This window comes from Trichosurus vulpecula, chromosome 6 (genome assembly GCF_011100635.1).
Source record: "Trichosurus vulpecula isolate mTriVul1 chromosome 6, mTriVul1.pri, whole genome shotgun sequence".
NCBI classification, from domain to species: Eukaryota; Metazoa; Chordata; class Mammalia; order Diprotodontia; family Phalangeridae; genus Trichosurus; species Trichosurus vulpecula.
Window position 1 is genome coordinate 6,440,813 of NC_050578.1, and position 143,782 is coordinate 6,584,594.

General features: G+C 43.6%; 3 protein-coding genes and 1 pseudogene across 3 annotated transcripts; 1 reads left to right on the plus strand and 3 right to left on the minus strand.

Moving 5' to 3' along the window:
* Window positions 1-18,014: 18,014 nt before the first annotated feature.
* LOC118853293 lies at window positions 18,015-18,501 on the minus strand (annotated as a pseudogene).
* Window positions 18,502-28,533: 10,032 nt separating this feature from the next.
* LOC118853295 (translation initiation factor IF-2-like) lies at window positions 28,534-29,379 on the minus strand. The gene has a single exon (XM_036763315.1). The coding sequence runs from the start codon at window positions 29,377-29,379 to the stop codon at window positions 28,534-28,536; it is 846 nt and encodes a 281-aa protein (XP_036619210.1).
* On the plus strand, window positions 28,829-96,321 carry USP53 (ubiquitin specific peptidase 53). Its single transcript, XM_036762938.1, has 16 exons — window positions 28,829-28,940; window positions 42,932-43,649; window positions 56,022-56,114; window positions 60,425-60,559; window positions 62,878-62,991; window positions 63,080-63,162; window positions 64,816-64,921; window positions 65,357-65,503; window positions 67,608-67,757; window positions 69,156-69,321; window positions 69,820-69,972; window positions 71,347-71,493; window positions 71,819-72,557; window positions 75,560-75,636; window positions 91,403-91,499; window positions 92,597-96,321. The coding sequence occupies exons 2-16, from the start codon at window positions 43,506-43,508 to the stop codon at window positions 93,510-93,512; spliced, it is 3,267 nt and encodes a 1,088-aa protein (XP_036618833.1). The 5' UTR covers window positions 28,829-28,940; window positions 42,932-43,505; the 3' UTR covers window positions 93,513-96,321.
* Window positions 96,322-114,252: 17,931 nt separating this feature from the next.
* Window positions 114,253-120,908, minus strand: LOC118855535 (fatty acid-binding protein, intestinal-like). Its single transcript, XM_036765659.1, has 4 exons — window positions 120,842-120,908; window positions 117,568-117,740; window positions 115,275-115,382; window positions 114,253-114,303 (listed from the first exon to the last, which is right to left on the minus strand). The coding sequence occupies exons 1-4, from the start codon at window positions 120,906-120,908 to the stop codon at window positions 114,253-114,255; spliced, it is 399 nt and encodes a 132-aa protein (XP_036621554.1).
* Between the last annotated feature and the right edge of the window lie 22,874 nt (window positions 120,909-143,782).

The window sequence follows — 143,782 nt, forward strand, 5'->3', positions numbered from 1 at the left end:
TATCTTGATGATGAATTTTGTATTTTCCCCAGGGTATATGGAGACTTGGTGGAGTGGGGGGTGGGGATGGGGTGGAGACAAGGATCTCTAGGCCTGAGCAAATCAATACTAGAGATAGCATGAGGAACATCTGGAAAGGCTCCACAATCCATCTTCATCAAGTAAACCTTCCTGATACGAGAATATCACTGGATCTAAGAGCCCTACCTTTTCCCAGGAGGCTTCTAATGGAGCAACTCAGGGATCCATGTTTGGCCCTGTCCTGTTGAATATTTTGATCAATGACTTGGATAAAAGTGTAGATGACAGGCTCAACACATTTGTGCTGGGAGGGATAGCTGGGATCCCAAAGGGTCTGGGTAGACTACAGCATGGATCTGCATGTAGTATGATCAAATTCAATGGAGATTAAAGTTTGTGCTTTGATACAAAAAAGTCCACCTCACTACAAGATACATGTAGCATGATTAGAGAATATTTCTTCTGGAAAAAGTTCTAAGGGTGTAAATGGGTTGTAATCCTGATATGAGTCAGCAACCTCAAAGTTAATGAGATCTTAGGCTGCATTAAATGAAGGACAGCATCTGAAAACAGGGAGGTAACACTGCTGCCATAGCCTGCTCTTATCAGACCTCAGAAGGAGTATTTGGTTCAGTTCTGGGTGCCAGGGTTTAAGAAAATGTTTGTAAGTTAGAATATCCGGAGGTGGGCACAGCAGGATGGTGAAGGTCCATGTCTCATGAGGACATGAAGATGGATGTTCCCAGTTGAGAAAATGGGCATGTTTAGCCACTGGGGTGGGTGGGGATAGGAAGAGGACTTAATAGCTGCCCATATATATTTGAGAGGCTGTTATGTGCAAGAGGGATTAGGCTTGTTTTCTTTGGCCTCAGAGGCCAAATGGCTGGAACAATGGGTGGAAGCTTCAGATGCCAATTTAGGGTCCATATCGAGAAAAAACTTCCTAACTTGTAGAAGCAGCCCAAAGTAAATGGGCTTCCCTGAGAGGTCAGGCCCTAAGCTTGAAGATCTCCAAACAGAAGCTGGACACCCACTTGTTGGGTAAATTATAGTAGAGATTCCATTCATGGGTGAGTTAGCCTAGATGACTCCTGATCTCTTCTAGCTCTTCAGTACCGGGACTGACATGAAGAGGGTCTCATAATTCTTTCAGGAATTCACAGAGTTGGAATCCTCCTTGCTCCCCATGGCCACTTCCAGGTTCTCCTCCTTCCTCCATCACTCACTAATCTCTCTTCCTTTGAAGTTCATGCTAGTCATATCCACCATCAATTCAAAATTCTGTTAGTGATTGGCTATAGACCCCCAGGTCTATAAACTTTCCTCAATGAATTTGATATCTGGCTTAGAATTTTTCTCTCCTCCCTAACTCCTGCCCTCATCATATTAGAGGACTCCAACATATATATTGATTTGCCCTCAAATACCCTAACCACTCTGTTCCTCAACCTACTCACCTCCCATGAGTTATTCCTTCAGCCTGCTTTAGCTGCACATATACCCTTAATCTTGCTATTGCCGCCAAATGAACCACCTCTTTGTTCAAGAATTTTGGAATCTCCTTCTCTGACTATAATCTATTGACTTTTTACCTCTCCCTGTCCCTTAGATAACTCTATTCTTCATCCTCACTATGTGCTCTGATACCTTGACCCCTCAACTCTCTCCCTGACCATCTATCCTGCACTCACCACTCTCTCTCCTCTTCTCCTTATCTTAACTCCTTGGTGACCCAATTCAACTCTACACTCTCCTCCTTTACTGAATTTCTGGCCCCTTTTATCACGTCACCAATTGTGCCCAACCAAACCCAGCCTTGGGGCACTCCCACCATTTAGCAACTTCATACATATGCAGCTGAATGAAGGTGAAGAAAATCATTCAATCTTTCTGACTGGGCCCACCACAAATTTATGTTACATAACCTCAGCTGGGCCCTCAATACTGTGAGGCATACTATATACCTCCCTTATCACTCACCATCTCACTCTCCACAGTGATTCTTCCAAGCCTTTTCATCCCTCCTCAAACTTCCTATGGTTTCCCCTCCTCCCACTCAGCTGCAAACCCTACCTTATATTTTACAGAAAACCAAAATTGGGGCCAGTTGTGAGCCCCCTCTTCTCCCCTCCTTCTCATCTGCCATCCTTCAGGGGCCTTCTGCCACCCTCTCCTCCTCTACCTCTGTTTCACATAATGGCTGACTGCTGACCAAAGTTAAGCCCTCCACTTGTTCAAGCAATCCCATTTTGTCTCCTCTGATACATTTCCCCTTTGTCATCTCATTCTTTCACTTATTTTCAGTCTCTCTTTCTCTACCAGGCCATTTCCTACTGCTGACAAACATGCCTATGTCCCCCCCATCCTGAAAAAACCCTCATTTGATCCTTTCATCCCTGCCATTATCCTGCAATGCTCCCACCCTTTGTAGCTAAACCCCTCTCCTGGGTGACAGATACATGCATACTCCCACTAAGTCACATCTGAAAGTTCCCAGGAAACCCTTTTTTTAGCAGACCAGCATTGTGGCATGGCAACAAATGTCCATATTTAGGGAGCAGCAGCAAATCAACAAGAGACCCTGAAAGTTTTCTCTTGGGTCAAAAGGGGTGAGAGGTGGGGAGGGGAATTAGGAATGACCTTTTCTTCCAGTGGTAGCTCTGAAGTATCACAATTCAGTATCAAGCATTTCTTTCTTAAACATAAATCTGGTTAAAGGTTAAAGAGAATTTTTTAACTGAGGAGAAGTTCAAGTTATGTTGGGTTGTTTTTTTTTTTCCATACACTGATTTAGAGATAGAGCATCTTAGACCAGTAGTCTGAGGAGGTGTCACATTCTATTTCGGTCCCTAAGTTTACGATGTTGATGCAGGGTGATGCCTTAGGGAATTCCTTTTCTCCTAGTAAGCTATTTCATAATGTTTTTTGGAATTTGTACATAAGTTCAGGAAAACATTCTGCGTGTTGTGTCTTGCATCTAGTCCAATGTACGTATCCATTTCTTTCTTTTTCCTTCCTTTTCTTAAGGCCACATTCTGTGGCTCTATAATTCTTGAATACAGAGGATTTTTTTTCCTCTCCTGACTTTGACATTGTAGTTGTAATGGTTTAATTCTGATTTTACAAATCCTTTGGGTCTAATTCTGTGAGCCTGCCTATAAACTGGATTCAAACATCTGCATTATTTCTTTAGTTATCCAGTTAACTTACAACTGGTGTCAAAGTGTAAACCAGTCCATGACAGTTTTTTGTACTTGTGAAAGGACTTTTATTCAGTTTTCATGATTATTGTCTGAGGAAGACTGATGGGCATGTGCTGGGCAGTTGTGGCCCATGGGAATTACACTGGGAATTTCTTCTGGTTCTACCTCACAATGGCTCACCCTAATGCTCCCATCCTTCCAAGGCACATGGCCCTGTAAGCAATTTCCATTTGCACTGCTCTGGTAAATGTAATTCAAATCAGATCTGAAAGAGAAGGCTACCACTTCACACATACATACACACAAACACAACACACACACACTCCCTAAAACCATACTATGAGTGCTTCTATTTAGCATTTATCGTATCTATCATCATCTTCCTTCCTAGGTCCTTTGTAGTGGATTTATAACACTAAGAAGAGCATGGTTGTTCACAGCTATTCTTCAAACAATGTTGCTCTTGCTGTGTACAAGGTTGTCTTGATTCTGTTCATTTCACTCTTCTGTTTCACCCAAGTCTTCTCATCATTTGTTGCAGCACAGTAGCATCCGATCACAATCATGTACCACAACATTTTTAGCCATTCTCCAAGCGATGGGCATCCTCTCAAATTTCTAATTCTTTGCCACCACAAAGAGAGCTTTTTGCAGAACCTATTTTAGAACATCTTTGTTCTCTTCCTTTTTCCCTGATCACCTTGGAAAACAGACCTAATGGTGGTATCGCTGGTCAGAGGGTATACAGAGTTTTATAGCACTTTGGGCTTAATTCACAACTTTGCTCCTTCCTTCCTTTTTCTACGTAGCTCCAACTCCCCAGCCCCCACAATTCAGCGGCACTAGCCTCCATGTCACCCCTAACTCTGGGCATTTCCATGGGCCATCCCCTCGCTGGAACTCTCTTCCCACCCCCACCCCCCCACCCATATCCTCTTCCTGGTTTCTCTGGATTTCTTCAACCTTCTAAAAGAAACCTTTTCTGATCCCCCTTAACACCGGGACCTTCTCTGTGTTGATTAAATCTAATTTGTCCCATCTATAAGCTTGTTTGCATTTAAGTTATGTGTTGACTTCCCCATTAGACTGCGAGTTCCCTGAAACCAAGGACTTGTTGTTGCCTTTGTTCATATCCCCTGTGTTTAGCACAGAGCCTGGCACAGAAGAGGCTCTTCAGAAAGACTTGGTGGTTGTGTAGAAACAGACACCTCCATTATAGAGAATTTCTGGAGCAAACACAGGTTTCCCTGCCTTCCATCTTTCTGTTAGGGTCAGTTTGTATGTGTCAGGAGGAGTCCCGGCCCTAGATTCAAGTGCTTGCTGTTCCCCTTCATTCTGAAGACTGGTGACGTCACAAAACTGAACGAGCGACGTCTTGGTTTGTGTGAGGCAGAGTTTCACAAAGTCGAAAACCTGCCTCAGAAACAAGGTGGAGCGATCATGCGCAAGGGACCTAGCCTCTCAGGGCCCAGTCCTTCTCTGTAACGTAATGATAACCATATTTACATAGGATTAGCATGAGGAAAATGCATGACCAGCCTCCCAGACACCAAGCCAGCATCTCTATGTAAACACCCTCACAAAAGCCCTGAGAGGTAGCTGAGGCACAGAGTGATGAAGCGACTGGCCCGGGGTCACACTACTAGACAGCGACAACAGAACTCAAGTCTTCCTGACTCGTCTTCAGTACCCTACCTCCCACGTTGCCTAGCGGATGGATCTATGTGTCGGAGAGGAATGAGCGAGTACTGGGTTCAAATCCTGCCTCTGACATTTACTAACTGTGAGACCCGGGAAGTATCATTGAATTTCCTTGAACTCGAGTTTCCTCTTTGTACAATGGAGACAATTACACCGCGTTTCTTCTCTGACGGGGCGACTGTTGAGAGGACGAAGAACCGTGTCAACGTCACAGACATTGTTCCTTCCTTCTCCTCCTTATTCAGATACCAGCTCCTCTGAGGAGCCTTCCTGGGTGTCCCGCAGCGAGCCCTCTGCCTTCTCCTTTCTCATGTGTGACGGACGCACTTGTACATGGATCGTTTGTATGTTGTCCGCAGCACCTAACCAAGCGCCTCGCACACGTCTGCTCCGCGGCTGAATTGAAATTCACCTGAAATCAGCGTTAAATAGAGATTTTCTAACCTCTTATGTGAGATTGTAGATTGAGAACTGGAAGGGACCTAAAAAGCCGTCTAGTTTAACCCCTTCATTTTACAAATGAGAAAACTGAGTTTCAGAGTGATTTAAGTGATTTGTCCAAGATTGTATAAAAGGGCCAAGTCAGGATTTGAATTCAAGCCCTCTGACTCTGCTGTACCACACCACCTACTTCCTTATGTGTATCGTATGAATTCCTTCAATCCAACCCAATAATCTCAACAGTCTTTTGTATCCAAGTCATCTGAACAAGCCTGTCTGGAATGAGAGTTTGAGCATTTTCTCACTGTCTTTGGCTTTGGAATTCTGTCCCTTCACCGCCTCACTGAGTCTGAATTCTGGGCTTCCAGAGTGCCAGCAGATATGTCCACATAATCCAGAAACTCAGGGAAGGAAAGAGAATCATGAAGGATGGGCTGAAAGTACATCCGGGTGAGGGTTGGTCACCACCAATTCTTTAGGTCGGGTGACTATACTAGGAAGGCATTCCTGGAGTGATGGGTGGCTTTGAATTAGTCATTCTTAGCATGTAGAAATAGATTGGTTCTTTTTTTTCAAAGTGCTTTAAAGTCATTAGTTTGCTATTCTCAACCACCTGCTTTGGAAGCAAACCAAGGTGTTCCCCTTGTCAAGACAAGCAAGGGAGAGGAGGCTGCTAAGCCAGAGGAATCTCACTGCCAGTCAGGGTCACTGAGAGAGCCCAGATCCCAGGGCTGAACTCACAAGGTCCTCTGCTCACTTGGGGCAATGGTGAGAATCTGCCCATGCTGGAGTGTAGGGAAGTGTTTAGAAGAGGAAAAGCAAATAAAAATACAGAAATGGGACCTTTGGGTAAGGCCTTACACTCTGGGCAGTTCCTTCATCTCACAGGCAGCCTCAGATGCTAGCTGTGTGACTCTGGGCAAGTCACTTGGCCTTTATTTACCTCACCTGTAAAATAGGGATGCTAATAGCACCTAGTTCCCAGGACTATGGTGAGGACCAAAAGAGATATTATCTATCTGTAAAGAGTTTAGGGCAGTGCCTTAATAAAGTAACTGAGCCTGGAAGGAAGGAAGCTCCTGATCCTCAGAAGATAAGATTGGGAGGAAGTGATCCCAGGAGAGAGAGAGATGGCCAAAGAGATGGATGCAGGAGAAGTGTGGAGATCAGGGAATATTTAGAAGTTCATTTTGATTAAACTGCATGACAGTAAATAATGCGAAATAAGGCTTGGAATGTAAGTCAGGGTCACAGCCTTGAGGGCCTTTCACACCAGGCTGAGCAAGTTTGCATTTATTCTAAAAACAATAATCACTTTAATCATACTTAATTAAGCACTTGCTAGGCTCGGGACACCTGTGAGGGGATGGGAACACAAAGACAAAAAATAATGGGTCCTTGCCTTCAAGGAGCTAACTTCATCCCTTGGGAGACAACTTGTACAGATAGAAGTGTAATGGGGACTGGCCAGTGAGAGCCCGGTCCTTAAGAGCACCCGCAGCTTGCTCTGCCACCACCTACTTTGATGTTAATGAGCCTGTTTCCAAGCATTTATAATGGGAGGCCCAAGCCTCACTGGCCAATCTCCCCCCCACCCCAGCCCTTACCCCCCACCTTACAGAATAAATATGAAATAAATACCTAAATACAAAATAATGTGGGGAAGGGGAAGACAGTAACAGCTAGGGGCACCAGGAAAGACCTCACATAGAAGACACAAGTTTTTAAGGAAACCGGGTGTTATAATAGGCAGAGATGAGCAGAGAGTGAGTTCCAGGTATGAGGGAGAGGCTTTCAAAGGCACAATGATGAGAGATGAAGGGTCCTTTATAAGGAATAGAAAGGAGAGTTTGGCTGGAGCACAGAATGTGGGGAGGGGACTAATGTAATAAGGCTGGAGATGCAGACTGGAGCCAGGTTGGGAGGGGCTTTAAATGCCAAATAGATGAGTCTGTAGTTGATTCTAGAGGCATTCACTGAACAGTGAGGTGACATAATTTGGGAAAATCACTTTGGCAATTGCATATAAGATGGATTGGAGATAGGAGAGACACTTGAGGTAGGGCGGCCAATTAGGAAGCCATTGGAGGGGTGATGAGGACAGTCGCTGGGAAGATAGAGAGAAGGGGGAGATGTGAGAAATGTTGAGGAGGTAGTAACGACAAGACAATGACTTATGGGGGTGGAGGGAAGCGGGTGAAGAGGAATGAGGAGGATATCACTTCCAGGTGGTACATCTGGATGACTAGAAGGATGGTGATGCCATTGACAGGCACGAGGAAGTTCAGAACAGGGGAGGGTTCTGGGGGAAAGGTGATGAGTTCTGTTTCAGACATGTCACCTATACAGGCTATAGAGGTTGATATGTCCTCTGTGCAATTAGAGGTGGAAGATTAGAACACAGGAGAGAAACTAAGACTGGATCTACACATCTCAGAGTTGTCTACATAGAAATGATACTTAAATCTGTGGGATCTGAAAAGGCACCAAGTGGGAGAGTATAGAGGGAGAAGAGAGTCAAAGCCCTAGGGTACCAAAGATGTGCCAGGAGCTAGCTCAACTAGCTGCTGAGAGCCTATTGTTAAATTTTCAATGTGAAAATTCACACCCTGGAAATCATCTATTGCTACAAATCTGGGCTTGAGTGATTGTTTTGTTGATTGTCTTGACTTAAAGTGATGAAGAAAATGCCTATATTGCAAATTAAACTTAGAAGTGCGTACATTTCTTTTCTGGAGACCCAGTTGTAAAACATTTACCAGCACACACCACTGGTGTACATCCATAGTAAGGAGTGGAATATGGATGATGATCCAGCACATGAGACTGAGGAGAATCATTTAGATGGGTAGGATGAGGACCTGGAGAGAGTCACATCATAAAAACCCAGAGCAGAGAACCTGTTCATGAGCAGAGAGTGGCCAACAGTGTAAATGTTGCAGAAAGTTCAAGAAAGATAAGGAGTGAGGAAAACCTTGACAAGTAAGAAACCATCGGTAACGCTGGAGAGAGTGGCTTCTGCTGAACGGTGAGGCTACATGCTAGATCTCAAAGGCTGGAGAAGTGAGTGGAGAGAGGAAATTGAAACCTGAGAATAGACTGGGTTTGTTTTCCAGGAGTTTGGCTGTGAATTGAAAAAGGGATATAGGTTTCTAGCATGACAAGTGAGGAGCTTTTAAGGATGAGAGAGACCTGGCCATGTTTTTAGGCAGCAGGGAAAGAAGAAATTGATGAGGAGAGGTTAAAAACAAAAGAAATTATTGTAGGAGTGATATTCTAGAGAAAACAAGAAGGATCACCATTCAGGACTCATATAGAAGGACTTAACCTTGGCAGGGAGCAAGAGACTGACAGCATTGAGTTTTTGGAAGATTATTTTAGCAGCTAAGAAAGAAAGCTGTATTGAAGAGGGGACAGACTCATGAGAAACAGGGAGACTCATCAATTTTAGTAGTCCAGGTGAGGAGGATGGGAGCCTGAATTAGGACAGTGGCTGCTTGAGTGGAGAGATGGGGATAGACATGAGAAATGTTGTGGCAAGAGAATTGCTACAGCCTGGTAGCTGATTCAACGAGAGACCTTCAGATGGTAGATCAGAACAGAGCTGAGGGAAGATACAGTAAGCAGCAAAAGGGGGTGTGGTCATCAGCTGTCCTTTTGGGAGGGGTGGGATGCACTCACATACTCACTTTCACTCACTTCAAAGCCTAGGATATAAGGTAACAGATCACCATTCTCTGAATCTCTTTTGGTGGCATTGATGTTCTTACTTATGTAACCAAATGTAGCAATGGTTATGCCAGCCCTCATTGCCTGAAGGTTAGTTCAGTTACTTTTAACCCCACCTCCAAGATTCTCCAGTACTCCTAAGGCAGTCTCTCAGCCATTGCATTGGCTTGGGTCACCACAAATATTTCCCCAATTTTAGGGGCTCCCCAACCACCCCAATTCCATTTAATCATTCATCAGTCAAATGAGCTTTCGCAAGAAAAGCAAACATTCCAGTACCCAAACTTGGGAGGTATAACTCTCCCCGCCCCTTATAGTATCTCAACTCTCTGGGGAAGGGAGGGGTTCAAAGTTTCATTCAGTTTCTATATAGCAACACTCCCACCAAGTTCTAAGTCAAAAGAGGCCCTGGGTTTATGTCCCAAGAAGCTGGCTTTTCAAGGCTTCCCTAACAAACATCCAACCTGAAATCTTGCCACCAAGATGATAACGGTTCAAGCTCCTGGGTTCAAGGACCCTACCACCTATGTCTAGGACTACAAAGGACAAGTGAAACAAGGTAGAAAGCCCAAGCTGGATTTTCAGGGTCACAGAGCCTAAACGGTAGAGGGAATGGCTGAATAAGTTGTGCTATATGATTGTGATGGAATATTAATGTGCTATAAGAAATGATGAGCTCAATGATCTTAGAAAAAACGGAGACTTGACTTAGATACTTAGAGATGTGTACTTTAACTACTGAACTAACTTATAGACTTCGAAACTTGTAGAAATAATGAAGAGTGAAATGAGCAGAACCAAGAGAATGCTGTATACGGTGACAGCAGTAATGTTTTAAGAACGGCTTGGAGTAACTAAGTAACTTTGACTATTATAAATACACAAATTAACTACAAAGGAAGATGCTATCTGCATCCAGAGAAAGAACTGACAAATAGAGTGATTTTATGTGCATATATGTACATATGTAATATATATACACATATACACACATACATATTTGTGCCACCTAGGGGGAGGGGAGAAAAAAAAGAAACATGATAAGTTTATTATATATTTAAAAGGAATAACAAGTCGTACATAATAGATTTGCAGTTTTGTGTGCAATCATCTTTTTTTCCCGTTCTACTATGTTATGGAAATGTTTGTTTTATTTCTTAAGTTCAGAATTTAAAAAAAAAAAGTGTAGAGGGGAAAAGGTGGCCTTGCCTTCACCTAGTTTAGGTCATGGAGAACACACCCCAATCCTTCCCACTCCTTGCCAGAGCTGCCAGAAAGAGAGAAAAACTGACCCAGGCTGGTAGTTTTAAAGACAAACCATGTTCTGGCTACACAGGTGATGGAAAAGGCTTCTTCCCCACTGGGGTAGGAGAATGGCAGGATGGTTTCTCCCAGAAGCAGGTTCCTGCCATTTCTTAAGTGGCTACCTCCATCTTAGGTCACCTGAGCATGTACCAAAACCTGGTCACACAAGAAAAAAAAATGTAATGAATCTTATTGCAATTGGACAATTATACGGCTCACAGCCCATCGATTTCGAGCTTTCAATTCTTTGTGACTTATCCATCCATATTCTCTGGTTTTGATGGCTCAAAGTAAGCACAAGTAGCAATTATTTCTGTTCTGGCCAGAAACCCTGAGGGTCTTCCCTTCCCAGATTGATTCTTTGGGGAAGCAAACTAGTCCATCTTTTGACTCAATTCTTACCTAGCATTTAACTACTGAATGTACATTGTCTCAAACATAGTGAGACCTGGGAAAGACTTTAGCTTAAAAAGGCCAGGGTGTCCCACTGCATCCTGGGCTACCTCCATTCGACTTGGTCTATGTCTTACCACTAGACCCAGATGGCTCCGGAGGAGAAAGTGAAGCTGGTGACTGCACAGCCCTGCCTCACTTAAATCCAACTCACTCGCAAGTCAAGACATCACCCTCCTGATATCACTGGTCCTCTTCAAGAAAAACGAAGGACAAACAACAATAAGAAGAATCCATATTTTCCAATAGTCTGCACAGGGCACCTGCCCCATGTGCTGAGGCCTTTGTCTAGGTCTCCTGAGCTCATGACCATGCCAGTACATCACATATGCCCTCCAACTACTCCCCTGCACCCTTCCCCCAGGCTCAGCCAAGCCATTATTTAATGACGGCCTTAGTACTGCTTTCCTTCTGCAACTGTTCACTAGCAATATGTAGCACCAACCACTTGACCCTTCGGGGGGCCCAAAAGAATGATGGTGATGAGGATGATGACAAACCTGTTCATAGCAGTTTATGGTTTGCTAACACTTGCCACATCCATTTTATTTGATTATTTTTGGAGGCAACTGGAGTTAAGTGACTTGTCCAGGGTCACACAGCTAGTAAGTGCCTGGAGGCTAAATTTGAACTCAGGTCCTCCTGGCTCCAGGCCAGTGCTCTATCCACTGCACCACCTAGCTGCACCACCTCCACCTCCACATCCACTTTAAAATTACAATTTAAAAATGTTCCCAGTTAGCAGACAATCCAGAAGCCACTCATTCTCATAAAGGGTGATGTTGAGGAAGATGACCAATCCCAAAGTGGGCAAAGAACATTCTGAACTTACTAGCTCAGGGCAGGGGTGTACTAGCAGTCTTATTCAAGCTGGCATTTCCTAACACTGCCACTTAGGAGAAAGAACTTAGATGACATCACTGCATTTTTCCCCCAGCCACCACTGTCTTTCATCTAGGACTGCTTTCAATCCTGCTTTTCTTCTGAAGAAGGCCTTTCCAACTCCACCAGCTTTGTTCTGGGGGAAGCCTGGCCACTCGCTTTGTCCTGGAAGAGGAGGGACCCCAGAGCTCTGCCAAAAGTGAGAGTGGACATGCATGCCACAGCCAATTAAAGGTGGCTAGCTGTTCAGTTTCCTTTGTGAGCATCAAGTGACAGAAGAAAATAATACAGAGAATGTGGTTTCAGCAAAATTAAAATTCATGAAAAAGTTGAACATTCCCCAAACTAATTTAATAATAGAATCCAATTATGCAAGCATCCCAAGAGATGAGAGCTCTGATTAGGTGAAAGAAAGTGTCTTTCTGCCTTCCTTAAACACAGGAACTCAATTTCAGCACAGGATATAAACTTCCTTTGGTTTCTCGATATGAACTATTATAATGTCAGCTGGAACATTCAGTACATATGGGCAGGTGGGAAGAAAGCTGACCATTTCCAGGAGGCTTTATTTCAGATTCATAAAGGAATGTGCTTAATATTCTGTGTTGGCAATGTTTTGAAATATATTTCAATGGCAGGGATTGCCAGGGGTGGGGGGATGGAGAGGAGACAGGAAATAAGACTGAATAAAGAGGTAAGAGGAAAACAAAGTGTGGAGGTAAGTTTGACTTTACACCCTATTTTAAAACCAAAGTAATGTAACTAAATAGAATTGCTTCTAATAATTTTTTTTAAATCTGTAAAACAACATTTATTTATTAAGTACCTGCTTTATTTCAGACACTGCTAGACACTGCACGTTAAAAGACCACAAACAAGGCAATCACTGAATTCAGTGAGTTTATATTCTACCAAAGAAACAACATATACACGTAATGAGGATGTACAAAATGTCTTCAAAGTAAGCCATGAAGAGGCAGCTGGGTGGTGTAGTGGATAGAACACCAGCCTTGGAGTCAGAAGGACCTGAGTTCAAATGCAGCCTCAGACACTTAGAAGCTGTGTGACCCTGGGTAAGTCACTTTACCCCCAATTGCTTCACCCCCAAAAAAAGTAAACACAAGTGAAGTGAGTGGGGTACTAGCAGCTAGGGGAAGCTTGATACGTTTCTTGTAGAAAGTGGCCCCTTTGTCTAAATTTTCAATACTCAGTTGACCAATCTGCCGCTGAGGAGCTAAACAGACCCTGCAGACACCCTTCCTAATGCCAGCCAGGCAGATGTGCTGGTCAGCCAGGCAACAAGCATTTGTGAAGTGAGGTGCTGTGCTAAGTGCCATGGATACAAAGAAAGGCAAAACCAGTCCCTGTTCTCAAGGTGCTTATATTCTAATGCACTAGCTCAGTGCTTATGGGCAGCTAGATGGAACAGTGAATAGAGTCAGGGCCTGGAGTCAGGAAGACTCATCTCCTTGAGTTCAAATCAAGCCTCATAAACTTACTAGCTGTGTGATTCTAGGCAAGTCACTTCACTCTGTTTGCCTCAGTTTCTTCATCTGTAAAATGAACCGGAGAAGGAAATGGCGAGAAAACCCCAAATGTCATGACAGAGTCCAACACAACTGAAAAATGACTCAATAGCAAGCTCAGGGCTTAGGCATTTGGGGGCTGATAAGCCCCTAGATGCTTCTGGTTTTATGTGACTTGATGCTGAAGGGTTTGAACTTTGAGTGGACAACCCCTTTATTGGCCATTGGGGAGGAAGATCAAATGACTCTGGGCCTGAAAAAAAAGGATATGACTGTCCCTGGGGCTTTTTAAAAACTTCTCTTCCTGGTTCCTATTCATGTCAGGGCTGTTTTAAGGCTTCTTTCCTTGCCCTGGCCATGGACGTGAACGAACAAATGAATGAATGAATGAATGAAAATGTACTTATTAAGCACTTAGTATTTGTACAGCACTGGGCTAAGCCCAGGTGATAGTAATTGAAAAGTAAGACATTTCTTACTCACATTCTAAAGGAGGTAACAACACATACTGAAGGCTTCAACTGCAAAAGAGATGGAAAAGTCCTACCATCCTTAGAGTGCAAGCAGCAAAGTAGATGGTAAAGCATTTTCTTTAGTATCTTTCCCACTGATTGAAATGGATCACTCTAACGTTGCGTTTTTCACAGTGCCAAGGACTTCTGTGGAGAAATCTTCCTTTTCTGGGTCTTCGGTAACTGGAACTGCCATACCCCCAGAAGCAGTTGCAAGGCTGCCTCTTCAAATGGGTTGCTTCTTGACAAAATGGTGGCTTGGAGCAGAAGCTGTCTGAATGGTGTTGCCATGCCTGGGGCTCTGGGACTATATACCTAGGAGTCAGATATCTGGGTCAAAGGATATGGGCATGTAAAAGCCACTGTTTCATTTGTTTGTTTTTTAACAATCATTCCAAATTGCTTTCCAGAATAACTGCTTCAATTCACAGCTCCATATAGTGTGCATTAGTATCCTTAGTCTTTCCTCTCCAGCACTGGCCTTTCGTATTTTTGTCATCTTTGCCAATTTCCTGGGTGTGTGGGGAAATTAAAGAATTACTGTGATTTGCATTTCCCTTGCTGTTAGGAGTTAGCAGCAATTTTTGAATGATCACTAATAGTCTTCATGATTCAGGAACTATTTGTTCATTTCCTTTGACAATGCATACATTGGGAAACAATTCTTAATCATTTATACAGTTTAAATCTCTAAATATCTTGGATATCAGAACCTGTGATAGGAATTTGATTCAAAGATTTATTTCCAATTGATGCTTTCCTTTCTTATTCTCATTGTATTGATTTTGTTAGTGCAAAAGCTTTTCAGTTTCATGTAATCTAAATCATGTTTCATCTTTTGTGATCACTTTTATCCCCCCTTGCTAACTGTGAAAGGTACTTGAGACAATTTCCTTCCCTTCCCTTCCATTTCCTCTCCTTCCTTTCTGTTCCCTTCCTTTCCCTTCCCTTCTTCCTCTGTCTTCCTTTTCTCTCTCACAATCAGCTCATATCCATTTTGAGTTTATTGTGCTACATTATGTAAGACAATGGTTGAAGATAATTTTTGCCAAGCTGTCTTCTATTTTTCCCAGAAGTTCTTGTCAGAAAGGGAGTTCTCCAAGTAATATGTTTTCAGGTTTATCCAACACTTGATTTTTGAGGTCATTTGCCTCTGAAGCTTCCTTAATCTGTTCCACTGATTTACTCTTCTCTTTTTCTTTAATTAATCTGATGGCTGCATTTTAACATAATTTGAAGTTTGGTAGTGCTATTCCCACCCCTTCCCCACCTTCATTCTTAATTTTTATTATTCCTCTTCAGATTCTAGACCATTGGTTCCTCCAAATGAATACATTCTTGGCCATTTAATTGGCATACCACCACAACTTTGTTGATTTAAGTGATGTCATTTTTATTGTAGTGGTGTGGCCCAACCACAAGCAATAGTGATTACCTCTCTTGTCATTCTATAGTTCTTTAAAGAATGTTCTGTAATGGTATTTGTCTTGAGGGTCTTGGCAGATTGCTTCCATATGCTTTATGCTCTTGTAATTATTTTAAATGGAATTTTCCTTTATTATTTCCTCCTGGGTTTTGTTATTACTATATAGAAATGCTGATAATTTTTTGGATTTTGTGTCATGTCCTTTGAAGAAGTTATTGGGTGTCTTTTCTGATTCCTTGTAATAAATTTTGCTTCTCTTTCTCTAAGAGCTTGGGGTGGGGGTTATGAGAATATTTTTTGTATACAGAAGATTATTAGGGTTTTTTTTCTTCCTCATTCTGGCATTCTCTTTTATTTTATTGGGTAATTTAATCCATTTAAGTTAAAGTTATGATTGTTAGGTTTGTGTTTTCTTCCACTTGCTATTTGCATTTTTAACCCTTTTTTTCTTTTAAGTTAGTATTTTGTCCCTACAACTAGTTGGGCTTACATTTTGATGCTAGACTATTTCCACAGGCTTCCTCTCCCCACCCCCACCCCCATTCCCACTCATATTTGTCTACTCATCCTGTTTTCTGAATTTACTTTGTTAATTTATTTTTATTCACCATTTCTCCTCCTTTTCTTTACCCTTCTTTCCCCCCACCAAGCCAAGAAAATAGCTCAAAATCTTCCTTTTCCACAAGCCTTTTATTTTAAATAACTGTCTTTTCAAAGTTTTCCTTTGCTTTAACCTAATTTCTTTTCCCTTCCAGCCTATTCTGCATTTGACTTTCTGATTCATGTGGTATATCATTTCTGATTAGTGTGTTTATTCATTTTTTCTTTAATCTCTGTGTTGCTCATAAGGGTTAAGCTTAAATTCAAGCTTTCTTTTATGCCATTTCTATGTTATGCCTTTATAGATATTACTCCATCTTCTCTTTCTGCTGTGACTTAGTAATATCAGTTCATAAATAAAGCAATATCAGGGGAAAGCAATATCAGGTGGGGATCATTCTGTGCCCCACTTTATAAGAGCTTAGCCTGACAATGATTAGTCTCTATTCTTAAGGCTATGCTATCCTGTCTCTGGTATTGCATTTTTGACCCCATTTGTTACTTATCTCCTGTTTCCTTATTTGTACAACTTTCTCTTCTGTTATTCCCTCTTCTAAAGGGACATAAATTCAACCCTGCCTCCTTCATTTTTCCTGTTTTGTTTTCCTTAATTACTTAGCTTCTTTGGTTTTTTGGGGTCCCCTGATGATTATCTTTGTATTTTATTTTACCCTGTAGATTAATTTTTTAAAGAATTTTTAAGCAATAGCTTATAAGTATGAGGTAACTGATTTCTTTACTCAATTTTTAAATAAAAAAATTGAACTAATTTGTGTGTGTGTGTGTGTGTGTGTGTGTGTGTGTATGTGTCTGTTTGATTTGGAGTATGTTAAGTAATCTGATCACCTCTACTGTTTTGACAGGAATGTCTCAAACACCTGCCTCTCTTTTGTTGGAAATCTATTATTTGGGGTTTTTTTGTGGGTAGACAGGCTTGCAAGATGGCTATAGTGAGGTGTAGCTTCAGTGTCTTTGCTTTTTGTAATACAGTATTCCCTTCTAGTCTCTAATTTATTTTGTCTATGGTATAATTCTGGGCTATTTGGTAGGCCTTTCATTCATATGGGAATGTCTTTCATTGGGTTACTTGCATTATTTGTTGCATGATGTTGAAATTGAGAAATTTAACTATTGTATGCCCCAGAGTTTGAATTATATTATTTTATCTTCTTGGGATAATCTGAAGATTCAGTTAACTAATCAAGAGATTTGACCAATAATTGTTTTTGTCTATATTTAAAAATGAAAGGAAATTTCCTTATATTATTTCTTGCATTAAGTATCTGGGTGTTTTATTTTTCAGGAGATTTATGACCATTATTACTGCACAACCTGTGTTGAGGGTCCATAGCTTGGGCTGACATAGAATTCGTATGTTCTTTTTCAGATGGTTGTCTTTTGCTACACTTTTCCCAAATTTTCTTCCACTTTCAGATTTTTGACTTCCAAAATCTTTTTCAGGGTCTGTGCTTCTTTAGAGGGATTATCCATCATGTGTTCATTTTTCTCTGTTCTGTTGTTTGTGTTTTTTAAAGCTTGTATGAGCACTCATTTTCAGACCACCAATTGTTTCCTATTTCTTTCCTTTAAAATTTTTAATTCTCTTTTGAACCATTCTGGAGTTTCTTGGCATTACTCCAGGATCACTAAGGAGTTCAAAGGATTTTTTAAAGCAGGCTATTTGGATTTATTTCTTTTCATATACGAGTATAATACTTATTGATAGTGTTTTGGACACATTCATTCCTCCTCTCTTTCTCATGCTCTATCTGATTATAAGCTATGGTTTTATTCAGTTTCTCTCTCTCTCTCTCTTTTTTTTTTGGAATTAGAAAGCTTTATTGACAGTTATTCTGAGTTACAGTTTTCCAAAGAAAAACTTAATTTCCTCTGAAGGCACAGGAGCTTTGCATGATTATGGCCCACTGCTTAACAAATTAATAAGAATTCAAGACCTGTTTAAAATGTCCTGCTGAGCAAAGTAAGTCCAAAAAAAGACCCATTTCTCCAAAAAAGTTTCCATTGAAATTCAGAATGTTTTCCATGTAAACTACATTTTGAATACATTCTTTGAAGTCATATTTAAATGGTTTTTTTTTTACAGTTCTCATTCAATTGTGTAGGCAAATGTAATTTTCTTCAATCACATAATCCCATCCTTTTACATTGGCAACATCTTCTAGGATCCATGAAACATAGTTTAAAATGGCAGTTTTTATTTTTCAAGGCTGTAGTTTCCTGAGATTTCTGCTCCACTGAAGTCAAAACCAGAGTTTTCTTTTTGGAATCTCTCCAGGGTAAGTTTCCTTTGCATTTGGTCCTGTACCCAAGGATCAGCTGAATATTCAGTTTCTAAGAGAGAGGTCCAACAGTTTGCTGCATCTCTCTTTGTCTTGGTAAGAACTATGCGGACCATTTTTCTGTCCTCTAATGTCCACGTTCCCTCATCAGCTAGTTCCCTCATCAGCTATTGTAGAATCAAAGAGTTTGCCCTTCAGGATTTCCTGGCCCCGAACGGCTAGCTCCACATGTCGACTCTGCAGGCTGCACTGTATCTCTTGAATGTGAGTGCCCCGTTGCACCTGGACCTCTATAAACACCTCCTCTAGGGACTGGTACCACTGGCCCCAGGGTGTCCCACAAGCCACCACCCCGCTTCACTCTTCAAATGGGGCAGACATGCTTCCCTTGGATCCCAGTGACCCTTTCTTCCAGTTTCTCTCTTAAAAATTGGTCAATTGCCCCGGGTTTCTCTTCTCAGCTTTGGTACCTCTTCCTTCCACTGCTGCCCAGAACTCTGAGTTGTACTCATATCAAGAGTTCTGGGCAAAGGACTTAGATCAACTGGGTTTTGATCTTCTATCCTTTAGGCCACAATGTTTCTTTACCTTCCAACTGGTTCGATGTTGCTTCTTGCAAGATGGGATGGGGGTAGATGACATTAATGCAGAATCATTGCATAGGATGGATGGGAAGGGATACCTGTAGCCTGACTCTGAATTACAAGCCTTGCAGTTTATATCATTCCACCTAGCAGAAAGGGAGGCTGGGGAGAAGGCTTGGTATGGACACTGAGTGAGGGGAGCTTGGAGTATTTGTTTTCTGATATCATTTCATTTTATCCTGTGTAGTGCTTCTGTCTTCTCTTATAGACAAAGCTTTCCTATGAATGGTCAATCATCCTTTTGATTCGAGGAATTTTTTTGAGGTTGAGAGCTTCCAAGAGAGACCAGAGTATGAATGTATGGATATTGGAGTCATCAGGACAGAGATGATAATTAAAGTGACTGGATATGACCAAGTCACCAAATAAGAGCAGAGAGCAAAGAGAAAAGAGTTCAGGGAAGAGCTTTGGGGTACACTGGCAGTTAGGGGGCATACTTTGGCGCAGATGCCAGCAAAGGAAAATGAGGAACATTTTAGGATAGACAGGAAAAGGACCAAGAAAAAGAGCAATAACATGAAAATGCCCAGAGAAGACAAGATCCAAAAGAAATGTCAAATACTATAGAGAGGTAAAGAAGGTGGAGAATTCTGAGAAGACCATTAGATTCAGCAATTACAAAATCAATGGTAGCTTTGGAAAGGGCAGTTTCACCTGAATGATAAGATCAGAAATTAGATTTCAGAGGGTTTAGAAGACAGTGAGAAGAAAGGAAATGGACACAATTAGTGCATAGTATATGGCTTTTTATAGCAATTAGTTTATAATATATAGCAATTAGTATATAGTATATAGCTTTTTTTAGAAATTAGTACATAATATATAGCTTTTTTTTTTTAGAAATTAGTAGATAGTACATAGCTTTTTTATAGCAATTAGGCTATAGTGTATAGCTTTTTCAAGGAGTTTGGCTGAGAAAGGGCAGGGAGATACCTGGAGAGGGTGATTTTTAAAATGCTAAGTCCATTGGTTTTTTCTCAGGTCTTTCCCTCCATGATCTCTCTGCAGCCTTCAACACTGTTGGTCATCTCTTCCTGGAAATTCTCTCCTCCCTTGGCTTCTGGTTTGCTTCTCACTCCTGGAGTGTTTCTAATTTACCTACTCCTCCATCTATTTTCCTGTTCCTGAGTGCGGGGGTGTGCCAAGGCCATCTGCCCTCTTGTGACCTGTATGTTAAGGAGTCATCTGTATAGAGGTGATCTGTGTGAACGAAGGAAGGACAGATGGGGAGGTGAAGGGGGACAGAAGACGTGGGCATGAGAACAATAACAGTAACATCAGAGGTTTGCTCAGTTCCCAGTTAGCCATTATTTCCTATGTTTATTTTAAACATACATGATTGAGGTCAATGAATAATTTCCAATCACTTTATTATTTACTAACTTGATTTATTCTTTTCTTTTGTTCATGTAGTGAATTTCAACAAGGAAGTTAAACTTGAAAGCAAGGCTGGCCTGAATATTTTTGTCCTTTCTACAAAGAAATGTTCTCTCCAGGGCAACTTCCTTTGGTCTGAGTATTTCAGCTGTCTTGGCCAGTATCCTGAGAGTAAAAAACAAGAACATGGTATTTCACTATTGTATTTCTTAAAAGACTAACTTTAAAAACAAATTAGTCCAAGATGTGAGAGCGCTTTTGTACGTTTTGCAAGATTTGAGGCTGGTTAGGTTCCAAGGAGGTGGAGGAAAATAGTCTTGAAAATTCCCCAACAAGACTATTTGTCTATAACATCAGGGTACCAGCTTATACTGTGCACCGTACAGGAAAAGAAAATAGTTGCTTATAAGTTACTCTTAACCACATTCCCTTTCCTTGTTTTTATGGAGTATTCATAGCCAATGCACACACAGATCATACTCCAAGTCCATCATTGTCACTGATCAGAGCATGTTGAGTAAACAAAGTCTATAGACTTCTAGTAGGCACAAAGATCTCCATTCCCTACTGAAGAACTTCAGATTGTTTCCGATAAAACTGTGCAGTATGTAAAGAGTGAAGGGGTTAGACAGGAGATCTTTTCTAGCTTTAAAGTTCTATACTTTACCCCATCTAAATGCCAAGTCTATTTTGCTTTTACTAATGCCTCCATCCTGGTCTTTGTAAAATATTTTAAATCAGGGTTACCCAACAGGTCAGTGAATTTCAAAGTTCTATCTGGCTGATCTTAAGATTATCGAAATTGCCATTCCAATTACTGTCAACCAAGTGTGCCATTGAGATCTGGTTTTCAAAGAGATCAGTCACATCACAGGGTGACAGTTGGACTTGAGCATGAGCTGGATTAAAGTGAGGAAGGGCTGCACAAAATCATCAGCCTCACTGTTTTTTCCTGAGTTACTGCAGAAGTCAAGATGTCTGGAGATGACCCAGGATACAGTGAACGACCATAGCATCTTCGATATCTGACCGGGCTCTAAGCTCTCCACAGAGCCTGCTTCAGCTTCCTTCATGGCTGTTGGAACAAACTGTTCTCATGTGCCCATTCCACCAGGGAAAGTCCTCACATGCTTGGGGTAGACATTCCCCTAATTCCTCCGATGGGTCTGAGGCCCTTCGTTTACCTTCAACCTGCTATAGCCCATCTGCAGAGGAGGTTTTATGTGGGTGTGGTTGCTGTTTATGCTAAAGTTTCTTGGAGCCAAAGGTGAGAATTGAGTGGCAGCTGGCAAGCCCTCACACCATACACCCCAACATTTATGGGTTGGTTCAAGGCTAGAGATGAATGGCAAATGTCCCATCCAAAATTTTTTTAACAACTTGAATATCATATATGTGTGTCTGTATATAATACATGTGGATGCCATTTAAAGTTTCTGGAACACTTGCACGACATCTGTACGCAATGGATTATTATCCCAATTTTACGGATGAGGAAACTGACACTAAACAACACCTATCAGTCATGGTGAGTCAGTGGCACAGTCTTCCTGGTGCCAGCTAGGTGGGCTGGATGAAAATAATGAGGGGATGCTCATCAGAATTCCTGATTCCTTCAAACTATGAAGGAATAGTTTATGGGATATATGGAAGAATCAGGATTCAAAAACATCTCAAAGGGCTGCAATGACGGGCCAGGACTAACAAGATTATTAAAGATAAACAGTTGATTAAATACAGGATGAGGGAGGTCTAATTTCAAAGCAGGGGAGAAAGAGACCAGGATTTTAATTGACCACCAGCTGAATCTGAGCTGCTAAAAAAAAAAAAAAGCCAAACAGAATTTGCAGTTGTTTTAATAGTGTAGTGACCACATAAAAGGAAGCACTACTTCCAATGCACTTTGTACTTTGTCCTGGTTGGGCCACACCTGACCTACTATGTTTATGGACTAAGAGACTCAGAGAAAGTAGAATCAGTCAAAAAAAAAAAGCAACCAAGATTGGGAAAGGAACTGGGGATATTCAGCCTGGAGGAAAAAAAGAATTTGGTGAAATATGGCTACTATCTTCAAATATGTGCAGGGCTGTCATGTTAAATAGAAGTTAAGACTTGTTTAGAATGGAAGATCTAGGCCCAACAGATGAGGGTACACAGAAGGGGGCAAATTTTGGCCCCATATAGCACAGGACCAACCAGTCAAGGAGCCTCGCCCTTAGGAACCTGGCAGACTGCTCAGCAGACGCCATTCCTATGTGGACTCTGACGCATGTGTAGACATTCTGTAACTGGTTCCAGTCTGCTAACTACATGGTGAAAAAAGCCCCTTTGATCAGCAGCAGAACCAGAGCTGGGGTGCATTCAAAAGGCATTAATCCATCCAGGCCTATCTGTTTGAACCAGACTCCTTCCTGTCTGGCTCTGTTAGGTGAGGGACTCACTGAGGGGCACAGGCCAAAGGCCCTCTCTATCTGAGGCCAACCCATGGCCCTCTGCCCTTGGCTTCTATGTGTTCATCCTTCCTGCTTTAGGGTGGACACCAGAGATAGCTATGACCTTGTGACCTTCAAAAGGTCAGGAGAGTGGGCCACTAGGAAGTCTGACAAGAGTTCTCCCTGGGATCTGGAGCCAGCGAGTCAAGCACTGAAGCTGTGGGGTAACAGTGACGTTCAGGCCCCAGTTCATCATTAGCTGAGACAGGGACTCATCAGGCAGCAATGGTGCCTTGGGATGCCAGCTCAGTGTGGCCAATGCTATGGACAAACTGCATTAAGACTAAGTCTCTCCCCAAAGACTGAGACTCTCCCTCTATCTAGTGGATAGTGGGTCCCCCCAGTATTGGTGGGAGTGGGAAATATATGTGCTTTTCTGCCATATCTAAACACATTTTCCCTAGGAATCAGGATGATAAAGGGAAGAGTGTGCCCCTCAGGTGTGGGGAATGCCTCTTGCTCTATCCTCAAAGTAAATACCCCTTTGTAATAGCTAACCAATTTGAACTGGGGCAGCTAGGAGACACAATGAATAAAGCGCTGGGTCTGGAGTCAGGATGACCTGAGATCAAATCCAGCTTCAGACACTAGCTATGTGAACCTGGGCAAGTCACTTAACCTTATTTGCCTCAGTTTCCTTATTTGTAAAATATTAGCTGGAGAAGCAAACCACTCCAGGATCTTTGCCAAGAAAATCCCAAATGGGGTCCTGAAAGGTCAGACAGGACTGAAATGCCTGACCAATAACAAAAATGAACTGGGTAAATGAAACTAGCACAATAAGAAGTGAGGGCAGCTTACCAGATTGGAAGCTCAAGTCAGTGGCATTAGAGAAGAGACACTCCTACCCCTCAGGGATGCCCCTAGAACCCTGAGGGGAGGTCAGAGCTAGCCTCATTAGGGAGTCCAAAGCATACATAAGAATATTCTAGTGACCAAAATTGTCTCCTCCCAAAACAGACTGAGTGGCTGGGTAATAAAGTGATTTCCATATCACTGGCAGCATTCGAGATTAGATTACCCTCTATGAGAAAAGTTTCCATAGGGAATCCTTTCAGGGGCAAATATGGTCTGTAAGGTTCAGTCCAATTCTGAGAGTCTATAAAAATAAACATTACAACAAGACGAACAACCCACAGGTGTCTGAAGCATCACATTAACAATGACAACAATAAAATTAATAACACGTTACGGGATTTTGTGCTTCCTCTCATCTGGTGACTTCAAAGGACTTTATAAGGTAAGGTAATTTTGCAGATAAGGAAGCCAGGACATTGTGGAGAAAAATGGTGCAAGAGTAAAACGAGATTGCTTAAGTTCATCCAGGTAGATAGAGCCCTGGGCCTGGAGTCAAGAAGACTCATCTTCCTGAGTTCAAATCCAGCCTTAGATGCATACTGACTGTGTGACCCTGGGCAAGTGACTTAACCCTGTTTGCCTCAGTTTCCTCATTTGTAAAATGAGCTAGAGGACATGGCAAACCACTCCAGTTTCTTTGCCCCTGAAAAAACCCCAAATGGAGTCATGAGGAGTTGGACACAACACTCAACAACAACAAAAACATTTATATAGTGCCTACCATTTACCAGGCACTGTGCTAAGCACTTTACAAGTGTTATCTCATTTGATTCTCATAGCAACTCTGGGAGATAGGAGCTATTATTATCCCCCCCCCCCATTTTGCAGATGAGAAAACTGAGGCAAACAAAGGTTAAATGACTTGCCCAGGGTCACACAGCTAGTGAGTGTCTGAGGTCACATTTGAACTCAGGTCTTCCTGTCTCCAGGCCCAACTTGTTGTGCACTACAGCGCCACCTATCTGCCCAAGTGTCGGCTCTTCCATTGGAATGTGAGCCCCCGGAAAGCAGGGACTGTCTTATTCTTTTATTTGTATCCACAAGCACTTAGCCCAGGGCCTCACACATAGAAAGCACCTAATGAATGCTTGCTTCCTTCCTTGCTTCCTTCCTTGCTTCCTTTCTTCCTCCCTCCCTCCCTCCCTTCCTTCCTTTCTCCCTTCCTCCCTTCCTTCCTTCCTTCCTTCCTTCCTTCCTTCCATCATTCATAGAACAGCTATAAAGCAGGCTTTCATCTTAAAACCCTTTGAATACTGTAGCTGGAATGGATTTTGGAGAGATGTTGGGATGAAATCTGCCTCCATGCAACAATCCAAACCACACTGTGCTCTCTAAGCCTCCTTCCTGAGAGGTCGGTATCTGTCCTTCCCTTTCTGCCCTCATTTCCTCACTCCTTGGTGCATCACCAGCATTCTCAAGGCTCCCAAATCCTTGAACTTTATCTTGTTCTCCCTGACTGTAATTTCTGCATCACTGCCACAATCTTTCCCTTTCATTGTGCTAGTTGTTTGGCTTGGCAGCCCTGCCCATCACAAGCCAGTGAGACTGGAAATCTGACATTAAAAAGAATGCTTTGTGGTAAAGGGTCTGGCATCTTAGCTCCCCACATCAAGAGGCTAGAGCAGTAATACATGTCCAAGGTCAGCATTCCCTTAAGAACAACACAAATTTTTCTCAGTGATCGGAGACAAAGTTTTGCATAAACATTAGTGGGGGGCTGGGAGGCTACCTGCATGTATGGTCAGGACTGTGCTGGAGTCAGACCTAACCGGCTTCCAAGAGCCTGATCATTTTTAGTGTGAACATTTACACCTCAGAAATCTGCACTGATTTATTGTTTTGGTGATTGTTTAGACTTAAGAAAGTGTTAATAAAGCAAATTAAACTTAAAAGCATGTACGCATTTCTTTACCTTCTGGAGAGCCCAGTGGTTAAACATTTACCAGCATACCCTTGTATTCCTCTATAACCATTGTTTGAGCTCAGGAGGAGTGCAGTAAAAGGCTTAGGCAATGAAGTCATCACCAGACTGGAGTCCTGGTGACCCGTAGGCTGATGCTGATAATAATGAAAAATAATATTACACTTTATCCATTATCTTATTTGAGCCTCACAACCCCCTTGGCTGGAAGCATTGCTATTTCTTTCAAAGGCTCTTGGGGTTCAGGTTTCTGGGGTGTTAAAGATAACTCCAAGATTAGTGGAATCACACTGTCAGAGAGAGAAGAGTCAGGAGATGAGGCTTTGTCCAGGAGGTTCCAGTCAGCTATTTCCAGATGATGCCTTGGTTGGAAGTACAGGTCTGGAACTAGACAGCAGAGCTTATGGTACATAGATGCTGGGAGCTAACTGCCTAAGATGGTGTAGATGGAGCTTCTAGTAGATTATGAACTTTTGGGGTAGAAGGGACAGTCCTAAGCCTTGTGACTCCCTACAATCTGGCCTAGTGCTCCCACACTAGAGTGTATGTTAAGCTTTGGTTTAAATATCTCCAATGATGAGGAGCTCGTTACCTAACAAGGCAGCCCATTCTTGGGACAACCAGTTAATTGCTAAAACTTCCCCCTGAAGCTGAAATATGACTCTCCACTGGCCAGCTCTTGTGTCTAATTCCCTAGAAAAGTCCCTAGGTGTGCCCAAGGTTCCAGAGTAAGGTTCAAAATCAGGTATCAAATTCATGACCTCTGATTCCAAATCCAACGCATTTCCATTTTACCATGCACTCATCTATCCTAGAGCGTAGCCCTCAAAGCAATGGTGCAAGTTACAGAGAAGCAAATTTTAGGCTTAACATATGGAAAAACTTGTTGAGTCATCAAAGAAGGTGATGTACTGCATGACACCTGAAGGGCCTCTTTACTAGAATTCTTCAAGCAAGGCTCAGATGTGACTCTGGGCAAGTCACAATGACTCTAATCCTCAATTTCCCCATCTGTAAAATGGGGGTAATCAGATTGATTAATCCCATAATGAATCAGAGATTAAATGTTTAACAATGGTTCTGGGGGGAAAAGTTCATTTGACATGCTTTAGAGATGAAGCTTCATTATTAACATTTAACTTGTCACTTTCCTAAGTCTAAATAATCAATGAAACAATAAATCAAGGCCAGATTAGTAGCTGAATATTTAACAATTGGCTCTCCTGAGTCAAAGCTATGGTTTTTCCAGTAACAATGTACAGTTCTGAGAGTTGGAAAGCTTTTGAGCTGTGATGCTGGGAAAGACTTTTGAGAGTCCCTCAGACAGCAAGGAGGTCACATCAGCCAATAGTTAAAGAAATTAACTCATGCTATTCATGGCCAGGTCAGACACTGAAGCTTAAATACTTTGGCCACATAATGAGAAGTTGGGACTCACTGGAAAATACCCAGATGTTGGTAAAGATTGAAGGCAAAAGGAAAAGGGGACAGCAGAGGATGAGATGGATGGATGGTGTCATGAAGCAATGAACATGAACCTGACCAGGACAGAAGGGCCTGGGGCGCTGTGGTCCACGGGGTCACAAAGAGTTAAACATGACTGCAACAACTACCTTCCTCGGGAGCCAGCTCAAGCCCTCCCTGCCCCCAACCGGGTGTACCTCCCAGGGCTGTCTTGAGGATCAGGTAGATAATATGAATAAAATGCTTGGCAAATCCCAAAGTGCTGTTTCTGTGCAGGCTAGTATGAGGACTAGAATGGATTCTTCTTCCAGGTGTGGGTTGGGCCACTTGGCTGTTTAGGTCTGTTCCACTTTGGAGGTTTTGTTTTCTTCACAGATCACAGCTGTAGAGCTGCTAGGGCACAAAGCCTTCATTTTAGGGGAGGAAACATAGCTTTGGCTAAGGCATCTACTTTGTACGGATCTCGCCTGTATCTATACATTTATATATGTACACGTATTTATGTATGCGTACACGCACACGATATAGATGATATGCTGTCTCCCACATTATTGTGCATTGTTCCCCGGAGGGGAGGGATTTTTTTCTTCACATCTCCTGAACATAGAACACTTTCTAGTCTGTAGTAGACTTAATAAATGCTCGCTGATGGATTGATGACTTTGAGAAGGGAGATGGCTTGCCCGGTCACACAAAGGAGCAGCCCACCGGGAACTGGAGCCTAGCAGAATCCATTGGAATTTGTAGTCTCAACAACAAAACAGTTCTGCTTCTGAATCGTTCCAATGAATAAAATCAAAATGCCAAGTGGGTGCGGCTTATTCGGGATGGACAGAAGCATTCTAATTAGGAGCAATGTTCTCCTGCTGGTCATTTACAAGGGGTTCTGGAACAACGCAGTATGGTTAGTCCAGTTAGTACGCTGGCCTTAGAAACCGGCAGACCTGAATTCCAATCAAAGCAGCCAGTACGCGAGGGTATGTGAAATCCTTTGAAGGGATACACAAATGCTACATTATCATTGTAATTTCAGGTCGCTTACATACGCAGACCTTCAAGTTGTTAGTTATTGATAATATTGTTACCCTGCCTTGGTTTCTTCCTAGTGAAATGGGTACAAAAGTATCTTTCTCTCGGGAGCTCTGTGCCCCCAGCACGCCCCTCCTCCGAGGGCAAAGCCACCATCTGCCCGGCTCCGTCCTCTCCGGGCTCCATAGCTGGAGCCCCGGGAGCTGGTTGTTAAATGCTCAGGGCGAGCATCTGCACCTCGGAAACAGCAAACTCGTCGAACCCAGGCTGCTCTTACTGCTTTGTCATTGGTCGGGACTAAATGATGCAGGAGGAAATGTTCCCCGGGCAGGAGAAAGGCGCGCGTGTGGAGCCGGTTGTTAAATGTTCCTTTTCTGAATAGATCAAGGTCAGGTCTGCAGGGACCTCCGGGGGTCTCTGAGCCTCGGCCCCCAGGGCCCTCCCTGAGGGGGGTGTGGGGTGGGTGTGTGCGTGGCGGGGGGTCATGCCGAACCATGTCGGGAGAAGCGCAAGACTCCGAGACTGTAGGGACCCCAAAATGAACCTTCCCGACCCCGCGCATGCGCGCGCAAGTCTTCCCTTCTCCACCCGAGAGCGCCCGCGCGCTCCCAGAGCTCCCGCTGGTGGGGGGTGGGGGTGGGGGGTGGGGTCAGTCTCCGAGCGCGAGCTGGGACGCGGCGAGGCGGAGGACACTCCCCCACCACGCCACGGCGCACCCTTCCCATCCCCACCACCACCTCCCTCCCAGGGCCGCCCCAGACTCCGACGGGGACGGGCCGAGTGAGGCGGTAATCCCGCGATATCGCGAGGTCTTCTGAGCGGCTTGCGCAGCCGCGGCCAGGCGCCCGTCAGCTGGGGACGGGGCCCGGCGGGGGCGGGGCTCGGCGGCGCTGGGGGCGGGGCCCTGCACGCGGGGTCTGGGCCGCGCAGGTGTCCGAGCGCCCAGTCGGCGCTGCCTCGAGCCCAGGGAGGAGCCGGCGGCGGAGGCGCGCATGCCCGGGCCGCGTCGGCTGAGGTTGCTGGCAGTGCCCGGGGCGGGGCCCCTGCGGCTGCGAGGTGAGCTCCCGGGGAGCGGCGCGGGCTGGGGGCTGCGGGGCCTGGCGGCCGCGAGCGCTCCTCCGGAGCGGGCTGTGTGCGCCGGGGTGGGGGGCAGCCTTGGTCCCGGCGGGGAGACCCTCGCCCCCTTGGGAGCCGGCAGGAGGGCGTCCTGCCGGGGTAGCCGAGGGGGAGCCGAGGCGGAGGGCGCTCCTGGCGGGCGGACCGCGGGGCAAAGACCCGGAGACGGGAGATGGGCGGGAGAAGTCGGTCCGACAGACCTAGGGATCTGGCCAAGCGCGGCCATCGAGGCCGGACGGCGGGAGGCCCCGGGCTTCAACGAGTCCAAGCTAGGGGCTCGGGGCTTTCGGGGCATACCCATCCCGGGAAGGTGTAGTCGGTGCACCCGCGGTCCGGGCCCGGCCGGGGCTGCTTGCGCGCTTCCTCGGGGGCGGTGCATGGGGGTTGGCCGTCAGGTCCATGCCTCCCCCCGACCCCCGGTGGTCTAAGAAGGAGCCGAGGGGCCCGGGGGCCGGGGATTCCCGGAGCCGGCGGAGCGGTGCCAACGCGGGGAGCATCCCGCAGAGCGGGGGCGTGGACCCCCAGGGACCCGGGGCTGCCCAGACCCCGCTCCGCGGACCCGCTGCGAGGAAGCGGCGTCCGGAGTCTGACGGGGGAGGAGCGGCTGGAGCCCACTGGGACCCCGGGCTTTTTCTCTGCTGCCCCCCCCACACACCCCCGGGAGGGAGCCAGCGCCTTCTCCCCCAGCACCGAGCTCGGCCCTTCCAGGCACACACAGTCCAGTCGTGGTAGTGGGAGTGGATAGAAACCTGGGCCTTTGAGTTTGGAGGACCTAGCTACATCCCAGTCCTCTTTCTGACACCTGCTGCCGGCAGTGACCTTGGCCAAGTCCCTGGAGCCCCGCGCTTGGAGTCAGGACGTTGTTGTTCAGTCCTTTCTGCCCCCTCCGACCCTCAGTGTCCCCATTTGGGATTTTCTTGGCGAAGGTGCTGGAGTGGTTTGCCATTTCCTTCTCCAGCTCGTTTGACAGATGAGAACACTGAGGCAGACAGGGTGAAATGGCTTTCCCAGAGTCACTGCTAGTAAGTCTCTAAAGCTGGAATTGAGCTCAGGAGGAGGAATCTTCCCGACTCCAGGCGGGGCACTATCCGCTTGGCCACCAGACCTGAGGCACTTAATCGTTTTGATCTTGGGCAAATTTTTGCCTCCGGTTCCTCTACTATAACAGGGGATAACAACAGCTGCCTCCCAGGGTGGTTGTGAGGATTAAATGATACCAAGTAATCAGTAAGGGCATGGCTCTACCAGTATGGTATGGTAATCCATAGATTACCGCCGCCACCGCCACCAAGCCTCTGAGTGCCCCGGGCAGATGATAATATACATTGGCGGAGAGAGTGACCAACGCTGGAAAGCCTTTTTACCGGGGAACTCCCAGGCCAGGTTCTCCCTTCTTCAAACGTGTCCCTTGCTTTCCAGGTTCACGCTAGTTCATCAGAGTCACCTCTGCTTCCGAATAATCCGAGCTTGTATTCATTTATCTCTTCATTGTCTGCAAGGCACTTGACTTGCATCATCGCGTGTGATCCTCACAACAACCCCGCAGGCAGGTGCTCTTATTATCCCAGTTTTGCAAGTTGTGGAAACTGAGGCTGAGAGCCATTGCCTTCCAGACTTGTCCAGGAGCACACAGTTAAATAAATGGCTGAGGCTGGATTTGAACCCGGGTCTTCCTCACTTGAACCTTCTTCATCCACTCGGCTGTGTCAGTTGTGAACTGCTGCTGTTCGTCTTTTCCTCCAGTATAGTTACCATGCTCCTCCTTTCCTGTGCCATTCCCCAGTCATTGGGCACTTCTAGTCTCTCCACTGCTGCCACAAAAAGTGCTGTGATGGAGCTTTGGCTGTGGATGGGGCCTTTCTTTGGGCCTTGTCTTCCTTACATACCTTCTTAACCACTACCTCCCCCCAACACTATTGAGTATTTTGTCTTTTAAGGGTATAAAACTCAAATCGACTTTTAACTAAATCTTATTTTCTGTCTTTTTCAAATGTTTTTCTTCAGATGATAGTGATTAGGCAGATAAATGTTCATGTTTAAAAAAAACCCTTTGAAAAAAATGGTACACTATTTACCTTGTATTACAAACTTATAATTAGACTGGGGGGGGGTGCGGCAGGGCGGAGCAGACTTGATTTATTTCAGTCAGTTGTAGACCAAACATTTTTTTCACCAGTTTGACAGTAGAATATTGGTTATTCTTGAAATGACTTGGCCACGAGCCCTTTGTCCGCTCCCATTCCTTCTTCCCTCCTGGGGGCCATCTTGCTTCTTGCCTAGACTTCCAAAATAGCTTCCTAATTGATTTCCTCTGATTTTAGCTTCTCCTCTCTTTAATTCACCCTGCACCCAGTCTTCCCAAAGCCCAGATCTGATCACATCCCTTCCAAAGTGATGACCTTTTGGTAGCCTCTCTCCTTGCCTTGGCTTCACATTCGAGGCCCTTCCCAGATTCTTTGATGTTATCGCCTGTCTGTGCTCCAGCCACCCTGGCTGCCATGCTCTCTTCCACTGTCAGCCTGGCTGACCTGACCCCCAGGCCTAGAAAGCACCATCTTCTTGCCTGAGCCTTATCTCTGTGTGACCACCTCCTAGGAACTGCCTGTCCTGTTTCTCATCTCCACCTTCTCGTTGTGCCCTCCATCTCCTTATCTGAGTGAGTACGCCTTCTCCCTCTACTCAGTTACATTTATGCTCCTTGAGAACAGGGACTTTTCCACTGGGCTTTGGGCCTTGCACAGACCTGGCACATACTTGTTGAATCGAATGTACTTTGTTAGTAAGCCCTCCCTTGAGTGAAATTTATTTTTTCTTTAGTAAAGAAATTGCCTTTAGGATTTTTCCTTCTCAGCCTGTTCGTTCTTCAGCTTGGCACATACGTCTGATTTGGGTAAGACTATTTTCTAGTGATAAGCATTTCAAAAGTGCTCTCTTCACATTAATTTATTTCATGAAAAGAAACTCATTGGAGGTATTATAATTTATAAAACACTAACTGGACAAATTGATGTCAGATCTTACAAGTAAATACATGCTTTACCTTTGTGTAATATTCAGGAGAAAATTCCCAAGGACCAGATAGTTTGGAAATTTTATAGCAAAAACCCAGCAAGTTGAAAGAAAATAAAATTTGAGCTGATTTATTTTATGGTGATGTAAACAGCAGACTTCATTTGTTGCTGAAATGATTTGTGACCTGTTTTGGGCAAGAATTGACCTTACTGAAACTTTTTACTTCCAAGCTAGATAGTAATGTAAAGCAGTTTCTTAACCTCCATTTAAAGAGGTGCGCTTACTGAAATACTGAAATGGCCTCGTGCTGAGAGGCAGTTACCTGGAAGGTGCTTCCGTGGCATGGATCTGCCTAGGTGAGTAACAGAAGTCATTTAGCTTATGGTATTGAGCATCCTGGTATGAGATAAGACGTGACATTGTGGTGTGTGACTGTTGTGTTGGGCCTTGGCTCTCCCCATCGAGCTCCCTCTTCCTCTTGGTGGGAGTCTCAGGATACTTGGAGTCATGTGTTGTCCGTAACAGGACTTTGAGCATCAAGCTTGATCTGATTGTGGTGAGGCACAATTTGGTTATTATTGACTTCTTTGTGTTGGGTGTGTGTGTGTGTGTGTATTTTTGGTCTGGATCTGGCATGTAACTCTTTTAGAAAATATCGTTTTCTTGTATATTTACATAATTAACAGACACTAAAAGTAGATGATATTTTCTGGGCCATTGTGGGTATCCTTAGGTTAATTTTTAAAATTCTAAAATAATGTGCTTTTGGTAGCAAATTGTTTGTTTTAGCACCAGAGATTTTTTTTACAAGGCACATCCTCTGTAAATCCAAGTGCATCCAGTGAAATGCTCAGGAAACAGAACCCTCTCTATTCCCCAGCTCCCTGGATTCATGTTGACTATGGAAGCCAAGTTCCTTTAAACTGAGGATTTCAATTCTAGGAACATTTCTTAAAGACACAATATGTACCTGAGTGTGCGGCTAGACTGGGGTCCTCCGGGTGTGTATTGGGGAGATTAAAGCCCACCTTAAAGTGAAAACCTGGCTGGGTTTGAGGAGGGGCTGGAAAAGTAAGGAACAGCTTTGTGGGTGAAGACTCTGAGGGGGGGAGCTTTAAAAAGAAGGTTGGTTAGTTGGCTTGGTGGACAGCGTTTGGGTAAGCAGCTGTGGCAGGAGAAACAGAAGCAGGATTGGTAGACTACAGACCACCCAGGCAGAGAGAAAGCAGGTGATCTGAGGCTGCCCTACAAGCCTGACTCTGAGCATGAGGGGGTCAAAAAGGGGATTGCTACTGAAATAGACTACAGACCACCTAGGAAAGAGAAAACAGGTGATCTGGGGCAACCCCACAAGCCTGACTCTGGGCAGGAGGGTGTCAAAAAGGGGATTGCTACTGAAATAGACTACAGACCACATAGGCAGAGGGAAAACAGGGGATCTGGGGCAACCCCGCAAGTGTGACTGAGCAGGAGGGTGTCAAGAAAAGGGACTTTTCTAGTTAGCTGGCAGCTGTAGGACGTTCATTCCCTCTCCTTTCTCTCTTTCTCTCTCACTTCCTCCCCACCCCGCCTTTCTAATTTGCCTTCCCAGTGGGGAAGTTCTATTCAGAGTCTCATTCTTAGTGAGGGAGCCAGAATTGGTTCCTAGAAGCCAAGTTTAGGTAATGACAAAACAATAATAAAGCCATGCCCCGATTCCTCCAGAACCCTAGCAGAGCTCAATCTGACTGATCATGGCGAGGAAAGATGACAGATGACCACAGGCTGGATTTTCAGCTACCTTGGGGGAGAAGAGAACCAAGGAGGTGTTGGCCGATGCTCCAGGTGACTCTGGATTTTGAGGCAATAGGGAAGTTGGGAGGAGGTGAGAGCTGTACTGCATCTGCCCTGGTCAGATCACATCAGGACTGTTAGGTTCCATTGAAAGGGCGCCATGTTTTAGGAAGGACATTCGTACGAATTTGTAATTCATTCCATATGTTGACTGAACTGGGACTCTTCAACCTGGAGGAGAAAAGACATAGCAGGTCATGTGAGCTGGCTGCAAGAATGCATGCGTTGAAGATGTTTTTCCTGTTTTGGCAGCACTTTACCCCTGCTGCCTTCTTGAGAGATTCTTAGGTTGTTTACTAGTTTTGTACCTTTTTTTTTTTTTGGTGAGTGATCACCCACATTCATTTTTTGGGTGAGGGGGTGGGGAAGCTGCTAGGTTCTTAGTTGGCATAGGGTTTTGTGTTCTTTTTTTAATCACTTATTGAATGGTTGATATTTATTTGTCATATTTACAGTCTTCACTCTGCATGTGAAGAATTTCAAAAATAAAATACAATTCAGCAAAGCCCCTTCTTTGAATGTGTTAGGGATACAGAAATGAGAAGGCTACAGCTGCCTCCCCAGTGGAGTGGGGGAAAAGTAGGAGGGAGAGAATTTGGATCTGAAAAGAAAATAAAATTGATTTTAAACTATCTCTCCAGTCCCTGCTTGGGAGGAGATCATGTGCCCACAGGCTTAGAAGATAAGCTGGGCTGAAGTGGTGAATCCTTTGATCAAGGTGCTCTTCCTAAGCTTTCCTTTTCTGAAATGAAGGTTTTTATACATGGGCATTTTCTTAAATGGGCCACAGTTGTAGAAGAAGGTGTATCCAAAAGGCATCTGATTATTTTCACCAGTGGGAGTAGTGACTGGCTGGGTTGTAATAGTTAACATTTCTTCTTTGTTGTTTCTTTAAAGAGCCAAAATGGGTTTTCTTGAGTAAATTATTAACAAGATTTTTATTGTTTTACATTGAGGGAACTGCCAGATTAGGGTTCTGGGTGGAAGGTGAGTAGATTCAGATTCAGCAGATCCATATTAACGTGAACCGATTTAACATAATAAAGGTTTTACTCTCGTGATGGCCAGATAACATAGGTTTCATGCTGGTGGTGCCAAGGCTTAGTGGCTCTTTGCCACATTCCCCACTTTATGTAGATCTTGGTGTTTGACTTTCACCTAAGCTGGGTTTATCCCAGCCCACCTTTATGAGGAGGCCTGTGGGAGGCTGCCCTGTGCCCACTATTTTGGCCCCTGCTACCACTGGCGTAATACTAAGGACTCCCGAAGTTGTCTCAGTCCCAGGGTTCATGTCAGCTCAGAGACTTATTAATTGAAGTGTTATAATACTGCTCTTACTAAAAATTCCTCCTCTAAAGAGAAACATTGGCCATCCGTCCCAGCTTTGAGAGGTGACACATTCTTAAAGACTTGTCTAAAAATGTATTGTTGCAAGTCAAAGCCTTGGTTTGAGCAGAGTCTGGTCTGGCTGCTGCTTTCCTCAGAGGGCAGTGGAAAGCCTCCAGGAAGTCAGTGAGCTAGGGGCATGGAAGAGAGCCTCCTGCTTGGAGAGGAGGCTGCCTTCTGGAGGACAGGGCATTTCTGTCACGCTTATTTGGTGTCTTTGCTCAGTCTAAGCATTTGGGTTTTTTGTTGTCTTGCATTTCTGTTGGTTAGAGACAGTCACATGTAAAGCAAAAAGCATTAATCCTACATCGTCCTGATTTAATTTGTAAGTAGCCAAAGTTGCTTCATTTGACCTTAATTTGAAATTTTAGTATTTTCACTAATAAATTGCCAAACAGATGTTATCATGGGGAAATCTTAAGATTTTCTCAAAGTGCCAAATTGTTTGTTAACGAGAAAGAGAAATTTTATCGTAATGTTTTTGTTTATGGTTTTATCTTCCTCCTGTTTGACACTTAAATTATTTCATTCTACTGGTGATAGTGTGATTGAAAAAGTTTTCATTTATCATCCCATGTACAATGAGAACGGTAGGTACAGTGGAAAGACTAGTGATCCTAGGCAGAGGACATGGGTTGGGGGAGTTGGAGCAGTAGAGTTTTTGAGGTCTCTTTGGGCACTAGGGATGAAGGCCTGTTTCTGCTTTGATAATCAAGCTCCATTCCAGCAGTCATGTTGCTTGTGGGTTTTATTTCCTCTTGGAATTTTATTTTGTCAGCTATCCCTTTACTGAAAGGGTGAGGTTTGGAAGCTATTTGTCGTACTGAGTGCCCTTGTGACAAATATACATAGTTAAACAAAACAAATTCTCACATTGACCGTATCTGGAAATGTGTGTCTTAGTCTGCTGTTTTAACAACCCAGCTAGCAGCTTCAGTGGGGGTGTAAGATCCCTCCCCCACAGCCAGCACCCAGGGGGCTGCCGGGATGCCGGGAAAGCACAGGTTCTTTTTATCTGCTTAAACAAGGAAAGCACGGTGAAGGGGTTGACCAGCTTACTTTAATCCAGCATTCAGTTAGCATACAGACAATATTCATTTAGTTCAGGGGAAAATGCCAGCATTCAGTTAGCATTCAGTTAGTTCAGGGGAGCACAGAGACAAGCATCAAGAGATACACCAAATACAGATTCATTCACGTACTTCAGGGGAAAAAAGCCAGCACCCTGAGGTTCAAAACATTCATTTAGTTTGGGGGAAAACAAACCAGCAGCCCGAACCTCAAAACCAAAATACAAACAGGTTACAAATATCAACAGACAGACCCAATACAATTCATAGTTACCAACATCTGGGCTCGTCCCGAGAGCAAGGGCTGGCCCAGAGTCACGCTCCTCGTTGCTCCCACACCAACTGGAAAAGGAAAGAGAGCTCTTCAAGCTGTCCTCTCCCCTCTTATAGAGTTTTTGACATCATCAAGCGCCGCCTGAATGACCAGGGCCGATTGGTTCTTGACTTGGCCCCTCCCCCTAGCGTAGACCAGGTTCTGGAGCTAACACCTCCCCTCAGCCAGCCCCATGACTCATCACACAGGAAGTTCTGTGATTCCTGGCATGGTCACTGGGCTTCCTGCCCTGGAAGAGCAAGCCCCAGCGTCCAGTGAGGCTCCATGAGGTAAGCTGAGTCATTCAAAGAAAACAAAGGCCACTCTGGCTACACTCCACCCCTCACAATGTTCTAGGATGCACAATCCAATCATAATTTAAGTTAAATTATATATTCTCGAACATTGTGATCCAATTACGCAGGAGGCTCGATAAGTCCGCCTCACAAGGGTAACCAGGAGGCCATAGAGAAGTGAGATAGTATAAGGCAAAATCGTATACATGCTTCCCCTCTACGGTAAGAAGATTACCCACTGGCCTCCAGTCCTGGCTCAGCACTCCTCGCTCCGTGCGGGTCAGCTCTGCTACCGGCAGCTCAGCTTCGGCTGTAGGTGTCTCTGGCTCCAACCGGAAAAGGAAAAAGGAGTCTTAAAGCTGTCCTCTCCCCTCTTATAGAGTTTTTGACATCATCAAGCGCCGCCTGAATGACCAGGGCTGATTGGTTCTTGACTTGGCCCCTCCCCCTAGTGTAGACCAGGTTAACACACCTCCCCTCAGCCAGCCCCATGGCTCATCACACAGGAAGTTCTGATTCCTGGCGTGGTCGCTGGGCTTCCTACCCCGGAAGAGCAAGCCCCAGTGTCCAGGGAAGCTCAATGAGGTAAGCTGAGTCATTCAAAGAAAACAAAGGCCATTCTGGTTACATCTGCATCTTGAGCCTATCCATCACCTATCTGAAAGGAGGGGAGTAGCCTTCTTCATCAGTGGGCCTCTGGAATCATGGTTGGAGTGGTATTTAGTCATTGCCTTGATCAGAGTAGTTAAGTCTTTCACAGTTGTTCATTTTTACTATGTTGTTATAGAAGAAACCGTTCACCGAGTTCTGTTGATTTCACTCTGCATCAGTTCATACAGGTCTTCCTAGGATTCTCTGAGACCATCTCTTTTGGCACAATAACATTACGTTAAATTCATTTATACAACCACAGTACATCGAGCTGTTCTCAGTTAGTCCACTACATAAAAAGGCTGCTGCTGCTGCTGCTACTGCTGCTACTGTTACTTTACATATGGGTCTTTTCCCCTCATTTGTGGGGGAATAGACCCACAAGCAGATGGCCGGGTCAAAGGTGTATGCAGTTCAGTGACTGGAGGAGTCGTTCAGATTTCTTTCCGGAATGTCTGGACCAATTCAGAGCTTCCTCAGCATTGTGCTGGTGATGTTGCCAGGTTTATGGTGGCCCCTCCATTAACTCTCATTTTCCTTTTTTTGTGTGTTCTTTGCCAGTCTGACTGGTGTAAGGTGGAACTAATTCACATTTCTTCACTTGCTAGTGAAGGAGCATTTATTCCACATGGTTGTCGATGGCTTGTATCTCTTTCTTTGAAACCGCCTGTTCATATCCATTGACCATTTATCATTGAGTATGGCTCTTGTTCTTAGAAGTTTGATCTTTTTTTTATATATCTCGGTACAACGATTTTTTTCCTCCTCCTGCTAAATGTTTCCCTCTTAATTTTAACTGTGTTGGTTTTCTTTGTTCCAAAGCTTTTTGATTTTATGTAAACAAAATTATCCAGTTATATCCAACTATACAACTAATTTTATCTTCTGATCTGTACCATCTTTTGGTTCTAACTCTTCCTCATCCACAGTGGTAAAAAGTGTTTCCTTTTTCTTTTGATTTGTTCATGATTTGACTTTTTGTATCTAAGTCATGTATCCATTTATTTTTCCTGAACTTTGAAGGAAGCTACAGTTTCTAAAGATGGAAGTGGTGAAGGGGGCACCTTTCAGATGAGGGGGACAGTCAGGTCAGAGGCTCAGAGATGGGAGATCGTGCTGTAAGTAAGGAACAGATAGCTGACCAGTTTGGCTGGATTGTAGAGTATGTGCTGGATAGTGGTTCAGAGTAAACCTTGAAAGGCAGGCTGGCATCAGATTGAAAGCCAAAGAAGAGGTGGCAAGTGAGAGGCATTGGATCTTGTCAAGGAGGGGCACGGTGTGGTCAGGCTTGGGCCTTAGGAGCATCCCTTCTGCAACTGTGTGTCAGATGAACCAGAGTACTGAGGTAGGACAGTTCTCACACTACTGCAGGGGGCCAGCCTAGAGGGCATGAGTGCCTGAACTAGGAGGATGGTGGCCCTCAGACCAGTGTCATTGTAGAGGTAGCATCAACACCATCAGGCCCTTGCTCCGTGTGGTCCAGGTAGAGGGTGAGGGGGGTGAGGAAGAGGCCAGCGGGATTTTGACATTATGAATCTGGGTGACTTGGAAGGATCGTGGTGCCCTCAACAGAAATGCAGACATTTGGAAGAGGGAAGGTCTGGGGGAAAACAAGGACTTGTATTTTGGACATGTTGCATATGAGATACCCAGGGGACTTTCAGTAGAGACAAGCAGTCAGCAAGCATCAGTGAAGGGTCTCCTCTGTGCTAGGCACCGGGGATACAGAGATGAAATAATTCCTACTCAGAGCAGTTTGCAGCTTAATGCGGGAGATAACAAGTTCATATGGGAAGCTATATGGCATTAATTAAAAATAGACAAATCTAAATACAAAGTAGTTGAACACTGGGTAATTTGGGGGGGGGTAAGGCAGTAACAGCTGAGGAATCAAGAAAGGTTTTCTATTGAAGATTGTGCTTGAGTTTCCTCTTGAACAAAGAAAGAGGGATTCTTCGTGGTAGAAGTAAGATGTGTAGTCCAGGCATGGGGGGACAGCCAACTAGTCCAAAGGCACAAAGACCAGAGATGTTGTATGGGAGGAACAGAGAAGGCGAGTTTGGTCAGATCAGAGTGCCGGAATGGGGAAAATGTACAGTGAAGTTGAAAAACTAGATTGGGTCCATTGTGAAGAGCTTTAAAAGCTAAAAAGAAGAGGTTCTGGTCATAGGAAGTCAGTGGAATTTATTGAGTAGGGGAGTAGGACATGTGCTTAAGGAACATGACTTGGACAGCCACGTGGCCCTGGAGTGCTTGAGAGATAGTGGGGAGACCAGTTAGGGGGAGACTCTTGGTGTCATTTGGAGAAGAGATGAAGGCCCAAACAGAAGGCTCTGCCCAGCTGGTGAGTAGGAAGAGGGGATCGAATTCAAGAGACGTAGAAACACAGGATTCAATGGGTGACTGGAAATGTGGAATGAACAGAAGTCAGGGATGACACCAAAGGATTTATTCTAGGAGAAGGGAAAGATGATTAGACCTTCCCAAGAACTAGGAAAGTTTGGAAGAGGAGAGAGTTTGTGGGGAAAGTTTGTTTAATGACTTCTGTTTTGAGATGTCTTCTGGACATCCAGCATCCTGCTTGGAGTGGTAATTAGTCATTTGAGACTGAGCTCATTGGAGAAATTGAGTATAAGTGTCTAGATGGGTTAGATTAGAACTTGGTAATTTTGGCAAAAGCAGTTCTGTTCAGTGATGAGGCCGAAAAGTCGGCTGCAAAGGGTTGAGAAGACAGGAAGTAGAGACGGCAAGTGCAGACAACATTTTCCAAAGAGTTTGAGCAAGAGACAAGAAAGATGGGATTATAGTTTGAGGGGGTGCTAGAATCCAGTGAAGTAGTTTTCAGAGTCGACGGGGAGAACTTGGGCATGCCTAAAGGCAGATGAGAAGGCACCAAGAGATATGAAAAGACTGGAGATCCTGTGGGGTGGGGAATGATTACGGATGCTGTCTGCTAGGAAAGACAGGACTGGGCAGGAGATCAGGGGCACAGGTAGGGGGAAGGTTGGCTTCAGCAAGGATGAAAGCTGCTTCTTTGTCAGGATGGGGAAAGGAGGGTTGAGTGGGAGATGATGTTATGAGGTTTTGAGACTAGAATAGGGAGGAGGGAGCTCTTGTCCAATGACTGAAAGGAGCGAGATGGTTAATCTAGAGGGAGTAAAGATATTGGCACCTAACAGCTGGATGCAAATTGAGATCATGCAGTAGAACTGTGTAATGGACTCGTATGTTTGTATATGGTGTGGTAGCATGCTTTCCTCCCAAAGCACTTAGTAGTACGCTGGGAAGGAAGTAGGAGGATGGTTGGGTGATTCAAGGTCGGCTTTGGAAAGGAACAGGTGGTGGTGACAATCCATGGAGATAAAGGATTTAAGGATGGAGGACAATGTGTAAAATTGAACTGGTTAACTGTAGATTCAAGGTTTTGAAGGCAGGAAAGTGAGGCCCCAAGGTAGGCTGGTCCATGGCCTTGGAAAGCATGAAAGGGGCCAGTGGTGATTGGGAAGTTGTAATGAGGACAGAATAGATTTGAAGGGTGGAGGCACAAGAGAGATGGAAGGTTAGGAGGCTAGGGTGTGCAGAACAGTTTAAGTGGGTGCCCACTGGGAAGCCGTTGTTTGAGGGCACTTAGAACCCCCCAGAGGTAAAGGGCTCCATTGGGTAGAGAAGACTGGGACTGAGCTCCTTGAGTATGGAAAAAAAATGAGCAAGGGGATAGTAGAGGAGAGCTGCTAGGGTATGGATTGGGCAGTAGAGCGGAAGTAAGGGCTGTAAAGACGGGAAGTGGGGATGCTGAACATTTTATAAATCATCGTCTGCATTGGAATCTACTGGATGTCACCTGTTTTCCACTGTATTCCTCCCCACTCTCTCTTATAATAAAGAATTTTTAAAAAGAGGGGAAAAGTTCAGCAGGATAAACCAACATTATCCCCCAACTCTGTTGGTGTGTCCCACACATGGTTCTCTACCTTTGCAGAGAATCCATGAAAGCTCCTTCTCATATCTCTTCCCTGTGCCAAGCTTGGCTGTTAGAATTTCTCAGCATTTAGTTTTGATTGCTTGGTTATCTTCCTTTTATATTTACATTTATATTATATTTTTCTGGTTATGCTTACCTCATTTTGCATCCTTTCATATCAAGCTTTCTTTCACTGGTTCTCTGTAATCGTCTTGTTTGTTTCTTGCAACACCATAATATTTCATATTATCTGCGTGCCATAACTTGGTTAGCCATTCCTCAATGGAGGGGCCTCTGCCTTGTTTTCGGCTCTTTGCTACAATAGGAAAGTGCTGCTAAAAATATGTTGATTTAGGGTATGGCCATTTTAGTCACCTTCACATAATTCCAGATTGCTTTCCACTATGATTCGACCAACTCACAGCTCCACCAACAATGCACTTGTGTGCCCATATTCCCACAGTCCTTCTGACATTGACTTTTCTATTTTTGGTCATCTTCGCCTGTTTCCCAAGTACCATTGGGATTGTTTTAATTTATATGCTTAGGGTAGTGAGTAGTGCCCTGGCCTGGATGATCATCTGGGTCAGTCTCACATCTGCCTCTTACTTGCCATGTCTGTCACCCAGGGCGAATCACTTGACATTTTAGTATTCTATGCTTCCAACTCTCTGTGACCCAGTGGACCATAGCACACTAGTACTGTCCTTGGGGTTTTCTTGGCACAGATACTGGAGTGGTTTGCCATTTCCTTCTCAGCTCATTTTAGAGATGAGGAAGCTGAGGCAAATAGGTTAAGTGACTTGCCCAGGGTCACACAGCTAGTATGTGTCTGAGGCCAGTGTGAACTCAGGTCTTCCTGACTCCAGGCCCAGTGCTTTATCCACTGCTGAGTGGATATCTATCCACTGAGCTGCTTGTTTCTAGGTAACTACCTAAGACTGAATTGCATAGAAAGTGTCACACAGCCTTGGTAAAGGGTCTTGATGCTTCTTTTTAATGTCACCTCACTTGATTTCCTAAAAATCTAAATGTTATGCACCAGTGTGCAAGGACAGTGTAAAATAGATTGCGCAAAATATTATTCTGTGTGTTTGCATTTATGTGGAATAGGAAAATTGATATTGACAGAGACCAGTGTCGGAATCTTATCAAATGACCTTTTGATGCATTGTCTTTTCCAATGAAACTGTGACTAGAGCCCTTAAAGCTTGAAGTAGCCAGTGAAAAAGATACTTTTGGGTTTGAATGGGGTGCGCTTTCATTTTTACAGAAACATTTAAATAGCACTTTTAGCTTATTTTTGCCTTCTTTCAGTTCTGCAGATAGGCTTTGCTCTGTAAAATAGAATTCTTTAGTGTTTAATGTTTCCTTGGATGTAAATGTTTTTATTTTTCCCTTTCTCTCAGATTGACTGCCAATGATGCAAAACATGGCCTCGTTGGGGACGATTTCATGCGTGAAAGACAGATTCTTCTTTCCCAAAAGGAAAACACAAGTCAAATAGATGACCAAAGGAATGATGCCAAAGCAGGATTCTCCAAGTTGTCATAACATGCATTTTTGGCCTAGTTAAGATAAGCAGATTGTTGTGCTTTACAGAGATATGCCTTTTCTCAGTTCTTTCCTGAATGCTCTCCAACTGGATCCACTTGACTCTTGTAGTGGTGATCTTCTCTTAAGACATTGTCATCTGCCAGGCCCTGTCATCTGATTGAGGCCCTGGTTTTTCCTTTTTTAATTTATTAGAGCCTCCGCATTTCATGGGCATTGTAAGCAGATTGACAAGCTGCCTTGATGTGAAAGTGATAGCATCAAGAAAGACATTAACTTGGAAACCCCAAAGGAAAAGGATATTGGGCTTGGTAGCAGATCAGACTGTTGGGAATCCTGGTGGACCATCGAAGGCTTAGCTATTTCATCTTTGGAGATAGCATCGAGAAATAGATCGCTCACCTTCTGCACATACACGTTGATTGAAACATGGCCTGGGTGAAGTTCTTACGGAAACCTGGGGGCAACCTGGGCAAAGTTTATCAACCGGGAAGTATGTTATCGCTAGCCCCCACCAAGGGCTTATTAAATGAACCAGGACAAAACAGTTGCTTTCTAAACAGCGCTGTACAGGTAAGGCCTTTTTACTAATTCTGTCTGTAGTAGCTGCACATATGTCTTCCTTTAAAGCTTGTGAGGTGGTTTGTGTGCAGGGTGTCCCAAAGTCTCAGTGCAGTTTTAAGCTTTAATAGCTATTAATAATAATAAGCTATTCACTTCCAGATAATTTTTTTTTGCTATAAAAATTCTCAAAGTTGAGAAATTTGCAAAGAAATTCTCAAAGCTATTAGTAGGAATAATCTATGAAAGCTTCAGACTGCACCAAGACTTTTGGGACACCCTGTATACGTCTCATTTAAATACTTAACAAGAAAAGCCATGGTGGTTGTTTCTAAACCTAAGTTACGGATGACAGTTTTATTGATCGGACCGCCCTTTTGTATGTTTTCTCTTCAGTATTTCTGCTGTCTGTACTAGGATTAGAGTCTTTACTTCCTCTGCTGCCACAGTCTGCAACTCCTCCATAGCCTAATAAACAGACTTTGAGGATTTCTGTAGCCAAAAAATCAGTTATCTGAAATCTAACCTATTGGGGAGCCTTTCCAAATTCAGTACAGTCCCACAAGGCTTTCCAACCTGAAAGGACCTCTGGAAAGCTTGTGCTCCCCGACACGTGGACATTGAGGGGCCACCCCTATGCCAAGGGAGGCATCAGAGGAATGAACCAACGAGGGAATGCACATTCATTAAAGCCTCAGACACTCACTAGCTGTGTAACCCGGGGCAAGTCACTTAACCCTGTTTGCCTCAGTTTCCTCATCTGTTATATGAGCTGGAGAAGGAAATGACAAGCCATTCCCGTATCTCTGCCAAGAAAACCCCAAATGAGGTCAGGAAGAGTCAGTCATGATTGAACAACAAAGCTCTGGGGGTGCAGATGGAAAAGTCTGACCATCCTCACTCTCAGGGAGCTCACATCCTGTTGAGGAAGCATACATAAGGAAGGTTTCAGCAGGACCCAGGATCCTTGGGGACAGTGGCCAAGCTAAAGGTGTGGCTGATACCCACTGATAAAATCATAGCCATTTCTGTTGTTGACCCATTGGATAGGGCTAAGGTCTGTGATAAGAACTTTTTTTTCTGGGTCTCCAGGAGCTGCAGCCCTTGCAGGAGCAGTAAGTAGCCAGAGTGCTTGCTCCCAGGGGCTGCTGCTTCCCAGGACGATGGCTGAGGCTATTCCCAAGGCTTGGGAGCAGGTCCTGGACTGTCATCAGGATCTGAGGGGACTTTGTATGTAAGGTGCTGGTTTGCCTTGCTTGGCACATGTTGCTTCCTGGCTCTTCCTCCAGGTGCCTATTCAGTGCGTGGCAGTTGGTGGGGACCGCTGGCCCATTGTCTGCTGGAGCCTTCTCCCCACATTATGTCTGTGATGGTTGGGAGTACTGGGCTGGAAGCAGGGCCAATGCTCTGTGAGGGTTGCTTCCACTTCCCGGGTTTGGGGGCTCATTTGCCTGTTGGTGGCAGTCGGTCAGCAGTTGTGACTGATGGTGATGAGGAAGGTGGCTCCTCTACCACAGTGAGTTCTCCCCTCAATGCTGGCAAAGGGGTGGGGCTGGAAGCAGGTCTAGTGGTTTGGGGGATCCTTCTATTCGCAAGGCTTTTGGGTTCAGGGTCCTGGGCTTTCTCCATCAGGGTCTGAAAGGAAATGATGGCCAAAGTGTGGCAGTGTGGGGGTGTGGTTCAGTTAGCTGGGCACAGCTGCCTCCCTGGCTGCTTCAGCCTGGCCGAAGGGTTCTAGTGGAAGGTCTTAGAGGGGGAGCATTAGCCGTCTGGAAGCATCGCTTAGAAATTTTTACTAAAAACTTTTTTATATCAGTTCCCTCATTCCTAAATCTATCCACCTTTTCTAGCCAGCAAACTTCCTTGTTAACAAAGAAAAGAAAAGGGAAAGGGGAGAAAGCAGTTCAGGGAAGCCCCCTGGAAGCTGAGTCTGATGTTGCATGTAGTGTCCAGGTCGGGCATCATGGTCACAGCATCATGTGTGCCTTTTTCCTTCTTTCTTTTTGCAGTGCAGTCATTGTGTTTAGTATCCGTTTAGTTCATGTCAGATGTTCTCATGCTTTGTTGAATCTTCACATTCATTTTTTCTTACAGCCTGTAGTGTTCCCTTACATCCCTGGATGACCCTTGGGCTAGCCATTCCCCAAGAGAACACTGATTTTCTTGACTGTCACAAGATGAGCTGTTTGGGGTATCTGTCCATTGAATGAGAGCTTTCTGCCTTTGATCTCCTTTGGGTAGATGCCTAGGAATGTCTGGGTCAGAGAGAATGGACAGTGACTTTTAAAAAGCATAATCCAACTTATTTTCCCAAACGATTGGACCCATTAATTCACAGTTCCCAAACAGTGTATTTGTGTGCTTGTCTTTCCACATCCCTCCAACTGACTAATTCCATCTTTTTTTTGTCTTTGCCAGTTTGCTGGGTAGGTGGAGCTTCAGAAGTTTTTAAAATTTCCTTTTTTGGTAGGCTAGAGCATTCTTTCATACATTTGTTAATTTTTTTAGGGGTTTTCAAAAAGGTGTTCATACCCTTTGTTAAATGTCTGGTGCAGTGCCTGATACCTACTAGGTGCTTCATAAGTGCTTCTTCTCTTTCCTTCCCCCTCTCTTTGGGTGATGGATCTTGTTCTTACATATTAATATTAATTCCCCATAGCTAGTAGGGGCTTATTGGAGATATTTAAGGCAGTGATGCTCTCTCTTGTCTTAACTGCAGGCTTTTGTCTTGTAATTACCTCCACCTTTGTAACCCCACTCAGCACCCACCTTCCAGAGAAACCTGATTAATGTAAAAGGTCAGATCTCATCAATTTAAATTGTTTTGTTGTTCTGGGTCTTCATGTCTGGCTCTCTGTGACTCCATTTGTGGTTTTCTTTGGAAGGATACTGGAGTGTTGCCATTTCCTTCTCCAGCTCATTTGACAGATGAGAAAACTGAGGCAAACAGGATTAAGTGACTTGCCCAGGGTCACATAGCTAGGAAGTTTCTGAGGCTGAATTTGAACTCAGGAAGATGAGTCTTCCTGACTCCAGGCCAGGTGCTCTGTGCACTCTGGTGCCCCCTAGCTGTCCTTCCTAAACTATTGTAGTTCCCTTTGCCTGGGAACCTTTGTCTTGTGACTCAAATCACGGGGTGGTGTAAGGGGATTTCAGGAGGGGAGGTCCCAATGACGTAATCTCAGTTCTGACTATATGTCAGTGAGAGGTAATCAGAAGAAGACTCCTATGTTGTTCAAGATTTTGTTCTGTCACCTTGCTGATTGTTGTGAAAGACCCTGTTAGCTCTCTCACAGAGTCTCTGGTCCTCCAGACAGGCCACTGACCCAATTTATTGGTTACTGAACCTTGTCTCTCAGTTAGCTTAATTTCATTCGGGACAGTCTCTCTTCCCAAATTACCTTGTGTCATACATGTAGGTACACACACACACACACACACACACACTGTCCCTCAGTGGATTTGTGCTGAGTGCTGGGGACAGAAATAGAAAGACAGCTTCTCTTCTCCTGGAAGTCATCCTCAGTGATGAGCTCCTTGAGATCAGGGCTTCTCATTTTTGTCCTTGTATTCCTAGTGTGTGGCACACAGTGGGTGCTGTCCTTGCTGCTAAGTTGGTGACAGGTTATGGGAGGGGGAAGAGCAGGTATGGGTCACCGCCATGGGCCCTGGTCCTTCACCTGCTGCCCCCTGCCCTCCAGCGTGTGGGACATGAATCTAGCAATGTTTCCCAAAGCAGGAGAATTCTGCTCCAAAATGAGTGATAGTGGGCTGAATGAGGTGGGCACTTCAGATATATAATGGGTTGGTTTTATTTGTCAGAGTATGGGAAATGGCCTGTGTTTCAGCTGGACCCCGACATTTAGTTTTCATTTAATAATGAATATTTTAAGAAAAGCTTCAGAGCATGTCCACTTATTTTTCTGTATAACTTCCAGATTTAGTTATGGGTAAACTTAGCAGCAGAGAAACAAATGACTGACCACTGGAAAACGAGCCCTAAATAAAAAGGGCCCCCCTTCTTATTGCTGCTTTTGGCTCTGTCTGTGACAATGAGGGGAGAATGCCAGTACTGATGAGCCACATCAGCTCCTTCCTTTGCACAAGCACACAAGGGAATACAATGAAGATGCTTATCTCTTTGGAAGAACAGTGGATGGAAATTGGATGAAAAGAAATCAGAGGATTCCAAGCCTAGCCTCTTTTTTGGGGGGGTGGTACTTGGGGCCTCCTTGCCCTAGAAAATCTGTCTACCTGCAGCCCGCTCACAGTGGAGCGTCCTTCCATCATGCCAGCCCCTTTTACTCTTAGTAGTTCCTCCTCAGAGCCCAGCTGGGGAAGGACCCAAGCCAGCTAGCCTCCATTCCCCTCCTGGCCTACTCGTGACTTTGCAGATTTCAGCACTGTGCCTTGGTGTTAGTCTCATCTTCATCCTCAGCCTCCCTCGGTGCCTAGGGCCTTCTCGCCCTGGAGAATTCTCCTTCTGCCATGCCAGTCCCCCTTTCCCATCAGTGACTGCCTCCTGACCATGCCTCCGTTTTGGGGGGCAAGGCCGGGGCTGACTGATCTTCATTCCGTTCCCCTGTTCCCAGCACTTCTCCCACCCCACCCTTTCCCACTTCCGTTGTAGCTCCTTTTTGCCCTTTAGGGCACTGTCTTCCCCATTAGAATGTAAGCCCCTGGAGGGGAGATCTTTTTGCTTGTATTAGTATTTCCAGTACTTATCATAGTGTCTGGCACATATTAAACACTTAATAATTATTGGTTGATTGTCTCGATCAGAATATTGTGTGGGGTGAGCCCCTCCATCAGAGCAAAGGTCTAAAATAACATCCAATTAGAAAACCTGTGATCGCGATAGCCTGGTCTGTCCTAGCCGCCAGTGCCGAAAGGCGGAAGATAGAGAAAGACAAAGCTATTGGCCTTGATGATCACCATTTACCATAGAAGTGAAGAAAAGCCGTTGGGAGGAGATGGCCGGAAACGGCGTTCACCATCAAACGTTCGCCCTCTTTGCCAAGCAGAGAGACAGCAGTCAAGGACATTTGTAAAATGCGATGGAGGAGAATTGCAGAATCACCTCATAAAAGGACAAAGAAGCAGCTGCCACTGCCAGAGCAAGTCTCCAGACTTTGGTGTGAGAAGGAAGGGAGTCATAGCAGCACAAGAAATGGAAAAGAGTTTGTCAGCGTGTCTGTAATCGGTTTTTACAGTCAGTGACTGTGGAACCCCTTCATTTGGAACCCTGTCACCTCAGTCCCCAGTGGCCATGATGGGCTGTCTGTGGCTGGAGGTGAGGTTGGGAAGAGCAGACCAGACAAAGCACATGCGTGTGAAGGGAATCTGGGCTGCGGGTGGGCCAGGAGTAAAAGCAGTGAGGGAGGAATTATCTGATGAGCTCTCTCGGGGAAAGAAAGGCCTGAAAGAATAGGAAGAAATCATGAGACACATTGCCAGCCATACTGCCGCTGTACACACACACACTCCCCAAAGGGGGTTTCATGGAATATGACTTATGCAGGGGCTAAAAGGGAGAAGGACTCCTTAGAGATGGTCGGGCATGGAACATTATAGAGCTTCCTCCCTGACAGCCAAGATTACTTGAAAGATAAACTTAAACAATCTACATAAGAAAAATCAAGATATGGAGATTGCCTTTTGTCCAGACCAATATGCCATTGAATGCTTAATCCATTGAGATAATATCCCATTATGCGTATCTGGGACAAACCCTACAGAAATATCTTGAATTTGGTCTAGAATTAAGAAAGAAGGAAAGCATGGTGTATTTGCATTTGGCAAAATGTACTGAGCTTTCAGCCTTCATAGTCTGATCCCTGACAAGCTAACCCAGATTTTTCAAACAGATATGCCCTAGGCCACATGTTGGGGCTCTGAACCATTGAGCATCAGAACTTCCAAAGAACATGGGTTTGGGGTGGTCCAAAGGACAATGGAGAGATGCAGCATGGACTCAAGTAGGATGCTGCGTATTTGCAGTGATGACCTGTAATGGAGAGTATTAAAGATTGGTTCAGACCCCAACATTTCACCAGCCCATGGCCAGTTGTGGGTGATCAGCCTCACAGGAGGCAGCCCATTATGGGCCCACACTTGAATACTTTGTGGCTTCTTAGCAGGCTCTGCCAGAGGCAATCCCTTTAAGAGATGAGGGGGTATCAGTATGTGCTTGGGGCATGTTGTTTGTTTTACTTTTTTGTGATTGGGGCTTAATCTCCTACCGTTTTCAAGCTAGATTTTGTCTCCTAGGGGGGCTGTCTGTGCACAGACTGGTAGATCTGTACCTCTGTACTGTAGCCCCTCAGAGCCTAGTGAATGAATCTCCCTAAACTGGTTTTCTGGTATTGATGGCTTTGTTTTGTCATTGAACATGTCTGATAGGACTTCATAGAACATTATAGGATTTAGGGCTGGAAGAAACCTTAGATATCATCTAAGCCAGGGCTGTCCAACCTTAAGTTTTTGTTGAAACAATAGGCAATATATTTTGATTTGCCATTTTAGTGAGAGCTCTGCTGTAGCTCCTTTACTAAAGCATTTATGTAAATTTCTATGCATGTAGGTGGGCCACATAAACCCTCAGGCCCTATTTTGGACAGCCCTGATCTAGGCCAATACCCTTTTCTACAGAGGAAGAAACTGAAGATCTGAGATCCTGATTTGTCTGAGATCACTGGGGAGCCAGAATTTATACCCTGATTGCTGGGTTTAAATCATCTCTCAGTCACAGAACTTTATAGAGTTGGAAGGCTCTCAGTCATCATGTAGGTGGAAGTCCTATTGTAATACAAGGAAAATTAGGAACCCCTGAGTAACCCCTAGCTACTGACAAGCCCCCCCAGAAAGAATGGATTCAGATATCTTTGGTATTTAGCAAACCCCCTGGGACTCCATGGCTCCTTCCTGAAATGTCAATAGATAGGACCATCCCACTGAGAGATAACCTGGCAGATCCTGTCTAGCAGATATCCCTGAGACTCCTTGGTTCCTTCCTGGAATGTCAATAGATAGGACCATCCCACTAAGAGATAACTTGATAGACCCTTCCTGGGAGATATCCCTGGGACTCTGTGACTCCACCAAGGAATGTAAATGAGATTATCCCACTAGTACGATAACCTGACTGAATCTTTTGATCAGCCAGGACCTTTGTTCCTCTTCCCCCCTACTCTGTACCCCCATATCCTATATAAGCCAAGCCATCACCCCAACACATTTGCCATTGATTTGTGGTGCCGTACCCCGATGGCCGCCGGCTAATAAATTCTCCACTTAAAACTTATACTCTGTGGTGTGTCTCGCTCGCTTCTGGTACAACACTATCTGAAAGGAATTCCCTCCGTAACACATAGAGACAGGATCATCCCCCAAAAAGGGTGGGAGAGTAGAGGAACAGTGTAACAGTCTACATTGGGAAAAAACATCTTTGGGTGAGAAAATCCCAGAACCAGTGTGGCAGAGGATGTTTCTGTGGTCAGTCAGCCTCTGCTTGCAGACTCCACTGCCCATTCACTTTGGGTGAGAGCTAATTACTGGGACATCTTAAAAAATAACCCGTCTGTTGATGTTTTGTCTCTCTATTACAAGCATTCACAGATGCCTACTCCAGGAGGCGTGTAACAAAGTATCACGGTAACATATGATGACCTCATGTGAAAGTGCGAGTAACATTCCACAGCCATTAGCACTGAAACATTCAAAAAGAAAATTAACAAATCTATTTTCTCTCCTTCCCACTTCCCACCCTGTGGGGAAAAAAAGAGAAAAGAAAAACACATTCTCATAATAAATACATACAGTCAGGCAGCATGCTCTGTGTGTCTGTGATTGATTCTCAGCTCTAAATGCCCCTTGACCTTTTTTGATCAGGAGGCCAGGAGCATTTTTGATTATCCATTATGCCCTCTGGAGTCACAAATGATCTGGGGCTGACCAGCTCTGCTTCTTAGGGCTTTCAAAGTTGTTTAGCTTTACAGTACTCTTAGAGTATCCATTGTTCCCCTGGTTCTGCACATTTCATTCTTCATCAGTTTATAAAAATTTTCAAAGTTATTCATTTTTCTAACACCAACATGGTGTAAATTGTTTTTCTGTTCATACAAATCTTTTTTGCACCACAGTAGTTCTCCGTCATATTAATTTACCACAACTATTAAGCCAGTTTCCAGAGTGGTTTTTTTTTGCCATTATAAACAAAATTGAATAAGTATTTTTATACATAAAAGATCTTTTCCTGTTTCTTTGATCACTGAGCCCAGTGCTGGTATAACTAGGTATGACTAGGTTAAATTGCACTCCCTGTTGAGTAACTTGGGTATGATTACAAATTGTTTTCTAAAATGGCTATACCTACTCACATCCAAATAACCGTGCAAACTTGTGTGTGTACCTGTTTCCTCTAGCCTCTCTGATATTTATTGTTTTCCTTCTTTGTCAGTGTGATAGGTGGGAGATGGGATTTCAGCATTGCTTTAATTTGCAATTATTTGTGATTTGGAGCAGTATTTTCATAAGACCCTGGATAGCTTGGGTTTCTTCCCTTGAGCACAGCCAATTCCTTTTCTTACACCATTTATCCATGGAGAGTAGCCTTATTCTTAGACATTTGAATGAGTTCCTTATATATCTTGGAGATGAGACTTTCATCTCAGAAAATTGCTGCTGTGCCTTGAAATCCCCAGGCCTTTTTCAAACCGTGTCTAGTTATGGTTCTCCTATCTTCTACCTGCAAAGTTAATTTTTGGGCCTCAAACGTACAACTTTTATTTCTAGATTTCCCCCCAGTGCTCTACTTTGAAAGCTGTCTGTCTCAGTGTAAACCATCCCTCAGTTGGGTCATCTGCAGATTTGATGAGCTTGCTTCTTGGCCTTCTTCCAAGTCATTGATAAAATGTTAAACAGCAGAGATCCCTAGAGGCTGTACTGGGCAGGCCCTGCCTGGTTGACTGCTGAGTCATTAACTATTTGAGTCTGTTAACTATCACTTGTGTCATCTGCCTGTTTGATGAACCGAGTAGGCCTTCATCTGAGTCTTTGATAAAATGTTAAACAGCCTGGGGGAGATGGTCTGCTAATCAGGATCATTAACTCTTGAGTCTGGTCATTCCAACCATTCCAAATCGGTTATATTTTCACCTAGCCTATCCTAAACTTCTTCTCCACTAGAAATAGTAGGCCATGCTTTAGCAAATGCTTCCTAAAATTTAGGTAAACCCCACTCATAGCTTTTTCTGACTGAGGAGAGCCTTTAGAGGAAGGCAGCTAAGCCTCGTGAGGGGTGAAGGTCTGAGGGAGCAGTGTACATTCTTGGCTTGGAATGTGGAAGGGCCTGGAGATAGGGGTGGAATGATGGCTTGGGAAATAGCTAATAGACCCCCTTAGCTGGAAGGACGTCATGTAAAGGAAAGGGGTCTGGGAGTTGGAGCCAGAATATGGTGGGGGCAGTTAAGTCGTGAAAGAGGACTTTACGTTTTCTCTTGGAATAACCGATAACCATTGATACATTTTATCTGAGGAGTAACAGATAACTTTTTGAGACCTTTGGACAGAGGAGTCACATGATTAGTTTGACCTTTGCCTTCTGGAATATTCCTTTGGCAGCTGTGTGGAGATGGGCTTCGAACCAGGGAGAGCAGTGGGGGGCCGTCTATTACAGCGTGGAGCTGATGAAGGCCGCCCAGACCATGTGTGAGACAGGATGAGTATACAGGATGGGAAAGCGCACCCCACAAGACTTGGCGGTGAATGTGAAGGGTGAGGGAGAAAAACAGGCCTGGCCAGTTAGAGGCTGTGAAGGACCATGGATGATGAGGAGGATGGCTCGGGCCATGCCAGGAAGAAGAAAGCTTGGGAGGACAGGAAGGGGAAGAGTGGGGAGCGCATCGAATTTGAAATGGCAGAAGATTCATCAGCTTCACTGGCCTTTTTAAGAAAGGCCTGAAATCCATCCCTTCCTTTTACTAATGCGGGGGAAACAGTGATTTCTGAACTTGCTCTTCTGTGTATATTTGGGGGCAAAATTCAGAAATGCTTCAGACCCACTGTGGCAAAAACACTTCCAAAGCCGGCCTCCTTGCCTCCCAGGTGAGCATGCTGGTGACCCCATGCTCTTCCGAAATTGTTCTGTGAGACCTTACCTGTTAGCTCATCTCATTGTCCATGTTTCATTGCAGTCCTACCTTTTAGGGCTGGTTCTGTCCCTTCTGGGCATCCTGTGTGCTTTTATGCATTTCAGAATATTGGATTTATTAAATCAGTGTTTGATTTATTAAATCAGTTGTTCAGTTATTTCTGACTCTTCGTGACCCTTTTGGGCTTTTCTTGGCAAAGATACTGGTTTGCCATTTCCTTCTCCAGTTCATTTTACAGATGAAGAAACTGAGGCAAACAGAGTGAAGTGATTTGCCCAGGGTCACACAGCTAGGAAGTGTCTGAGGCTGGATTTGAGCTCAGGCCTTCCTGAAGCCAGGTCCAGTGCTCTCTCCACTGGGCCACCTAGCTGTCCTATTCAATCAGTAAGATTGTATTAAAAAAGGCCTGATGAGCTGCTCTTAGCTCACAGTTACTCAGGGTGGGTTACTGGTTGTCGTTTTCTTGTTTGTAAAATGGAGATGAAAGTATTAATTTCTCTGGGAACCTTTGGTATCCCCATAACTGTTATTTTCAGTTGGCTTTGTGTTAAGTTCAGCACTATGTCAGTAATCCTAATGGAGGGCCATGGTAATGAGAAAGGAAATGAATTCTTTTGTACTCTACAAAGAAAATGCAGTTTGCAGGGGAAATGCTTTAGTCAACTTTGAAAGCAAAATCATCAATAAAGTAGTCAAAATAGAAGCTTTTTTATGGAAAGAGAACTTATAAATATTCACTTAACTTTGAGTTGGAACCCTAAGATTAAATGACTCATCTTAGCAGCACAGTGGATGGAGTGCTGAGTTCAAATGTGACCTCAGACACTTACTAGCTGTGCGACCCTGGACAAGTCACTGAACCCTGTCTGCCTCAGTTTCCTCATCTGTCAAACGAGCTAGAGAAGGAAATGGCAAACCACTCCATTATCTTTGCCACAAAAACCCCAAGTGGGGTTAAGAAGGGTCAGACACAACTGAACAACTGCTTACATAGTGTCAATTAAAAGCCCACAGATTGTTAAAGAGAATTGGAGGCTTTAAAAAAAATTATTTTAAAAGCAACATGCTACTCATTAAGATTCCTGTGCTCAGGTTTTAGAAGGACTTTAACGTGTGCATGTACGCTTTTTTTCCCCTTGAAAAGAACCAGAGCGGTACCTGGAGCTCCACTTATTTTTTGCCTGCTGCATTTTACCTTCGTTGGCATTGCTCCTGGCAGCCTGGCCTTTGCCCTTTTCTCATTTAGCACAATAGTCAGTCTAGGTCAGTCTACACACTAGAAGTGCAGGGTTTTGGACTCGATGAGGACTTTCCTTCGCCTCTTGACCACAGCAGCACCTCCTTTACCATTCACAATCTGGCTAGTGGTTGGTTTACATTATATTTCCTTTCACAAATTCAAATAGTTTGTCTGTTTGTAATCTCTCCTCTTAGGTCTTTGCTAGGGTCTCTTTCTTCATATCAGACACCTTAACTGAGCAGGCAGCTTTTTCTTGTGCTTATTTACTTAGTTTTTAATGACTAGAAATACTGTACTCATACAGTGCTTCATAGTCAATTGCATTCTTACTGCTGCTTTTCAGTAATCTCTGCCTGACTTTATGTTAATCTGGGAGAAAGTAAACAGTGATTTCAGTAAACTAAGCATCCCTCATGTGAGTGATCTGTGATTTCTGTGGGCAGAGTCACTCCTTCCACTGAGGGAGATCCCAGCTTATCTGGGACTCCATGATAGAGGAAGAGGTCTTTTGTGAATGTCTGTGGCCAAAATGTTCACCCAAGGGCATCCTGCGAATGATCAGGAATTGTAGTTCCTAGGCAGGCATCTTCTTCCTGTTGGTGCTTCATCATTTCTGATACGTCCATTCAGACAGATTGCAGTTACCTGGCCCATAGAAGGCACCCAAATGCTCATGGGCATCCCATGGTCCAGCCACTTGTGTTCCTGACCTGGTTATTGCCTACATACTTTGATCTGCTCAGTGCCAGGTGCCTGCAGGTGGGCAGGGCCCATTGCATACCCCCTCAGACCGCCTCATACCTAGGCCTTTTTTACAAATTGTCTTGTATGTTTTGCTCCAAGTGTCTTTCTAGGAAAAGTGCTCCTTTGTCCCTTTTTTCTTACTGATGACAAAAATAACAAAGAATAAATGATTTTGTAAAGGATAAAAATGTTCAAATCCAAGCGGTTTCTTTTAGATTCTCCTCTTACTATGTGCCTTTTTTCTTTCAGGTTTTATGGCAGTTGGACATATTCCGCCGGAGTTTACGCATTCTGTCTGGACATGTTTGTCAGGGAGATGCCTGCATATTTTGTGCTTTGAAGGTAAACGCCGTAATACTTAGGAAAGTGGCACTTAAGTGCTCATCACTCTGGTTTTGGAGGAAATTACGGGTTTGTATAGAATTCTAAACATGTCTTTTCAGCCATTTGTCTTCAAGTATTTGGGAATCTATGCTTATTCAGCTTTGAATGAACACGCTCAGTCCTTACATAAAAGTAACTGAAGATGATAAAGTAACACAGAAATTGCTGCATATTCAGAAGTATTTGAAGTAATTTTGAAGCAACAGCTTTTCCAGACATTTTGGAAAATCACACAAAATTAAGACATTGGAAAAATTAAAGACTAGAAGTCTTAGTGGTAAAAGTTACATTCAGTTTCCTTTTGATGAACAGCCAGAAGATGCGTGGCACCCCACCAGTGAAATTTCTAGCTTGAGAATTGATTTGAAGCCCTCATCAGTTCTCTGCTTCTGACCTCCTCATTCAGCTGAAGGTGCTCTCTCCAGAGTTACTGGTGATTTCTTCCTTGCCAGATCTCATGGTCTTTTCTCCAGCCTGATATTTCTTGATCCTGACAGTCTTCCAGACTGTCTGTTTTCTTTGCCTTTTGGGAACGCCGCTCTCCCTGCTCCTTTAGTCTCCTTTGCTGTGTCTTCAGACCATGATCACTGATCATGAGTATTCCTCAAAGCTTTGTCCTGGACCTCCTCCTCTCTTCTCTGGCTATACTGTATCCCTTGGTAATCTGTCAACTCCCCTGAGCTCTGGTTTTATCTCTCTATACATGATTCCCAGATCTACTTGTTCCACTAGTCAGCAAGCCTTTGTTAAGCACCTACCGTGTGCTAGGCACTGTCCTAAGCCCTGAGTATACAGAGAAGGGCAGTAGACAATCTCTGGCCTGCAGGAGGTAATGTAGATAAAATGGAGATACGGATCCACTAAATTCTGAATATTTCAGTCAGGTGAAATTGTAGAAACGGATCAGAAACTTTAAGTTCTGATGAAAGTCTTGACAAAAGTTACCATTTTGGAACTGCTTCCGAAAGCTGTTTTTGAAAAGTCAAATACTCAAATAAGCAAGTATGTTTTAAAATAGTTCAGTTTAGTGAACAACAAGTTAATTAGTCACAAAGTTATAATAACAGTAACAACCACCACTGCTTCAGGCCTTGAAGGCTCTGTGATTTTGCAGACCCTCACCCCCGCCCATGGCCGATGACTCAGGAGCTGGTCATGTAGAGTTGCTGTGACTTCAAAGGTCAAGCTGGCCTTCAGACTGCAGCCACCGGCCATCTTTCCCTTCCATCCCTAGGCCGGGGCTCCAGCCTCTTGGCTTGGACCACCTGCTGCGGCTGGGGCTTCTCTGGCACAGCCTTTGAGAACTCAGGTGGAAGATTGGGGGAGTAGGGTTTCTAAAGCTCTCTCTAGTCTTCTGTTACCAGTTGATAGCACTGATTTTTGAAGTACTAGGAGAAGAAAGTTTCCTGAATAGTATCCCGTCCCGTCAAAATGCCAACCTTTGTTGAAATTCAGCTGTCTTAAAGGACTGGCCTCGATGCTGTTTTATTTCTCAAGATAAAATAAGCCCTTGCTCTCAGGAAGTTTGTCCCCAAATAGAGTCAAGTCAAACTAACAAGCATTTGTTAAACACCTACTGTGTGTCTGGAGTGCTAGTAAAGGAGATCAGATCTATCCCACTTGCTATAATGCAAATTAGAATGTGATAGTAGGAAGGAGTGGATGAAACCAAGGGCCAGAGCAATTAAAGGGGGCAGGGGTCTTTCTCACCTGCAAGGAAGGTTTTACCAGGGAAAGGAACATAGGAGCTGGGCCTTGAGAAGCTCTAAACACCTCGAGGGCTGGGAACACATTTGCTTTATCTTCTTTGTGGGTAACTCCAGGGCCTGTATAATGTGTCACACATAATGGTCACTTCATGTTGGAATAAATAGGTGAGTATCCAGGTTCCAACGTGCAGGTTTGGGGTTTGAGGCCTGGGTAATGGGATGGGAAAAGGTAAGGTGACTCAAGTGGGAAGGGCAGGAATTGGGGCTGCTGGTCTGATGGACTGATGAGTATATGAATTGGAGAGGTGAGAAATAAGATGGCAGAAGTGAGCTGGAGGCAGATTGTGGAGGGCCTTGCATGCCAGACCAAGGATGTTATAGTTTATCGCACAGAGGAGGGATAGGATGAGAATAATGGTGGGATATGAGGAATCTTTGCCGACTCTTGGTGGAAGGAAGAAAGGGTAGGAGGCCAGGTGCAAGGTGACAGCGGCTTGAACTGGGGGAGTAGTGAAGTAGTAGTGAAATGGAGAAGGACGAAGGGCCCTCAGGGTATGGCAAAGGTCAAGTTGCTAGGACTTGACCAATGAGTGGAAGGTGGAGGAGAAGAGGGAGAGAGATAGGGAGAGCTGACTGTGGAAGGCACCAATCCTTGGATGCCAGTAGGGGTGGGAAGCTAGGATGTTTGGTTTGGAACATGTTGAGTTTGAGATGCTGGTGGAACTAGGTCCAGAACATCAGCAAGCACTTGGAAGAAGGCTCTGAAGAAAGGGGATAGAGTAGGGTCAGCTCTTTGGAAGTGGTCACTGGAGCCTTGGGAAGGTGGGAAGTCACTAAGGGAGAGAAAGAGAAGGTCCAGGACAGAACTTAGGGAGCAAGAAGGGAAAGGAGCCAGGGAAAGTCAGGGAAAGTCACAAGGAAAGAGTCTCAAGAGGAGTGGATGGTATCTGCTACATTGCAGAAAGGCTGGGGAGGCCGAGGAGTGAGCAAAGGCCTTTGTACTTAGTGAAGGGTGCTCGTTCCTGATCTTGGGAGGTCAGCTTTAAGAGGGGACTGAGGATGACAGGCACATGGCAAGAATTTGAGGGGTCAAGTAAGTGGAAAGCAGATGGAGGCAAGTATTGACCCTTCTGGGAGTTCAGCAGTGAGGGGGAAGAGGAACAGAACGAGAGCTTAAGGTTTTGGTTGTATTTTTTAAGGGAAAACCTGACTGCTTGTTGTGAGCCTCTGCTTCAAGAAGGAAGAGTAGGAGAGAGAGCTTTATCTTTCTGTCTGTCTGTCTGTCTGTCTGTCTATCTATCTATCTATCTACGGGATGTAGGAGAGATTGGCTGAATGATAGAGTTCCAGGCTCAAGGTCAAGGAAGAGATGAGGGGTAGCCCCTGGTTGTCTGACATTAAAGAATGGGGGGGATGGAGATTTTGAGGTGCCCAGGCAGGGAATAGAGGGAAAGAGCTGCGATCTCAGAAAAGTAGGAATGGGGAGTGTGTGGGAGAGAGTGGGAGAGGGGAGGGGGGCTCAGCCAGGCTGAGGCCCTGCATAGCGTTGTGTTCCCTTACTGGCCTGAAACTTGAAAATGATTTTTCCGTGATCTGTGTCTAGTGGATGTTGCAAACTTTGTAATCTTCCTTCAGAATTTCTCCACAACCCTAGAAGTTGTCATGACTCCTGCCAATGGCACACACCTAAAACCAGAGGATTGAACATGGGTCAGGACCTAGAAAACTTGCTTTAAAGCATGTCATTCAGTCATCTTAGTTTCTTGGCTACAGAAATTTCTGAATATTAAGACTTCATTCATTTGTGGTCTTCCAGCTTGCAGAGCTGCCATCACAGCTTAGCTCTTGACCTCATTAATCAGGAGGTGTGCGTGTGTACAAAGTCAGCCTCAGAGGCCCAGGGCTTGGGGCTGTTCTTTCACTCCTTTTTGCTTCAAGAGAAGTTCCCCCACTGCCTCCTCCCTGCCCCTCATTGCCTATGATTTCCCATAAGCATCTGCAGCTTCACGCCACAATCTGGAAGCACAGTTTGTCTGTAAACTGTTATAGAAGTTAATGCCAGCTTTGAAAAATACAGCTTTGAAGTTTCAATTCCTATGTTATTGTGCCAAAAATTTCAACTTTATTGTGTTAATATTGTTTTCCCAAAATAAGAATTGTACATAAAGTCATTATTCTAATTCATTTGTGAAGTAATAGATTTTGGAGAATTTAAAAAAATACTTAGGTATTTCTTGAAGGTTTTTTTTTTTAATTTGGCTTTAGTAAACTGGTCTATATTCATTTGTTTGCATGTGATGGTTTTGTGTTGTTTTCCCCCATACAGTGAATTATAAGTCTTCTTGCCCAGATGGCCATACAGAAAAATGTCTTCAAACTTTGCTGTTAAAGTAAACAGTTATAATATTATGCAGAATGAGTTTCCAATTTGGGATGGTTTCTGACAAGTTTTATGTTTCATTGGATCCTGGGGGACGTTTAAAATGAAAAGAAGAGAGGGTCACTAAAGTCGTCTTTCCTTCTTCCTCCTTCCTCCTTGTTGTCCTGACTGGGGGCCAGACGATATTTGCACAGTTTCAGCACAGTCGAGAGAAAGCGCTTCCCTCCGATAACATCAGGCATGCCCTGGCAGAGAGCTTCAGAGACGAGCAGCGGTTTCAGCTTGGCTTTATGGATGACGCTGCTGAGTGCTTTGTGAGTATTCTTCAAGGCCTCCTCGAGTGGGGGTGTGTGTTCGTGAGTGTGTGCGTCCAAATGGCCTCTGGAGTCTTTGAGGCAGCTGCAAAAAAGAGATTCCTCCCACAGCTAGGCTTAATGGAAGAATACCAGACCTGGCTGGTGGTTTTGTGGTGTCCTGGGCTCAGTGGAACGTTTGTTTAGATTCACTTCTTAGAAGCTGATGGGTCGGATAAAATGAAGGCCTTGTGCAGGGTCTAAAGTGCTTGTTGAGTTGCCCTGACAGCAAATAGAGTCCTCAGTATCTGTACTGTGTAAATGGAACCATTTTATTTAACATGGAAAACACGCTTAGTAAGATAAATAAGCATTCTTTTCAAAAGCTTTCTTCAAGTAAGCATTTTAATTTTGCTTGTTAAATATATTAGTGACCTAAGAAATAGCAGAGAGAGTCCCAAAGACCTGGATCCTCAGTGAGGCCCAAGCAGATTAAAATGTAATTGGGAAATGTTTACCAAAATTTAAAAAAAAATACAATATAACATAGATAATGTTGATTTGTGGTTTTCTAAGTATGTATGTGGCCTTCAGGGATAATGACACCACCTTAGACAACTCTCTGCCTTGGTAAAGGACCAGGTTTAAAAAAAAAGTGACAGCCTCAAAACATTCCTTCCTTTTCATGGAATCCGTTACTGCATTTTATTGATTCTTGTTTTTTCTTGTCTCTTTATTTCATCTCTTCCTTTCCATTTCTGCAGCTGTTAGGTTAGGTCACCCCCCATCCCGGGACTGTTGCAGAAGTTTTTTAACCGGGCTCTTTGCCCTCAGTTTCTCCTTCCTGCTTTCTATCTCGAATACTGATACCGGATTCTTCCTAAAATAACCCTTTCATCGTCAATGACCTACTAAAAAGCAGTAGCTCCCTATTGCCTACAGAGTAAGGTCTAAATTTAGCTGGGGATCTAAGGCCCTTCATGATTCAACTCCAGTGGAATTTTCTTGACACAAACCTCTCTGCTCCAGCCAGTCTCCAGTTAGTAAACAGTGCGGTACTTTTTGTATTGCTACCTTTGTGCCTTTGTTGATTCTATTTTCTGCTTCCTCAAGTCCCCTCCTCCCTTTTCACCTATCCAGAGTCTGTCCATCCCTCAAGGTAGGTCTTAAGAAGTAAACAAGCCCGGCTCACAGATCTGTTCTGTTCTTTAATGAGCCCAGAACACCTTTCACTTGGTTTGACATTCTGAACTACTTAAACACCAAATAAAATGAGTATGGCCATTGAGATTACCCACCTAAGGAATACTTCACTGATACATAATAGATGTTTTCCTGAAAAATTGTAGTTCTTTTCAAATTGAATGATTTAAATGCACTAGGAACGTATTGGAGTAGAAAATAAGTTTCCCATCTTTAAAAACATGGTATTGTAAGTCAAAGGATCTTTTTTGTAAAGGAAAGTGCTACTCCCCCCCCCATTTATCTGGTATAATTCTTTTTTTTAATTTTTTTAATTTTTTTTTTTGCAGGGGGCTAGGCAGGGCCATTGGGGTTAAGTGACTTGCCCAAGGTCACATGGCTAGTTAGTGTGTCAAGTGTCTGAGGCTGGATTTGAACTCAGGTCCTCCTGACTCCAGGGCCAGTACTCTACTCACTGCACCCACCTAGCTGCCCCTATCTGGTGTAATTCTTAATTTTCACATAGCGCAAAGTATGAGTACCTGTATTTAAGTATTAATGCAGGTATTATTCTGAGACTTTACTCCCCTTTCCACTGGACTGTAATGTTTGCCCAGGAAATGATTTTTTGATTTGATCACATAGTTTTTTTTCAGTATCAGGATATTATGGAAATAGGAAGCCATAGTTTTCTTTACAGTCTGGAGATGGGGTCTGTGTCACTTCCGGTCCGTGTAAGCAGATTGCCAAAACTGTCTTTTAAATAGTTGTTAATGTTCCCCTTTTACTTCATTTAGTTGAAGTACTCATTCTCATTTTATGCCCTTCTCCCTTTATTTCTCTCCCCCTCCACCCACACTGCCTAATTCCCCTTAGGTGTTCTTTCCTTACCCTTAGACTATCATGGGGGCGGGACTGCAGCGTGCCTGGTGCACACGCAGGGCTTCAGAAATGCTTTTTCGTTCAGTCGTTATTTGTAGATTACAAAAAAGTAAACAGCTGGACAGAATTTGCAAGCCAGCTTGCTGGGTGCTGTAGTAAATTTTTGACTAATAAGAGGTTTATTTTAGAGAGAACTAGACTCTCTTAAGCTTTGTCAGTGGTTTGATCAAATTTTCTCTCTCTCTTTTTTTTTTTTTTGCTTATGACCAAATTAGGAAAATATCCTTGAGAAGATTCACTTTCATATTGTGCCAAGTAGGGATTCAGACATGTGCACCTCGAAGTCCTGCATTCCTCATCGGAAGTTTGCCATGACTCTCTATGAACAGGTAGGGTCACTTTGGTGTGTTAGGCATGGTGACGTTTCCATGTTTCAGACTTTCACAGACTAAAAAACCACCTGACTTTTGTCTGTAGTGTGTGTGCCGGACCTGTGGAGCATCCTCAGATCCTCTGCCCTTCACAGAGTTTGTCCGGTATATTTCTACAACAGCCCTTTGGTAAGAAGCTGCTCACCATTTGTCTGTCTGTCTGTCTCTGTCTCTTCCTGTCTCTGTCTCTCTCTGTCTGTCTCTCTCTCTGTCTGTCTCTCTCTCTCTTTCTCCTGTTGTTGCCACAGACACCACTGTTCTGTTATGGCCTAATTGGGAACAGTTTGCTTGGTGTGTATGTTTATTATCCTGTTCTTGTTGCGGGGCTGGGCCAGTGCTGTCATCAGCAGAGGAAGCTATGGGTAAGGACTCTCTCTGGCCATGACCAATGAGGATGGCACCTTCTCTGCAGCTGGGGCCCAAGAGGGAAAGAGATTTGTCAGAGGGAGAGGGGATGTGAACCCAGGGTTTCCTGAAGCCAAGGACAACTTTCTATCCACTACACCACATTGCTTCTCTGGAAGGTAATATTGCTTAAAATGAGAGGAAAAAAAAGGAACAAAATTAAAATTAATTATATTGTACTTTTGGGGAGGAAGACATGAAATGAGAAAAGAACCACATAGCGATGCCTTAGCTTTCCTGGGAAACTTAAAACCAGTAATCCCCATCCCTTTAGGTTAGTGGGACTATCAGGTTCAGAGTGACGTGAAATTTTCAGAGGTGATCTGCTGTCTCCTTGGTGACCACTCTTTTCTTTTCATTATGTGATCCCTGCTAAAGGTTATTTTAGGGAGTATTCTACATAATGGGTAGAGTGTGGAACATACTGGGCATGTAAAGCAGTGTGGATCGGTTTTATCTGCATCTCTGCAGTGGGAACCAAGATGAGGCACCATGGAGATGAGGACAGGAATATTTAACCTACATTGCGGCCCCAAGGAGCACCCCTTAGGGAAAAAAAGAGTCCACTTTGTCCATTACATCATCCCTTCGCTCCAGGGGGGAAAGAACAAGAAAGAAGGATAAATTACCATTTAATGTGTTAAAAAAGGCTTAACTGGCCTTTGATTAGCTGACTTAGCTGATCCCTTAATGTGTCATTGTCACTCAGTGTTGGAGTCATTGTGGAAAGACCGGCACACTGATTCAAGGTCGGTGGAGCCATTTTGGAAAGCAGTTTGAAGCTGGGCCAAGAGAGTGATTATGATGTCCCTTTGACCCAGAGCCCCCACTGCCAGGTATATAGATCCCCAAAGGGAGTCAAAGACAGAAAGGTCCTGTATTCACCTGAATATTCACAGCAGTGCTTTTTGTGGTAGCAAAGAACTGAAAACAGTAGCTCTCCATCGGTTGGGAAAATAGCTACATGAACTGGCTTGTGAATGTGGTGGAATCTTACTGTGTGGTAGGAATCAGCAGATTCAGAGATGCATTAGATGACTTGTCTGAACTGATGAAAAATGGAAAATCAGGAAAACCACATACATAATGTGGTCTTGAAATCTAAGAAGTTTTCTGTGTTCCTCAAATCACTGTTCTTATGTCATAACTTCTTTTTACACTTTTTATACATTTTTACACATTTTATAATGAAAATCAAGAGGAAGTATTTCAGTTTGTAGCAGTAAACTTGAGAGTGAAATTTTCAGGTAAACTTCTGTTCTTCTAAAGAAAAGGAGTCTAGTTTTTGCAGCCAAAGCATTTTTTATTTCTGATTATATTATTTTGACTTATTAAAGTCTGTAGTTCAGAACTGGAAATATTTCTTTTTATTTGTAGTAATGAAGTAGAAAAAATGATTGAACGCCATGAACGCCTGAAGCCTGAAATGTTTGCCGAATTGCTGCAGGCCGCAAACACCACTGATGACTTTAGGAAATGTCCTGTAAGTATCAGCTGAGAAAGGGGGCCTTTGTTTCTGGCACATTCTCCTTTGGTTCCTAAAGCTTCTCTTGTAATTTAAGAATAAATTTTTTTAAAATATATATGATTGATGGTCAGGTTTTCTCTTGAAAACATTCATGGTCTTTTCCTGTGGTAGACAGCCTGGTTGCCAGCCTTACATTTTGCTACTTTTTAAGAGAGTACTCCATCCTTGATTAACTCGCAGGTGATAAGAAGTGCTGTATTAGAAAATAAAGTTCCTTACCACACCAAAGCTTTGCCCATTTATTAGCCTCGAATAAAAAGTAAATTTTCTAACTAAAATATTGCCAGCATGAACCTAATTTTTAATAATAAAACTTGATATGTAAAATATGTGTGAAACTCTTCTGTTTACTTTCATAACTTTGCCCTTTTTTTTTCTCTTCCCCTCTAGAGTAACTGTGGCCAAAAAATAAAAATCCGCCGTGTTCTAATGAATTGCCCTGAGATTGTCACGATCGGCTTAGTTTGGGATTCTGAGCATTCTGACCTGACTGAGGAAGTTGTTCGCAATCTAGCAACACACCTTTATCTTCCTGGGGTATTTCCATTAATATCTTTTATCAGTGTTTGGTTTCCCCCCAGAGTCAGAGGCATCATGAGAGGTGGGTGTGGACAGCAGAGACTTGCCTTGGACGATCACTGTGGTGGGACATGAGCTTGTGGCCCTGGGCACATTTCTTCACCTGTCATGGTCACCCAAAGCGTAGAGAGAAGATGATTTTGTTTCCGCTTGGTACCTCGGGGTTGTTTTCAGGGAAGCTGTTTGTGATTGCAAGCTACTCAGGTATTTCAAAGGGCTTTTCACGTTTGACCCATTTGATTTTGTTTCCTTGATCTAGCTTCTTTTTTGTCTTTAAGAAGGACTTTTGGATCTAATTCTGATATTGAGAGGTATTGTGTGGTTTAGTGCAGTGCATGGGGTTGCTCAAGGGGTGCCAGTGAAACATTTTAAGAAGCCCTGGTCTGGTCGGAAAGCTGCCTGGATTTGGAGACAGGTAGCCGAAATTGGAGCCCTGGCTCGTTCACCCACCATGTTTGTGACCTTGATCAGTTTACTTCTCTCTGGGCTCAGTTTCCTCATAGCTAAATGAAATAAAATGCAGGGGTCAGACTGGATGGCCTTTGAGGTCCCTTCTTGCACTGGTCCATAGAGACGAGGGGGAGGTCCTCAGTGAAACCCTATGAGATCACTGACTGCACAGTACAGGATGGATAGATCATTTAGTCTAATCTCCCTTGATTTTACAGATGAGGGAATGGAGGCTCAGGACAGAAGTGACTTTGCTAAGGTCCTCTAGGAGGCAGGTGGCAGCACTGGGCTGCTTCACCCCAGCTCCTCTGCTCCTCAGCCTGGGTTCTTTCCCCTCTACCTACCACACTGCTTCCCTGACATTTGGGGTCATGCCAGAAAGCTGCGAGGGACCTCTGAGGCCAGCTAGTGCAGCCCCCTTTCGTTTTGCAGAAAAGGAAACTGAGGCTTGTGGGGGTTAAGATCATTCAGATAGTAAGTATCAGAGGGAGGGCTTGATTCTAGATCCTCCGACTTCTGGGCCTTTGTTCTTCCTACTGTCCTCAGATGCCCCTTGGTGACAGGAAGAAAAGGTCATTAAATCAGACTGATCATGATGACATAGAGGACCTAATGGACTTTCCCTTACCAGTCTTCCCTTGTCCCAGGACGTCTGCTAAGATTATGGCATAGCAGTCCCTTAAAAAGTTATTGTTTTAATATTTTCTACTGAAATATTTCACATCAGTAGACTAGCCAAAATTCATAAATACCCAATAAAATTCACATATAAAGGTATAATGTTTGTTAGGCCATTTTGTTTTGAGATAGAATTTAGAAAATTGGATCTAAAATTTTAAAATTCAGTTAAACATATTAAGTGCCTACTACATGCAAGGCACTATGCTAGGTGATGGTGATAATACAAAGACAAAACAAAACAGGCCGTGCCCTCAAGGAACTTACGGTCTACCTAAATGGTTTCTAATACATACAGTTTTTACCACGTGCCTCCCAGACATGGGCAGGCCGTACATATTTCTGAATAAATGAATATTTCAGTTAGCTAATTTTGTCCCACCATGGTGAGCCAAGTCTTAACAGATAATGTGAGTGGAAAAACATAGGGGGACTGGACAGAGAAAGAGTCTGTTTTTAGAAAGTGTGGCGTTTGGGCAATATCTTCACTGTTTTTTTCAAAATTTGTCCATTCACTAGCAATTTGGGCTCAAGAGTTAGTGCTGAAGGGGCTTTAGGAGTCAGCCAGGAAACTGAGGCCTAGAGAAGGGACAGGACTTCCTTATATCGTTGGCCTGGTAGGTCTCAGAGAGGGAATTTGAACCCAGGGCCACTACTCTGCCAGTGCTGCCTGAGGGAATTGGTCTTAGTAGAACCGATCTTTGGGGCTAATGCAGTCAGCAGTGATAACGTCTTCACTATTTGAGTAGTAACAGTGTACTGTATATTGGTGATCGGAAGATTTGTGGTGATTTTGATGGTGACAAGAGAAGGTAGAGAGAGGTTTTGGTCGTGGTGGGTGAGTAAAGGGAGGGATACAAGAGGTCTGTGTTACTTGTTTTTTTAAAGCTGTTTTGTCAAACCACAGTTACTAATGAGTAATCCATTTGTACAGTTATTTTATAGGGTAACTGATGAAAATGCCAAGACTAGCGAGCTCCACCTTGTTGGCATGATCTGCTATACCAGTCGACATTACTGTGCCTTCGCTTTTCATACCAAGACTTCCAAATGGGTGTTTTTTGATGATGCCAATGTGAAAGAGGTAAGGGGTGTTTTTGTGCTGGCTGATTGACCCATCTATGCTTTTCAGCTGTTTTAACTCAAGTAGTCAACTCTAGCTGTCAAAAGTTCATGACGATCTTTGGACTATTATGGGACAATTGTAGATATAGAAGCATTTTCCTTTGTGTGAAGTTTAAACATTTTAAAAATAAATTGGAAAACATGCAGTCTCCGTGATGATACAAAGCAGTGGTCTGCCAAGCTTTATCGTACCAATGTATGCCATGCCTCAGGGAGGAAGGGGCCTGAACACAGGATGTTGGTCCATTGCTTGCAGGCGCGTATCTTGGGGGGGTTGTAAGCATTCAGAGAAGTGAGCAGGGTTTCGTGGAAACAGCTGCTGAAGGTGGCTCTGGGGACATGAGTAAGGACCATCCCACAAGTCCGTCTTCTGGTGCCCAGCAACTCCTGATGACAGTGAACAGGTGGCAGTCTTAGCTGGTAAAAGGAGTGTTCAGCCTGTCTTGTACATTACTGCTGGCCCATTCACAGGAGCAGACTCACCTTTTGCTAGAAAATCCAAGATTTTATCAGTGTGACTATTCCCTTTATGTCGACTTGGATTTGAACCTCCCCATGTCTTAGAAAGCTTACTAGAGGAAAAAAAAAACCCTTCCCCCATTGGCCAGGTGTCTGGGGATGTGGCGTTCTCTGAGCTGCACGGGGATGTTCATTGGCCAGCAGCAGCCATTCAGTCGGGGGTCTGGTTTCTAACCAAACTAGGTCAGCTCAGACACAGCGTGGCTTCCCTTGGCATAGACTTCAGGAGCACCAAGGTGGAAGGGGGAGGGGTGAGCATCAGGCTAAGGTTGTTCTGGAAGAACTCAAAACATAATTAGCTAAAAATCACCAACTGTTTGGAATATGAGTTGCTCCCTCAGGCTGCTTTTGTACTGTTTCTACACAACAAGTTAGGTAAATGAAAGATTAATTAAAATAAAATTAATTTTATAATGCCATTTTGATGGACTATTTTCATTTTTAATAATGGAAATAACATGTTTATTAGCAGTTCTAAAATTTAAAGCCCTGTAATTTGCTAATGGCTTTATTTATTTTCCTAAAAAATAATCCAGCTAATAATGGAGAATAGGCCATTAAATTCCTTGTGACTTAAATAAAAGCTTTTTCCTTTTTGTGCCCCTGACATGCTTTGATGCTAACAGCTCCTGAAGTCCCTGTGTGAGGGATGTGATGTCGGGCTTAGTTTCAGGGCCTCTACAGCCCTGCAGGATTTCATTCTGGAGAAGGGGGCCAGTCAGGGCCTGGGGAGGTGGGCATGTCAGGCACCTCTTTTGTCCCTTTGTTTTTTTTAAGGATCATTAATCAGCTCATCTAATGACTGTCCTGTAGATCATTTACCTTGAAACCTTTTTAGGTCGGGACTAAATGGAAGGACGTGGTCTCCAAGTGCACGAGATGCCATTTTCAGCCACTGCTTCTGTTCTATGCAAACCCGGACGGTTCAGCCGTGTCCACTGAAGATGCTCTCAGGCACGTCGTCCACTGGTCCTATTATAAAACTGCTGCCGATGAAGACGCGGGTAATTTTTTCAGTGGCTTTGCCATCAGTGTTAAGATTTGGGGACCAGATTGCATTAGATGTTTAGTAGACTCATTGTGGTGCTAAGGACAGAGTGTCACCAAATGGTGCTCTTGGAAGTGATTAATTTGATTGGGAGGAGGGATTGGGAAAAATCTGTGAGCTGTTTTTTTTTTTTTAAGTTATATAGAAGACTGGAAGATAATTAGTGCCAGAAATCCATAGAGATTGCAGAGGCATCTGAAGTCCCCAGCTCTAGAGATCATGACTAGATTGAAACCAACAGCTCCCTGCCCAGTGTTGCTGCTGCTCAGGTCCCTGGACTAGGGACTGGACTCTGCGTATCCTGTTCAAAAGAGGCCACATTGGAAAGGGGGAGGAGGGAGAATCTTTTAGAAGCAGAAGCTAATGTGAAGAATGCCCAGAAAAGTATTATTTTTTAGTTAATAGTTAAGAGACAGATTCCATCTTTAAAAACTTCAGTGTTTCCCTTTCAAAGGTTTTGAAAGGTCCTCTACTCATAAACCAGAGAGTGCCAAAGAAGATGGATACGGTCATCAGGCAAAGCAGAGAATCAATCAGAAACTACACATTGATGACACCGTGGGTTTGACTCGAGGCCCTGCCCTGGCGAGTGGTGGGAAAGGACCAGGTATGTGCGTGTGCACGCATGCCTTTATGTGTACACATGTGTGTGTATGCACGTGTGTGTGTAGTGACATTTTTAAATTTGGAATTCAGCCCAACTCTTTCATGCAACTCACAGTTCCTAGTGTAGACCCAACTTCTGTACGTGCATAAGCAAGGTGCTCACCTAGTGTGCCACCAGCACAGTGTGAGGTTCTGTGTTTCACAGTCTAGTTATATTTTAATGTACATGTTGTTCTTAAGGCTCATTTTTCATTCAGCAATATTGTTTGAACTACAAAGTCAGCATTTTACAAGGTACCAGTGGGTGGAGTGGGTCGCCAAACCCTGTAATCCAAATTGGGCCCATGACATAATTTAGTGGACTTGTGATCTCCATGAAGGGAGCATCCCCCTCAGATCACCCACCCTGTCTTTCGTACATTATGGAGTCTGAGGCTTCAAGCTGGAAGGGAGCCCAGAGGTCATTTCATCTTGCTTTATAGAGGAGGAGATGGGGTGGGGGTGGGGGACTGTGCACATGGACTCCAAGAGTGAGCAGCAGAGAGGGGCCCCACCCCACCCTCTCTGTGTGGGGGAGGTCTTCTGCACATGTCTCCGTCCCCCAGTGGTTCAGTAACCATGGGACTTTTTAAGACCCATCTCGGGTATTGAGTTTGAGCTGGACTACACTGTAATGTGGAAATCTCCCGATAAGTGGGGCACCAGTCAACACTGTGGAGAGTGGAGGTGCTTCAGAGCCGTTGTTTGTACTTGACCTGGTTCTTAGTACTATCAGACTTGGCTTTGTTATCGTCTGATTCTGCAGTCAGTTTTAATCAGGATTGTCATGCGTGTGACTTCAGTTTGAAATGAAACAGATCAAGGGGGCTGTATTTAGTTTTGGTTGGGAAACCCAAAACCCCAAGCATGAAACTGTTTGCCTCGATTTTGCCATAAACATAGCTTTTAAATACCTTTATTATGCATATTTGGCCTCCAGAATGGTTAGTCTTGCCAAAGGCAGGAGCCACATTTCAACAGTATCTATGAATAAAAGGCTCCAATAATTTTTTTCCTTTAGATTTTTAATACCTGATGCCTGTGTTTTTTTCTGATGCTGGAATAATCTGCATTAACATTTGATGTAGCTTTGTTATCTTTTGAGCACCTTTTTGGCTTTAGGCCTTACTCCTTCCAGGCCTGGATGCAGCTGGCTTCAGAGGCACACAATGGGCCACCTCTACTGACATCTGGAGATTTTTAGTTATAACAGAGTAAATGATATCCTTATGCTTTTGGGGCATAGACTAGTTTTGAATATTTCAATGCTAAGATTTTTCCCAGTTGCTCAGGAAATGCACATCTTCTTTCATGCTCACAGTGGTTCTTTTTCCAGTTAAACTTGGTCCTAATGACCAGAGGGAAAGGCTCAAAGACATTTCCAGAGAATGTGCCCAAAGAGTCGCTGAGCAGAAAAGCTTCCTCTCCTCCCAAAGAAGAGAGTTAGAGAGGGAACAGAGGAAAGAACCTGGGAGACACCGAGGTGAGTGAGCAAGGCTGTTGCAGACTTTGACATGCCCTTTAGGACCCCCTTGTGATTGTGCCCCTTCCCTGCTCCTGATGTCATTCTGGCTGTGATTCTTGGGTCTCAGCGCCTGCTTAGGAACCCCTTTGGAGTTGTAGTGCCATTGGGTAAGCCGAGGCGCTCTCAGTAGAGGCCCCTCTGTCCTCACCCCTACAGCCACACATGACAGCATCAGACTAAGGGGTGCCTGTGGTCGACTCCTCCTTCTCACAGCAGATAGCATGCCTGATTCACATGTTAAAAAATGACTTCCCAAAGCTCATTGCATTTTCTTCATCTTCAGATTTGCCCAGTGAGGAACTATCTCGTTCCAAACCCGGGGCAACCCTCGCCACCTCAACAAATGGATTTCGGCAGCACAGCAGCCAGCCTGGATGTTCTAGCCAAGGGAGAGGGTCTTCCCGTCAAGAGCGGGCCATGCCCCAAGGCCGGATCTCCGCACAAGTGCCGAGTTCAGTCAAACCCCAGCTGCTTGCCTCAGGGGAGAAGGTCGCCAGTAAAGGAAAGGGCGACATTGCCACTGGATATGACACAGACAGCAGCCAAGACTCCCGGGACAGGGGCAGCACCTGCAGCAGCGGCAGCAGCCGCAGCCGGGCCCGAGGCTGGAAACCAATGAGAGAGACGTTGAATGTGGACAGCGTTTTCAGTGATGCTGAGAAGAGGCACGCTGCTCCACGACACAAAGCAAACAGTAAATCCAGACACGGCCAAGATCAGAGAAGTAACAATGGGCCCAAAGAGTCGTCCAAGCAGAAAGGCTTGATGACCATATATGAAGATGAAGGAAAGCAGGAGACTGGAAGCAGGAGTTCCCTGGATTCTATGGGGAAAGGAGCTGAGAAAGGGAGAGGCCTCGTGGAGACCAAGGTTGCCAGTGAGGGTGGGCAGATGCAGAGGACCGAGTCGGGCTATGAAAGCAGTGATCGGGTCAGCAGTGGCTCTGCTAGCTTGGACTCTCCACTCCTGGAAGGCAGCAGCACCGTGAACCCCAGTGGCACGAGAGAAATGTGGCCTGGCAGGTAATACATGTGACCAAAAGGAAGCCCTTGTGGTTGGTTTAGTTGGGTTAGATAACAACAAATGTTTATATAGAAATACAATTCATATTTTTAAAGGAATTGTAGGTCTGCATTTTCTTCATATTCTGGAGTATTTATCCAAATTTAGAGCTAATAATAATAATAATAGAGTTAGCCCTTTCACATCGCGACTTTCCCCATTGTGGTTTTGACATATTGCAGGTTGGTATAAGAAATTAAATGGGGATTTTTTTTGGAGTTTTGTGGAAGCTGTAGATGACATATGAAGGCCAGCAGATAACAGAGCCTTTGACCAAATACTTAACCCAAATTTGACAATAAGGTACTGTAAACATCCCATAAAAGACAAAGAAACAATTCAGACTTCTCTGGTAAAAAGGGAAGGCTAAAAATTTTACACTGGTGCCAGCAGTGGCGCGAGTATATGGTGATGTCATTGACACAAACAGACACAAACATGGGGCTAGGTGAGTCATATAGTCTGGCTATAGACTGATTTTAATGGGGACATTGACAGTCTTTTATATACAGGTTAATCACTGAGTCATTCTGACTTCTTAGAAAACTACAATGATATAATGTTTAACATAGTAAAGTTTTTTATCTCCTTGTTCCTAGGAATGAGACACTAGTTTCCCTCCGAGCTACCGTATTGAAACATTTCTGTTCTTTCCCACGCGGGTAGCCGCTGCGAAGGCGGGTATTCTTTGCCACATCTTCTTGTCCTTAAGATAGCTTTTGCCTTGCATAGACCTATCCTCAAATGACTTTGCCTTGCAGAGGCTTAGGAGGCCTAAACACTAACCAGGATATAGCTGGCTCTCGACACACTGGTTTTACAGATTGTGGGGCTACGCCCCAACCCCCCATGATATGGAAGGGATAACTGTATAATTCAGGATTAAAAAGTCAAGATATCTGTGTTTAGGACCAACCAGCAAATCTGTAAATATCTTTGGACCTCTTTCTTTCCCTCTAAAATGAAACGATTGGAGTGAGGCTTGAAGGTCTGTTCCATCTCCAGGCTTCTGATTCTTAAAGACTTTCATGTCAGTAGCCTGTGCAAGCATCACTCGGCTGAGCAGTCTGGAAGTGTACATCGTGGAGATGAAGCATCCTCAAGCCTGCATTTTATTTCATTTTGCAGCATCTCGGCTGCACTGTGGTGTTGGATTTTGGGGAAGATGTGCCGTGTCAGAGCAGCGGTTCACTTTTTCACCTTTTTGTTCACTCTGAATAGCCATAATCTGTGACATGCTAGCAGCAGGTCGACTAGGGTAAATGGGGCTTAATGATTTTACGTTGGCAATGCAACATTCCCTATTGGTTTCAGTAATGTGAACTCTGTGATAAATTTCGTAGTGATAATTGGAGATCTTGGGACTTTTCCAGAAAGGGTTTCACAAGCCTTAGCTCAGCAATCAGGGATTCACCCTCTTGTTTCCAATAATTGTGGTTCTTTGTATTGAAACAAATTTCTTTCTCCTCACCTGTAAAATAGCAGTGCTGTCACTTGCATGATCTGCCTTATTGTATGGTAGTGGGGACAGTGCTTTTTAACCCGTAACTCCCCATAGAAACGATCTGTCAGCCTAGCTGGACTGATGGCAGAATGCTCCTGCCTTTTTTGTTCAGGATCTCCTTGATTTCAGCCCTTCACTGTGATCCCATTGGTGTGCTCACTCCCTCACAGACAGCTCATCCAGGGCTGGCCACCATCTTTCCTTGTCCTCTCATTGGCCTTGCGTACACCGTGTTGGGGACCTTCCTCTTGGGCTCTGAGCATCTCCTTGTCACCAGTGCAACTCACAGGCTGCCATCCACCTGTTATCCCTAATCTGAAGACTTCTCCAGTTCACTTGCTTTTCTGAGGACACGTCTCTACAGTGCTTGTCTTCTGGTCCTAGGTAGTTAGAATGTCAGTATTGATATGGTTCTGTCCCCAGTAGTACATCACTCATTGGCCTGGCACTAGCAGTTATGTTAATGTAGAAAGATGCCCCTTTCTCCACGCCTCTGCCACCATCTCTGCAGATGCAGAAGGGGTCTCACAGGATCTAGGACTCCTGGGCATTTTTCTTTGTTTCTTTGGTGTGCTGGATAAAGTGCCAGCCTCAGTTGTAGACCCAGGAAATTCTATGGGCTGTTCAAAGGCTTTCCGGCCCCATACACCATAGAATTTACCCCGTGGGTCACTCAGGCCACAGCCAGGGCCCCTCAGGGAAGGGCTTGTGGAGACAGCTTGTTTGGGGGGGACTGAAATATCTGAAGGGAAGTTACTTAGGAAGAATAAGTATATCTTAACAAATCGGGTGTCAGCCATACATTTCTACCTTTTTATCGAAATGGGCCATCACGTGATCTCTTTGAAGGTCGCAGTTCAAAGAAAGATGTTGGCCCCAGATTCAGTTTTTCCATATTTGATCCATTTACAAATGCCAGGGATCCTGCCAAGTTTTCTTTTGAATCCTTTTTAGTGATTTGGAAGAAAAAGGTGAGTGTTTCTGGTACAGTTGGGGGGCAGAGTAGATGTGGTCATTCCTAATGTCCCCTGGTGTCCCAGGACACGCTAGGCCAGCAGAAGAAAGTGCTGCTCTCTGTTAAAAGGTAACGTCTGGGACATGTCTCTTCATCTATGGTACGTCTTCAGAAATCTTAAAGGGAAACTTTTACTGTTCAGAGTAGAATTACAGAATCATTTCTTGAGGGAGAAAATCCACGTCATCCCTGGTGTCAAGGTGAGGACTCTCGTTTTATTGAACACATTTGGCATGGCAGCTTATTTTCCATCTTCTTCATACGTGTTAGTTCTGTAGTAACCAGAGTCCACTGTGAGCAGTGTAAAAACTGAGTCATGTAATACTATTTTATTGGAAATACTCGTAGGAAAGATCTGAAGAAGGAAAATAATGTGAATTAAAGAACTTCTTAATGCACTTGTGTTCTTCATAAGTCACATGTTTTGTTTTGTTTTTTTACAGTAACCAGATTCAGTCAAATAAACTGAATGTAGACACTGGGCAGCATAGCTCCCGACTGTGCAAAGACCATCTGGAAGGTAGGAACTTCCTTTATTAGTAGTGATAAAAAGCAAGTGCACATTTACATTCCTCCTTCAGATTCCCTGTGTCCAGGAAGTCAGGGGCTGGGCCTGTCCTCACAACCGGGCCTGGCCGCTGCTGGCTCCAGCCTTCAGGAATGGAAGGTCATCTTCATGCCACAATGAGAATGAGCATATACGCAGTACCTGCTGTGTGCCGGGCGCTGCGTGCTGGGCGCTGTGCCAAGCTCTTTTTATCCATACTGTCTCATTTGATCCTCACAGTGACTTTGCGAGGCAGGTGTTATTATGACCCTCATTTCACAGTGGAGGAAGCTGAAGCAAACAGAAGTGACTTGGCCAGGGTCACACAGTAAGTGTTTGAGGCCGGATTTGAACCACGTCTTCCTCACTCAGGGCCCAGGGCTCTGCATGTTGCCCACCAGCTTGCTGCCTCCGAGGGCTAGCACAGGAGGTGGAATTCATGTTTTAAATAAGATTGGAGTGTGTTAGAGTATAATTTCTTTAGATGTTTCAAGAATTTAGATAGAAACTGTGAATAATTTGTTTCATCTTATGAAAAACTTGATTTCTTTTCTTGTTTTTTAGAACTTTGTTTTAGTTATTTATTTTGGAGGGAGAAAGGCAGGGCAATTGGGGTTAAGTGACTTGCCCAAAGTCACACAGCTAGTGTGTCAAGTGTCTGAGGATAGATTTAAACTCAGGTCCTCCTGACCCCAGGGCTGGTGCTCTACTCACTGTGCCACCTAGCTGCCCTCAGTTTATCTTATTTTCATGAAATCTGTGCATGTAAAAGGAAATTAATACTCTTTTTGTGGGGCACTCTTGTTTTTACAGTTTTTTGGCTTAGTTTGGAATATTCAGTATGAGACCAATATTAAAATTTCTACCCTCCTTATGGTCTTTTGAGTGATTGCAGAAATTTTTGGAGTATTAATAAATTTATTTTTAGCATGTCTTTAAAGTTCCAAAATATTATTGTAAGTATTTGGGAGAGAGGAAATAACTTACCTTATATTTAATTAAAGCAAGAGACTTCTCCACCTTTTTGCGTAAGAGAAAGTCCCTGCTCAGAGTGTTACAGAAATTATCCTCTCAGTGGGAAGGGAACTGAGAAGCTGCCTGGTCTAGTCTAACAGTCAGGAAGACCCCAAGGCCACATGTGGGAAAGTGGCTGGAGGAGCCCTATGCTGGGAATTAGGAGAAGCTGCGGGGTGTAGGCCAGACTCCACCATTCACCAGACGAGGAACCCTCTTGGCTTCATTTTCTCATCTATAAAATGAAAGGGATGCACCAAACATCCTACAAATGGGTGAAGATCATCCCCGATGGCTGCTCACTTATCGGCCACCAGGATGCTCACTAGACACCCCAGTCAAGTGTTCTGAATTGGCTCAGCTCTTACCAATGGTAGAAAAGGCTCCTTCCTATGCTTGCAGTCATGGAGCTGTTCCTTCAGGAGTCAGCTTCTATGGGGCTTTCTGTCCTTTACATAGCAGCATGCAGAATGCTGGGGCTGCTGGCTTCTCCTGTCTTCAGGCAGAGGAAGCCGATGATTAAAATGGTGGCTTTGAGAGATTTCCCAATCTTCCCATATCGGTATTTTAGCTCCTCTTGTTAGAACCTCAGGGCCCGGAGCACATCAGCCTTTACTCATCCTGCAACCTGTTAGATAGTGGTCAGCCCTAGTTCACAAAAATAAAATGTATATTACTTTACTTGGTTCAATTACATTTTTTTTAAAAACAGATGTAAGACCTAATTTTTTCTCCAAGAAACATCCATTCCTTCTCTAGTTTTCCTTTTTCTTTTAGTTATTCTGCATTCAGAATGAAAAATAGGTGCATTTGTTTAGACTTTTGAAAAAACTCTAGCATTGGACCTTGTTTCTAGGGTTGTCGCCATTCATAGATAATTATTTTGTTTTCATCAGATGGTGTAATATCAAGAGGACGCATTTACATGAGGGAAATTAACTTCTTTTCCCACATTAAAATGCCTCGCAGAGTCTTACAAAGGCTGATAAAGGTTTCTTTTGCTGAGAAGCAAAGGGAACAGTTGAAAGGTTGGCCAGAAATCACCCCGGAAGCCAGTGAGTTTGAACGATAATCACAAGCTCACTTCCGGCTGAGAGGCATCATGTGTCTCCTGGTCATCATAAAGGAAGGACCACAGAGCTTTGAGTGGCGGTAAAAATCCATTGCTCTACAGCAGTTTTCTTTACTTGTATTTTCAAATAGTCTACACTTGGGCATTCGTACAAACTATGATTATCATTTCTAGCAATTGTGTGTTAACCTAATAATTGTAGTGCAGCGTTGCCTCTGCTGATGCAGACCGCAGCTCCTCTGTAACTTAATAGAGTCTTCTAGAGTCACTGTGGCCAAAGTATGGCAGCCCTTGGCAGCCAGCCCGTGCATGAACATCTCTGAACATAGCGAGGCTGGTCCTTGGGCAAGAATTCCCCTGACATTTCCTGTCAGAATTTTAGTGGACATCGGCCATTTCTTCTTCTAAATACATTGTTCGATGGGTAACAGACATAGAAAGCACCACTGGGTCAGTCCTGGGCTCTCCAGTTTGGCCTAGGACCTACTCAGGCTTGCACCCCCCGACCCTAGCTCACCTCCATGTGCCCCAGGAAAGCATCTGAGGATGACTAATGGTAAGTGTGGTTATAAATTCCAAGCCTACTGTGACTCTGGCTGTCCTTGCCTTGAGAATCATATTTGAAATTAGTTTTTCTGCCAGCTGTTTCTCTGTGGTGTAAGTTTCATGCCTAAGACGCCCATATGAGGTCTTTCAGAATACTGTTCTTTTACTTCCGCCCTCAAAGGACACCTTCCTGTCTAAATATAGAAGCTTTATCAATATTGGGTGTTGACATGTTTTTCTGCACCACATACTAAAATAGCTGGACTTGTATAGCTGGACATCAGGGTTCTGGTAAGGAAGAACTAGTACCAGGTAGCCCTCAGGTTTGATAATCTCAGAGCCTGGGCCCCTGTTTTTCACTGTGAGAAAGAGGAAGGTAACATGGAAGCTTCGCCACCACCTCCCCCAAAGTCAGACAGGCTGTTTATGTTAGTTGCAGAGTTGTTGTTCCTTAAAAGTAAGGAAGTTTAGGTGATGTGGCTGTGGACTGACTCCGTCCTTGCTCATATTATGTAACACGACTGGTGTGAACTTCGGAATATGATTTTCCCATTTTACAAATGAATAAACTCATATATTGGCCAGAAGAGGCCTTGAAATGTGAGGGGCTTCAGAAATGACTTGGAAGCCATCCTTGAATGGCGGGCTACAAATGTGTCTGGAAGGATAATGTTTGATTCAAGGCTCACTGTGTGCTAGGCCCTGTGCCAAGAGCCAGGGATGCAAAAACAAGCAAGCAAAAGTGGCCCTGTCCTCTTGGAGCTTGCAGGCTGCTGGGGAAGACCGCATCTCCAGGGAAGCTGAGGAAGCCTCTGGGATGGGTGCCCACGCTGGGATGGATGCTGGTTAAGGAGGAGAAACCGGATGGGAGGGAAGTTAGTGCCTGGCTGGGGCAGGGCGGGCCTTCTTGAAGTCAGGGTTGTGGAGAACTCGGCCTCAGGATGGAGGAGTTGAAAGAAATTGTAATAATACCATTACTATGAGTTGTAGTTTTGGATTTTCATTATTCTTTTCTTTAAAAACTGTCTTTATGGGTCTGGGGTGTTTTTTCCTTTAAAACATTTTGCTCATTTGGGGCACTCTACAACAAAATTTGCCAGTTAAAAATGTTCTTCTGCAACATGAGGAGAGGGTTACTCTAAGGCCTCTACGGTCCTTCCAGCCCCAAACTTCTGGACTTGTTCATATCCCCCATTTCAGTGACAGGGATTTTTCAGCATCATTCTGAATCCTTCAGCTTGGCATTCAGTCCCTCCCCAGCCTGGCCCTAAGCTTCTTTTCCCAGTGTATTTCCTATTGCTTTTCGAAAGGGACCCTCAGGTCTAGCTAAAGTTTCCTGTTCCCAGTCCCTGAGATGGTTCCTACTTGTTCCCTTCCAGCTCCTGCCATTTTCTGCACCTAAATTTGCCTTCCCTCTTCCTTTGCCTCTCCTAAGCCTCACGGATGCTGAAGACCCCTGCCTGCTCCAGCGGCGTTTTCTTCATTCCTTCTGGGCATTTGTAGATTGTACAATTCACTGTTAAATCAGGGCCGCCTGCTGCCGCTTTCACACTAGGGGCTGTAGGTGGGATCTAGGAGTTTCACAGTGAGACTTTGATCAGTTTCTCTTACCCATTTCCATTCCTACATTTGGTAGCAAATGCCCCTTAATGAGTAATTATGTGGCAACCCCGCATCTGCCCTAGAGAGGGGGCACGTGAGACTCCCATGTCCAAGAGTGATTTAGGAGGGTGTTCATTACAGGCAGAGCTGGGGGAGAACAGGACCGTGCTACAGGCTTGCCAGTCGGCCCCCCCACCATGGGTTCTCTTTGGCCCCTCTCTGACTGATGTGTCCTAGGGATGCTCCTGCCGTTGTGGATGTCCTGCAATGGTGACTGTTGGGGAGGGTGGTGTTATTCCTCTTTCACCATTGCTTCCAAATCTATACTTTGATGTATTTGAGGTCAGAGATTGGCTGGGGGCACGGGAGCATTGAAATAGTTCTTTATTCAGGGTTTGCCAACAAGGGGGATGTGTACGATCTTTGGTGCTTCGGCACTATATGGGCCCTGTAACACCATGCTGGCCTTCTGCCCCTCCAGTCTCCTGTTGGCCATAATGAATGTCCTCAGATAATTCACTTTTGGACAAGTGAGGCTTGTTGTAGAACTACCTCAGCAAGTCCAGCACAGAGCTTATTATCTTACCTGCCCTCTTCTAAGCTTCCCTGTTCTGTCCATGCAGTGGTCCAGGCTTGTAGCTTTGGCATCGTCCTCAAGTCCTCACTCTTATGGGCCAGAACTTGCCATTCTTCCTACCAGGACATTCCTCATGCCGTGGCCCTCTCTGGTCACAAAGCCAGACAGCACTTTTGTATGTGCCTGGATTATTGTCCCAGACTCCAGGCTGGTCATCTTGCTTCAGGTCTGCCCCTGTTCCAGGCTGATCTCTACATGGCCACCTCTGTGATCTTCCTGAGGCAAAGACCTGACTTTGTGACTCTGGAAACTCCAGGGGCTCCCTGTGGCACCTGAGATAGAAGCGCCTCTGTTTAGTTTTCACAGCTCTTCTCAGCCCAACCCCAGCCCGTCCTTCCAGCCTCATCAGGCATCTTCTCCCTCCAGTCAGACTGGCCTTCTCTCTGTTCCTCACATTGGATGCCTTTGCCGTGGCCTTCTTCTATATTAGGAAGGGACTACTTTGCTCCATTTTCCACTATGAAGCCCTTCCCGACGCCCACAATGGCCAGTGGCCTCCCTCCACCCCCTCCCTCGCTGCTCTGGATGTGTTCTAGACCTTAGATGTGTCCTCATTAGAATGTCAGCTCCTTGGTTCTTTCTCTGCATTGGTATGCCTGAGGCCCAGCACAAATGAAAGTCATTAGCAATTAACAGTATTTTAGTAGACAGGAATAGTGTTCAACTCCCATGGATGTGAGCTTGTCTAGAGAGTTCTGCCTCTGCCTTGCTCAGCCAGGACAGCAGGGCCTTGCACCCTCAGTGAGGAATAGTGACCCGCTGCCTGTGTCCTTTCCCTCTAGATTCCTCATGGGAACCCTGACTCAGAGTCTAGAGGTGGGGGCAGTATAGCAGACTCCAGCAGGTGGGGAAAGCCCTTAGCTCTCAGACAGAACACACATCTGCTCAGCACCTATGGTGCGTCAGGCATGGTGCCAAGTGCTGATGTGTGTGTGTACTCTCTTGCAGCCAATACAATTCATTCCTGTTCCCCAGAATGAGGAAGGATGGCACAAGCAGCTAGAACATGGAAGGACAAAAGTCATCCCTGTGAGACACTTAATAAGAAAGGAAGAATGGCCAGAGTAGATGGTGTGAGGTGGATCCCCAGGGGCCCGATTGCAGCCCAGACGTCTGCACTGTTGTCTTCTGGGGGAGTCTGACCATGTCCTTGAGTGGCCCTAGCACAGCACTCTGCATGCAGTAGGCCTTCATAGGATGGCAGCTACAGGCCCTGAGTCAGTCACAGGTTTGAAAAGTGACCTTGAAGGCCATAAAGTTGGTCTTTATCACAGCGCCTGAGATGCAGCTCTGGCTAGCAGGCAGGAGACCCGGGCTCTCGGGGTCTCACCCTGGCATGGCCAGCGGCTCCATCTGGGCATTAACTCCTTTTTATAAAATGGCAGTAACGCCAGCACTGGCAGCCTCACAGTGTGGCCGCTGAACCTCAGACGAGGGAAGGGATGTGAAAAAGGAGCAGAGGAGCAGCTATTTGGGGATTGATGGATGGAGCAGTGTTGGGGGGGGGGGGGCTAGAGTCCCTGAATTCAAATTCAGCCCCAGTCACTTCCTGGCTGTGTGAACCTGCACAAGTCTGACACTCTGTCTGCCTCAGCTTCCTCGAATGTAAAGTGAGGATAATGGTAGCACCTGCCTCCCAAGGTGGCAGCAAGGATCCAGTGAGGTAACACGCAGTAAGTGCTTCCTAAACCTTAAGCACTATCACATGCTAGTGATTGTGATCGGCGCCAGAGTGCATCTGTCGTCACTGACATCTTTGAGCAGGGTGCTCTAGGTGACCTTCGACCTCCTGGTTCATCAGTGTGTGCTTCTGTCTTCCCAGTCTCAGCATCCTAAAATAAACAGAAAGCCACGAACTCATCCTCAGCTCCTAGCGATGCGGGAAGAGACTGGGGCTGACTTTTGCTGTACTCTGGTGGGAGGCCTTGAGATCCTTCTGTAGGAGGGTGGCTTGGAAGGACCTGGTGTTCATTTAGCCTCAGAAAGAACATGCAGGCTGTCTTCAAGAGTATGAAGGGCATTTGCCCACAGGAAGGGTTAGGATTGTTCTGCTCTCTCAGAAGATATAGTCAAGATTAATGTGGGGAAGTTAGAGAGAAGCCCCTGGATGTCACGATACCCTTTGCTAACTGAGTTATCCCAAGTGGCATGGACAGCTCTACCAAGCTGGTCCTTCTTTAGTACAGGTGTCTGGGCCACCATTTTGTTGGGTCGGAGCTGGCCTGGCAGCTCGTTGAGGTCACACTTGAGATGAGCCTTAAGGAAGGGAAGGAATGCAATGAGGCAAGCAGGGCACAGTCTGAAAGGGCAGAACCTCTGCAGTGGACAATGAGTAGTGACATCTGGCCCGGCAGGCCTGTGAAGGGTGTGCCTCATGGGGGCCACACAGAGGCATTAGCATTTTACTTAGGAAGTAAGTTGCAAGCCACGGCAAGTTTTTGAGCCCAGCCCAGGACTGTGCACCAGGATGATACCATGAAGGCTGAATTAGAGGTTAAAGGCCACGGAGAATCTGGGGAAGAGCTGAGGCAGCCGTGCCTAGTGGCTAGTGAATAACTGTATTATTTTCTTTTTAAAAATATATTCTAAACTTAGTAACTGTCAACTAAAACAAACATTGAAGTATATAAACAAAAATAAAAACAGTGGGCACTGGCCTGAAAGGCGGCCTATTTGAAGACAGACGTGGATTTTATTGTGAAACTGCAATTTACCCTGATGTGCTCCGTCATTCAAAGACTCAGTATACCTTAGGATTTTTAAATGGTCCTAAAGTCTATTTTTTATTCACACAGCTAGCTCTTAAGTGACACAATGAAAAAAAAAAAGAAGCTATCACCCTTTTTTTGAGAGTCCTCTTAAATTGGTCCTGTTTTACATTGTAGCTTTTAAAATAATCAAGTCTCTCCATTTCCCCTTTTGAAAACTGGCAACCTTAGTCAGAAATATAAGGAGCAGCCACAGCCTCAGAATTTTCTTAAGTAGTATGCCTTTTGAAATTATTTGTGTGTTCACTCTGCTAGGATTGCTCTAATTTTTTGCCTAAAGTATATAATTAAAAATATTGCAAGAACACATTACATGTGGCCATTGTGCCGTGTACTTCTGCATTTTGTTCCCAGCACAGTTGGCTACTCAGAGACTTTGCAAACAGGAACATTTCAGGATTTGGCTTTTTTCTCTCGGATGCTAAGTCAGATTTTTCATTACTTTATCATTCTGGCTTGTTATGCCCTGGCAATTTGCTGTGCATGGTGTTAAAATCTGCCATCTTTAGTTTTGCACCCAGAGTCAAAATTCCCAGTAAAGACCCCAGTCTGTGTTGTTAACCATGCATGCATGCCTGTCTGTGTCAGCAGAAGAGAAAAATAACACATCTATTTTTAAGTTTGTTGGAGTCCTGGTGTCAGTGAGCCCTAGGAGCATGGAAAAGACTGTACATGTATTTTATAAGGTTCTGCTGCCTCCTGCTGCCCATCCTTGTGAAGCTGTCATGGACAGCGAGAGTGAGATTACTGTAGGTCTGGGCATTGTGTTCATTGTGAGCGACATGTACAAAGACAGATAAACTGAGTTTATCTGCATTAACAGGCTCAGATTACACGTTTCCTCCTGGATGTGAAACCTCAGACTATTTAGTTTCATTTTTCAATGTGTATGTAAACAAGCTCTTTCTGGCTCTCAGACTGAGTCGTTCATAGTGGTTGATTGGCAGTTGGTAGGGAATGACAAAGTCTGTTTTGAAGAGATTATAAAATACCCATTTCATACACTCACATTTTTACATAAGAGTTTATAGATCCAAGTAGTTCTGGCTAAAGAAGACCAAACTTCAGTGTGAGGAGCAGTGTATTTTTATGAGTGGAAGGCTCCATTTGGATCGAAAAAAAAATGTTTCTCATTCATTCAGAAATACTAGAAGGAAGTTTAAACCACAGTAAAGGAAAACTGGCATCTGCCTGTCTCGGCACGCTGCCAGGTTGACCTGTGCCATATGTGCATCTTCTGGGATGTTATCTTGTCCACAAGAGGAGCCACTTAGTGCAGTCACTGAACAGGTTTTACCAGCAGCATCCTGATAGTCCTGCCAAGGCTTGAGGAGGGAGGTCATTCTTTAAACATGGTTATCTCAGGTGTACGCCCATGCCTGTGGTGCTTTGAGATGGACACCTAGCATCAGTTCTGATGGTAGGCCATGTTTTTCTTGGTCTTGTCCCACTCTTTAATGATCATATTCTCGTGTCAGCCCTCCTGGCTCAGGGCTCGGAGGGGACATCGTCATGCCATCTCTTGGTGTGTCTCACCAGGGTTGTCTGTTGTTAGGCCAAGGAGTGGCAGCATGAGTGAAGGCTTGTGTCCCCATCCTTCCCATTCCTATTGAAGTGTTTGGATTGCAACTCATTTTGCTCAGAGGCTGTTCCCCTTTAACTGAAGGAAAAGAGCTTTGGGTCCTGGGTTCATATCCCTCTTCCCTCCCCCTCCTTTCCCTCCTTCCCCCCCTCCAGCATTCCTCCCTGTATGACCCTGGGCAAACGTCCTCACCGTCCCAGGCCTCTGTTTCCTCCTCTGTGGAATAGGGAGATGTGACCAGCTGGCCTCAAGGACCCTTCCAGCGCCAGACATAGGCTCTTTGACCTCTGTGGGATAGTGGTAAAGGTCATTAGGTACGTGCTGCTGCCATAGAAACCCTCAGCAGAATTAATGGAATTGGTGTCATTGCCTCTGAAATAGCACTAAAGTCAAGTGAACAATTGTAGTCTATGAGATATGCTATTCTAAACTGGTTGTTTACCTTTTAAAAACAAACAAATGTCGGTAAACAAGGTAGAATACTATTTTAATGCTTTTCCTAGGACATGAGAGTCTCTTTCTCCAGTGGTCATCAAAAGGAAGTACGCCATTGTCCAGAGGGCAGGTGTACAGCAGTGCTTGGGGGGCCTTTGGCTGATGTAACATCAGTGTTTGTTGTGCTGTTTTTGTGGAAAGTCAAACACACTGTGAGCTCAGCCAGGAGAAGAGCCTGTTTTCCTGGTTCTCATGAAGGAATAACTCTCAGGGTTGGTGAATGGAATTAACATAGCTTATGCCTGTGAACCGTGGCCATTTTACAAACATCATTTGGCCCTTGCAATCCTGGGAGAGTAGGCACTGTCATCACCTCTATTTTACACATAAGAAAACTGAAGCAGGCAGAGGTCGCACAGCTCCAGAGTATCGAGGGATATGACTGTTTGAAGGAGTGCTGGCATCAGGGCATCAGAGAGCAGCCCTGGGATCCAGCCTTAGCCAGCAAGGAAGGAGTGAATCAAAGATGTCAGGGAGGATGAAGGAGGTGGTCATTGGAACCTCGGGGCCCAGGAGAGGCCTGCCTTTGGGGGGATTTGAGCTGGGAGTCTCGAAAGAGATGTACATGGATGGGAGATCATTGGAGGTCCTGGGGAGCTGGTGCAAAGACACATGGTGGCTTAGCATGTTCAAAGGCTGGAGAAAGAGGCTGGCTTGGCTTGGAGTTTGTGGGAGTCAAGCCTCAGAAGACCATCCGCCCCCACCCCACCCCACGCTCAGGTTCTAGTTCATCTTGGAGGTAACAGTGGAGCTCCTTGAACATGTCAGACATCTGCTTTAGGAACATCCCCTTGGCAGCTGAACGGAGAGTGGAGAGGCTCGAGGCTCAGAGGTCAGTCAGAAGGCTGGCCTGGTCCAGGCAAGAGGTGCTGAGGTCCTGAACTATGCCCATGGCCATGTGAATGGAGAGAAGGGGATATATGGGAGATGTTGAGAAGGTGGAAACAAGGTTCGGCATTGGATTGGCCATGTGGAGGGTGAAGCCAACACTGTGTCTGGGTGACAGGGAGGATGATGGTGCCCTCAACAGCAAGAGAGGATTTTGGAATAGGGGAAGATTTGGAGGGGAAAGATAATGAGCTCTCTTATTTATTTATGATTTTTTAAAATGTATTTTTAGTTTTTAACATTCAGTTTTATAAGATTTTGAGTTCTAAATTTTGTCCCCTCCCCAAGACAGTATGCAACCTGATAGAGGCTATACATTTACAATCCTATTAGACATATTTCCACATTAGTCATGTTGCAAAGAAGAATCAGAACCAAAGGGAAAAACCATGAGAAAGAAAAAGCAAAAACAAAAAAAAGGTGAAAAATAGTCTGCTTTGATCTGCGTTCAGACTCCATAGTTCTTTCCCTGGAGGTGGATAGTGTGCATGGCATTTTTCATTATGGGCCTTTTGGAATTATCTTAGGTCACTGTATTGCTGAGAAGAGTTAAGTCTATCAGAGCTGGTCATCACTGGCACAGTGTTACTGTTACTGTGGACAGTGTTTTCCTGATTTTGCTCACTTCATTCAGCATCAGCTCATATAGGTCTTTCCAGGTTTTTCTGAAATCTGCTTGTTCGTCATTTCTTATAGCACAATAATATTCCACTACATTCACATACCACAGTTTGTTCAGCCATTCCCCAATGGATGGGCATCCCCTCAACTTCCAATTCTTTGCCACCACAGAAAGGGCTGCTATAAATATTTTTTGTACATGTGGGTCCCTTTCCCTTTTTTATGATCCCTTTGGGATACAGCCCTAGAAGTGGTACTGCTGGGTCAAAGGGTGTGCACGGTTTTATAGCCCTTTGGGCCTAGTTCCAGATTGATGAACTGTCTTTTGGATATGCTGAATTTGAGAAGCCAATATGACTATCTAGTTTGAGACGTCCACGAAGCAGCTGGAATGACTGGCTCAGCAGGTAGAGATGGAAGGTGTGCAGCTCATGAGGAGGATAGAGGTCGCTGAGAGATGGCAGTAGAGGCCGGCCTTTTGGGTCCCCTTCCTCCGGGCCTGCTTCTCATTTTGCCTCCGGAGTCTTGTACTTTTCCGATGGTTGCTGCGGTCCACCTAGAGCCAGTAGAGTGGGCAGGGTCCCTAACAGGCTGGCTGTAGATTCCGGGTAGCCTTGGTGCTTGGACAGGAAGCTACCTTGATGACACAGCTGGCCTCTGCTGGAAGTCAGTCTTCTGGGATGGCCTGTGGGGAGCTTTCATTGTTTCTCAGTTTCTTCATACAAGGAGCTGAAAACTGCCCCTGCAGCTTCTACATAACCCTCAGGACAAAAGCATAAGTGGGTAAGGGATGCAGTGAGGATGGGACCAGTTCCCAGGGCAGGGCCCTGGGTTTTACAGGGAGGGCACAGGGAGCCTCAGACCAATCAGCCAGCAAGGCCCCAGCTATACGAGCATAGAAGCGTTTGCAGGGAAGGTCTGGAAAGGCCCAAGAAACACGGGGGATTTTGGTTTATTTTTCGGACGATCGTAGCATCATTTTCCCTGGTAACCTGTAGCCCAGCCCTTTGACCTGGACCTCTGGGAGTTTGACTCTAGATGGGCCCTTGGCCATGGCGGAGATGCACAATTTCTTCCTGCCCATCATACTTCCTGGAAGGGACATATGTCTGTGTCTTTTTCCCTTCTTGCTTAGTAGCAAAAGCTTGAGTCACATGACAATTGCAAGCCTTAGAGAGGTGCATGAGAATAACTGTGTCCTGCTTGTTTGCCCCACGTAGGGAAGCTTAGCTCAAGGGACAGGGGACCTACCCTGGACCTCTTCCTCAGAACACAAGGGCAGTCATTGACCTTGCTGATGGCCCAAATGGGGATGACCCCATTTATCTCTATGGCTAGTACCTCAGCCTGCAGGGAAGGATGAGGAGTTGTGGGCGGGGAGTAGGGTGGAGTTGAGAGGCAGCTGTTATCCTTTGGGGTGTGGCAGAAGAGGGTGCAGGATCCAAGTTTGGGTCCTAGCTCTTTCAGATTTGGACTTCATGCCCTTCCTGTTCATTCCTTCTGTGACCCCTCTTCTCTTTCTCCTTTGAGAAGTCTGATGTTGACTCACTAAAAGTCTGTCTCTGTGAGCAGTTAATAGGTTGCAGAACCTCAGTCCTTTGTCCTCTTTACCTGCCCTGTCTGAGCAAACTCTCTCAGTGGCAGGTCCTTTCCCTCTGTCTCCCCCTCCTGCCCCAAGAATAAGCCAGGACCTTTGGGATCCCCTGACTATCCAAAGGCATGTTTTGTTGACAGGTTATTTCTGTTAGTATTTAGTTACATTTTTACACCATTATCTCTTCCTGCTGCAGACAGACACACAGACACACACACATACCCCCTTCTAGCACGTTTCTACATTTGGCGATGAGATTTTTCACTGAAAAGAAGGATTGTTGGAGTGCGTTTTTGTGGTTGATTGATTTCTTCTTAAAGCAAGGCAGCGTCTGCTGTAGTAGAGTTCCACCAGAATGGTAAAATTTTTAAAAAGCTTAGTACTTAAATGAATAAACCTCAGCTAATAGGAAAATGCTCTCGTGAGACCTGACAAATGAGGCTTTTTATAATGTTGCTGTGCCTCCAGAGGCAGCTAGGTGGAGTCCCGGCAGGGAGGGGGCTGGGCCTGTAGACCCTGAAAAGCCTTCCCCCTCCTTTCCATTGCTCTTCTTCCCTTCTCTGGATCCTCCCACATCCCCCCCCCCCTTTTATTCTGCTATAATCCTTTGAAGGTGGTAAAGAAAAGTGTCTCTAAATGTAGTGGTCATTTGGGAAGGTAAGATCCGATTTCTGAAAAAATGGATTCATCAAAAGTGAAACCTGGCTCTCAAAGCTAGTTGTCCAGAGTAGTATTTAGGCTCTAAGCTCTAATTACTGGATTCCCTGAAAACACTGGACTCAGGGAGGCATGCTGTATGAGTTACCACAGCTAAGCCAAGCTTTCTGTGGTATTGTTCTTAAGAGCGTAGAGTGTTTGCTGCCTAACCATAAGGATCTAGACTTGATCCCATAGCACCTGCTCCCCTTCTTTGCCGGGGTTGAGGACTGAGGATGTGGGGAAGCATTGCTGGGCTTCATCAGTGCTGTGTTTTGATGAAACATTGTTTATTTTGCTTTTCAGATTTCCATTTCAAGGGATGGGTCACTGAGTAGAGGACAGGGAGAGTATATGTTCAGAAATAAATGTACTGTCAGACACAAAGGCATCAGTTTCTCAAATATGTATGCAGTGTTTGGAAGGGGCACCCACCAGGAGCTGGTTGGCAGTTTGGAAGCTGGGATTCGGTTCTTGGATCTGCCGCTCAGTAGTTCTCTGCTAACTGCCTCACAGCCCGAGCACAGGTCAGGGTTTTCTGGAGACCTCTTCTGTTAAAAATGGAGGTTGTCTGAGCCCAGCTGGAATAACTGGACACCCTTTACAAATGCCATATCTCTTTAACTCCATTATTGTGTGACTCTGAACAAGGCCCTTTGGTAGCCTGGGGCTCTGCTTCCTCTTCTGTAAATTATCTCTAAGGTTCCTTCCAGCAGCCGATCATATACACTGAAGACCCTTTCAGTACGGTTCAGTAAGCAGCTCCAAGGGGAGCATGGGCAGGGATATCACTACACTGAGGAGGAAACAGGAGGTACCAAGTGAGGACAGAGTTGTGAGGGAAGGGGGAACATGAGCTTGGGGTTGTCAGAGGCAGGTGTGTGGAAGCCCAAGGCAGACAGCCAAGCGTGTCTGGGGCTGAGCGGTCAGGGACTTTCTCAGGCATTCACTGCTTAACCCAGGCAAGAACGCTGGCTTAAAATTCCCCTTTCAGGGCTTTAAAAACATTTAATTCTAGGAAACATAGAAAAAGGATATTTGTTACTAGAAAGAAAAGTATACCTCTGTATTCTGCACATTAATGCTACAAGTAGTCACCTGTTAATGAGCACCTTCGAGACTCAGTAACATCAGACCCACCCTCAGGCACAGGTCTGTCTCCTGTCATCTGAAACACAGGCTCCTGACAGGCTACATCTAGTTTCAGACTGAGTCTAATGTGATTCAGGAGGAATCAGTCTTTACCAGCTTCCTAAGTAGGTGATTTGGGGTGAGCATGTGTGGGTTTGTAGTGGAGTCAGCAGTGTGATGTGGCAGCCCCCAAAAAACTAACACCGTCTTGAGCTGCATTAAAAGAAGCAGAGCTTACAGGAACAGGGAGGGAACATTCCATTGTCCTCTGCCCTCATCAGAGTGTATCCAAGGACTAAAGGGTCATTGATAAGCTGGAGTCCATTCAGAGGAGGGCCGCCAGGAAGGGCCTTGAGCTCATGTTCCATGAGGATCGACTGAGAGAACTGGATACATTTAGCTTATGGAAGAGACGACCAGGGTGGGGGGAGGGGAGACATGCTAGCCCCATCTCCAAGTATCTGAAAGGCTCTCTAAGATAAAGGAGGAGTCAGGCCTTTTCTGGTAGGCCTCAGAGAGCAGAAGCCAGCATGGAAGTTGCAAAGAAGCTGATGTTAAGCTGGAGATCAGGAAAGATGCTCACAGTGGGAGCTGTGCCCAAGTGGGATGGGCTGCCATGTCAAGTGAGAGGCTTACTTGTCAGACAGAGTCTGTGGGATTCTTTTGTCATGCGTTTTAGACTTGGTGGCAGCTGAGATGTCCTTTTCAACTCTTTGGATTTGGACACAGGCCAGACTAGAGCCTGTTACTAGATCTGATGGAAGACGTGGTAGTGGATTTAGAAATCATTTTGTGCAGATTTCACCGGAGTCTCCTAATGACCCTCGAGGTGCTACGAATGCTCCTTTTTTTCCAGCCAAGGTGCAGAAAACCTTGGCGATCATGCCCATGGCCAAGGACACTTTGAATTGGGGCTCTCCTTGCCCAGCCAGTCCTCCGCCCAGCGCCATGCTGCCTCTCAACGGCAAAGGAGATCTTGTCAGTGTCTTGTGTAGGCTCCTGGCAAAAGTGACCATTAGCCTCTTAGGAAAAAAGGGGAATAAATTCTGAGGAATAGTTTTAAACATCTGGTGGGGTTTTGTTTTTGTTTTAGATTTGAGAGAAAACATCAAGATTTCAGAAGTGGCCTGTGGACCCCCAGATTTCCACCCAGATTTGCATCTACAAGTAGATAATCCTTTAATGAAGAGGTAATGGTACCTACCGAGATAATAAGAAATCAATCCTAAATGACTGCACTCTTGGGTTTCCTTTTCCTTAATCTTGCAGGGAATACACTTCTTTATAAATGTCTTCGTTTCCTAATACTACATAGCTGTGTAGTGTTAGAATCCCCACCTTTTGGTGGGTTGCTTTTAAGTGGGGGTTGTTATTTTTTTTTTCAGAGCAGGCAGTTACCCTAGAGAACCAATACACATCATTTGTAGATGAGAAATTCCTTAGCCAGCCAGTGCTCAATGGGCGAAAAACCCAAACCAAACAAGCACATTAGGAGGTCAGCTCCTTGTGGTACTTCTGTAGTATCTGCAGCCCCCAGCACAGTGCCTGGCACATAGGTGATTCATCTTTTCCTTGAATGATTTTACATTCATTTTCATATTGCCTACATAAAGGTTGACTTTCTTCAAACACTGGATTCACTATTTAGCTTTAAACCCTAAGCCCTGAAGATTCAAGATCTCCTCATTGTTTCTTGTTTCACTGCTGGTGGAGCGGACTGCCCCATCCCACAGGGTTCACGAGTCCAAGGTGCCAGGGCACTGAGCGGTTAAATGGCTTGGCCAGAGTCACACAGTCAGGATGGATCAGACATAGGGCTACCCGAAGTCAGCGCTGTAGCCCCCCTACCAGGCTGCCCTCTGGGTTTTTGTTATCGGTCCCTTTATATGCAAAACTTTTAACTTGTAAATTGCCTTCATTGATTACAACATTTCTGTGTCAGATAGCTGACTTGGGTAATAATGGAAAATTGTCCACGGTCACTCTGGGTCTGTTTCTTCTAGTGAGAAAACTGGATTGGATCGCTGAGGTCCTTGATTCCTTCCCATCTCATAGTCTAAGGTCCTGTGATCTTTATTCAAACAGGTGGACCACCTTTCTTTGGGCTCAGATCAAAAATACTCAGCAATATTGCAAATTGTGTCTTCTCTGTGATGCCAAGTGTTTCAAATGAATGGTGTTTTAGAAAATCAGACAGATAAGTTACAGCCCAAGAAATCTCTAAGAAGTGTGTGTGAAAGTGGTGTTTCCTCCATCCATGTTTAATATTTCCTCCTGTATTTTTTAGATCTCATGTGCATGATGCCAGCGAGAAATTTTTGTCCTCTTCGAATCCCCAGATCTTCAAGGACCATGATACAAGAGAACACATGCCCCAACCAAATGAAAAACAGCTTGAAAATACAAATGAATGCCATTTTTCTCAAAGGCTTAGTTCAGAGAGGCCTGAAAAAAACAGTCTATCTTTGGTCAGCACTAGGGGATCTGTCCCCTTTCACATCCCTGATCATTCTCCGTCGGCAAAGTTAGTTGACAGCGATGAGAGACTCCCCTCGTCCCAGTTGTCGACACACATTAAAGTGGGGGAGTCCTTTGCCCAGCAAAGTCTGGGGGAGCTGTGCAGCTCTGTTAAACAAGCTGCCATCAGCCCCTCCAATAACAGTGGGATGCTTGAAGCTACCACCTGCCAGAGTCTGCCACCTCCTCTGCCTCCAAAGAAGTATGCTAAAGCCATGGTGGTGTCATGGTCAGAGAAGAAGGAGTTCATCCCTGAGCTGGACCTCCCAGGGAGGGGGAAAGCTAAGCCTCCGAGCCTCCAGAAGCATGCCATCAGTGCCCCTTCCCAGGCCGAGGCAGAAACAAGACTGAAGGAGCCAGGCCAAGGGAAAGAACTTACCGAGTACAAACCCAGGACCCGAACCAGCCCTTCCACTGACTTCCAGACCCCTCTGGATGTGGTCAGTAAAGGTGTTCCCCAAACAGAACCATGGCCCAGTATGCCACAGCCTCATGGGATAGTCTCCCTGACCACCTACTTTTCTGTGGACAGCTGTATGACTGATACGTACAGGTTGAAATACCGCCAGAGACCCAAGCTGTATCTTCCAGAGAGCAGTGACGTACATGGAAACAAGCCTCTATCCCAAACTGAACCGAGGCTGAAAGCCGTGTTCCATGATGATCTGGAGCCAGCCAGTGTATAGGCCCAGCCTTCCATGTGAGCAACACTTCCAGAGAAACTCTTCAGAGGTCAGCAGGCAGGCACCTCTCAGTCCACTCAGACAGGAACAGAGCACAGTCAGTTGGTGAGATTTGGGGGGAAGGAGTTAGGAGTACAAGCCTATAAACCTTGGCATTCAATGTCTGTTGACCCTGGTCCCTTGGTGCCTCCTCCTTGTGGATGGTGGTTGTATTCACAGCCTTCTAACCCTTCCTAAGTGGGATTCCTTGGGATGCACTGTGCATGGGGCCTCAGACACTGCTGCAGGAGCCAGCCAGCCAGCCGCCTTCAGGGTAGTTAGCGCAATGTGTATGCAACTCACCAGCAGTTACATATACCTGATCAATGCTGCCGTGTGTCTGCAGCATGGCAGAGCTAGTCAGAGCAGTATTTGCTTATGAGGAAGCACTTTTCATGGGTAAACAGCCAGAGGTTTCACCCATAGTCTTGTTTGGTTTTTGACTTCTGTGATAGTCTACTACCTATGATACCTTCAAGTGTCTTAAAATTGGTTAACATATAAATTTGATCCTTTTATAGCATTTGGGAGGGGGAAAAAGCCTTAATTGTGAGTGACTTTGACACTGATTTTTCAAAATCAGGAACAGAAGGGAAGTGATCTCTCCCTCCTGGAGCTCCATTTTTGTTTCACTGAAAATCCGTTATTGAGAATGCCTCTTCAGCAGCAGTGTAGATACAGGGAGCCAGTGAGTTTGGTGCGTCACGAATGTTACTGCAGTCATGGAAGCTAAAAGTATGCAAATAGTAACCTTTAGCAGACTTATATCTTGCAAGAGTTGTCTCTGATTTCATGTGAAGCCTAAGTGGTGTTTTTGTTTTGTGTTTTGGGAGACCCTTATTGCAAGTCACCAATGAATACTTTCCACAGCTGCTTGAATATTTCCCCAGAGATTGTGAACTAAGCTTTCTATTACTGGCCACCCAGCCAACTGATTTTTGTCTGTCCTTAAGTTTGGAAAATTTAGACTCTTCACATGGTCAGTTGGAATTCAATGTTAATAAAGTGTTAAGTCTTCTCTTTCCAGCTAGCCTTTGCATAAAAACCATAGCAGTTCTCCATTAGACATAAAATGGCTCGGAGTAAAAAAAAAAAAAAAGTCAGTCCAGCTGTTTTGCACTAAGTCAGTGGCCTTCTTGGGAGGGGAAAGGGAGCTATGTTCGCACCAACTAATGAAACAGAACCCTGAAGATAGTGAAATCATGTTTGGGTCTTAAAGCTTGGAATTTGTATATTACCTGAGAACTAAGGAGCCTCAAGCTGTGGTCCGTCCGGGTAACTCTTCCCCTATTATTCTGAATGCAGCTGTTCACCACAACACCCCACTCTTTTCTTCCTCATTGCAGTTGCTATCTAGGACCTTTCTTCTGTTACCTTAAGGGAAGAATTGAGGAAGCAGAATTCTTAAGAAAGGGAAAAGAACAGGAGCTAGACTAGATTTGGAGAATTAAAAGTATTTACCAAAGATAAAGTGGATCCTTCACAATTATAGCTAATAACCAGTACTTTATATTTCTAGTAAAATTCACAATCCGGCCTGTCCTTTCTTCAGTTGGTCACATGGCCAGGGATAGTTCCTTGGCTGATAAGGAAAGAACCTCTAAGAGGTCTATCAAGTCCTACTTAAAAAAAAAATCTGTTACTTAACTAAAAGATGTGCTACTGCAAATAATTGAAATGGGAAATTGTTTCCTTATATTAAATTTAATGTTTTTAAAATGTACAAATTGTTTCTTTATTTTTTTAATTTGCAAAGCAGATCTTTTTTCTCCTAATCACCTGATCATAAGCATCTTAAGTTATAGTATTTGAGAATAGTCTGAAATATGGGATAATATAAATTGCTACGTTTTGCTGTAAGAACGGAAAACAATTACTTATAAAGTTTGTATATTTGCTTCATAACCAAATCTCAGCCTGACTTGTATTTGTCTTCCATTTATTATTCTAAAATTTCTCTAAGGTTTGAAATTCTTCCTGAATGATTGTTAGTTTATCTCCTTCCACAATTTAGAAATACTTGAACAGACCAAGTAAAATTGCATTTTATCCTTCATCCAAAGCTGTTTTTAAAGCTTTCAGTACTGACATTTGTAAATAGTGTAAAATTCTATTTCAAATAACATATTTAACTTTGCTGCTTGCATAAATGTAATGTGAGCAATGACAGACCCATTTCAGATATTTCAAAAGCTTCATTAATATGTGTTTGAAAAGGTAGTCTGCATAGAAGAATGGTATTGTTGCTTTCAATTCAACGTCATTCCTGATTTCCAGGTATTTGAAAGGTCTTTGGTACTGGCACTTTATCAGCATTGAGTGTACCAACTATCAAATACCAGCAGGTTATTTCAGGTACTTCTGTCCATTTAGTTAGAACCTTTGGTTTACAGCATTTACTGGATGACATAGCAATGGTGAAACTAGAAAATGTCATTACCTTTTATGTTTGAATGTACACTCACTCCATATGCAGGCAGGATTTCTGATTGCTAATTTATAATGCACATTTGAAACTTTGGATTTTACTTCTAGGGGTGCCTATTTTTATAAGTGTTTTGATTATGGAGTTTTCATGTTTTCATGGCAACTTTTGTAACATGTTTAACAAATCTTGTAATGAACAAAATGTTTTAAACTATCTTTAGAATGCTATATTTTCCTGGGAAATCATTTTCTTCTAGTTCAGAATTGTTAAAAGGTAAACAACTTTTAAATTAGAATTGTGGACTTGTGTTCTTAATATGTATGAATTTTGCTTTTAAAAAAAAAACACAGCTTGTTTGATTGCTTTTATGAGAAATGTAAACAGTCCAAATTGTCCATTGCTGGACAACTAGACCCTACCTGATCATTTGTTCAGTTGTTTTCAGTCGTATCAGACTCTCTGTGACCCCATTTGGTAAAAATACCACAGCGGTTTGCCATTTCCTTCTCCAGCTCATTTTGCAGATGAGGAAACTGAGGCAAACAGGGTCACACAGCTAGTAAGTGCCTGAGGGTCTTCCTGACTTTATGCCCCATGCTCCATCCACTGCACCACCTGCTGCCCTTAACTGATCTGATCAGAGCCAAGAAATATAGTACCATGTGTTACAGGTAGTCACAGTTATGCTCAATGGTCGGCGCGCCACTCCCTTCATTACAAGCCATCAGAGTAGGGAGCCCCAGAAAGCAGTGCTGATGCTCCCTGGCAAGGTAAGGAAGGTCACAAGGAATGTCTGCTGTGAGCGGCCAGTTTACCGGAGTACAGGGATGGCAGGGGAAAGTGAGGAAAAGAACAACAGAAGGAACAGAATAATAACAGAAGAAACTACAAAGGGGACTGAAGTAAGAACAGCGGCTTGGATAGAAATAATTTCCCATCTTAAAGAGGGCCAAAGATGATGAGGCATTTTATGTTCTTATGCCCCCAGCATCCCAGAAATCCAGTACACAAACGTTAATCAACTAACAGAAACCTTAAACATTAAAGACAGTCGGAGGTTTACTTGTTATAGTGATTTCATCATTCAAAAAGAGCAGATATGGCCATGGTTCAAGCAGTCTATTAAACTAGTTTTTGATTTAATTATCATTACTGGTAAGAGAGTCCATGAAAGGGGACAGTTTTCAAATTTGATAAAAACTGGTTCCCCCCCTTCACACCCCATAACAATCATCTGTTGCAAAAAATCCTAACATTTTTTCATTTTTCACATGCCTAAGGCCTGGAGGGAGGGGGTGGGTTTAAGACAAACAAAGGTGAGAACTGAATTACAGGGAAGTCCTAGTGGATGACCAGCTAAGCTACGTGTTAAGCACAAAACAGAAAGTGTGATTTGGGGTGAGGCGGTAGAGCTTAGTCTGGTTATCAACCTAAAAACATAAATCAGGATCTAATGCTGAGATTTAGAGACCTCTGTCCTTGGGTAGTCATTCTAGTTAGAGAAAAAAAAATAAAAACTCTGCCTAATACTTGAATACCTAATGTATATTCAATAACATTTTCCTGCTAATCCTCCAAGACCCAATTCAGATCTTTTAAAAAATTACTTATTTTTAGCATTTTTAAATTTTGGGTTATCCAGTCCCTCCCCTACTCACTGAGAAGGCAAGCAATATATCATTAAATTGAAATCTTTAGAAAAAAGTTTCTAATTAAAAAAAAAACTCCTGGGAAATACTTAATTCTATTTAAATCAGAAAATAATTTTTCAATATGAAAGGATCTTGCCTTGGATCCATGTAAATATGTAATGTTTGCCATAAACTTGAGGCTTTTGCCTCATTCTCCTGTAAAATTTACAGTTGGAAGGGCAAGTCCCAGAGTCTGTCTAGTTTAAAATGTTCATTTAGACTAGGGGTTATAACCATTTTTTGTGTCAGACTGACTCCTTTGGGAACCTAATAAAGTCTTTACTTCTTAGAGGTCTAAGTATATGTTTCATACACACACAGACACACACACAATATTTGTTAAGAGGTTAGTGAGAATATAATTTTTTCCCCACTCCAGTTGAATCCATTGATCCAGACCAAACCACTCTCTACAGATAAACCAAGGCTGAGAAATGTGTCTGATTGGTTCAAGGTCATATAGGTACTAAGTGAGTGACTCAGACTTCCTCCTAAATCAGAAGTCCATTCTCCCTCACTGCCTCTTAGAAGAGGGGAACAAAGATTCTCCTAACCGTTGCTCACCCAAGCCTGGTTACCCCTACACCCAAGTCCGGTAGCACTACACACTTGGTGTAACTGGTCCTGTGTCATTTCAGTATAAATTAGACTCCATGCTGTATCTGTCATGCCTGACAAAAAGTGGAGAAGGGGTAGGAAAGGGCCTGGGGTGACTATAACTCCCTGGTGAGGGACTCCAATGAATGTCATCAGCACTGTTTCAACCAGGTGTCCAGTACCTGTAGGCACAGCTCCTGCCAGTCCCAGGCTTTACTCCTGACTACAAAGCCCACAATAATGTTATATGGTCTCTCTTAAACCTACACATACCTGGTCCTCCTAATTAATCCTTCAGACTGCCAAAAAATTCTTCCTAAGGTATGGGGCTGTCACCCCCTACACCTAAGCTTAAGAACCTTAACACCTACTTCAGTTGCCAAGGCAACATCCATGTCTGACTCGTTACTACCAATTCTCCATTCTTCCCTGGCCTCAGAATCATCACTTAGCACAGGCCTGCACAATTTGCAGGATGTGGAAGAATTTCCTCTACGTACAAAGGATGTTTTCCTCTACGTTTTTCACTGGGCCCCAGAAATCCTGCAGCATGCTGCAAGCATCCACTGGCCACAAGTTGTAGCGCCTCACGACCACCTTCTTTGTGAAGTCTTTCATACATTTTCCTAGTGCATTTCCAATTCTCTCCAGCCCTCCTTCACTCCCTACTTGTACCTGTGAAGATGTATTTATTGAGCGGAATACAAACTCTTGAGGGGCAGGCATGGTTTGGCTTTATACCCTCAGCACACCTGGCACCCTTCATAAAGGCGCTGCATTGACCGTGATCCTCACCCGTTTCTCCCCTGTGACTCCCCTCTGCCTGTGGTCTGGGTCCCTTCCCCGGTGCCAGCCAAAGGCCTTGGCGAGAAGGCGCTGCTTCTACTCCAGGGTAGTGGTTCCCATCTTCTTCCACACTACCTTACTGAGGGTGGAAGGTGGAGGGGAAGGGTTCCTCCCTCCCCCAGCACTGGGCAACTGTGGGGAGAGATGAGCTCTGCAACACTCAATTTCATAAACTTTTTAAAAACTGTCAAGGTCACCTACTGCTTCAGAATGTTTCTAAAAAGCTTTACCATCCAAAACCAAGCTGGCAACAGTGTGTCTACCCTTTGCCTCCTTAGACGTCCCCCGCCACGTCATTTCAAGGGCCAAATTTTATGCTTTCATCAGTAGGCACATCATCAGCACCTTATAAAAACACATTTCTACACTTTTTCTTAAACACCATAGCTTTTATCTTAAGTTTCACTCTTAGGCAGACAGAATTAGCGAGCAAAGCCGTCCCCTCCTACGGAGCCGCTCTGAACATCGGAGAACGTCGTGGCAGCTGGAATCGCAGGTGGTGGCAACATTGTAGCAACCTGGAGCCGCAGCTCCGGGCACCCCGGCCTAGATCGTGGATTGTGGCTTGTGGAGGAGCAGGAGGCCCCCCGTGGCGGAAGCAGCACCAGGGCCAGCTCCCCACGCCCCGACCCACACCGGGCCTCAGTGCGGGGGTCAGCGCCAGAATTCTGGAAAAGCAAAGACAAAGGGGGCTCAGGGACGCTGCGGACCCGCTCCTCCCGCCCTTCAGAGCGGGCAGATGGGGAAGGGCACCGACGAGGGCCCACTCATGATTAGAGGTCAGCGTGGGAAGGGGGAAAGGAAAAAGAAGCCGGACACCACGGCCCGGGGCCCGCCTCTGGAGACGCGGGAGCGGGACCAGGAGCTTCGATCTTAGAAGCTAGGCTGGCTGAGTCAGACAGGGAGGAGGGAGGGCGGTGACTGCGACGCCGACTCCGCGTCTACACGCGGCTATTCCGGGTCACGCGCGGTACGTGCCGCCCTCAGACCCCCGACACCCCCCGCGCCCCGCCCCCCAGGGGGTGCCGAGCCGAGCCCAGTGGGGGCCCCACTCACGAACACGCCCCATCCCGTGGTCGCGGTCACACCGACACCGCCCCTCCTCCCACCCCCCGCGGGTCCATACCACCCCCACCGCGTCCCCCGCGGGTCCAAGCCCTCACCACGGCAGCAGGTACACGAACACGAACAGCACCAGGTCGAAGAGCAAGAAGAGCCACAGGTCGAACCAGTACGAGTGCTTGGTGAGCTCATGCCGCAGGCACCGGGGCTCCCGCTCCTCCTCCTCCTCCTCCTCTTCGGGGCCGCCGCCAGCCCGCGCCCGGGGTCCGGGCTCATCAGCGTCTACCGAGCCTGAGCCCAGACTAGGCGCCGCCGCTGCCATCCTCGCACTTCCGCGGTGGTCCCGACGCACTGCGCAGGCGCCGAGCCCGCGCAGGCGCCCTGGCGGCCCCTGCTAGTGAGCATCCCGCTGTGCAATGTCTGAGGTGTATGCACGTTCTGCCGTGGGGCGGAGGAGAAAAGGAAGAGGGGAAGAGAGAGAGAAAGGAGAGAGGGAGTGAAAGAGGAATGGAAGGGAGAAAGCGAAAGGAGAAAAAGGAGAGAGAGGAGAGGGAGAGGGAACAGGAGAGAGAAAAAGGAGAGAGAGAATGAAAGGAAAGAAAGGAAGAAAGAGAAAGGAGAGAAAAAAGAGAAAAGGGGAGAGAAGAGAGAGAGAAAAGAGAGGGAGAGGGAAAGAAAAAGGAAAAGAGAGAAAATGGAGTGTGAGGAAGCTGCCACAAGGTCCGTGACCGCTGACCCTGACGCAATAGCCCCATTTAGCTCACAGGCCCCCAGCCTCAGTGTCCTGCACCCCCATGTGTATGTGAGGATAACTAGTAGACTCTAGCCCTCCCATTCGCTCCCCTGGTTTATCCCACACATAGAGGCTGATAGATGGCTGAGCTGGGCCTGGGGTCAGGAGACCTGAGTACACATGTAGCCACAGACACTTGTTAGCCCTGTAACCTGGGGCTGGTCGCCCTACCTTATCCTGCCTCAGTTTCCTTCTCTGTAAAATGGGAATGAAATGCCTTCCTCCCATATGTGAATCATTAAATTGTAAGCTCCCTAAGAGCGGGGACTGTCTTTCCCCTATTTTTGTATCCCCAGTGCTTAGGACAGTACTCGGCATATAGCAGGCCCTTAATACATGCTGTTTCCCTCCTTCCCTCCTTTCTTGAGAGTTATTGACCAGAGAATCCCTCCAGGAGGGAGGCTGGGGGGAAAAAGAAAGAAGCCAAGCTCTGGAGTCAAGTCCTGGGTTCAGGTCCTGCCTCTGGTACTTAGGATTTTATGACTTTGGGCAAACCACTCAACCTTCCTGGCCTCAGTTTTATCCATCTTTGAAATGAGGGGGTTAGATTAGACGGCCCTTAAGGTCCTTTCGGGCCCTGGATCTATGTTTAATGTAGCAAGTACTATGAGACAGGATTTCACCTTACTCCTCTTCCTGCTCACTATTGTTAGTGAAGGTTTAGTAGTTTCAGTCGTGTCCGACTCTCTGTGACCCCATTTGGTGTTTTCTTGGGAAAGATACTGCAGTGGTCTGCCATTTTCTTTTCCAGCTCATTTTACTGATGAGTCAACTGAGGCAAGCCAGGCTAAGCGACTTGCTCAGAGTCGCACAGTTAATGTTTGAAGCCTCATTTGAACTGGGGTCTTAGTGCCTCCAGGCCCAGCACTCCACCGGCACACCACCTAGCTGCCTCCCTATACCACCCTATTCCAGTTAAAGTGAGTCACTCTCCGTGCTGTCTTGCTGACCTGCCTAGCCCATCTCAGTCACCACCTCCTCCATGCAGCCTTCTCTAGGCTGTTGCCCTTCACCTTCTCAGCTTCTTTATGGCCCAGCATTTAGTCCTCTTCTTTGCACTTTATCTCAATCCCCCATCAAACCTATTTGTTCATATGTCTTCCCCTTCTCCCTGTTAGATGATCAACTTTTGGAAAACATAGTAGATGGATCTATCTTCACATTCTTAGCACCCAGCACAATATTTTGTTCCCACTGAGTGTTTAAGAAGATTTATTGATTTCATCTGAATGAACCTGCGTCCTATAACCAAGCCATAGTCATTTGCTTGGTGCCTGGCCAGTAGTGCTTAAGTCTGGATCTGTGGAAAAATGAGGCATTTCTGTACTGTCCCTGACAGCCAGAGAATTTGAGAATTGGAAGGTATCTCAGTGACCTTTGGAAGATAGAAAAAAAGAAAAAAACATGAAAAATGCCAGAGAAGGCTGGATAGAGAGTGTTAGATAAATACTTGAGGATCCAGAAATGAAAGTGGCTATCCGTGGGAATGGGATGGGTCGCATGGAGCCAATATAAGGTGGAGAGATTCTTTGAATGCAAAACAGGAAGACTTTTCAAGCCGGTTCTGATTAGCCGGGGCTGAGAGGAGAAGCAAGTTCCGGAAGTGATCTGACTATTGAGTCACTGACTATTGAGAAAGGAGAGCAGCAGCATTAAGTCAGCCTGGCTTCATCAAAGGCACAACCTGCCAGACTGGCCTCTGTTCCCTTTTGGACAAGAGTATCAGCCTGGTAGATCAGAGGAATGCTTGAGTTAAGTAGAGAGCACAGAGATTTCAGGAAAGCATCAAACCAAGCATCTCCTTAATTTCGTAGACAACATGGGGAGATTATTAGGCTGTGTTAGAGTACCTTTAAGTAGATGCAGAACCAGCTGAATTCTGCATCCAAAGGGGAGTCATCAATTCCAATCTGGAAGAAGGAAAGTGCCCCAGAGATCTGTCCTGGGTCCTGAGCATTTCAATCAATCAATCAAACCCCCTAAAACAAAGAACCCAACTCAAAACATTTATTCGCACCTACTATGTGCCTGACGCCAGGGATACAAAAGAGAAAACAAAATGTCCCCTTCCCTCAGGGAGCTCACGTTCTTACATTTTTATCAGTGTAATGTTACTGTAGCAAATGATCCTCCTTCCCAGTTGAGAGATTGGTAAAAATAAAATGTGCCCATCCTTAGGAATAATAGGTGAGTCTGGTACCTGGATGAGAATAGAGAAGATAAAGAGAAGAGACAGCAGAGTTGGAGGAGAACAGACTCTGAAATTTCTTCCATCATCCCACCCCTGGAAGATGGCATCCAAAGTCTGGAGGAATCTAGAGACTGCAATCAAGGGAACCGATTCTTTCAGCTTTAATTCCTGAGAGTCCATCGCTCACCTTCATCTGGCTGGAGAAACTACTGGGCTGTTGGACCGGGACGATGGTATGGATCATGAGGATTACCATTCAGGTTCCAGCTGGAAGCAGCAGACTGAGACTGGACCTGACCTGGAGAGAAGGCAAGAGGAAAAGAGAAACCTTCACCAAAGAGACAAAGAACCCTGGAGACTGACATATTTCTTTGAGTTTAATGGGTTCTCATTGAAGAATCTGTTTCATTTTCTTTCTTTTAATAATGCTTTCTCCTGCAACGTGGTGGGTGAGGTGCTTATGTATAGGGAGTAAATCTCAGTATGAAGATGATGTGTGTAGATAGGATACTAGGGATAGAATTTCCCCAGTTTCCTGTATGGGACCTATGAGCCAATAGTGAGGAAATCTGCCAAAATGGCCACAGGCTTTTGAGTCATGAGCAATGCCTTACACCTAATGGGAAAATCCTGCCAGCAGGTGTTCCATAGTAGAAGGAAATGAACAGATTCAAGTTTAGGAGTTATTGCTCATATTTCTTAGGTAACAACATTCTCATTTGTTGTTGTTCAGTTGTGTCTGATCCCTTTTGGGAATTTTCTTGGCAAATATACTGAGTAGTTTACTGTTTTTCTCTCCAGCTCATTTTACAGATGATGAAACTGAGGCAAACAGGGTAAGTGACTTGACTAGGGTCACACAGCTAGTAAGAGTCTGAGGCTGTATTTGAACTCCAGAAGATGAGTCTTGCCAACTTGAGGCCTTCCACTCTACTCACTGCACCACCTAGCTTCCTCTGAACACTCTTATAGCTCTCATTAACTTCTGCCTAACCCTCAAACTCAGAAATGTTTCCAGTAATGTTTAATTCTGCTCAAGAAGTACAAATGTGCCCTTGAACCATTTGGGTTATGTATGAGACTGTAGGCAGGCTAGAAAGGAATTCCTCTAAAATGCAGCTGCCCTGGAGCTCACCATTGGATGGCTTTTTATTTTACCTAATTATTCTGACTAATGAGGTTCTAAATTCAGTCGTTTTATACAGCTTAAGAGACTGCAAGATCCAACATCCCCTTAAATATTTCAGTGCCCTGGAGAGAAACTCTGGCCATCTTACAGCTCTGCTCCAGCCTGCCTATTTTGGGGCCCAATTCTGAATAGGATACCTCTATCAAATTTTGATTCATTTTTCCTACAATCTCAAGGTTTCTCTGCCTAAACAGGGGTTTCTCTTAAGAATGCAAGTATTGGTTGTGGGCCAAGATCCCCTGAGTTCTCCCCCAAACCCCTCTGCAAACCTTTAAATAATGCCATAAAACAAATCCTGGAGCAGCAGAACCCACAAAAGGATGGGGTGAAATGATTTTCCAGCCAAAGATAACTTAGAAGGCTGGCAGGAAACATTTATTGCACCTGGGTGAGAGTGGATCATAGTCCAGTGCAGGTTATGCCAGCACATCCCCAATCCCAGTGAACCAAGAATAGGCTTTGGGAGCCACTGAATCAGCAGCACTGACAGCTGCTTCCAGAGCTCTCACTTCACAGATGGTAAAGGGTCAAACAACTGGTCAAAAGATTACAAGGGTCTCTTTGTTGGCACTGAAGCAGGACTCTTGCTTTGCCCATACTCGAATCCAGGTCAAAGTCCTGAGTGGCAGTCCTGGGGTAAGGAGGAGCACTAGCACACCAAAGCTTGTGTCCGCAATGGAGCAGGATCCTCATCACAGCTCCAGGACAAAAAAGAGTGCTTGTGGTCACCCAAAGATCAGCGCACAGGTCAGGAGAGTAGTAAACACAACTGTCCTTAGATAATGCCACCTTGGAAGAACTGAAAACTTACAGGTCCCTAAAAGTATCTCTGAAAACAGCTACACAAAATCCCTAAAGCTTAGGACAGTGTGCCCTCCACCGTGGAATCAGAGTCCCACTTCAACAAAAAGTTAAAAGTCAAGAAATACACTGGGAAACTGAGAAAACAACGGAAAAATTCCAACCATAGAAAGTTACTGTGATGACAAGGAAGATCAAAACATACACTCAGAGGAAGATAACAAAATCAAAGCTCCAACATCCAAAGCCTCAAAGAAAAATATGAACTTGCCGCAGGCCTTGGAAGAGCTCAAAATGGATTTTAAAAATCAAGTAAAAGAAGTAGAGGAAAAATTGGGGAGAGAAATAAAAGTGATGCAAGAAAAGCATGACAAAAGAGTTAGTAGCTTAGTAAAGGAGACACAAAAAATACTGAAGAAAATAATACCTTAAAAAGCAAAATAGGCCAAATGATGAAAGAGGTACAAAAAGCCAATGAGGAGAAGAATGCCTTGAAAAGCTGAATTGGCCAAATGGAAAATGAGACACAAAAATTCACTGAAGAAAAATAAAATCCTTAAAAAGTAGAATTGGCTAAATGGAAAAGGAAGTACAAAATCTCACTGAAGAAAATGATCCCTTAAAAAATTAGAATTGGACAAATGGAAGTGAACGACTTTAGGAGAAATCAAGAAACAATAAAACAAAACAAAAAGACTGAAAAAAATAGAAGATGTGAAATATCTCATTGGAAAAGCAACTGACCTGGAAAATATCCAGGGAAATAAATCCAGGAGAGATAGTTTGAAAATTATTGGACTACCTGAAATCCATGATCAAAAAAAGACTCTAGATATCACCTTTCAAGACTTTCAAGACTCTAGATGTCATCTTTCCTTATCAAGGAAAACTCCCCCGATATTCCATAACTAGAGGGTAGAATAGAAATGGAAAGAATCACCTCCTGAATGAGATCCCAAAATGAAAACTCCTAGGAATATTATAGTCAAATTCCAGAACTTCCGGTCAAGGGGAAAATATTGCAAGTGGCCAGAAAGAAATAATTCAAGTATTATGGAGGCACAGTCAGGATAACACAAGATTTAGCTACTTCTACATAGGGTTTGGAATATAATATGCCAGAGGGCAAAAGAGCTACGATTATAACCAAGAATCACCTACCCAGAAAGACTAAATATAATCTTTCAGGGAAAAAATAGATATTCAATGAAATAGAGGACTTTCAAGCATTCTTGATGAAAAGACCAGAACTGAATAGAAAATATGACTTTCAAACACAAGACTCAAAAGAAGCATAAAAAGGTAAACAGGAAAAGAAGTTATAAGGAACTTAATAAGGTTAAACTGTTTACATTCCTATATAGGAAGATGATACTTGTAACTCATAAGAACTTTATCATTATTAAGGCAGTTAGAAATAATGTATATATATAGACAAAGGGCACAAGTGTGAGTTAAAAGGGATCATATCAAAAAAAATTAAATTAAGAGGTGAGAGAGGAAAGCACTGTGAGAAAGGGACAGGGAGAAGTAGAATGGGGTAAACTATCTCACATAAAAGAGGTAAGAAAAAGTTTTTTACGGTGGAGGGGAAGATGGGGGAGATGAAGGGGAGTGAACTGAACTTACTCTCATCAGAATTATCTCAAAGAAGGAATAATATACATACTTACGTGGGTATAGAAATCTATATTACCCTTCAAGAAAGTAGGAGGGGAAGGAGATAAAAGAAGGTGTGGGGGTGATAGAAGGGAGGGCAGATTGCAGGAGGGGATAGTCAAAAACAAAACACTTTTGAGGAGAGATAGAATAAATGGAGGGGGGTGAAAATTGGATGGAGGTAAATACAACTAACAATAGTAAATGTGAAAAAAATTTTGAAGTAATTTTCTCTGATAAAGGCCTCATTTCTCAAACATATAGAGAACTGAGTCAAATTCTTAAAAATAAGAGCCATCCCCAATTGATAAATGATCAAAAGGTATGAACAGTTTTCAGATGATGTAATCAAAGCTATCTACAGCCATATGAAAAAATGCAAATTAAAACAATTCTGAAGTACTACCTCATACCTATTAGGTTGTCTAATAGGACAGAAAAAGGAAAATGACAAATGTTGGAGGGGAGGTGGGTAAAATGATATATTAATCCACTGTTGGTGGAGTGGTGAACTGATTCAACCATTCTGTAGAGCAATTTGGAACTATGCCTAAAAGGCTATAAAAGCCTGCATGCCTGGGGCAGCTAGGTGGCTAAGTGAGTAGAGCATCTGCTCTGGAATGAGGAGGACCTGAGTTCAAATCTGTCCTCAGACATTTACTAGCTGTGTGACCTTGGGCAAGTCACTTAACCCCAATTACCCTGCCTTCCCCCTCCAAAAAGAAAAAAAAAGCCTGCATACCCTTTTACCTAATAATACCACCACTAGGGCTGTATCCAAAAAAGATAAAACAGAAAAAACAAAAAGGAAAAGGACCTATATGTACAAAAATATTTATAGAGCCCCTTTTGTGATGTCAAAGAATTAGAAATTGAGGGGATGCCCATCAATATGAGAGTAGCTGAACAAATTGTGGTATGCGATTGTGATGGAATACTATTGTGCTATAAGAAATGATGAACAGCTTGAAAGTCCTCTATTTTATTAAAAGTCCATATTTTGCCTTGGAGCATGATACTCAGTTTTGCTGGGTAGGTGATTCTTGGTTTTCATCCTAGCTCCATTGACCTCCGGAATATCGTATTCCAACCCTTCGATCTCTTAATGTAGAAGCTGCCAGATCTTGTGTTATTCTGATTGTGTTTCCACAATACTCAAATTGTTTCTTTCTGGCTGCTTGCAGTATTTTCTGCTTGATCTGGGAGCTCTGGAAATTGGCGACAATATTCCTAGGAGATTTCTTTTTGGGATCTATTTGAGGAGGCAATCGATGGATTCTTTCAATTTCTATTTTGCCCTGTGGCTCTAGAATATCAGGGAAGTTCTCCTTGATAATTTCTTGAAAGATGTTATCTAGGCTCTTTTTTTGATCATGGCTTTCAGGTAGTCCAATTATTTTTAAATTATCTCTCCTGGATCTATTTTCCAGGTCAGTAGTTTTTCCAATGAGATATTTCACAGCGTCTTCCATTTTTTCATTCCTTTGGTTCTGTTTTATAATATCTTGATTTCTCATAAAGTCACTAGCTTCCACTTGCTCCAATCTCATTTTTAAAGTAGTATTTTCTTCAGTGGTCTTTTGGACCTCCTTTTCCATTTGGCTAATTCTGCCTTTCAAGGAGCTTTTTGGAGCTCTTTTGCCATTTGAGTTAGTCTATTTTTTAAGGTGCTGTTTTCTTCAGTGTATTTTTCAGTATTTTTTTGGGTCTCCTTTAGCAAGTCATTGACTTGTTTTTCATGGTTTTCTTGCATCCTTCTCATTTCTCTTCCCAATTTTTCCTCTACTCCTCTAACTTGCTTTTCAAAATCATTTTTGAGCTCTTCCATGGCCTGGGACCAGTTCATGTTTTTCTTGCTTTCTCAGTGAAAAGACCAGAACTGAATAGAAAATTTGACTTTCAAACACAAGAATCAAGAGAAGCATGAAAAGGTAATCAAGAAAAAGAACAAGAAAAACAAATTGCAAGGGACTTACTAAAGTTGAACTGTTTTGTTTACATTCCTACATGGAAAGATAACATGTATGATTCATGAGACCTCACTATTAGGGTAGCTGAAGGGAATATGCATATATGTATATATGTTTATGTATATATATAAGTGAATGTGTATGTATGTATATATCTATGTATACATATACATATATATATATATATGGAGAGAGAGAGAGAGAGAGGACACAGGGTGAGTTGAAGATGAAGGGAAGATATCTAAAAGAAATAAAATCAAATTAAGGGAGGAGAGAGGAACATATTGAGAGAGGGCGATAGGGAGAGATAGAATGGGGTGGATTATCTCGCAAAAAGGTGGCAAGAGGAAGCAGTTCTGTGGGAGGAGGGGAGAGGGCAGGTGAGGGGGGAATGAGTGAATCTTGCTCTCATCAGATTTGGCCTGAGGAGGGAATACCATACATACCTAATTGGGTATCTTACCCCACAGGAAAGAAGAGGGAGGAAGATCAAAAAAGGAGGTGATGATGGAGGGGAGGGCAGATGGGGGTGGAGGTAATCCAAAACAAACACTTTCGAAAGGGGATAGGGTGAAGGGAGAAAATTCAATAAATGGGGATGGGTTGGGAAGGAGCAAAATATAGTTAGTCTTTCACAACATGAGTATTGTGGAAGGGTTATACATAATGATACACATGTGGCCTATGTTGAATTGCTTGACTTCTTGGGGAGGGTGGGTGGGAAGGGAGGAGGGGGGAGAATTTGGAACTCAAAGTTTTTAAAAACAGACATTCAAAAACAAAAAAAAAAGTTTTTTTGCATGCAACTAGAAAATAAGATACACAGGCAATGAGGAGTAGAAATTTAGCTTGCCCTACAAGAGGGGAAGGGAAAAAGGGATGGGAGGGGAGTGGGGTGACAGAAGGGAGGGCTGACTGGGGAACAGGGCAACTAGAATATACGCCATCTTGGAGTGGGGGGGAGGGCAGAAATGGGGAGAAAATTTGTAATTCAAACTCTTGTGAAAACCAATGCTGAAAACTAAATATGTTAAATAAATTTAAATTAAAAAAAAAAAGAAATGATGAGCAGGATGCTCTCAGAAAAACCTGGAAAGATTTACATGAGCTGATGCAAAATAAAATGTACTGTGTACAAAGTAACAGCCATATTGTAAGATGATCAGCTGTGAATGATTTTGCTGTCATCAGCAGTATAATGATCCAAGACACTCCGAAAGACCTAGGATGAAGAATGCTATCCTTCCCCAGAGAAAGAACTGATGCTGTCTGGGTACAGATTGAAGCAAGCTTTTTAAACTTTCTTCATTTTTTCTTAAGTTTTTTGTTTGTTTTCTTTCATGACATGACTAATATGGAAATGTTTTGCATGACTACACATGTATAACCTAAAGAAGAAAAAAAGGAACACAAGTATCACCTGTGTTCATCTTCTTCTACCCTTTATATCTATTCTCGATTTCCTTTCTTATGTTAGTCCAAGTGTTTGGCCTTATTAATTAACAGTGGGCTCTATTTTACACAATTATGGGAAACTCTTCCCTTTGTTTCTGGCCAAATTATTTATCAAGAACAAGTTACATTGTCTACAGTTAAGAGCATGTGGCCTTGAATCTGAACTGATGGCTTCTTCCTCTTCTAGCTTCCTGCCATTCTTTTCCTTCAGTGTAAAGAAATGGAAACAAACAGGATCACTGTGTTAGGGCTGGAAGGGGCCAGAGAGGCTGTCTAACCTGACTGCCTTGTTTGACAGCTGAGGAAACTGAAACTCAGATGAGCTAAGTGACTTACCTAAGGTCACACGTGTACTAAGTGGCAGAGACAGAGTTTGAACCTAGTTCCTCTACCCCAAATCCAGCAACATTTTAGATCATGTGTACATATGTGCACATATGGACACACATATACATATATACACATAGATGTATGTACATATAAAATTATATATAGTTATAGAATAAATATCTATAGATATCTGTAGGTATATTTAGCAATAGATAGATAGATAGATAGATAGACAGACAGACATAGATAGATATTAAGTACTTATTTTGTTCAAGGCCCTGTGCTCAGAATGAAGTTTGAAAGTTTAAAAAAGACATATTCTCTGCCCTCAGGGGGTTTACAGGCAGGGAAGATCCAACCTAATCAGAGACATTTCTGCAAAGGAGGGTGTGATGAGAACAAAGGAGAGATGCAAAGCATTTTGGGAAAATGTAAGGGTAAGGAGAGGGAGAGAATATTAACAATTCATTTTGGCTTAAATAAATTATTTTAATTCATCAAATATTTATTAAACAGTGCTATGTTTAGGGCACTGTCCTAGGTGCTGAGCATAGAAAGACAAAACAGTCCTTAATCTCAAGAAACTTATATACTCCTGGAGTCATGCACACAGATAAGTAAATAAAAGGTATATACAAAGCCAATACAAAGTTGTTTTTAGAATGTAAATCACAGAGAGGCAGACCATCTTTGTAATCATGGAAGCCGGAGGTGGCATGTCCTATCCATGGAACACTTAGTAGGTTGTCAGGACTGAAAAAGAATATGTGAAGGGATGAAATGTACTGCAAGTCTAGCAAGGTTGGTAGGAAAGTTTTCAAGTAGGTGGTTCCTGAGCTGAGTAGAGAAGGAACTGGCAGAAATGAGAAGAGAGTGTATTCCTGATGTAACAGTCATCTTAGCAAGGCTTATGAAGCTGCAAAAAGCCAGGGAGTTGTGTTTCTTCCCAGCCTGGGAAGAGAGGAGACTAACAAGAGAGAAGACTGGAGGGTGGGTTTCTTTTCTCCCTGCAGCTTCTTGGAATTTTTAGAAAATCTCAATAGAGACCAATTTTTAAAAGATGTCATTTTGGGAGGAGGAGATGAAAAGGGGGTGGTGGGTTCTTTCTCTCAACACGTGGAGCAGGAACAGGACAGCAGTGACTGGTGGTAGCAACATCAGCAGTTCCCTTCATCTAACCAAAGCTTCTAAGGGAGATCGTGAAAGGTGAAAGGTAGAGGCAAATGGGGGGGAGGGCACAAGACTGGTGATTTTGTTACTGTTGCCTGGAACACTGGGAAAAACAACAGCCAGGTAGAATGACAAATCTAAGCTGTTAGTTCAGATGTATGGGACAGGAACCATTCCTGTTCAAGATTGCATCTGGCTGATCTGATGTAATTTCCCATGAATATCTATGGGTAAATTAACATCTGTAGTTGACCCTGTTCTTGCATTTCTTTTTGTTCCATTGGTCCTGGTGTGAAGGCATGGGGGTACTCAGGGCAGATACCTCTTCTGGCACAGGGGTTGGGATCCCAGCCAATGAGCCCATTGTTAGAGTTTTTGCTCCCCAATTGGGACATCATCTCAAAACACTTGTATTTCATAACTACACTGCCAAATGCCTTGGGGCCTTTGAAAAATCTGTACTAAGCAGAGTGAATACAAAATACAGGGAAGAATATTTTCACCACTCAAGTCCTTGGCTCTACCATGTGGCTAAACATCAGAAACTGATATGATTTTATCAGTGGAAATAGAATTAAAGAAGAGGCATGTGCTTTGCTGCTGCCTTCTAAGGACCATGGGACCTTTACATGTGACTCACAGGTGAAACTTTGCATGTGCTGTCTCTTCTCCCAGAATGTGAGATTTACAAGCGGGTGTGGTCATTATGTGGTCTTGGGGCATCCTCCAAATGTGAATGATCCCTCTTTTATGAGGGGTGGGGCTCATGAGGGAGGGTCCTCTCTACTTTCTGGGGTACTTTCCCTTTTTTCATTATCTACCCTAGCCTTTGTTTTAAGTGACCATACTTTCCTTTCCTAATGTTGAAGAAGGGATGCAGGGTCAAAACAGGATAAAAACTATTACCTATTTTTTCTTCACTTTCTTCAGTCTGAGATTTCTGCCAAAGTAGTTGCCTTCTTTGCCCTAGAACAAGCCTGCACAATCTGCTATCCCACTCTCCACAGTGAATCTTTTTTTCCTCTTCTTCAGGGCTCCCCCAGCACACCCTCCACCCACCCCCCATCAGCTGTAGAGGTCACTGCATACTTCACTGAAAAGACTGAGGCCATTGAGATTCCATCTTCTCTTCTACTCTTCTCACATCACTCAGACATCTTCTCCCACTGTCTCTTTTTCACCCCTGCCTTGTGTGAGGAGTTGGTCCTCTTCCTTGACAAGGCAAATGCACCCTTGATTTTAACCTTTCCATCTTCTCAGTGGGATGCCCCCATGATCACTCACACTCTCTTGTAATCTTTGACCTCTATTCACCTCTTCATGAACGCTAAGGTTTAGGTATTGATTGGGCTATTTACTCTTTCTCACACACAACATGCTCTCTCATTCACATGCATTTACATTGCTCCTCATGCCTGGAATACTTCCCCCCTCTGCCTCTTAATGTCCCTTCCAGCTTCAGGACAAATGCCACATTGGGAGGAAGGCCTTTTCCAGTCCCGCCAGCTTCCAGCACTTAATCTAGGGCACCACTTTCCGTCTTCTCTGTTTGTATCTTGTATGTGATTTTCATGTATGCTTGACTAGAATGGGAGATTCGGAGGACAAATACTGTTCTTTATATTCCCAGCACTTAGGACAGTGCCTGGCACACAGCAAGTGCTTAAGAAATGCTTGTTGCCTGACTGAATGGATTTCAGGAGTGGGAGGAGGGAACTTCCCTTTCCTACTCCTCTCATCCCCTTGACCCCACCTCCCCACAGGTGTCAATGACAGCTTGCAATATAAGCATGTGACTGGTGGTGACACGTGCTTGTCTGATAAACCGGAGAGGAGTCCTCAGGCCCTTGGCAGCCTCCCGTTACTTGGCTGTTTCCCTCCCAGAATCCAAGTAATTGATGACTAATCCTAAGAAGTGAATGTTTCCAGCCTTGGCAGCCCCCTTGTGAGTTCCCTGTGAGTTCTCTTATGCCATTTGAGTCTGCCTGGGAAGGATGAGTAGGCATTCACCAGCTAGAGCAGGGGAGGGAAAATATTGGAATTACAGAGAAAGGAATGAACAAAGGTGAGGGCTGGAAGAGGGTGAGGGTGCATTTTGGGGGAGAAGGTGTGTTGGTATATAGTATGGGGGTGATCAACATGCTTGTTTCATTTGTTCATTCATTCAACAAACACATTGAACATTCCCCCTGTGTATGACACCGTGTTTCTGTGTCACTGAAGTCAGGATGAAAGGAATTTCGCTATCTTTATTTTCCTTAAAAAATACTACATGTTCACTTGGTAAGCTGTGACAGTGCCATACTCTAGGAGGTCGGGGAGGATGCATGGAAAACAAAGTCAATCCTCATTGGCTTTGGCTTCTTTTCCTTTGGTGAGACTGCACATTGCAACAGAATCAGTCAATGGGTAAAGGAGAAGGAATCCAGCAGCAAGTTTATAGTTGATGGGCAAAAAACCAAAAACAAAACAAAACCCAACTGCTTTGGAAGTGTTTGGGGTCATGCTCCCCAGGATGACTTTCAAGCTCTTTTGAAGATTCTCTTGGCTTCCACACCTTGGTATGTGTAGGTCTGCAAGTTATCAATTTACATTTTAACCAGTGAGGGGAAAATCAATATTGGTCACAATATTTAAAAATCAGTAGCAAGTACTCTCTTTTCATGTAGCAATATAACCTTTCATAGAAAAGAGAATTTCTCTTTTCATTTCTTAAGTTTTAATTTCTTAAATTTTCTTTAACTTCTTAATTTTTAACAAAATTGTTAAATTTTTATTTCTTAAGAGATTTATGGTTTATATTCATTCATTTTGTTTATATATCTGTCAATTTGCCATCACTATAATGGGCTTCTCCATTTCAAAATACCTTCATTAGGAGAGGAAAAAGGAAGCAAGCATTTAATAAGCACCTACTATGTGCCAGGCACCATGCTAAGCCCTTTACAATTATTGTCTCTTTTGAGGTAGGTGTTATTATTACCCACATTTCACAGCTAAAGATACTGAATCAGGCAGAGGTTTAATGATTTGCCTGGAGTCACACAGCTACTAAGTGTCCTAGGTCCAGACCCAAGGAATGATCAAGGTTTCGACAAGAATCTTCCATTAATGCAGGATTATTGTACATGAAGCAATCACCTCATTTAATGTTGGATGACTTTACTCACCCTGGGCTTTGCCAGGGTGGGCACTCTTTGGATAGGTACAGATCCCTTTAGTTAAGGGTCCTGAAGAGTTTGTCACAGTTGGAAAATCCATACCTTTGCCTTCAACTCTGAAATGAACCTCCCTGGCACATAGTCATTTCCAGACCCATCTGCAAAGACTTTTCACAATTGGCAGGGTCTGCCCAAGCTTGGCCCTCACTGACAGTGCCCTTAGGGCACAGGATTACTCTACCCCAATGAGGTATCAGAGGAAGCTTTGCATTACTGTGGAATCATAAATAATAATACAAATCAGGAGGTTTGAGCATTAAGATTTCCCAGTTGTTAAGACTTCTTTATTCTCTCAAGGGTATCATGATTTTTAAATAACTCACCTGGACTAGCTCATCGCCTACAATTTCCCTAACAGTGTACACATCATTTCCATTATCCAGCCGTTTGAATTTCCCAACAAGCTTGTTCCCTTCTGGGTTCCAGGTTCCCTGCAATAAAACAACATGCATTTGGGACATGTTAGGAAACAGCATCTCATGCTTATTCTAGAAATTAAGACAGCTGCTTGTCTCTCTGGCCATGGGATGTCATTATGACATCAATCAATCAACATGGATTCATTAAGTGCCTGTGATGTGCCAAGGTCTGGGAAAGCCAGTACCAAGAATGAGTGAGTCTCCATTTCCAAGGAGCCTCCATGCTAATGGAAGGTACATATGTACATGCTATTTCGTGTATATATATATATATATATACTTGTATATACGTACATGTACACACATACACGCTTTTTTCAGATACACATGTATATATACATATATATATATACATATATCAGCACAAATATAAAGTGGATAAATACAAATATATCTGAAGTAGATAGATGGAAGGTAATTGGGAGGGAGGGTACTAGCCATCGGGGGAATAGGGAAAGGCTTCATGGAGAAGACGTGCTTGAGCTAATCCTTTAACAGTATGATAATAGTCAGCATTTCTCCAGCATTTTAAAGCTTACAAATAGAATCTCGTTTGATCTCCGTAACCACCTTGAGAAGTCTGTGCTAGTGTCATTATCCACATTTTCTAGATGAAGAAACTGACAGAAATTAAGTGACTGACCCCGAGTCACACATCCAGTTAAGTGTCTGAATTCAGATTTGAACTCAGATCTTCTTGACTCCAGGTCCAGTGCTCCTCCACCCACCGTACCACTCAGCAAAAGGAGGAGAGGGACTCTATGAGGCAGAGATAAGGACAGAGTACATTCCTCATATGGGGAATGGCCAGTCCAGAGGCACATACATGGGAGATGGGTGAGGAGGAGAGAGAAGACCACTTTGGCTGGATCACAGAGTGTGGGAGGGGGAATACCCTTTACTGAAGGTGGAAAGATAGATGGGGGCCAGAGTGCACATGGCTTTAGAAATTAGACAGAGCAGTTTCCATTTCATCTCAGGGAGAACCAGTTAGCATCATCACTGTGATGCTCGTTTTTCACTGTCAATGTTCACATCTATTTTTCAGTAATTGTCTTTCCTTCCTCAAGTAAAATAAGGGAAGAGGAAGTAGAACTTTCTGGAGAATGAAAGCAGAGTTCTTTCTGCATACTCCTGTGAGATGAGCAGCGGGGTGTCCTGGAAAGAACACTGAACTGGAAATCAGGGGACCTGGGTTTGAGTCCCAGCTTGGTCACCCTGTGTCCTTAGACACAGTAAGATAAGGAGGTGAACCTGGATGACCCTGCTAGGTATAGAAGCCTAGGGTTCCAATGAAGCTGTAAGGCTCCTGACAAGATGCAAGCTGATGATCTCCCCAAGTCTTCCAATGCTTTCTTTGATGGGCAGGATTTTCTGAGTGGCACAATTTGATAATGTCTCCAGGAGGAGACACCCAGGAATCAAATTGGCCAAAAGAGAAAACATAAAATAGAAACCAACCATTCTGAGGATTTAAAAAAATGCAATCAGCAGTAAAGAATAAAGTCCCATGAACTTAGCTGTTTGCTAATTACAAAGAAACACTTGACTTGACACATCCAAACTTAGGTTCTCCTCCAAATGAGGGTTACTCCTGCCTTGACAACAACAGAAAGGGGAACAAGGAAGTGGGATTCCTTGTAACAGAGGGTGAGTCCTCCAAGTGCTCCTGCTTGTCAGGAAACGTACATCAGTAGAATGAATGCTGTTTGAGGGCAAGGTTTGACATTTTTGTCTATATCCCTGGTGCTTAGCATAGTACCTGGCACAGAGTAGGCACTCAACAAATGTGCATTGAGTTGAAGGAGATAAGCATGAATTTAGTGGGTTTCAAAAATACTTAAATTCCAAGAGATCATCAAGGTCACTATGACCACGAGTACCAGGATGGGAAGGGGATAGGAAGAGCATTACTAAATTAGAATGCATTTTAGGAACAAATGACTTTTGCTCCTCCCCCTTCTGTACCCTATATTCCCTTTTCTGTTAAGGTAGGATGTAGTCAAAATAAATGTTTGTTAATTGAAACAAGTTAAATTTTAAGAAAATGAGTGAAAGGAGAATGTTGAATATTAGGGCTGGACAGGTAGGTTGGGGCTGATTGCCAAGAGTTTTAAAAGGAAAGTAGAAGGGTTTGTGGGAGTTAGTTTCATGTGGAATAGAAAGAAGGGGGTGTTTTCAGGAACAAACTGCTTACACTGAGTGGTGTTCCATCAGCTAAGGTGTAGGAAAACTCAACTCCAAACTCAAACACAACCTCCAAAGTTCGGAAGACACTGGATTCATTGATAGTCATCTTATTTCCTGTTTGTGTAATCGATATCTTCAAGTTGTCATGGGCTGCCACCTTTCTTTTGACCAGGTTGAGGCCTGTGAAATCAAAGACATAAGAGCTCCCAAATTAAGATTCCTTGGATGTACATGTGGGCAGGCTTATCTTGTTAGGTAAGGGCATTCCAAACAGCAGAATAAACACAATAATTTTCTATAAGTGTTGTGCCAAAAAAAGCGAGCTAGACCTGGATATAAATTTTGATGTAGATTTATTCGAGGAAGCGACTGTTCAGAGTTAAGACTCAAATCGAACAGCCCCAAGCAGGGGTAGGGTCAGGTTATTTAAAAGGAAAGAACACAAACTGATTTCTGTGGAGATGGGAACACAAACAGTGGGACAAGCTGGGGCAGGATTATTTCTGTGGAGAAGGGAACACAAATAGTGGGGTCCGTGGAGATGGGAGCACAAACAGTGGAGTGAGCTGGGGCAAGATGGAGGGTAAACTGGGGGAGGCAGGGCACAACATAAGAAGTTTCCTATGGTACATCAGTGTGTGTGCTGTGTGGAGGGAGGGAGGAAACGGAGGGAGAGAGGAAGGGAAGGGAGAGAGAGAGAGAAGGGCAGGAGAGAGAGAGGGAGGAAGGGGGAGGGGGGGAAAGAAAGAGAGACAGAGAGAGAGAGAGAGAGAGAGAGAGAGAGAGAGAGAGAGAGAGAGAGAGAGTAACCTTGGAGAGGATAGTTGGCTGCTCAGCTTGACTCTGTTCTATAGCTAGGCTCATATGGTTATACCTGGGAAGGACCTGAGAAACCATCAAATCCAGCTTCTTCATTTTATCAGCAAGAAAACAGTGGCATACAAAAATCAAATGACTTGCCCAAGGTCACAGCTAGGAAGTTACTAAGGCAGGATTGGAACCTGGGTCTTCCCAACTAGAAATCCAGTCCCCAGCTAACTATCAACTGACAATAGGAAATTAATTCACTTCAGTCTCTGAAATTACTGATTACCTACTTCAGTTCAAGGCTCTCTGGATGTCATTGGGAGAGATGAAAAGCTTGACCAAGATTGTGGTTTCTGTCCCCCTAGCTAAGTGGCATAGTGGGTAAAGCACTGGGCTTGGAGTCAGGAAAACCTGAGTTCCAATGTGGCTTCAGACACCTACTAGCTGTGTGACCCTGGATGAGTCACTATACCTGTTTGCCTCAGTTTTTCTCTTCTGTAAGATGAGGATAATAATAGCACCTATGGGTGGTTGGGAGAATCAGTTAAGACAACATTCGTAAGGCACTTAGCACAGTGCTTGGCACATGGGAAGCATTTACTAACTGATTGTTTCCTTCCTTCCTTCCTTCCTTCCCTACTTCTATAACTATGCCGGTACAACAGGACCCCCATCTAGATGACTCTGCCACTCTCCTTTACATGGTAACCGCCTTAGGGAGCTGCAGAACAAATACTGTGAGAGAAGGGAGGGGGCAAGGCTGAGGTCAGTCACAGGCATCCAGTGACACTGCCAGGGGGAGGGAATGAATGGCCAGGGCATTGGAGGGGAATGAGGGACATTCTCACTGTGCAATGGAGAAGGCCAAGGAAAGGGAAACAAACATTTACTAAGCACCTACTATGTGCCAGGCACCAGACTAAGTAGTTTACAAATATCTCATTTGATCCTCACAATAACTCTGGGAAATAGGTGCTGTTATTTTCCTCATTTTACAGATGAGGAAACTGAGTCAGGCAGAGAGGTGAAGTGACTGGACAAAGGTCACACAGCTAGTAAGTGTCTGAGGCCAGATCTGAACTCAGGTCTTCCTGACTCCAAACCCAGAGCTCTATCCACTGAGCCACCAGCTACCCCAGGATGTGTTCAAAGGGCACAGAGAAGAGTCTGGTTTTTCTGCTGCATAGATTATGTGGCAACAGGATATTTGTAGACAAGGCTGAGAACCAGCAGGTAGAACAATTACTGGAACAGTCCTAGAGGCTTTCCTTCCTCACTCCCCCTTCTAGTAGAGAGAACATTTCATTCTTCCTAATGTGAGACCGACTGAGTTGCTTCCAATCCTTTGAATGAGAGATACAACTAGGACAGGTCTCCTGGGCTTTGGCCTAGTGTGCTAACATTTGGGGGAGGTGCCACATGGCTCAGTCCTGCTCCCTCACCTGGCCCTGGCCAATCAAACCCAAGTCCCATCACCACGGTACCACTCCCCAAAGGACTCACCTTTGTCCCTAAACACCAGCCTCTCAGGGTGTTATTACATTTATTTGCCCAACCACAGATTCATCCATGGTCAGAGAGTCCTCTGAGCGGCCCCCCCTCCCCAAACAATTTTTTTTCTCTCAGGTGAAAATAATTCCTAGTAATAGCTCTGTCCTGACAAGTCTCAGGGCCTTTTTATCAACAAGGAAGAGCCATCAAAATCAGAAATTTGTGGAGAGTGCTAGAAATCCATCAATGAGAAACTGCATGAGAGTTTTCTCTTTTGACCTCAGTTTCCCCCTCTGTAAACTGAGTGGGTTGGATGAAATGATGCCTAAGATCTCTTTCAGTATTGAATTAATGATCCCTTCCTTCCTGCCTTCCTGCCTTCCTCCCTTTTTCCTTCCTTCCTTCCTCTGTCTTTCCTACCTTCCTTCCGTCTTTCCTTCCTTCCTTCCTTCCTTCCTTCCTTCTTTCCTTCCTTCCTTCCTTCCTTCCTTCCTTCCTTCCTTCCTTCCTTCCTTCCTGCCTTCCTTCCTGCCTTCCTTTCTGCTTCTCTTCCTTCCTTCCTTCCTGCCTTCCTTCCTGCCTTCCTTTCTGCTTCTCTTCCTTCCTTTCTGCCTTTCTGCCTCCCTGATTTCTCTCTGCAATATTCTCTTCTCCTTCCAACTGTTACCAGAATCTACTAACACCTGTTTCTCAAGAGTTGATGGAATTTGGTAAATTATTGGCACCTTCTTGGAGTCTGGAAGGGTTGGGGCTAGCAGGAGCTCTGAAAATTAACAACTAGCCAGCAAAATTTACCCTTCTGAATTAATCAGGAGAGAAATATAAAGATCAAAGCTTGCCATTGCCCTTAGGTGACTTGGAAGCAAACAACGGAAAAAACCCAGTAGAATTATTAGCATGAAGAGGCTGGGTATCTCACAGATCACCAGTCATCTGGCTTCCTGGCTCAGGAAAGGATTTGCTGCTAACGAATAAACTCTTACCCATTTTTTCCAAGAAATTGTCATAGTTCTCATTGCGGTCCACCTTCCAAGTCCCATCAAATGCCATGTTCCTAGGTGTTCTTTCACTCCTTGGCCAGAGATTCAAGACTAGGTTTTGAGGAGCATTTATTCTTCTGCTTATCTAGGAACCAATTTGTATAATGATGTGGCTGTCTAAAGTCCAAGATTTCACTGAGATACATCAAGACTAAGCTTTGGGGTGGGGCCTTCCTCTAACACCCCTCCCAAAATGGTCTCCTGAAACTTCATTTGCATTTGCAACACAGGAGAATGCATATCACTGATAGAAAACCAGAATCTGAAGGTCCATTTATTTCAGGAATTATCACCTGTTTGGAGAACATGCTAGAAGTGTTTGTGTATATGTGTGTGTGTGTGTGTGTATGTGTGTGTGTATTTCAGAGAGAGAGAGAGAGAGAGAGAGAGAGAGAGAGATGCAGCAACAGAGATCTGGTCTCTAGAGCCTCTTCCTCCTTTTGCACAGCCTCTGAACCTAAGTGAGGCCAGTGATGTCCAAGGATGATTGGCACCATCTTTTCTCATTGCCTGGGGCAGATGATTCGAGACTAGGGAGATATTTTGGGAGAAACTAGAATATTTTATTCTTGGACTTGGAGCCAAGAAGACCTAAGATGCAGTCCTGCCTCAGACACTTACTAGCTGTGTCATCTCAAGCAAGTGACATAGCCTCTTTAGGCCTCAGTTTCTTTTCTGTAGAATGAGTGTTTTGGTTTAAGTTTCCCTCATCTCTAAATTTGAGCTCCTGTTCTCCATTGAGGCAAGTGTCTGAGGGAAGAAAGACATTGCCATTCTTAGTCACCACATGTGAAGTTAATGTTGGTGATGGGGGTATTCTTGGAGACAGGGGATGAACATTCCCTCATAAAACTTGTGTGAAGCTGTGATCAAGCAAGATTAGAACCAAAGGAAAAAGTTGAAGGAGGTCCTTGATTTGTTCCTGAATCATATGGAGGGGGGCTCATGCCTCCAGCTAGGTGTGGAGCCCCCAGAGGCCTTGTTCTTTATTACACCCCATGGTGCCCCATGCTTCACTAGTGGGCTCTCAGGGGATGATTATCTTGAGGAGAGGCACCATGGTCATGGAAAGAACAGGTGACTGGAGTCAGAGAACCTGGGTTCAAATTGATATTTGCTGCCTTTGTAACCATGGAAAGGTGTTTCCAGTGGTGCTGTGTGGGACTGGGCCAGAGTTCACAGTGATGTTTCCAAATAAAATTCTGACTAGGAAAAAAACAAAACAAAACACTTCTCTAAGACTTGGGTTCCTCATCTGTAAAACAAGGGGGTTGGACAAGGTGGCCCATACAGCTCAAAATCTATGATCTCATGGTCTCAGGCCAGTCACTTAACTACTCAGAGTATGATTTTCCTCTTCTGTAAGATGAGGGGCTTGGACTAAATGGCCTTTGAGTTTCTTTCTAGTCCTAAAGAGGAAAATCCTCTTTGGATCAAAAAATAGTGTCTTGTATAAAAGGGATATTGTTCTACCTCCAGCTGTGGCCAACCAAGGTTAGCATCACTGCATGGGAATTGATATGTTTTACAATATAAATAAGGTTGTAGCCAGAATGGACTTTGTTTTCTTTGAATGACTCAGCTTGCCTCGTTGAGCTTCCCTGGATGCTGGGGCTTGCTCTTCCAGGGCAGGAGGCCCAGCGACTATGCCAGGGATCAGAGAGTTTCCTGTGTGATGAGTCGTGGGGCTGGCTGAAGGAGGTGTGTTAACGTGGTCTACGCTGGGGGGAGGGGCCAAGTCAAGAACCAATCGGCCCTGGTCGTTCAGGTGGCGCTTGATGATGTCAAAAACTCTATAAGAGGGGAGAGGACAGCTTGAGGATCCTCCTTTCCTTTTCTGGTTGGAGCCAGAGACACCTACAGGCGAAGCTGAGCTGCCGGTAGCAGAGCTGACTAGAGGCTAGTGGGTAATCTTCTTACCGTAGAGGGGAAGCATGTATATGATTTTGCCTTATACCATCTCGCTTCTCTGTGGCCTCCTGGTTACCCTTGTGAGGCGGACTTATTGGGCCTGGAAGCTTTTGATGAAAATATCAAAATGGGGATGCTGGTTTGTGGGCTTGTTATTGTGGAGTGTAAATACATGCTTTAGTTCTCCTGCCTTCTGCCTAGAGAATTCCTTATATCCTGCGGTTCTGGACCTTTTAGGCACATATGAGATTCTCTTTGAAATCATAAATTCTGCCTTCCTAATATAAAGGTAAACTTGGAAAGAAACCTGCCATTGGCCTTTCCACTCTCTCTGCCCCTCCCCATGGAAATTATCTTGTACAACAAGCTTTTATTATCAGAGGATTGTACAATCAGCAGTCAGCGAAAAGGCAAAGATCCTTGTATTTATTAAATAAAAGTCATTTGCTCTCATGTTTTATTTCTGGCTTTTGGCCAGGGCTGTATTATACCAACATGCCACTTGGGCAAAGGTTTGAGGGGTGGCATATCACTGTGGCATCCCTGTGCCCTGTCTCAGCCTCTAGGGAAGCGCAAAAGGGGCAGATTCACCTATGGGCCAGTGGAGCACAGGCTTTGGGGTTAGGTTTCAAAAGCTAGGGAGCAGTTCGTATTTTGGGGAAGCTTCATTAATTTGAGGTGTTTAGGTCAAATATCTTTATTCTGAAGGTAATTCTCAAGGTTTGGAACCCCCTGTGCCCCTCCTATCAAGCTTGCTTCTATACCTGCATGGATTCATGATTTCACCAATATAGCCATGTCCTTCTGCTGGCATATTTTGCGTTCCATCCCATGATCCTTCTCATCCCATGTGATTCCTGTTCATGTCTTTTCATTAATATTCCACAGAGGCAGTATGCTGTAGTGGAAATAGCATTGATCTTGCATTAGGAGTAACCTAGGAGCGGATATGGCCACCAACCCTTAGTAACCATAGGACACATCCTTATCCTCTCTGAAAGGTTACCTAACTGGCAAAAGAGGGGTCCTAGGATCATAGATTTAGACCTTTCAGAGCCCCAGAAGTTGAGTCCAACCACTTTAGTCTACAAGTAAATATCAGAGAATTTAAGTGACTTACTAAGAGTCATAGAGCTAGGAAGTATCTAAAGTGGGATTTGTACCTATGTCTTGCAGATTTCAAGCCCAGGGCTCTATTCATTATAGCATATAGTCTCTTCTTCTGAACATCAATTAAGAAGTCCCATTTATGTAAAAAATGACTGCATCAAACAACAAATCATAGAAACAATGAATAACTTCATCCAAGAGAATTACAATTATGAGACAACAAACCAAAACTTATGAGATGCAGCCAGAGAAGTTCTTAGGGGAAATTTTATATCTCTAAATGCTTACATGAATAAAATATAGAGAACTAGGACCTCAATGAACTTGACATGCAACTAAAAAGCTAGAAAAGAACAAATTAAAAATTCCAAATTAAATACCAAATCAGAAATTCTGAAAATCAAGGGAGAGTTTAATAACATTAAAATTAAGAAAACTATTGAACTAACAATAAAGTAAGAGCTGGTTTCACGAAAAAAAAAAACAATGAAATAGATACATTTTTGGTTAATTTTGTTTTAAAAAAGGAAAGAAGAAAACCAAATTATAAGTATCAAAAATGAAAAGGGTGAATTCAGCACCAATGAAGAGGAAATTAAAACAATAATTAGGAGCAATTTTCTTCAACTTCACATCAATAAATCTGACATATATTGTGAAATGGGTGAATATTTACAAAAATATAAATTGCCCAGATTAACAGAAGAAATAAAATACTTAAATAATCCCTTTTCAGAAAAAGAAATTGAATGAGCCAATAATGAATTCCCTAAGACAAATCACCAAGGCCAGATGGATTTACAAGTGAATTCTATTGAATATTTAAAGAATAATTAATTCCAATACTAGATAAGCTATTTGAAAAAATAGGCAAAGAAGGAGTCCTACCAAATTCTTTTTTTATGGTACAAATATGGTGCTGATACCTACAGGAATAACTAAAACAGAGAAAGAAAATCATAGACCAATTTCCCAATGAATATTGATGCAAAAATTTTAACTAAAATATTAGCAAAGAGATTACAACGACTTATCAAAAGGATAATACACTATGACCAGGTGGGATTTATACTAGGAATGTAACCCTGTTTCAGTACTAGAAAACTATCAGCAGAATTTATCATAGCAATAAGAAAATTAACAGAAATAATGTGATTATCGGAATAGATGCAGTAAAAGCTTTTGATGAAATACAGCACCCATTCCTATTAAAAATACTAGAGAACATAGGAATAAATGGAGTTTTACTTAAAATGATAAGTAGCATCAATATTAGGAAAAGTATAAGCATAATTGACCATATGAATACTAAAATTAGCAGAAATAATAAGATTATCTCAATAGATGCAGAAAACGCACTATCAGATTCTCTAACATGACAAAACTGGAAAATGATAGATGTTGGAGAAGATGTGGGAAAACTGGGACACTAATGCATTGTTGGTGGAGTTGCGAACTGATCCAATCATTCTCGAGAGCAATTTGGAACTATGCCCAAAGGACAACCAAACTGTGTATACCCTTTGATTCAGCAATGCCACTTCTAGGTCTGTATCCCAAAAGAGATCATAAAGAAGGAAAAAATGACTCACAAGTACAAAAATATTTATAGTAGTTCTTTTTGTGGTGGCAAAGATTTGGAAATTGAGGGGCTGCCCATTCATTGGGAATGGCTGAACACGTTGTGGTATATGAATATAATGGAATACTATTGTTCTATAAGGAATGATGAGCAGGTGGATTTCAGAGAAACCTGGAAAGATTTACATGAAGTGATGCTGAGTGAAGTGAGCAGAACCAGGAGAACATTGTATAGTAACAGCAACATTACGAGATATCCAACTTTAATAGACTTAACTCTTCTTAGCAATACAGTGATCTAAGACATTCCAAAAGACTCATAATGGAAAATACTATTGACATTCAGAGAAAGAACTATGGAGTCTGCATGCAGATAGAAGCAGAATATTCTCTCTCTCTCTCTCTCTCTCTCTCTCTCTCTCTCTCTCTCTCTCTCTCTCCATCTCTCTCTCTCTTGTTTTTCTTCTTTCTCGTGGTTTTCACCTTTTCTCTGATCCTTTTTTCACAGCATGACTAATGTGGGAATGTGTTTTTTAAAAAAAGAAGTCCCATTTTCAGCCTGTAGCATTATTTACAAGAATTGGCTCATTCTGGACTTTGATTTACTGATAAAGTAGGTAAAGGAAGTTGGACTTGGAATGAGTAGATTGGTTCCAATTCTTAATTCTGAGAGGCTGTGTGGTATAATAGTAGGGTAGTGGACCTAGGATCAGAAAGAGCAGGGCTCAAATCCTATCTCAAATACTTAAAAGCTGTGTGACTCTGGACCAATTATTTCTCTGAGCCTCAGTATTTTCCTTGGTAAAGTGAGAGGGTCTGATTTGATGACCTCTAAGGTCCATTCTAGCTCAAGGCCTATGACATGTCCCTATTTTACAGATTTGGAAACTGAGTCCGAGTGACTTATCTAGTAAGTTTCAAACACAGGATCCGGGGCAGAGCCAATATGGTAGCTGGAAAGCAGGGATGTGGTTAAGTTGCCCCCCAGGTCCCTCCAAACACCTATAAAATGTCTCTGAACAAATTCTAGAGCCGCAGAACCCAGGAAACAGCAAAGGGAAGCAGGGACCTAGCCCAGGACAGCCTGGATGGTCACCGGGAAGGGTCTATCGTGCAGAGCTGGGAGCAGAGTGGAGCAGAGCCGAGCATGGGTCACACCAAAACCAACCAGACAAGGAGCTGGGCAGAACAGGCTGTAGGACCCTGAATCAGTGAGCCTTGGCAGTTACCAGACTTCTCAAACCACAAACACCAAAGATGACAGAGCAGGTTAGTGGGAAAAACTGCTGGGACAGAGTGAAAGGAGTTTGCAGTTGGCCATTGCCCCAGGGGTGGTGGAAGTGGTGCAGCTCTAAGGCTGCTTTCAGAGCTACAGCTGCAGTTGCTTCTGGCCCTAGGCCAACCTGGTGGGAGCAATTAAGTGGCAGATTAGACCTGCTTTGCCCTGCCTGGATCTTGGGCGCAATCCTGGTTGGCGGTTCTTGGGAGAGAAGGAGCGCTGGTGTACCAGAGCTTGCTGTGTAGAAGTAACTCTGAAAACAGCAGCGCAGCCCCTCAAGCTTGGGACAAAGTACTCTCTACTCTACAAGCAGTCATACCCCAACAAAAAGCTCAAGGGACAAGTAGTTGGCTGTGAACATGAACAGTCAACGAAAATGGTCTCAGATTCAGATCCAGACTTTGGAATCTTGCTTTGATGACAAAGAAGACCAAAATATACAGCCAAAAGAAGCCAACAAAGTTAAAGAGCCTACATCAAACACCTCCAAGAAAAATATGAATTGGTCTCAGGACATGGAAGAGCTCAAAAAGGATTTGGAAAAGCAAGTTAGAGAAGTAGAGGAAAAATTGGGAAGAGAAATGAGAAGGATGCGAGAAAACCATGAAAAACAAGTCAATGACTTGCTAGAGGAGACCCAAAAAAATGCTGAAGAATGTAACACCTTAAAAATAGGCTAACTCAAATGGTAAAAAAGCTCCAAAAAGACAAGGAGGAGAACAATGCTTTAAAAGGCAGAATTAGCCAAATGGAAAAGGAGGTTAAAAAGACCACTGAAGATAATACTACCTTAAAAATTAGAGTGGAGCAAGTGGGAGCTAGTGACTTTATGAGAAATCAAGATATTCTAAAACAGAACTAAAGGAATGAAAAAATGGAAGACAATGTGAAATATCTCATTGGAACAATCACTGATCTGGAAAATAGATCCAGGAGAGATAATTTAAAAATTATTGGACTACCTGAAAGCCATGATCAAATAAAAGCCTAGATATCATCTTTCAAGAAATTATCAAGGAGAACTGCCCTGATATTCTAGAGCCAGAGGGTAAAATAGAAATTTAAAGAATCCACCAATGGCCTCCTGTAAAAGATCCCAAAAAGAAAACTCCTAGGAACACTGCTGCCAAATTCCAGAGCTCCCAAATCAAGGAGAAAATACAGCAAGCAGCCAGAAAGAAACAATTTGAGTATTGTGGAAACATAATCAGGATAACACAAGGTCTAGCAACTTCTACATTAAGGGATCAAAGGGCTTAGAATATGATATTCCCGAGGTCAGTGGAGCTAGAATTAAAACCAAGAATCATCTACCCAGCAAAACTGAGTATCATGCTCCAAGGCAAAATATGGATTTTCAATAAAATGGAGGACTTTCAAGCTTTGTCAGTGAAAAGACCAGAGCTGAATAGAAAATTTGAGTTTCAAACACAAGAATCAAGAGAAGCATGAAAAGGTAAACAAGAAAGAGAAATCATAAGTGACTTACTAGAGTTGAACTGTTTTGTTTACATTCCTACATGGAAAGATGATGTGTATAATTCGTGAAACCTCTGTATTAGGGTAGATGCAGGGAATATACATACATACATACATGTATATAGACATACAGACAGACACACAGACATATATACATATATCTATATGTATAGATATATGTATATAAAGACAGAGGGTACAGGGTAAGTTGATTATGAAGGGATGATATCTAAAGAAATAAAATTAAATTAAGTGATCAGAGAGGAATATATTGAGAGAGGGAGAAAAGGAGAGATAGTATGGGGTAAATTATCTCGCATAAAAGTGTCAAGAAAAAGAGGTTTTGTAGGAAGGGAAGAGGGGGCAGGGTGACGGGGAATGAGTGAATCTTGCTCTCATTGGATTTGACTTGATGAGGGAATAACATACACACTGAATTGGGTATCTTATCCCACAAGAAAGAAGGAGGAAGGGGGTAAAAAGGGGGGATGATAGAAGGGAAGGCAGATAGGGGGAGGAGGCAATCAAAAGCAAACCCTTTCAAAAAGGGACAGGGTCAAGGGAGGAAATTGAATAAAGGGGGACTGGATAGGAGGGAGAAAAAGTGTTTCACAACATGAGTATTCTTTAAGGGTTTTGCATAATGATACATTTGCGGCCTATGTTGAATTGCTTACCTTTTTTAGGGAGGGTGGGTGGGGAAGGAAGTAGGTAGATAATTTGGAACTCAAAGTTTTAAAAGCAGATGTTCAAAAAAAAGTTGTTTTTGCATGCAAGTAGGAAATAAGATATACGGGCAATGGGGCATAGAAATCTATCTTGTCCTACAAGAAAGAAAGGGAAAAGGGGATGGGGGGGAGTGGGGAGACAGAAGGGAGGGCTGACTGAGGAACTGGGCAATCAGAATACATGCCATCTTGGAGTGGGGGAGGGTAGAAATGGGGAGAAAATTTGTAATTCAAAATCTCGTGGAAATCAATGCCAAAAACTAAAAATATTAAATAAATAAATAAAAAAAGGATCCAAACTCAGTTCCCTTAACTGCAGCTTCAGCACTCTGTCCACCATACCAAGCAGCTGATAATGTCTGTAATGCATGTCTCACATGACTCAATGCATGTGAGGTATTTTGCGGCCTTGGAAAGCTATACAAAATGTCAGCTTTGACTAAAGGATGGTCTATCCTACATGGCGAAGGGCTTCCTCCAGGTCTCTTGATGTTTTGGTGGAGATCAGAACAATATCTTGACCTTGTGGGAGTCAGTGACGGGAAAGAGCTGGATTTGGAGTCTCTGAGGACCTGGGCTGCAATCTCTCCTTGGCCATTCACTACCATTGTATCCTTGGATAAGTCATGATCTCCTGAGGCCTCAGTGCCTCATTTGCCAAACCAGGGAGTTGAATTTGAGAATTGAGAATTCTCATTCTAGATCTAGAATCCTGTAATCTCAGTCTTAATGTGTGTATAACCAGGAGCTCAAATTCATTTGCCTAAAGTCCTCTTCCTTGGTGGAGATTCATAGGTCAGTGCTCCAAGTATGTATGAAGGATGGAGTTGGTGAGATCTTGAAAGAAAAAAGATCCTTATTATTTTGTCTTCCAGCTTCAAGAGAGAAGACACAAGTTTTGAGATTCTCTTTAGGGTGGAGTTCCTGAAGGGGGGGAAAGACTCTTGGAAGAAGCCAACATGTCCATAAGATAAAAGCCAAGTTCCATCAGAAAATAAATTTTCTTTACCCTCTTCCTATTTTTTTTTTGGAGGGAGAGGGTAGGGCACTTGGGTTTAAGTGACTTGCCCAAGGTCACACAGCTAGTAAATTTGTCAGGTGTCTGAGGCTGAATTTGATCTCAGGTCCCCCTGACTACAGGGCTGGTGCTCTACTCACTTCACCACCTAGCTGCCCCCATCCTATTTCTAACATCTCCAGACACTCTCAAGTTATAACTATTTTATTTTAAACTAAATTTTATTTTATTTTTAGTTCTTCAGTCTCTTCGTTCTACCTCCCTCTCTCTTTTTGAGAAATTTAGAAAAACAAAATCCTATATGTCTTAGAAATGACACCTTTATCAGAGAAACTTGCTGCAAAGATTCTCCCTTACTTCCTGCTTCTCTTCAAATTTTAGCTGCATTGACTTTGTTTATGAAAAACTTCTTTAATTTTATGTAATCAAAACAACCAGTTTACTTGCTATGAACCTTGCTATCTTTTGTTTGGTGATGAACTCTTCGCTCATTCATAGAACTGATTGATAATTTCTTATATGGTCCATTAATTTACTTATGATGTAACCCTTTATGTCTAATGCATGTACTCATATTTGAACTTAACTTGGTATGTGGTTTGAGATGATGATTTATACCTAGTTTCTGTCAGACTGCATTCCAGTTTTCCCAACAGTTTTTATAAATGAGTTCTTGACCAATTATAATATTAAAATAATAATAATATTAATAGTTGATATTATATAATATTATATATGTGATATATTATAATGATGATGATGATTGCTATTGATGGAGACTTCTGGTTATGATGAGTCCATCTTCAGAGGCTAGTTGGTGCCTTGGCAAAAGTGATGGGACTGGAGTTAGGAAGATCTGAATTCAAATTGGGCTTCAGTCATTTACTCTCTACATAATGCTAGGCAAGTCACTTACCCTCTGTCTGTCACAGTTTCCTCAACTGTAAAACAGGTATAATTATAGCACCTCCCTGCCAAGGTTGTCGTGAGGATCAAAAGAGACAATATTTGTAAGGTGCTAGCCCAGTGCATGGCACATAGTAGGTACTGTCCCCCAGATCCACAGTTCCACTGGCCTAAGCCAGTCACTTACCTAGAGATCTGTAGCTTCATGCTTCAACCTTAGGAGTGGCCCTACTGACTTCAATGGATGTTGGCCTTAGCCTCGTCTTCTAGGGCACCTCAAAGTTGCCCTGACCTTGTCCTGATTTCCTTGTTCTTTCCCTTATTGGTCAGTCTCAAGTGTCCTCAAATGGCCTTAGCTTCAGGATCCTTCTTTTTACACTGACCTTTATGGGATGGAGGAGCTCAGGGGCATTTTTTCCTTAGTTCTGTTTCATATTGCATTCTTCTTCATTGCTAATAAGTGTTCATGTTCTTCCATTAATAATAGCTAGCTTTATATAGTGCTGTAACAACAATGTTACTTGCAGGTACCTCAGAGTTTATATACACTTCTTCAGGGTCAGAAGGCATAACAACCATGTGACTCAAAACCATGAGCCCTAAGCCTTCCCATGACTTAAATAGGTCATCAAAGACTCCTGATTCAATCACAGACTCTTGATTGAAACAAAGGCAAGACTCAAAGGCACTTGATTGCCTTAGGGCTGAGAAGCACTCCAAAACAAAAGAACAGCAAAATTTCCCACTCAGTTTGCCATTACAAGTGCCTCCACTGTGCCAGGTATAGCCAAGACCAGATTGCTGGGGCCCTCCTTTGTAGACCTCCTGTCTCCTTGACGCTGAGCCATTAATAGCTACTCTTTGAGTCTGGCCATCCAAACAGTTCTGAATCCATCAGACTGTTATCATCAGATCTATATCTTTGCATTTTCTCTACAAGAATAGCTTGAGATATTACAAAAAAATTTATTAAAAGCTAGGTAAGCTATATTCCTAATACCCTTCTCACTTGCTAGTTTACTAATCCTGTCAAAAGGGCTGTTAGCTGGCATAGTGGATAGAGTGCTGGACCTGGAATCTTATCTTCCTGAGTTGAGATCTTGCCTCAGATACTTACTGGTTGTGTGACTCTGAGCTAGTCTCTTAGCCCTGTTTGCCTCAGTTTCCTCATCTTCAAATGAACTGGAGAAGGAAATGGCAAAAGATTCCTGTATCTTTGCCAAGAAAACCCCAAATGGGGCCATGAAAGGTCAGCCATGACTGAAAGTGACTGCACAACAACATGTGCCAGGCACTCTGCTAAGCATTTGGGGATACACAAAGAGGCAAAAGACAATCATTGACCTCAAGAAGCTCAAGGTATCTCATAACCTGGTATTCCGTTTCAGAAGCAATCATTTTATCCAACATAAATCTGCCAAACATTAACATAAAGGAATAGCAAGATGTGAACTTATCCTGGGGCCATTTCTATCTGAGCTCCACCAAATATCAAACGAGAAGAAAACATAATAGTCCCTGTTCATTTAGTGCTTCAGGATTGCTCCTAATATCATCTATTTGTTTTATTTTATTCTCACCCAGAATTCACTCTAGGAAATCTCCAAAGAGCTTGACTATAGCTTGTGCCTATGCTTTTGGAGAGGTAGGTAAGAGGGTCCCCAGCTCTCATACAATTAATAACACATAGTTCCATGGTTCCATGTCAGGTAGAGGATTTAGGAAAATCATCTTATTTGCTCCTTACCCCTCTTTGCTAACAGTGTTTTCTGCTGCTTTCCCACTTGAGAAACCAGCCTTCCCACTTGACATTGACCACCTCAACCCAGCCATTATGGAAATGTGCTGACCTATTTCACAATTGCCAGAGACTTGTAGACTCAGCTCGGAAGCAGATAGCTTGAAGGCTTTGCAGCAATGTTCAGAGGTGGCCCAGAGACAGACAGGTGCAGTATTTGCTCCCTGAAGAGATAATTCCATCTTACAAATGGTAACCTTTGAAAGATAGGCCAATTTCCTGAGTTGAATGTGTCATTTAGACAATGACATTTGCTCCAAAGCAACCTCTCTTTCCCATACAGCAGAGGCCTGGTGTCCCTCTATTAGAAAAAGGACCTAGAGACTTCAGCTCAAATGAAATTAATGGTTTCCCCAACACTGTGGACTGCAAGTAGATTGATTAATATTTACATAAGGAGTTGAACAGGATGTTGACCCCTTTTTTAGGACCTTATATCTTATTGATTGGGAAGAAAACAGGTATCTCTGACACTTGTGGGTTTGTACTACCCATTTGGGCTGGATTATAAAAGGGGGGCAGTCACTGAGTCTAGCCCTTTTGCCCTTTTACCCTTTACCACAAAGATCCTGAGAGGCCAGCTGAGATGCATTCACATGGCCTTCCCTTGACTCCTAGGACCCACTAAAGATTGTCTTGGAGAAACCCATATGGGATTTGCATATTGCCTTTAGTAATGAGATCTGAGAAGAGAGTTTCTGGGATCCAGGTTCTGGGATTTGACCTTCTAGGGATAGAAGGACAGCTAATGTAGAGAGGAGTAGTGCCTACCTCTTGGGGAGGAAGGACAGTCACATAGCCTAGCATGCTAGCAACGTTGATAGCGCCCACCTTTTGGGAGACTTCTAACAACTGAGACAAGAGTTCTGAATAATAGAGATGAAGAAGTTGAGCAATTGGGGGATGAAGATGACTTTTACGTCATGTTCTCCCATAGCAAACAATTTGCTGTAAATGGGGCTTAGGGACACGTGAAGGAGACCTGAATAGAGGCGACACGGTATGTGAGAAAGCTCTGAATTAGGAATTAGAAAATCAGATTTCAAATTCTGACTCAGCCCTTTAGTATTTGGGCAACCTTGGTCAAGTTTTGTAGCCACTTTGGATGACCTTCATTTTCTCCTGGGTAAAATGAGGGAATCGAGCTGAATGACCCAGAGGTTCCCCCCAGTTCTAAATCTATGAGCCCACAATCCTGTGAGATGAGTCTGGAAAGGCACATGGGGATGGGATACAGCTTGTGGGGAGGTCTCAAATGCCAGGCTGAGAAGACTGACTTAAAGCATCAGAAGTAAATTATTAACAAGCTGAACTGTCTAATCACCCCAGCACTGATAGAGGCTACTACTCTTCCTACCAAGCTGTGCCAAGGAAATAATGTTCCAAAGATTGCACAAGAACCTCTGGACTTCAAGAAATGCCTTTCAGTCATAAAAGGCAGTTCAGCATTTTTCTGTATCAGGCAGGAGACACCATAGGCTCAAAGTGTCCTAGGCTCATGGACATTGAATCCAACCCTCTCATTTTACAGAGGAGAAAACAGGCCCAGAGAGGTTCAGAGTCACACAACAGCCAAGATCAAATCCAGGTTCTCTGACTCCATCAGGTGTGCTTGTGCGAAAGTCAACATTAGTCTGTCTCTGCAAGGGACAGGGACTGCACTGGTGAAGGCCAACAATGGAACAATTAATCTGTTCTTCCTTTTGTACCCTGTGGATCTCTTCATGGGGCATATGTTTAAGATGTGAAAATAACAAGTTGAGAAATGAGGTCCATTGGGAACCTAGGTGATGTTTCTAAGGCTCTGTCCTTTGGTTCATGGGAGACAATTCAGTTTTAGATGAACAGAGAGACAGCAATGCTCTGAAATTAGAATCGGATGACTGCCTCTGCCTGAGTACCCATGGGCAAGCCATTTCCTCTGTGAGCCCTAGTTTCTTCAAAATGGGCACAACGATACTTGTACTTACAAGCATTGTTTGGGACAAATTCATAAAGTTCTCTATAAATGTGAATTATTATTAATTGAACTCCCATGGGCAGGATTTAAGTGGTCCTCCTCCTACCTTCAGGATCTTCTCAGTCTCCTTTGCTACAACACACCCATATCAGCCCAGTCCTCAAAAATTCATCACTTTATCTGCCCACCAGAGGCAGCTTTGTCTTCTAGATAAAGCCTCCCCATGTTGTGTGTGGGAGGAAAGAACTTACATCAGGATAATTCCGGTCTTATCATTCTTTGGGGGCAAGGTCCAAAGGATCTCCTAGGAGCCCTCCTACCATTTAAATACTTATGGGGTTTTATTCGGCAGATCTCTCACCAAGGGTAAAAGACAAAGGAGAACAGAAAGACACTACAAAACAAAAATGTGGTAGAGAACAAAAGCCAGAAATCCTAGGCCTGCCCGACCCCTTCCAAAGACCAAGCCCTGAGTCTTTTTCTGGCTCATGTGGCAGTTGAGGTCAACCCTTTGCAGTTCACTGTGGGTGTCCTAATGCAAAGTCGTGATGATGCATCAGAGGAGCTCCAGGAACATCAAGGCTCCAGGAAGGCCACTTCTGGTACAATCAACAATTCTTCATCATGAAGAAGTAAAGAGGCTAAGAGGTCATAAGCCTCTTGCATGCTACCTTTCCCAGGATATAGGCAGATCCTGAGACTCTCCCTGTACTTCCACCCATTCAATATTCTCTGGCCCACTTGCCCAAACTACCCCCTTCCTGAAAGCTACATGGGGAAATAATAAAATCATTGCCTTCTTAGAGATCTCTGTGGAGAGCTCCCCTCTTCCTCTATACTGGCCAAACAAAGCCTCTTCCTCACCCTCTTCTAGGGACTCACAATTTCTGTCAAATAAGCTAAGAGATTGCCTTTCTTCCAGAGATATCCTCACCCATCATAATTATAGAGTGCCAGTTTCACCTCCCTCACATTATTAGAAAGCAAGACACCTCCCAACAATGTCACCCACTGGTCTTCCAAGCCCTTTCTGGGAACAGGTTGCCCAAACCATGGTGGAAAAAAGGAAGTTTGCCAACTGGGGGGAACTGAGCTATAACTCCAGGGCATAGGAAGGCCTCTGAAGAAGCAAGGCTTTTGAGGCCATGGCAACTGGGTATCACCACCCAAATGTCTAAACTGATATGGCCCAATCCCCAACCTCTGTGGATCTTGTAATGACTTCAATACGTTCTTTTTTTTTTTAGCATATGATGTCTTCAATGGGTGCTGACAAACCCTACAAACGACTGAATGCAGTGGGAGACACTAGCAAAATTCTTCCATTGGTACTGACCTCAAAAGGAAGGCACTTTGACTGTCCTCTTTTGGGCTTTCCAGGCTACAGGCCACTCAGCCACACTCATGGTCATTGCCCAAGAATGGAAGAGATGATGATCTTCCCTGCTCTGTGCTTCTCACATACCAGCCATGGATGCTGGAGCTCAGACCACTGGAGAGATTTGCCGGGACCTCTACACCCTAGGCTATATCCTGTTGCCTGTCTCTCTCTTGTAGTAGATGGAGCCATTGGCAACCAGGCAAAATGGTATTCCTCAGCAGCCAGGTGGGGACCCACTAGACCAGGTTAGTGAAGCAATTTTCTAGGGTATTGACTGGAGGCTTCAATCTCTGGTATAGTCACCACCTCTTAGTGAAGGGCATTAATACCTGATGAACTCAGCTAAGCACGATTTCTTTCTTTCTTTTTTCATTAGTGGAAAAACTTTACTCTTGCATAATTTTTTAAAAAATTTTAACTTAAATACAAAAGAAAAGAAAAGAAACATTGCCATGTACATAAGACCATAAGAGAAGATTCAATATAAAACATTAAATCTCCATTTCACGAAAACCTATATGATAAATACTACACATTGTTTTCAAGGCTGCGCAGCTTTTCTTTGTTTACTTGTTAGTTTTCTTTTGTTCTCTACTGTGCATTTTTTAACTTTATTTTTTTTCCCATTCCCTCCCTCCACCATCCTAAAGAAGGCTACAATTAAGCATGGATATATACATATACATAGATATCTATAAACACATGCATATATACACATATATATTCATAAGACCATAATGTGCTTATTTCCTCCTACCATACATGTCTCTGAAGGTGGATATCATCTTCCTTCATAAGTCCAAGTCTTTCTATGTTTTCTTTTTTAAATCAACCAGCTCACCATTTCTTCCACCACAGCAAAATTCCAACCCCATCATATCCTATCTGAAAGATTGTTTTCCTAGCTTTCTGCATTCCTTCTATTCTTGGCTACATATATTTTATTTATACAAGAATATTTTAATTTAAAATAATTGAAATTATCTTTTTTATAACAATGTTCTCACCTTATAACATAGGTTAAGGTGTGATACTTCTGAATCTACTTCCTTTACATCTTCCCCCCCCCCCTCATTTCTTTGAAGTCCCTGAGCTTTTGTTCTTCTAAATGAACTTTGTTATTAGTTTTTCTAACTCAGTGAAATTTTTTTTAGTAATTTCATTGAGAGGACATTGAATAGATTAATTAGGTAAATTTGTCATTTCCAAAATTATATTTGCTTTACCTACCCATGACCAATAAATATTACTTCAATTATTCAGATCTGAGTTTATTTATGTAAAAAAAGGGTTATATGTTTATATTCATATAGTTCCTGTGTCTGCGCTCACAGGTATACACTCAGGTATTTTAAATGGTCTAAAACAACATTGAATGATATTGCTGACACATAGTATATTTTCTCTATTTTTTACTTTTGATTAAATCTATTTTAACTATTAAATTTGAGATCATGATTACTATTCCTGCCTTTTTACATACTAAATTCTACTCCTACCTTTTATTTTATCTTTGTGTGTATCTCTCATTTTTATAATGTTTCCTGAAAGCAACATCTTGTAGGATTCAAATTCTTAATCTGCTGTCCATTTCAGTTTTATGGATAAATTCATCCCATTCATATTCTAAGCTATCATTAGTGGTTGTATTCCAGCTTTCTATTTTTCCTCACTCTTTCTCACCCTATTTCCTTTATCCCTCCTCACTCCTTGCTATTTTGACCTCCTATTCCTTAATCTGCCCACCCCTCTGAGAGTTCCTCCCTTATCCTCTCCCCCCACCCTACATCCTTGCCCTCATTTCTTTCTAAATTTATAAGAGTAGATATATATGTTGTTCCCTCTTTAACCTATTCCTGAGGAGAGTAAGGTTTCAGCACTACCCACCCTTTCCCCTCCTAGCTTCTTCTGTATCAATTTTTCCTTTTTTGGCCTCATTTGTATGAGATAATTGCTCCTTTTATCTCTCCCTACACAGGTTTTTCTAAGAATCACCCCATCATACTCAGTTCAGCCCAAGCCTTTCTTTCAAACTACTCCAATAAAAATGGCAATCATAAAAGAACTGATAATGTTTTCTTATATAAGAAGTATACAATTTGACCTTGTTGAGTCCCATGTGATTGATCCTTAATGTTTACTTTATATTTCTCCTGGACGTTGTATGTCAAATTTTCCTTCCAGTTCTTGTTTTTTTTTGTCACAAATACTTACTTGAAAGTCTTTCAGTTCAAAGTTACCCTTGGTCATAACCATAGTTCTTTTGCTCTACAAAATATAGTATTCCAAGATCTACAGTCTTTCAATGTAATAGCTGCTAGGACTTGTGTAATCCTTATTATAGCTCCATGATATTTCACTTGTTTTATCCTTGTTGCTTCCAATATTTCTTCCTTAACCTAGGAGCTTTGAAACTTGACTGTGGTGCTCCTGTAAGTTTTCCTGATGGGATCTCTTTCAGGTGGTGATTGCTGGCTTTTTTCTATATCTGTTTTGCTGTCTTGTTCTAGAACTTCAGGGCATTTTTCCTTGATAATTTCTTATAATATTGTATCAAGATTCTTTTTCATTATAATTCTCAGGAAGTCTGACTATTCTTATATTATTTCTCCTCAATTTGTTCTCTATATCAGTTGTTTTTCTGAAGAGATGTTTCACCTTTGCTTCCATTTTTTCATTCCCTTGATTTTGTTTTATCATTTCTTTGTGTCTTAGAACATCATTAGCTTCACTTTGCCCTATTCTAGTTTTCGAGGAAATATTTTTTTTTCTTGAATTTTTGACTCTTTGTTTCTTTTTTCTTTGGAGGGGGGAAGGCAGGACAATTGGGGTTAAGTGACTTGCCCAAAGTCACACAGCTAGTAAATGTGTCAAGTGTTTGAGGCTGGATTTGAACTCAGGTCCTCCTGACTCTAGGGCTGGTGCTCTACTCACTGCACCACCTAGCGGCCCCAATTCTCTATTTCTATTGACTTTTTTTTTATAATTTTCTTGATTTTCTTAGATTGGCCTTATTTTTTTCTATTTTTTTTCCTTGATATCTCTTATTTGATTTTTAAAGTCCTTTTAAAGGTTTTCTAAGAAATCTTTTTGTGCTTGGGACCATTTGATATTTTTCATTGAAAAAGGAGTGGCTTTTTAAGCTCCATTATCTTCCTCAGAATATGAACCCAGGTCTTCTCTATCCCCATAGTAGTTACCTATATTTGGGTTATTTCTCCTTTGCTTGCTCTTTTTTATTTATTTATTTTGTTTGTTTGTTCTTAGCAACTGTTAGAGCAATCAAGTTTTAGTCCAGAGGTATGGGCAATAATACCTCAAGCTTCAGGTTCTTCCTACTGCTATTTTCTGAGGTCTATCCACCTTGGGCTCTCCTTTCCACTCCTAAGCCACTGCAAGAACTCCCATCACCCTGTCCCCAAAATGATGTTACTCCCTATGGTCCCTCCGGTGGCTGCAAACTGTAGCTGTCCTCTATCCTTGGAACTGAAACCAGGGACTCTGCTCTCCTGCAAGTGCCCATCATCAGCAGGGTTCCCTCCCTTCTGCTACTGCTCTCACCAGGTGTGTATTAGCTCCTTCTCACAGCCACAGCCGAGGATGCATCTTATCAGCACAGCTGTTCTTGGTGTCCCTCAACAGCGGAAGGTCCTTCAGTCTTCTCCTACTCAGCCATCAGACTCCCGTGCAGACCCTCATACAGTTCTAAGGCTGAGGCTACCTCTCAACCCCAGCTAACCTCAGGACTTGTTTGTTGATTCTGCAGAGCTGGCCTAGAGGTGTTGGCACTTCACTCAGGTCAGGCTCTGCCCCTGAGGTCAGGAGAACATTTAGCAGAACAATTGCTTTACCATGACTTTGGTTTATTTCAGCTGCTCTGTGGCAATATTCTGTCTTTTTGTGTGGAGGAAATTTGGAGAGCAGAAAATTTTCTAACCTACTCCACCATCTTCCCCAAGTCCTCTTTCAGTGTGATTTATTTTTTCTTTTCTTTTTTAAAAATAGTATTTTTTTTCTTTTTTAAAAAAATTAATTTATTTTTAGTTTTCAACATTCACTTCTATAAGATTTTGAGTTCTAAATTTTCTCCCCTTCTCCCCCTCCTCCCTCCCTAAGATGGCATGCAATCTGATATAGGCTACACATATACATTCATATTAAATCTATTTTCACATTAGTCATGTGAAGAATTAGAAGCAATGGGAGGAACTATGAGAAAGAAGAAACAAACAACCAAAAAAGAGAGTAGATTGTCTGCTTTGATCTGCATTTCTGAATGCAATCTCCATAGTTCTTTGGATGTGGATAGCATTTTCCATCATGAGTATTTTGGAGTTGCCTTAGACCTTGCATTGCTGAGAAGAGCTAAGTCTATCGAACCAAGTCTAGGTTTGATTTGCATTATGAATATTTTTCTCAATCACTTTCTTAACCCTAGTCAGTCAACAAAACTGTACAGCAAACCCTGATTTATAGTTTGCTGATTTCTGAGGTGTAACACTAAAAATCTAACCATAGGTTCTTGGTGTGATCTGGCTCCAGCACCCCTGTAATTATAACTAGGCAGATCAGGATCCATAATGAAAACAGGCACCAAGCACCTTCTCATCCTGACCTGCCCAGCATCTAGGATTAACTTGGATGGTTATTAGCAAATAGAAAACATTTCAGAGATAATGGCTTGGCCTCACGCCTCTCCTTTGCCCTTCTTAGCCCACACTCCAGCAGATTGAGTTTGCCTTTTTTCGGATGCTGCCAACACTTTTTTCTTCCTACAGGGCACTGACCTCCTGGGATGGGCTGGAACTGATTGGAAGGATGATATAAAAGTTGATGGCTCTTGAATCTGCTGAAGTCTTTCCAGATAAGAAAGAGAAACAAACCATCCATGAGTTAGTGATCATCCTTCTGCTAGCAGATACAAAGTGCAATCTAAATAAGTTTATCTGTCTCCCAATGCATCCTGGGCCATCTCTAGTCTTCCTGATATATATCTGGGCCACTGGACTCAGATGGCTCTGGAGGAGAATGTGAAGCAGATGACTTTGCACAGCCCTCCCTCATTTAAATCAAAGTCAATTGCAAATCATGTCATCATCTCCCTGATGTCATGGTCCTCTTCAAGAACAAAGGACAAACCACACACAATCCAACCATTTATTCACATTCAAACAAGGCCTCAGGGCCTCTTGTGTGGACTATCTGGACAACAGCCTCTTACCTGGCCTCCCTGTTTGAGTCTCTGTTCCCTTCTAATCCATCCTCCTGTACTGAGTCTTTCTCCACCTTGACAAAGCTGCCACATTGACATTGCTAAAACACAAATTTGTTGTTGCTCAGTTGTTCCCACTCTTCATGACTTCATTTGTGGTTTTCTTGGCAAAGATACTGGAGTGATTTGCCATTTCCTTCTCCAGCTCATTTTACAGTGGAGGAAACTGAGGCAAATAGGGTTAAGAGACTTGGCCAGGGTCACAAGTTAGTAAGTATCTGAGGCAAGATTTGAAGTCAGGTTTTTCTGACTCCAGGCCTTGCACTCTATTCACTGCACCATGGTTTGGCTATTCCTCTATTCAAAACTCTTCCATGGCTCCCTATTGCCTCTGGAGAAAATACATATTCAGTCTTTCACTTAAAGCCCTCTCAGAGGTCAGTTAAGAATCATTAGACTCAAAAATATTCCAATCATCAGAAAATTAACAGCTTAGATCACAAAGTAGACAACCTTACTCAAATGAGGCTTTGAGAGGGAAAGCACCCTGAAAAAATATATTATGGAACTAACAAAACTTAGTAATTCAGTGGAGTAATAAGAAAAGATATAAGAACAGCCAAAAGATTGAAAAATGAAAGGAACGAGTGTGATATTTACTACAAAAAAACTGACCTGAAAAACAGGATGAGCAGAGACAATTTAAGAATCATTAAGTTTGCATGAAGAGCCAAGATGCTAGCAAAAAGGCAGCAACTCACCTGAGCTCTTGCCCAAACCCCTCTGAACACCTTTAAATAATTCCAGAAAACAATTCCTAGAGTGGAAGAACCCACCAAAGGATGGGGTGAAATAATTTCCCAGCCAATCACAACATGGAAGGTCAGCAGGAAAGGTCTGTTGCACAAGGTTCTCACCTTACTTAACCCTTTCCAGATGTATATTCTTTTCTAGGTTTCTCTTGTCTTCTACGCTTGTGCTGCAAAGGCAGTGCCAGCAAAGACCAGGCCTCAACAAACCAGGGGCAGGTCTCAGGAGCCAGTGAATCAGCAGCAGCTGCTTCTGGAGCTCTTAGTCCACAGACGGTAAGGGAGTTGAACAAGTGGTCAGAAGGAGATTACAGTGGTCTCTTTGCATCTTCAGTGCATCGGGGGCCCTTGTCACAGTTCTAGGTCAGAACAGAGTGCTTGTGCTCACTCAAAGAGCAGAGCACAAGCCACAATAGTAGTAAACATACCTATCCTTAGATCATACCATATCGGGGTAAAATAGAAATTCAAAGAATCCAATGATCTTATCCTGAAAGAGATCCCAAAAGGAAAATTCCCAGGAATATCATAGCCAAATTCCAGAGTTCCCAGGTCACGGAGACAATATTGTAAGCAGCCAGAAAGAAATAATTCAAGCATCATGGAGCTACAGTCAGGATAATGCAAGATTTAGCAGTTTTTCCACTAAAGGATGAGAGGACTTGGAATGTGATATTTCCAAGGGCACAGAAACTAGGATTACAACTGAAAATCACCTACCCAGCAAAACTAAATATAATCCTTCAAAGGGGAAAATAGACGTTTAATGAAGTAGAGGACTTTCAAGTATGCTCGATGCAAATCCTGGAGTTGAACAGAAAATTTTGACTCAAGAGAAGCATAAAAATGTAAATAGGAAAGGGAACATAAGGGTCTTAACACCATTAAACTGTTTGCATTCCTACATGGGAAGGTAATTTGTAATTCATATTTGTAACTGCTAAGAACTTTTTCATTGTTAGGGCAGTTAGAAGGAGTATATGTAGCCACAGGGCACAGGTGTGAGTCGAATATGAAGGGATGATATCTTAAAAAGGAAAATCAAGGGGTGAGAGAGGAATGCACTGGGAGGAAGGGAAAGGGAGAAGTAGAATGAGATAAATTATCTCACCTAAAAGAGGTAAGAAAAAGGTTTTTTTGAGAGTTTTTTTTTAATTTACAACACTCAGTTCTACATAATTTTGAGTTCCAAGTTTTCTTCACCCCCTCCCCACCTCCTTCCCCAAGACAGCATGGAATCTGATATATCTTCTCTGTAGTTGTGAAGAAGAATTGTGACCAATGGAATGAATCATGAGAAAGAGGAAACAGAACCAAAAAAGAAAAAAAAAAACAAAAACAAAAACAAAAGAGAAAAAAAAGGGGGGGGAAAAGGCGAGCATAAAGTGTGCCTCAATCTGCATTCAGACTCCACAGTTCTTTCTTTGTATGTAGACAGCACTCTCCATCATGAGTCCTTTAGAATTGTCTTTGCACCTTGTGTTGCTGAGAAGAGCAAAGTCTATCAGGGTTAGTCCTCACAGAATCCATATATCTGTGGTTGTGTATAATGTTCTCCTGGCTCTGCTCCGCTCACTCAGAATTGTATCATGTAGGGTTTTCCAGGTTGCTTTGAAGTCCATATCATCCCCATTTCTTATAGCACAATAGTATTCCATTACCTTCATATACCACAACTTGTTCAGCCACTCCCCAATTGATGGGCATCCCCT

Coding starts and splice junctions, on each gene's coding strand:
- LOC118853295 (XM_036763315.1), bottom strand. CDS start 29,379: ATGCACCGCCCCCGAGGAAGCGCGCAAGCAGCCCCGGCCGGGCCCGGA.
- USP53 (XM_036762938.1), top strand. CDS start 43,506: ATGGCCTGGGTGAAGTTCTTACGGAAACCTGGGGGCAACCTGGGCAAA. Junction 62,992..63,079: donor CCATGACTCTCTATGAACAG/GTAGGGTCACTT, acceptor TTTTGTCTGTAG/TGTGTGTGCCGGACCTGTGG. Junction 69,322..69,819: donor TGCTGCCGATGAAGACGCGG/GTAATTTTTTCA, acceptor TCCCTTTCAAAG/GTTTTGAAAGGTCCTCTACT.
- LOC118855535 (XM_036765659.1), bottom strand. CDS start 120,908: ATGGCATTTGATGGGACTTGGAAGGTGGACCGCAATGAGAACTATGAC. Junction 117,741..120,841: donor CAATTTCTTGGAAAAAATGG/GTAAGAGTTTAT, acceptor TTGATTTCACAG/GCCTCAACCTGGTCAAAAGA. Junction 115,383..117,567: donor CTGATGGAACACCACTCAGT/GTAAGCAGTTTG, acceptor GTTTTATTGCAG/GGAACCTGGAACCCAGAAGG.